This window comes from Phaethon aethereus (genome assembly GCF_964289735.1).
Source record: "Phaethon aethereus genome assembly, chromosome: Z".
Classification (NCBI taxonomy): Eukaryota; Metazoa; Chordata; class Aves; order Phaethontiformes; family Phaethontidae; genus Phaethon; species Phaethon aethereus.
The window spans coordinates 14,254,436-14,398,614 of NC_138577.1; the positions used below are offsets into that span (position 1 = coordinate 14,254,436).

General features: G+C 40.7%; 5 protein-coding genes across 5 annotated transcripts; 2 read left to right on the forward strand and 3 right to left on the reverse strand.

Annotated features, from left to right (window-relative positions):
* Nucleotides 1–11,614: 11,614 nt before the first annotated feature.
* On the reverse strand, nucleotides 11,615–19,909 carry RAD1 (RAD1 checkpoint DNA exonuclease; the record flags this gene model as incomplete). The annotated part of the gene is made up of 5 exons (XM_082013682.1): nucleotides 11,615–12,268; nucleotides 12,589–12,687; nucleotides 13,026–13,284; nucleotides 16,015–16,123; nucleotides 19,715–19,909. The coding sequence occupies 5 exons, from the start codon at nucleotides 19,907–19,909 to the stop codon at nucleotides 12,085–12,087; spliced, it is 846 nt and encodes a 281-aa protein (XP_081869808.1). The 3' UTR covers nucleotides 11,615–12,084.
* A 182-nt stretch (nucleotides 19,910–20,091) lies between these two features.
* Nucleotides 20,092–24,859, forward strand: BRIX1 (biogenesis of ribosomes BRX1; the record flags this gene model as incomplete). The annotated part of the gene is made up of 10 exons (XM_082012746.1): nucleotides 20,092–20,241; nucleotides 21,224–21,335; nucleotides 21,728–21,771; nucleotides 22,406–22,476; nucleotides 22,857–22,906; nucleotides 23,003–23,076; nucleotides 23,175–23,225; nucleotides 23,504–23,605; nucleotides 24,140–24,268; nucleotides 24,590–24,859. The coding sequence occupies 10 exons, from the start codon at nucleotides 20,092–20,094 to the stop codon at nucleotides 24,857–24,859; spliced, it is 1,053 nt and encodes a 350-aa protein (XP_081868872.1).
* Nucleotides 24,860–27,784: 2,925 nt separating this feature from the next.
* On the forward strand, nucleotides 27,785–41,940 carry DNAJC21 (DnaJ heat shock protein family (Hsp40) member C21; the record flags this gene model as incomplete). The annotated part of the gene is made up of 12 exons (XM_082012981.1): nucleotides 27,785–27,881; nucleotides 28,249–28,342; nucleotides 29,312–29,435; nucleotides 30,334–30,456; nucleotides 34,508–34,812; nucleotides 36,106–36,257; nucleotides 36,607–36,694; nucleotides 36,935–37,093; nucleotides 37,752–37,791; nucleotides 40,340–40,530; nucleotides 40,934–41,009; nucleotides 41,726–41,940. 12 exons carry the CDS (start codon nucleotides 27,785–27,787, stop codon nucleotides 41,888–41,890), a joined length of 1,614 nt encoding a protein of 537 aa, XP_081869107.1. The 3' UTR covers nucleotides 41,891–41,940.
* Nucleotides 41,941–44,112: 2,172 nt separating this feature from the next.
* On the reverse strand, nucleotides 44,113–57,541 carry AGXT2 (alanine--glyoxylate aminotransferase 2; the record flags this gene model as incomplete). The annotated part of the gene is made up of 14 exons (XM_082013201.1): nucleotides 44,113–44,223; nucleotides 45,811–45,909; nucleotides 46,281–46,430; nucleotides 47,974–48,062; nucleotides 48,742–48,874; nucleotides 49,702–49,794; nucleotides 50,210–50,310; nucleotides 51,352–51,445; nucleotides 52,519–52,612; nucleotides 53,738–53,832; nucleotides 54,915–55,038; nucleotides 55,349–55,533; nucleotides 55,951–56,036; nucleotides 57,487–57,541. 14 exons carry the CDS (start codon nucleotides 57,539–57,541, stop codon nucleotides 44,113–44,115), a joined length of 1,509 nt encoding a protein of 502 aa, XP_081869327.1.
* A 9,203-nt stretch (nucleotides 57,542–66,744) lies between these two features.
* Nucleotides 66,745–83,213, reverse strand: PRLR (prolactin receptor; the record flags this gene model as incomplete). The annotated part of the gene is made up of 12 exons (XM_082013639.1): nucleotides 66,745–67,767; nucleotides 68,400–68,469; nucleotides 69,412–69,511; nucleotides 71,290–71,434; nucleotides 72,409–72,578; nucleotides 73,992–74,161; nucleotides 75,400–75,532; nucleotides 76,971–77,112; nucleotides 78,697–78,863; nucleotides 79,660–79,829; nucleotides 81,917–82,049; nucleotides 83,144–83,213. 12 exons carry the CDS (start codon nucleotides 83,211–83,213, stop codon nucleotides 66,745–66,747), a joined length of 2,493 nt encoding a protein of 830 aa, XP_081869765.1.
* Between the last annotated feature and the right edge of the window lie 60,966 nt (nucleotides 83,214–144,179).

The following is a 144,179-nucleotide window of genomic DNA, read 5'->3' on the forward strand; positions in this document are numbered from 1 at the left end:
CGGTAGAGGGACATTAGTCTAGAGAAAAGCACGTATGTTGCCTGGGTAAAGGTGAAATTCTCCATAAGGTCTTGTGTACTGTTTATAAGCTGCGTCTTTTACCAGGGAGTAACTTAGTTGCTTGACATTGTAGCACTCAGATTCCTGACATTTTGCCATACTCAGTCTTTGGCAGAGCAGAAGTGAGCCTTTCAGCAGTGAACAGAAGTAGATATTTATGCTAAGCTGGAACATCAAACAACTACGCTTCTTAGTGTGATATTGTTTAAGATTAACACACCGTAAGGTAGCTGTGCCAACCCATCCAATGCACTGAGTATACAAAAATCATACCATGCTTCATATTTTCCTTGAACTGCCTGGTAGTGGAATGAAACTATTTCAAAAGGTAAAATCATTAGTTTATTGAAGTTCTGTACAAGCAGTACAGAAATGTCTGTATAAACAATCCTTTATGATAGGTTTAGCTATCTATGCAAGTGTTGGCCATGAAGCTCAGGAACAAAACCAGAACATATACTTTAGATAAGGGATTCTAGTGAACACAAGATGTTTACAGTGAATGTCAATGCCTCATACTTCCTAACCTCACTTTTGTAAAGATCTTTTCTTCAGTATATTTTTATTGGCCCTCTAATGAATTTTTTTGTAACTAAACCATTTTTTCTACATAATGTTTGCATTAAGCTTATTAACAAATATTTTTAGGTAACCGTGTTTTGGAGAGTTTCTTTTTATAACCCCCCCAAGTACTGAGTAATAGTGAAATGCTTTCAGTTTGTAAAAGATCTGTACAGAATAACAGACCTGTCTGTCAGTGTGGTCCAGAGCAGTGAAGTGTAAAATGCAATTCAGCCTAATGTTTCCAAAAAATGTAGAAAAGATAGGCAGAGAACAGCAAAAGATGTCAAAAATTGCTGCATGTTATTTCTAGAGGCTACGGGCATCAGCAAATCCTTTAGCAGCACTTCTAAATTTAAAGTCAGATAAAAACGCCTGATGTGGTATAGTATGAAACTCTGGAAAAAAGGTTTCTAAGCACACACTGCACTTGAGGGTAAAACCATTCTACCTAGCTTGCAGCCTCACTATTCATTATTATGCCTGTTAGTGGACATGTGTCCAATAGAGAAATCTTCCAGAGCTATTGAATCTATGAAGTTTCTGTAGAGTCATGACAAGAGTCAGCAGTGCCTCAGGCTTACTGGACTCATAGTGCACTTAAATCAGACAATTCTTAACCCTCCCAAAACTAAAAACAATTTTAAAAGCAGAAAGAAAAGTCACACCTTGCATCAGTTACATCTTGGTGTTACTTTTCTTGGGGGATTTAACTAATGCCTGCTAATTTTGAACAGTATTTAATAGTTAGATGGTTTTAAAAATGCTCCAAAGAAATGTGAAAAGAATTTTGCTGCAGCACTTCAAAATGAACAACAAGATTTTAAGCATGCTAATGCTGCAAAGTGTAAAACTTGATGAACCGTTTTGTAGGTTGCGTGATGGATTTAGTCTTCTGCTTTGTTTTGGTTTGTATATTTATTACAATTATCTTTGTGGAATATTGAAAATTATATACTACAGCATAACAAGTTACTTTATATGTAATTTACAAGAAGTTTCCTTATGCAGCAAATAAACTATTTCCAGTTTTTTCATCTTTGTTCTTTTTGTGCCTTCATTTACTTTTTGTATTGAGGGAGGTCTCACTGCACTGTTTTAACATAGTGCAAATATGTTCTATATCCCATGTTTAGATAGCTGTCAGATGTTATCAGGTTTCCCCCCCTGAAATTGCAACTTGATTATTAACTTTTGTTACCTGTCAGGTAGAATAGAACCCACTCCCAAACCCCTTGCAGCCAGTTTTGCAGATTATGCCTTCTATCTGATTGCTAAGTTCAGAGCAATTTCTCATGTAGACATCCTACTAGAGGTGATGCATGTTTCCCATTCGCCACTGGATGCATTCCAACAAAGTTTAAAACTACCAGAGACCAGTAGCACAGGTTGGTGAGGTCCCACAATTTTTCAAGACTGCAGTTCTCCATCACTTAACACTTCAATCCACACACAGAACTATAGTGAAAGTATGTATATGTGTATATGGATATATATTTTACTTAGCAGTAGTTACACATTCAGGTTGCCTTTTATCAGCTCTCCCTCTCCTCAGTTTTGAGAAACTAGTTCTTCAGTAACTTACTTGCTAATAATAATCTCCCTATCTGAGGGCAGAACACACAAATGGCAGCAATTGCACCTCATTTGGTTATGTCCCTGGGGTCAAGTATCTCTTTAGCCTCTTGTAGAAAATTTCTGCAAGCTACTCAGTACTGGGTGTCCTCTGAAGAAGGCTGCTGACAAACTGGTAAGCAGAAACTGTTCATGGTGAGATCACCTGGCAGGGAAGATCACATCTGCTTCAATGGCTTTTGTACCGTCACAAGCAATGGGCCTGCTGCCTATTATCTCCCATCGGAGCTGCCACTTGTTTTCTTTGTGGATGGCTGGATGCCAGCTCTGTTGCGTAACAGATTTATTTTTCAGGGACAGACGTGCGCCAGTCCTGCATTTTGCCTTCAAAGCTGGTTGTTGCCACATTCAAGCAGAAGTGCTTCCTGAGCATCACTGGTCTGATGGTTATTTATTTCTGGCCTCCTGCATGGGCAGTCATGATAGCATGGGTCTTCTCCTGGGCAGCTTTTTTGTAGCTGGTTTCTTCCCCCCTCCACTAAGCGTATTGGGTACAGGGGGTGAACAATCCTCTTGCCAAACTCACAGACTGCAGTTCACATGCAACAGAGGTAATCTGGTCAGACTGCTCAGCTTGAGCACACTGGCTCTTCTCACCCATCCCATGCCCTGTGACAGCAGAGAACAGTGATAAATGATGGCAGCAGACTTCAGAGGACTGCGAGTGGGTTGAAACTTGGGAGGAGACATCTGTTTAAATCTACATTAAGATTACTTCCTCTCCCCCGCCTTGCTGGAGGAAGAAAGTGTTGAGTCCCTCATTATTTGGCATCTGGTTGTCACAGGCTCCATCTTTTGCATGAGAAGATAATGGGGAATTAAGTGATTCAGGAGATTTCAGCAGCAATTGGGAGGCTTCTTGTGCTGTGCCTCCCTGACAGACACAAACTGTGGCTTCAGCAACCTGTAGTGGCACAGCCGATATGTGAGCTCAGGGGTGGTTGACCCTCTTGGATGAGTCTGGCTACCTGGGAATGCTCCACACCAGCAGGACAGCAGCATCGTCTTGCTCCTTTCCTCACCAAAGTGCGTGCATGCTCCCTCCGTGACTTGTGGCAATTTCCTGCTCTCAGGTCCCTTATGCAGAGAAAGGAAAGTGGCCATCGGTCCCCCTGTACTGGTTTTTAGTATGTTTTAGGTTTTGCTGCATAGTTCTGCTTCTAGAGAACTGAGAGCATCATTAAGTGTCATTGCCCTGAGGCTGGCTTTTCAGAGGAACAGGAGATGAGGGTAAAAGAAACAGTCGTCAGATGGTTTATTCAGGTACCTCATGGACAGAGGCATGAGGTAAGAAGGTAGTATTTCCCCATGCTGGCTGAGCAGGCAGCTCAGTGGTGGCAGAGAGGCCTGCTGGTTTCCCTTCCACCACTCCTCAGGTCAACTAAATGATGATGATGCGCTACGTGTCAGCGCAAGACGGCGAAAGCCAAGGGAAGCTGCCGTGTGCTGCAGTAAACCCCAGCACGGTGCCCTAGGAGAAGCAACCGAGAGAGGGACAGTGGCAAAGCTGCCTGGAAATCACTTGGCGGATGCTACATTTCTGTCTGGAGCTGCGATTTAGTTTTAAAGCCCACTTCATGTTTTTGGGAGTTTTCCTGAGCAATGGCTGGCTGGCTGGGGGACGGAGGTAGGTGCTGTGTTTCACTGCTCTGAACGTTTCAGAGCTAAATAACTTAGTGTTGCTATACGTGTGTTGCATTTAGACTGTAAAAACTGCTCTCTGGAGGGCTTTGTCAGTGTGGGGTGCCAGCCCAGAGAGTGCAGGAGGGAAGAGGATAAGCAAAGAGGCTGGAGGTCCACGTGGGCTGCAGGAGGAGAGCTGCCTCGCAGCGGTGGAGCAGGGGTGTCCACGTGAGCCTTTGGCCATCTGACCTTCCCCTAGGGAGGTTCTGGCTCAGGTTGAGCCAACCAAAGTGTCCCGGGGCTTTCTTCACGCTGTTTCCAGCCTTCACCTGAGCTAAAAGGCAGACACGAAAGGCTGAAGTAATCTGCCCTTGAACATGTCAGAGACCCACATGCTGCAAGGAAGAATTGCTGGCTCAAGCACCGTGGTCGGGCCCCCCAGTACGGGGTCCTGGAGCAGAGGCAGCCTCTCGCGGCTTCGGCTGCCTGTGGGGATGGAGCTGTGGGAGGTCTCGGGATCCAGGCTGCAAAGCGGCTGCTCAGTGGGTCGTGGTGCTGCATGTTGAATAAACTCATGGAAAAGAACCTGGAGTTAGGTGTTGAGGTTTTGGAGTAGCAGCACAGGCAGATGTAACCCAGCACATATTCTCCAGGCACAAGCACAACCCAGCAAAATTTTTCAAACAAATGGGAATGGGTGCAAGGCTTTTAGGACAGATCAGTGGTTTAAATCCTCTATACATTGTGGTTTTGGTCTGCCACAGGGAGTACTAAAAGTGCTCTGAATTTAACGTCAAGCCACAGGTCAAGGGTTTGAGTACCTTGAAACATTCATGTATAGCAACACTGTCTAGTTCTGAAAAAGAAGGTCACTGGGGGTGCTCGTGGGAGCAAGCCAACTCTCTGCAACAGTTTCGTAGAAGTGAAGTTTCCAAATTATTTTCTTCATCTCTGTCTCCTCCTCTTCTATTTGGATCCTCTACTGACCCATTTGAAAATAAAAATTGGAGATACGAAATACAGACTAGAAGCATACTTTCCTTTGTTTTATGTCCATGTTCTTCTCAGGGCAGTAACAAATTAATTCTCCTCATGTTAACAGTTATTTCCATAAAACCTGTGTCTTAGAATTATATACAGTGGTGAATTGCAGCTGAAGCAAATTAAAATCCCAATTTATTAAGTTTCTACTTCTTTGAGGATGTCGGAGACACAATTTTTGTAGCTCCAGAGTAGTCCCAGCAGAACCTGCTGCCGTTGAGAAAGCCGTGTGCTCTGCTCAACACCTGCAAGTGCTGGGTTCCCCGGGTTGTGATGGTGTGTGCCAAAAGGTCTTCTAGGAGAAATGATGGCCTCTGTCTTGTTGGACCCAGTGATGGGATCCTGGGGTGGTGTGTCACCAATGTAAGGCTCTTCTGGTGGTTGTTTTTACCCCTTTGCACAAGCAGTAGAAGTTTGTGCTTTTAGTCCTGCAGACGCCAGTCCCATCGGTGGCTTCAGGAGGGTCTGTTTTGTGATACAACTTGTAGTTCCTGAGGCATTTTATGGCAACACATCTGTCGCCGTTTACAAACCTTTGGCTGCCCCGACAGACTCTTACTTGATGAGTTTAAAACCGGCATTTACACGACCATCCGTTTTTCAGTCCATTATTTTCAAAGCCTGCTTGCATGCTGATCTGTCCAGATTCGCAGTGCTGGCCCTCCTCATACATTTTCCAACAGCCTGAAATGCTCAGACGGTTGGTAATGGGGCCTCCTACCAGCAGCGGGCGATTGGAAACAGGCACATCCCGGTGACATCATCCCGGGCAAGGGGCGTGGGGCTGGAGCCCGTCTCCCTGCTCCTGCCTGCCCGGCCAGGCCCCGCGCGCTCACCGCGCGCCGCTAACCCAAGGGTTACCAACCTAAACACACGGGTGCTCATACGGGAAGCTGTCGCTCTGGTGCGGTCGCTCGTCCCTTCGGGATTAGCCAAAACGCTCCCCGGTGATGGCCGGGCTCCGACCCATGGCGCTCTTCACGCATCCCCTGTCCGAGAGCAGCACCAGTCCCGCACCCTGCTGCACGCTTGGAAGCCCTGTCCAAAATGTTTGGATGCGTTTGCTTCTCTGTAAGCACTTTGCTGCCCACCAGGAGCCACCCCCCGAAGAAGGGGCTGGGGAGCAAGGGGGGAGCTGGATTAAGCTGCATTTTTCCAGACCCAAAGAAATAATAAAACAGTGGAGGGACAGAGAGCTAAACCTGGCGTTCCATCCCCTCCGAGCCTCCCTCACAGCTGGAAAACAGTGTGGGGAGGGAAGGCACCAAGCACAAAGGTCCACACTGCCCTGTTCCTAGAAATAGCCCCTCTGGGCTCTTGCTACTCAAAGTGCGGCTCCCAAAACGCTGCATTCAGCAGCTGGTGGGGCCGCAGCTGGGTGTCAGCACAGCTGGACAGATGTTGCAGAGCCAGGTGCAGGTGTGCCTGTGCAGATATTGCGGAGCTGGAAGGTTGCAGTGGGGGGGTAGCGGGGTCCCTGTGCCCATGGGGAGGGCAGCGTGCCCCCCGGTACTGCTCCTCCTGCCTCGTCCCCCGCAGCATGTATGCAGAAGGTTTGGGAGCAGGTGGTGGGAGCGGGACCTCCCCGAAGCCCTGCGCTGCCTGAGGGTGGCTGCGTGGTATCCACAACGTTTCTAAAATTCCTGCCCTTGCTGCCGCATGAAGAAACCACGTCACCGTCCGGCGACTGGCGAGGGGGAGGCTGGCAGCGTTTCCCCTGCAGCTGCTCTGGCTGATGGGGCTCTGGCAGTGTGCTCCCCTGCAAATATCTGCATAATTAAAAAGCCGTGCGTGATCGCCCAGTCTGGGCTGTAGCAGGGAAAAGGAAGGCGTGCGGCTACGCCGGCTGCACTCGAGCAGCTCTGTGCAGCCCGCACCCCTCTGGGAGCTCTTGGTCACCTCTGCAGAGCGGTTGCTTGCAGGGGAAGTGCTCACCCGTGCTGCGAGCAGGTAAGAGTCTGGGTTTACTCCCGGCTCCCCGGGGACCTGTTTCATGCCTCTATTTCGTTTATAAGGAGAGCAAATGTCTCCAACCAGCTGATGGCAGCATTTAAGAGAGCGAGCTCTCTGTGTCAAGCTAAACATCTTACTGTAAAACTACGGGGAGATGAAACATGTTCTTCGTGATTCATCAGGCTACGCCTATAAAAGTGGCCAGGAATATTCTTGGATGCTAGAACGAGACCACCCCTATCATCACACTGCTTGGGATGGGCCCTGGCATCGTGTTGGCCCAGGCCAACCAGCGTTTTTTGCAGATAACTGCCCGGCACCGCTCTGGATCAGCCCATTCCTCTTTGCAGGATCCCTGCACCTTGCAAGGTGAGGTTACCACCGTGCAAGCCCTGGCTGCACAGTGCCCCAACCCCTCCGTGCCCAGGGGCACCTTCTGCAGCATCTGTGCGGGCAGGCGTAGCCCGGGAGCCAGTGCCGGGGCCCTCAGCCTGCACTGCCGGCGTTGTGGGAGCAGCTTTGCACCGAAGCGCTTGCTCCTCTCACTTCTGTGTATGAAATCTTAAGAGGAGTCTGTCTCCTTGGACAGCTGTCTGGTTTTTGAGCAGCGGCACTGCGGTTTGGTCATGCTGCACACCCGTGGCAATTACTGACGGACTGGGTGGAGCGGCTTCACGCCTCCCTTAGTGCTGCAAACCCATTGCTGCACTCTGTTGGCATGTATGGGGTAAAATCCGCACATATGTACAGACAGATTTGTAATTGAATTAGATGAATATAGGAAATACATTGAAGCCTCCAGCTTTCTGCTGACTTGCTCATTTTTTGTTAACCCCACGGTCCCATCTGAGGTGGAAAGGCAGGAGGCTGCTAAATTCTCCATGGAGAGTTTTCATCACCCCTTCCCTCAGCCTCACACCAGGAAGACTAGAAAACCCAACAGCCCTCCAGGCTCACCTGCAAGAGCTGGCCACCAACAAAGCAAGTTAAATGTCTAGTTTTGGTCCAGTAGCTCACAGGGGTTTTGATCTGCAAAATAAATGATTGGGCTCAGGGGATTTACAAAGTGCTGACCCAAACTCACCAAACTGCGCTGTGTGCCATCGCTCTGGAGGGAGTGAAATTCCCGCTGTGAAATTCCCACTGCCTCTCTGCCCTCCATGGGAGCAGATTTTCAATGGTGTAACAAAAGGGGAGCTTTTCCTGGGTTTCTGTTGTGACATTCAGATCTTTCTAGGCTTCCTTTGGGTGTATTTCTCCATGGAGGCCCATGATCCTTGCACAGAATGACGTTCACATTTATGGTGGATACTCAAGGCCACTTCTCGCTGTCTATTAACTCCACAAAGAGATTAGAACTGTGCGGGCACCCGATCCACGTTTCCCTGCAACACTCACTCCCTTGCAGAGCCCTTACAATTCAATTTAGCAATGCTAATGCACTACCCTGTTAGCTGTCAGAGCCTGGTAAAGGAGAGCAGTAGGGTAGAAAGAGGCTGAAGCAGCCTGTTGTGGCCCTTAGCTTCCACTTATACCTAAGCGGTCCTGCCCCCCCCCCCCCAAAAGACAGATTCATATAAAAGTAAGTTTCTGTCGGAAGAGGAAGGCATCAAGCCTCTATTCTGTAAAAGCTCCTTTTAAAATTAATTCCATATTTGTTCAGCAAAAGGACTGTTTAGTGTTACTATGATTATTTATACAAATTCTACATATTTATTTTGGTAAGACCCACCTGCTGGATTCTTGGGGGTTTACAAGCTACTACAAAACAAAGTTCAAAACAGACACCTACAGGAAACAGCATGTGGCTTATCTCAGCTTTTCCAACCACTCTGCTAACCTCACTGAAGATTTGTCTAGTCAAGAATACAATTAATATATTTCCTTATAAATCCATATGTAATTAAATAACTGATTCTTTCTCATGACTAACTTTCAAACAGAGGTATGGAATTCAATTCCTTTTGGGGAATTTTGTGCTCAACAGTCTACAGATGCAAATGGTTGTAGATGGGCCTCAACTGTGAAAGCCAGAGACACAAGAACTTCTCAACCTCTTGGGAGGCAAGAGACAACATTAGCACCGGCATCGCTGGAGTTTTGCTGCATAAAGATTGTCAGGACCATAAGCCAAAGTCATTATTTTGGCTTCCACTTTCCTAGCAGACTGATGGGCCCCAAAGCATACTGTAGTGCTTTTCAGGTAGAATAAAGAGATGCCTTCTTAAAGACTTGAGGTCAGTTCTTACTCTGAAAAGCACAATTCAAAATAATTGGAGGAAAAGTCACTTGCCAGTTTTGTGGCTTCTGGATCTGGGTTGCCCAGAGCCCCAAATGCAGTTAAATCAGAGCAGACAGGCAGCACCTATTACAGCTATATTGAACCTGGGTGGAAAATGCTCATTCCAGCTCCCACCTCTAGGAACTGTTTTGACACCACTGGTAATTCTGAGTACTCACATATACTATTTTATAAGAAAGCAGGTGGGCAAAATCTGCGTCATGACAAGTCCGTTCTGTGACAGTAAAGGAATAAACATGAACTAAATGTTTCTTCTACTGTAGGTTTCTCATTGTCTGCAAGGGGAAAACATGTAGTCAAGTAGAAGAGATTAAATGTATGAAAGATACTGTCACTCCAGTTCTGGATCTCATGCAAAGTGTGGTAGGAAATTAAATCTAATCCAGCAGTGGAGGTTTCCAGAATTTAAGCAATTTACCACGTCAGCAAGATGCACAGTGGCCTTCCAGTCATTCTCCTCTTCGTCCTTTATACTTTACTGTGTGTGAAGGCAGAGATATAATAGAATCCATCATAGGCGGATCCTAAATCCACTCCTTGCCTTGCTGCACGAGTCCGTAATCCAGACTCCATGGTTCTATCCACCAAGAACCATATCCACAAAGGCACAAGGGGCACAAGCATATCCCCACCTTAGGCCCTAACTTAGTCCAGTTGGGGTACAGATGTTAAGTCTTGCACAAATCATGCACATCTTTAACAGCTATAATTTATGAAATGCAGCAGTTACTTTCTGGTACTTTGGGGTGTTGTAACTTCTTAGGACATTTCCATGATCACTGTTGGTAGATTAAAGAAGAAATTGTTAGAAGCCCTATTTTAAGAAGTAATATAGTACATCTGTAGGCAATTACATAAAAGTACAAATGTTAAGCCACAGTAATGTCCTTGAACACAATACAAGGAACTTTGATACTCTAAAATAAATCACACTAAGAAAGTGTCATGTTCTGTTTAATTTTTAATCTATCATCCAGAGATTATGTAAATAATTCTTAACACTCAGTAGTCAGGGACAGTGTTAATAATTGCCAATGAGATCACAGTAATTTTTTTTTTTTCACTAAAGAAATCGAGACAGTAAGCCAAAAGCAAATTCACATATACTGAATACTTAAGTTTGGGGGAAAAAAAAGGTAAATAAGAGTAATTTAGAATATTATTAGGTATCTTTATCAGTCCTGTAGTTCAAAGATTTGTAACTGTTTTTCAAATGTAAAATTTATTGCAGTGAATGGATGATCTGCACAGAAGACAACAAAAGTGAACTGTTGACACTGTGTACTCAGAAAGTATACTCTTGCTGACACAAGCAAGAGGTGAAAGATGTTCAACAAAAGCATTTTAAACTTAAAATAAACCCAAAAGACTTGGATTCTGTTGAACTTTGGAGCAATCAACTTGGTAACATATGAACGTACTGTTTTCCACATGTGCAAAGCAGGACCTCATCTTCTGGCAAACCACAAAACTCGCCTACAGTCTGAAGCTGTAGAAACTACACGCAGATCGCTGACTCTTCGATCACATCCCACGGCAGCAAGGTAGGGAGACTTCAGTCTCTTGCAGTATGATTTGCAGTCTCTGCATCTCCTTGAACGCCCAGCTGATTAAGTGGACCTTCTGTTTTAGAACAGTTTGGATCGGAAGGGACCTTTAAAGGTCATCTGGTTCAACCCTCCTGCAGTGAGCAGGGACATTTTCAACCACATCAGGTTTTGAGCGGGTTCTTTGCAACAGAGAGGTGTGAAAGGAGAAGTGCAACTTTCTACCCAAATACAGCCCACTTCACTGTTTTGGAAAGCTGGCCAGTGCAGAAAACCCTCCAGAAATCCCGCTCCCTTTTCATCGAGCAAGAGGTTAGGCCCATTTTTAGCAGTGATACTAACACACCACTCCATGGGACACAGGCAGACATTCTTCCACTTCAGTTTAAGAGTCCCTCCTGTTGCTGAAAAAGGCTATTGAGAAGATAAACGAATTTCACAAATAATTTCATATATGAAACTTTTCTCTCTTCTTATGATTCTTATGAATTATAAGAAGGAGAAAAGGAGTTATGAAGGAATCACAACTCCTTACGATTTTTAACAGAATAAGAGAGTTAGTAGAGAGTAGCAGGGTAGGAACAGGGACACGTATGTACAGAAACATTTCAGCAGCAGCATTCTTCCGGATAAGTAATAAATTACTAGATAGAAAACAGTAATGTTGCCAGAACAGTTACGAGTGATGAGTAAGTAAATCTTGGCTTCTATCTTAATTTATCAATTCAACACTAGTACTGCAGACAAAAGGGTAAATTGGTATCAGATGAAATTCCAAGGAACTGAGTTATATTAAGAATTAATCATGATTAAGAGGAGCCTAGTGGCTTCACCAGCAACACATACCAGCATTTGCCAGAAAGAAACCACCTGCTGCTATTAAGAAATCAGTTTGAAAACATCATCCTCTTTCAAGACAAATTTAGTTTTATTTTTAAGTCATTGAAAAGCTAACTGGCTAACGTACAGATAGTATTCAGATTTTCCGTTGTGTAATTGCTTAGAACAAGCCAAAGCAATTGACAAAAAAAACCAAACAAAAAACAAAACACAAATAAAAATTCTTGGAGAACACTGTAAAAAGCAGAAATGTATTACACAAACACCACTTTAACATCTGCACTGGAATCAGTGGCTATAGGTGATCAACTCCCCTTTTTGCTCTTTCAGCTTCAGGTTTTTGAGCCAAGGATAAGAAATGTTTGCAAGGGAATAAAAATGCAGTCTTCGTATTTCTAATTCCTGAGTTAAAAAAAAGAGACAATATCAAGCCTACCAATCTTTATGGCTTTCATTCAGTTTTATAAAAAAATAGAGTATTTTATATATCCATAACTATAATACAGATGCCAAAACGTTCACCTACAGTTCTGCTTCAGTAATATCCTCATCAGGGCAACAATAGTACTCCACAAAACAGATCTGTCCGTCTTCATTCCTGATCATATACTGCAGTGAAAGAAATCCTTGAGCATCTGTTCGAATGGACACTTTACAAGATAATGCCAGTGCCTTTGTAGATGGTTTAAGCAAAGAAATCTTGTACCTGCAGGGAACAAAAAAAGTAATCTGAAAAAAACACATTGTGCAGACAGGAACTAAACATCACTCCAAACAAAACCCACAGAATAACTAAAAATAAAATTAGCAATATGCTAATTTGATCTTTTCCTGGTAACAATATTGGACAGACACTGTTACCGCTTAGCTTTTGATCACAGACACAGACTTTTATCAGACAGGAAGTATTTTCTTTTTTCCCCTGTACTAGGGAAATAAATGTTACAGTAGCACAAAAAGTTTTTTTAATGTTCCAGCAAGAACACATGACCTGCCACAAAAGGCACTGATCACAGACTTCCTAACCTGTTTGTCTGAGTCTGGTTACAGTGGAATGCTTCCATCAAATCAGAGTCCTTAGGGTAGTCGAGATGTGCACTTCCTGCATTTCCAAAAGTGGATAACCTGAAAGAAAAAAGGCACCACCTCAAAATACCTGATCACAGCTCTCTAAAAACTCATCAGTCATCTTGCATACCTCAATGTTTCACAAAACACTACTGTTGGTTTTGCTTTATTTAAAAATGCTAAACTGCCCACATCAGTGTCATATTTACCAGGTTGTCAATATATTCATTACTATGTTAATTCAATTAAATATTGTGATTTGCTACACTCATTACAATTCTTCTTGAAATAAAGCAATATTCAAAATAGCTCCCCCTCTTCACCCTGAAAACTTCCAATCCCTACCAATGTAGGCCAAGCATGAATATTTGAGTTGAAAACATAGTTTCCAATACCTGAAGTAGGGTTTTTCTGGAGACATTGTAATCTGCAGAACTTCACTGGTCATATCCAGTTCGGCAAATGCTTCTCGTAGCCCCTCCGACTGCAAGATAATTTTATTAACAACCTTTGTACTGCAGAAATCAAAGTCTAACAACTCGTCAGGTTCTTGAGTGTTAATTTTGCACACTGTCACTACTCCTCCTTCTTCCAACAACAGCATCAAGGGATAACCATAACCACGATAACACATCCTAAGGGCTGTTGATGTTCCTGAAAAAGAAAATGAAATATACATTCTTCTGAAGGCTAGCTAGCACATCTGATCACTTTAGAAAAATTTGCATTTTGCTGGCATATGGGGCACAGTTCAATTTGATTTAGCACATTTGGTCCAGCCTCCAATACGCTAATGTAGCATGCTTAGCACAGCCTCCTAGACACACTATGAAATGCTAATCATTATGCAGCAAAATGAAATTATTTCTATGTAGACACCAGTTCAAACCCAACTCGTGTCACGTACCAAACAGTAACATTAGCTGTGAAAACGAAGCTGGATATGCTACAAATATTTCACTGGAACTGGAAAATCCTCCATGGTCCTGAGGGTCTCTCTGGCTCACATTGTCTTTCTTTACCACTCTTGTTACTTGTGCAACCCAAACTGAAATTAGCGTGCATTACGGTCACATTCTCCTTTCGCTAGGTAATGATAATCTGAATGTTTGGTTTCCCAAAATATGCTGTTTAGTACAGTTGATTTAGGCCTCGAGGTCAGAGCCACAACAGAAACAGCAGAGGAGTGCTGAGTGGTAGAACTGCCCAAAAAACCCATCACAGTTCCACTCTAGTCCATGTGAGTACACAGGGCATCCTCTAGCACCCATACAGTTGTGCTAATTTGTAGTTATTTTTGCTTGTGAAAATATTTTTGAACAACCATCAAGTAAAAAAAAATTTTAAAATTAACTTACAGGAAATAAAATTCACTAATACCTGGGGTTTTTTTGCTTAAACAAATGGTTTCATGTAATTCAGTATTTGTTCAGCTTCCCATACAGCTCTGTCACTGAAAAGACCACAAACAGGATCAATAATACAGTCTATTTGATTTTTGTAATTCACACACTTGATAAGCAAAATCTAAAGTGCTTTTATAGCACCTGAAGTGCTACCCAATCCAGCTGTGGATTTTTCATGAGACCTTAGGTAAGCATCATTGCTTAGTACCTTATCTGCAAGCTGGAGATAATACTCATAGAACAGATACAGGTGCAGCCTGAAAAAGGGAAGGAACAGAAGGTGCCACATAACAGCTATTGCATCGGGAGCAGGAGCACAATGAACTGACGGCACTACGTGGAACCTCTGCAGACTTCTTCAAGCCCAGCAAATCTGCACCAGAACATTTCCTAATTCACACATACGCTTGTTAATGCTTCTGAGGTAGACAGATGTTCCAGGGTTCCATAAGACACAGAAATACTGGACAGGAGTATTTCTACTCTTTCACATTTACTATTGAGTTGATACAAAATTTTTTGTTAGCAAGACAAATTCAGGGGGATGGCACACCTCTCCTGTAAGGACAGGCTGAGAGAGTTGGGGTTGTTCAGCCTGGAGAAGAGAGGCTCCGGTGAGACCTTCTTGCAGCCTTCCAGTACTTAAAGGGGGCCTATAAGAAAGATGGGGACAGACTCTTTAGCAGGGCCTGTTGCGATAGGACAAGGAGTAATGGTTTTAAAGTACAAGAGTGTAGATTTAGCTTAGATATAAGGAAGAAATTTTTCACACTGAAGGTGGTGAAACACTGGCATAGGTTGCCCAGAGAGGTGGTAGATGCCTCATCCCTGGAAACATTGAAGGTCAGGTTGGATGGGGCTCTGAGCAACCTGATCTAGTTGCAGATGTCCCTGCTCATTGCAGGGGGGTTGAACTAGATGATGTTTAAAGGTCCCTTCCAACCCAAACTGTTCTATGATTCTATGAAATTCCAAGCTATGTCTATACTGTCTCTCAGTGTGCTGTTACAATTCACAGCAATTATCAGCCTGAGTCCCAGTGTGGATCCCCTGTGGGATATACTGACAGCTTTCGTGCTTTTTCAGCTCAATGTGACAGCTCTGACAAGAGGCTGCCCCCGCTTGCCCAAGCAATAGTCTTTTAGACTGATGCTGAGGGTATCTGTAGCCTGCCCTGCTGGCCAGTTAAACACACGTGACAGTGTGAAGTACTGACCTTAGCAGAGGCAACCTTGGTGCTCTCTGCTTCCATACTGACTACCCTGAATGGGCTGCACTTGGGAAAAAATCAGGATTTGTGCAATGTGGATGATCTGGGCCCTGGACAGAAAACAGATCCACAGGTAAGGCAGTCACAGCATGTGTCAATCCTAGGGTGCAGCACGGGCCTCAGAGTCAGAACTCCAGCCTAAACATCATAAAACTTGCCAGAAATGCCTGAAAAAATTACTTGACATGTTTTCTTAACAAGATTACAGAAACTATTTGAGATCTTCAGCCCCAAACCAGAGCAAGGGACCATGCTGGCACTGCTCACTGAACCTCATGCCACAAAAGGGTTCTCTGCCAGAAAACTGCCTTACACAGATCCAGGAAACATTACCTTCACAGGAAGACTCCTCTGTTTCTCAGTTATCCCAACAGCGTCACACAGACATCTACCTTTATTCCATCTTCCAAACTAAATCAGCTTCTTTTAGCCTCTCCTGCTGCAGCAGTCCCTGACACACTGGCTAGGCTCACATTCATTGGCTCCTTTCTTCTCTCCATCAACTGTTATCACAGCACACACTTGTATTAGCTTAAGTAAACAGGATGAGTCCTGCTTAACAGCAATAGCTGCCATGCTCAGAAGGACTTAAAGTGAGGAAGTCAGAAGTTTTGCCAAGACTGGAAATCTCCCTATTGCTATGTACAGGCTTCACTATGTGATTACATGTGATTACACATACACTGTCAAGGTAAATATGCACGCTACCTGGCAAAGAACTGGTACCAAAAATGGTCAAGCAGTCGAGAAGAACAGACAAATTGATCCGGAACGTCACTGTTTCCTCCTGAACAGCAAATTCCTGAAAAATTTCTGCCTGTAAGAGAAAGGAAAGAGATTAACAGAGAGGCATTTCTGCAATTATTTCACAGTTTACACTCATTTCCTTAAATTCAGCATTTTATCTTTCAGAGATCAGTGCCATACGAAGTGATTTCTACTTGTAACACCATATCAATTAAAGAAAAATGGGTCTTCAAACTCAAAACTAGCAAAATAAAATCAGGTCACAGTTGAAACAAAGTAGCATGGCATAAGCATGAAAACCTAAGCACTTATTTTTAAACTTATAGTTTAAAAACAAGGTACAAGGTTAAACCCTAAAGCTGCCTACTTCTGAAGCTGGAAACATGCAGTGAACTATATAAAGTCAGTGCCACCCTTCTCCAGAAACAATACTTAAGTACTTTTCTTCACTCAGACCGTGAATGAACATTTCAAATCATAAAAATATGTAAGAATAGAGCAGTGAGTTCACCACATTAAAACATCTGCTGAAACATGCCTTTTGACTAGTCTGATGGGGATGAACTACTCCAGGCTATCCTGTTTGCCACCAGGCACTAGCTGCTTTGTGGTAATTGTAGGAACAGAATATCTCAGAAATAAAGCAGGGTGATATCAGTTGCTTTTGAAAAAGCAGTTACTTATTTTTATGGGCAGCCAAGACGGCAAACCGCATCCCACGGTGCATCAAACACAGCATAACCAGCGGGTCCAAAGACGTGATCATCCCACTGTGTTCAGCATTGGTGCGGCCTCACCTTGGGTGCTGTGTGCAGTTCTGGGCCCTCAACTTAGGAACGACGTGAAGAGACTTCAGTGCATCCAGAGGAGGCAACAAAGCTGGTGGGAGGCTGCAAGGCATGGCCTGTGAGGAGCAACTGAGGACTCTGGGTTTGTCTAGTTTGGAGAAAAGGAGGCTGAGGGGCGGCCTCACTGCTCTCTATGGCTTCCTGTGGAGGGGATGTGGAGAGGGAGATGCTGAGCTCTTCTCCCTGGTATCAAGTGACAGGACACATGGGGATGGGTCAAAGCTGCACCAGGGGAGGTTTACCCTGGACATTAGGCCACTGACACAGTGCCCCACAACATGTCTCTCTCTAACTTGGACAGAGATGGATTTGATGTGGGGACTATGTGACACATATAAGGAAGTGGCTGGATGGTCACATCCAGAGGGTAGTGGTCAATGGCTCAATGTCCAGATGAAGATCAGTGACGAGTGGTATCCCTCAGGGGTCCATACTGGGACCTTTAATATGCTCTTTAGTATCTTCATCAATGACATCAACAGTGGGATGGAGTGCACCCTCAACAAGTTTGCAGATGACACCAAGCTGAGTGGTGCGGTTGACAAGCATGAGGGACAGGATAACATCCAGAGGGACCTGGACAAGCTCGAGGAATGGGCCCATGTGAACCTCATGAGGTTCTACAAGGCCAAGTGCAGGGTCCTGCACCTGTGTCAGGACAACCCCCAGTATCAACACAGGCTGGGGGATGAAGGGATGGAGAGCAGCCCTGCCAAAGAAGGACTTGGGGGTAATGGTGGACAAAAAGCTGGACACGAGCTGGCAACTGGCACTCACAGCCCAGAACGGCAACCGTATTCTGGGCTGCATCCAAAGCAGCGTGGCCAGCAGGTCGAGGGAGGGGATTCTGCCCCTCTACTCCACTCTTGAGAGATCCCACCTAGATTCCTGTGTCCACCTCTGGAGCCTTCAGCACCAGAAAGACATGGACCTGTTGGAGCGGGTCCAGAGAAGGCCACAACAATGATCAGAGGGATGAAACACCTTTCCTGTGAGGTGACTTTTTAGCAGGGTTTGTTGCAACAGGACCAGGGGTAATGGTTTTAAACTAAAAGAGGGTAGATTTAGATTAGATCTAAGGAAGAAAATTCACAATGAGGGTGGTGAAACACTGGCCCAGGTTGCCCAGAGAGGTAGTAGATGTCCCATCCCTGGAAACATTCCAGGTCAGGTTGGACTGGGCTCTGAGCAACCTGATCTAGTTGAAGATGTCCATGCTCATTGGAGGGGGGTTGGGCTATATGAACTTTAAAGGCTCCTTCCAACCCAAACTATTCTATGATTAGGAAGCATTTCTTTCCTGAGGGGGTGGTCAGACACTAGAACAGGCTTCCTAGAGAGGTGGTCAATGCCTCAAGCTTGTGCTCAAGAAGCATTTGGACAATGCCCTTAATAACACATTTTAGCTTCTGGTTAGGCCTGAAGGTAGTTGGACTAGATGATTGTTGTAGGTCCCTTCCAACTAGAACTATTCCATTCCATTCTGTTCTTAACAGCTCAACACTCTCAAAGAAACCTCTAGTCACTGTTTCTCTGCTCCTGCCCACATGTGCCCACTGCTTAACTTCCACGAGCACATGCTGGCCACTTCATGAGCCAGCTTAACTCGCTCAAATGGCAGAAAGCGAACCAAACAAACACAGCCCTCATGTGAAGATGGACTGTGCAGCAAGAAGCAGGAGAAAGCCCAGGGAGATAGAGGAACAGGGAGACTCAGGCTTCTGCCCTTCACACACAGCTCAGGCTGCAGCTTTACAGATAGCAAGGACGCAGACTCTAAAGGACAGAAGAAAGGTAAAGTTCGGTTTGAGTTACTACCATAAAATATTCCATTTACATCCCCAGTTTATCATACTTGCTTTTGAAACCAGGAACGAGCACAATGCCTGTTCTTATGAACAAAGCATTTATAAGTTGGACATACGTTAAATAAAAACAAACAAAAAAAACACTCAGAAAGTAAACCATTGTTAAAAGAAGAAAAATTAAAGGCGTGCCTTAAAAAATTAAAATGAAGCAAAGCCAGCAGTCACAGCTACGAAAGATGTAGCAGAAGAGCAAGACTGTTTTTGAGCTTATATTAAATGCAAGTTAAGACGAAATAATTTTGATTGCTATCTAAAGTTGCCTATATAGACAGTTCAGTGTAGCTAAGATCCTCTGTCTCTGTGTAACCTCTCAAGCGCCCTTTCTGGAGAGCAGAGCTCAGCAGAGTGAGAATCCGAGAGCGCAAGGTGTGGACTCCACTCCAGTCCTGTGGTGAAGCACACACTCCTGCCCCGTGGTTGGAAGCTCTGAGCTTAGCTCAGCTGATACACTGTACATGAGCACCTGTAAATCTGTACTCTTTTTCAGAGTTGACTTTAATTTCACCTTTTTGGCTTTGGGATGAAACATAATAAAAATACTTAATGATGGGTAAGATACGTTATGAACTCGCTCACACATCTAGGAGCGGTATGGTCAGAAGGACCAGTGGTGGCAAACCATTAAACAAGGGTGCTCATCACACAAGCAAGCACGCATGAACAAGCCAGGCACTGAGCTCGGCCTTGCAACAGCACGGACATCTCATAAATCGCCACGGCCTCATCACAGCACTTCCTTCACGTCAGCGCCCGCAGCAATGCCGTGATTTCCGCAAAGTTTCACCTTCACGGGTAAACTCGCTGCACCCCTCCTCTACCACCTAACGGGGGCCCTTCTCAGGTCTCTAACGGTGGTACCGGCCCCTCCGCATCGCTAAGGCCGGGGAAGGGCTGCCCCGCCCGCAGCAGCCGGCCCGGAGCCCGGGCGGGGGACGCAGCCCCCACCTGGATGAAGGCGTTGGCCTGGATACATTTGGCGTCCTCCACCGTCACCCTGAGGCCGTTGGCCGTGGCGAAGCAGGTGGCGTGATCCTGGAAGTGGACGGCCCTGAGGAGGCTGGAGAGGTGGCGCGCGTTGTCCAGGCTGGCGGTCAGCACGTACTGCTCGCCACTGGCGGGCGGCTGCGCAGAGAGCGGCATGGCGACCACGGCGCTTCCGGAGAAGGGGAGGAAGTGGGTGGGGCCCTGACGTAAGAGCGGGCGGAAGTGGAAGTGCCAGGCCTCCGAGCGGGCGGAAGTAAGGTCAGCCGGAAATGGGAGGAGCCGGATGTGCGAGGGAGCGGAAGTCCGGGCGAATGTGGGCACGGCGTGGTGCGGCGGAGATGGCGGCGGCCAAGAGGAAGCGCGATGCCCCAGCTGCGCGGCCTAAGAAGCGAGCTAAGGCGGCCCCGAGCGCGTCCGGACCGGATGCCGCGCCGGGCCCGGACGGAGTGGGCCCGGAGGAGTACAGCGTCCCGCCGCCGGTCTCCCAGGTACGTCCCAGCCCTTCTGCTGGGGTGGAGGGGACTGGGCCGCGCCGGGCTGTGTATCCCCGCTCCGCTTCCTGCCCGGACCGGCGCTTACCCGTAGGCAGGGCACCTCGTCTCCCTCCCCAGGCCGTGCCTTACGGAGGTGGTTCCACCTCCATGGGGGAGGCGACGCTCTCTGCAGTGGGCCGCAGAGGCACGGGCGAGCCCCTGCTGTGGCAGGCAGCGCGACTGGGGAGGGGGACGGTTTCTGCCTTCGCTGCACCCGGGGCTGGGGTACCGCCACTCGGGGTGTCGGGGGGGAACCTAGCTGTAAAGCGAGGGTAGAGAGGCTTATCCATAATGTGTTTATAATCCCAGCACAAATAAAAGTAAAACACGATGCTGTGCCATTTCTGTGAAAATACGCCAAAAGCGTTATTGTGGTCAATGTAAATAGGATGTGTTACCTTAATCTCAAAGGTATTTTAGAGAGTTGGATAGTTTTCTGATGTACAAAGGATATCTAGAAATAATGCCTGTTTCATATAGGAAGCATTCTGAGAAGACTTCAATAATTGCCTTGTAGTTTGTGTAAAAAGAAAAACAAAAAGTAGCACATTGAAGCCTGAGATTTCATCACATGCTCATCTGTGGGAAAAGCTAAACTGCTCTGGTACTGTAGCTCAGCTCATTTTGCTGGGAAGGAGGGATGCCTTTTGCCAATATGATTTTAATACTTAGGTGTTTTGTATGAGTGAAAGGCTTTTATCTAGGAATATGCTGAAGCAGGATGGATGACACTTCTTCATGTAGAAACTTATGCCCCTGTCTTCCATAGGGAAGTCATCACTTGCTGAGAGAGTGATTCTGTGTGGATGAGCAGATAATGTTAGTAACAAAGGTTCTTACTGTGTTTTTCTGTAATTACAGTTCAAACATTTATTGTTGCTGTGTTGTAGTTTTAAGGCTAGAAACTTCCTGTTTAACTTTTGTGTGTTTTTCCTAGGGTAAATGGAAAAACAAGGAGCGAGTACTTATTTTCTCATCTCGTGGAATTAATTTCAGAACAAGGCACCTAATGCAAGACTTAAGGACATTGATGCCTCACTCTAAAGCAGGTAGGATTAGGCATCATCCCTAAACTACATTTTCAGAGTAGTTTGAAACCAAGACCTTCTAACAACCTGGTTTTTTTTAAAATGTGGTACATAACTGTTTTGATGAAACTTTTGTCTTAAACACCAGACCTCTTTTAAACCAATAACTACAGCAACTGTCACTGTATCTCAGTACTTTCTGGGAACTGACTCTTACGTCCTTTGTCCTGTAAGCGCATAGATACTTTTGTTGCTATGTTTATTTATTGCATAACAAGGCTGAAACAACTTGAGAGTTATTCTTAAGTTTTCATTTATAGCCAGGAAAATTTTTGCAAAAGGGCCGACAGTTAAAAGAACTTCGTCTGTTAAATTGGTTTTCCAGCCTTCTAAATGTTGTTCTTGCCTTCCAGATACTAAAATGGACCGTAAAGACCAGTTGTTTGTAATTAATGAGGTAATCCAGAATTTAACTAGTGCTGCTTCTTTATTTTCTCTGGAAATTCAATGTGTAAGAGAAAAGGGCAACCGAGTTCAAAGGGACTCATACTAGTTATAGGAGTTGGATAACTTTATAAATGAAAATAACTGCTATTCAAAAAGTGCTCACATTAAAAAAGGAAGTTGACTTTTGATTAATAAAACCAAAATGAAACCTTTAGTTAAACATAGACTTTTGTCATGAAGAATAAAACAGAATGAGCTTTTCTATATAGGTGAAAGGTGTATTACAGTTTATACTTGAAGAAAGCAGGGAACAAATATGCAGCCAGGCCAAACAATGTAGTAGGACATTGGTAGTTCTGAAACGAGACCCTCATGTCACAGCTCCTGCTCTGATGTTTATATCCTTATCATATTGCTTGTAGCTTTAGTGATGTTATTACTCTTGGTAATAAAAATGTTAGATTTTTCAACAAAACAAGTGCTTCAACTTAAGTTTGGGGATCCATAGGTGTAATTTATTAAGGCAAGACCTTTGCTTTTGAACTTACATTTTCGAGAGAGGAAGATATTAGAGATTAATGTGGGAAGTTTTTGAAAATGACTATAGAATTTTTTAAACAGCTAATCTGACATGTCTTGTGTAGGTGTGTGAAATGAAAAACTGCAATAAGTGTATCTTTTTTGAAGCCAAAAAGAAACAGGATCTTTATATGTGGTAAGGAAATGTTGTTTTCTTACATTTTTATATATAGCATGGGATGCTTCTGTTCTATCTAAAGTTTCTTCCTCTAATAGTGAAAATGCATGAAGTATTGTTGCTCAGTTAAATCTGTACTAATCTCTCACTTCTGTGGGTAGTGCAAGTTCACAATGCATGGCCAGTTTTTGCAGACTGTTTACAGAAGCACTCTGGAAAATTATTTAGAAAGCACGTATTTATAAGTATGTTAAAGGAACTCAGTAGTGCTATAAAAGCAACTGAAACTACTTCCATACATAAATAAGTGGTTGGAGTGTATTGTAAAAATTCAGCATACCTTCTGGCTGCTGTCAACATTTTTCTTTTCTCTCTTCCCCACTACCTGTCCCCTGCAGGCTTTCAAATACACCACAGGGACCATCAGCTAAATTCTTAGTGCAGAACAGTAAGTTGGTTGACATTATCGTTTGGACTCTTGCTTTCTTGTCTGTACAGTTTTCTGTAAGTACTAAAATGATTTTTTTTAAAAAAATCACTATAGTTCACACACTGGCTGAATTGAAGATGACAGGAAACTGCCTAAAGGGCTCTCGGCCCCTTTTGTCTTTTGACCCGGTAAGTGTAGGTTTTACTTCATTGAGTATGCTTTTGTTTTCTTTGCATGACTATTGCATTTAGCTTTGTATATAAAATGATTTTTTTTTTCTTTGTAGACATTTGACAAGGAGCCACACTATGCCCTGTTAAAAGAGTTGTTTATTCAGGTCAGTCTGTAGTTCTGCTGTCCAGTGTTTCTTCCTCATTGGAAATGTCTTTTTGGCAGCATATTTAAAAATCTCAAGTGTTTCCTTAAGTAGTAGTTTTAAAGTTCTGAATTTGCAATAAATCTTCAAAGGATTAGGGTCATGTGCTTAAAATTGCTGGGACACTTGAAATGTAATCTAGGATCGGGATCTTAGTAAATTAAAATGAATTAAAAATTACCCATTTATGTTTGGTCTCTGAAATTACAGATATTTAGAAATACTGCCTTTTATTACAGGTATTTAGTACACCACAGTACCACCCCAAGAGCCAGCCATTTGTAGATCATGTTTTCACCTTCACCATTACAGATGAGAGGATCTGGTTTCGGAATTACCAGGTTAGTGGTCTCTTTCAGCTCTTCAAGAGGAGCTCAGTAGAGTATTTTCGTATCAAATCCCTTAATTACAATAAAGTTGGAAGAATTATTATCAGGATATGCCACCACCTAGTGCTTGCACAGAGTAATTTAAGTGTCCTGAAATGACTTATCTTCTCCTGTATCACTGGAGAGAGCTGGTTTAAATTCTGCGTACTTCAACTTGTGTTCTGTTTGTTGTGGTTCTGTGATGGTTGTCTTGGTAATGGAAAGTACTAGCCAAATCCTAAGCTTTGCTTGCCTCTTGCTGCTTTGACTCAAAGTATGCTAGAGCTTACTTTCTAAAGGAGGAATTCACAAATACCTAGTACTCTAGTGCTTGTTTGAACCTAAAAGAACTGCTTTATATACAGAATTGTGTTTATCCAATTCTAGCTTACCAGTTTCAGTGGCATTGTATCTTGGATTTAAGTTCAGCCATATGCAAGGTGCCTACAAGGTCATATACTTTGATTCGATGCATGAGAAATTAAGAAAGTATTCTTTTTATTGCAGATAATAGAAGAAGATGCATCTCTAGTAGAAATTGGGCCTCGTTTTGTCCTGAACCTCATAAAAATCTTCCAAGGTAGCTTTGGAGGACCAACTCTGTATGAAAATCCCCATTACCAGTCCCCAAATATGGTAAGCAGCTTTGTCTTTGTTTTTTTCTTTCATTTAGCAACTAATTTGAAAACCTATCTTGCAGTCTGTCTCTGCAGGAGACTCATCTGTGCCGTTTCCTTGGGCCCTTTGCAGAAAAGAGTGCCCTAACTGATGACAATTTGAGAACAGGGTAATTTTGTAAAAATGGAGTAAATGCAAAATTCATGCCACTGAAAAGGTGGCATTACACTGAGGATTTTGGCAATTAAGGAGAGAAATTACCACCTGTCTCTTTAATACCTGATTTCTTCCATCTTGCTTGTTTGAAACCTGATGTAATTTAAATTCTTATTTTTATAGCATCGACGGCTGGTAAGATTGTCAGTGGCGGCTAAGTTTAGAGAGAAACAGCAAGTGAAGGAAGTACAAAAGATTAAGAAAAAAGGGAGTAAGATGCTTATTGAAGAAGATCCCACTGAAGTGGTCTTTGAAACTCCAGCTGAAGAAAAGCCGGTGGAAATACAGCTCGTGAAACCAGAGTCAAAGGCTATTGTTAAAGATAAAAAGAAGCTACGCAAAATTCAGAGGAAGAAGCAAAAAAAGCTTTTCAGAACTGAAGCATCAGCATAAATGTTAAAAGTGATGAAACTAGCTATATTGACGTAATATTGTAAATACTTGTTTTTAGAGGCAAAACTAACTGGACTTCAGTTTTAAGTAAACAATACCAATTTCTTTATTAGGATTGAGCTTGTACTCTTTTACTGTCTTTGTCTCTTCAAGAGGATTCAGGGTTTTGAAAAACAACATGGCAACAGGGGAGGGGGAATAAGACACTCCAGATACTTCTGCTTTTGAGAATTGGCCTCTTACACTTAAATACCTTTGGGAAACAACTCGCTGTAACATGTACAAGGAATAAAGATAACTGTGTAGTCATCATCAACTGGTGCTCATCATGAACTGTAATTCAAATGCAGCTTTCCTAGTCTGACAGCAGTGGAAAATCCTTTTAAAAAGTTTTAACTTTATACAAATTCTCTCCTGAGCAGTGGTCGTAATTTTTTTCTTCTCATAATTCCTAGGTAATTCAAAGGGTTATGGCCTCTTAATTGCTTTTTAAAATTAATCATAAAAAAGCTGCTACTTTTGCCTGTGGTAACAGCTGTACTTAATCGGGTTCCTAGGACCTGAAACATTGCTATGGGGGAGAAACAGTCTAACTTAGGATTCCAGCCCTTAAAACCAAATTCATTCCAAACTCCATAAAGGCAAGAGGTATATGCTGTGATTGGGGATCAAAACCATACACCCACACTATCCTGAAACAGAATTGCCCCTGATTCTCTGTTGCAGCAACAGTGCTTAAAAGTACAGAATTCTTATAAACTTAACACATGCAAGAAATTTTTTTTTTTTTACAAAAATGCTGTCCTCTTGGATCAATTGTATATGGTGTTTAGGTCTTGTTTTTCAAAGAGTCAGCCCATGTAGACGTTTCCATATAAAATTGGAGAATAAGCTTCTAATATTGTTTAAAAGTTACTACAACCAAAAGCCTTGATTCTGCTCGTGGATGATGTCTGTACTTTAAATGTAGCAGTCTTTATTGCACACTGATGAGCAGCAGAAAGTCCAGAGTTTGGTTCACTGTAGTTTTTCCCTACTATCTGACAGTTGACATTGCCTCAGAGCTGCAGCATGAGGTCAACTTTAATTCGGGGCTGTATTTCCATGATGCTTTCAGGGAAATTATTGTCTGCGAGTCTGCCCTTTTGCCAGATGCAGTTAAATGAGTTGCTGTGTTCCTAAGTTTTTAGCTGGGGAAAAAAGCGTACAGCTATTCCCTCACAGAAAGTCTTAATGGCATCAGCCTCCAACCAGACTAAAAACATTCAACCCTAATTGAGTGAGAATTTCTCTGCAGGGCTCAGCAAAAGCCTGATTCCAAGAAACCTTTTTTGACTGATGCTAACAAATCATTACAGACTTCTCTGGGGCTATTTCCACATTTCCTGCCTTTAATCTGCTTTCCAGTTCCAGACCTCACGACCTCTTTGTGCCACTGACGAGTGCTGTCTCCCTGTCCACTCCCCCAGCTTCCTTGTATTTTCAGGTCTTGCTCATCCCCTGTTCCATTCCTCTGTTGATTTCAGCCTCTGGTGTCTTGGTGGTGAACAGACACAGCTGGCACAAGAAGAAGCTGACCTGTTAAGTGCTACATGTTACCCTACATGGCAGGGCAAGGGAAATTCAGTGTCATCTCTAATGAGGTGGTCTATGTGCCATCTGATTGGGAAGAAAGACTGATGAATACTGGCAGGTGCTCAGTTCCTGCAGTCCAATACATAGAATCACAGACGTATCTTGAGTTGGAAGGGCCACATGAGGGTCATAGAGTCCAGCTCCCTGCTCCTCACAGAACTACGTAACACTAAACCATATGACTAAGAGTGTCATACAGATGATCCTTGAACTGTGACAACCTTGGCACCATGGCCACTCCCCGGGGGAGCCTGTTCCAGGGTCCAAACCACACTCTCCCTTGAAGAACCTTTTCCTAATGCCCAGCCTGAATTTCCCCTGGCACAGCATCATTCCATTTCCTTCTGTCCTGTCGCTGGTCACCAGACAGAGGAGATCAGCACCTCCCCCTCCACAGCCCCCTGTGAGGAAGATCTAGATTGCCATGAGGGCACCCTTCAGCCTTCGCTTCTCCAAGCTGAACAAGCCAAGTGACCACAGCCGCTCCTCAAGCCTTGCCCTTGAGGCCTTTCACCAGCTTGGTCACTCTCCTCTGGACATACTCTAGTAGTTTGATGTTCTTCTTACATTGAGGCGCGTGTGGTGTAGAGGGGGACAATCACCTCCCTCAACCGACCAGCTGTGCTGTGCCTGATGCACCCCAGGACACGGTAGGCCCTTTTGGCTGCCAGGGCACACTGTTGACTCGTATTCAGCTTGCCATCGACCCAAAGCCCCAGGTCTCCCAACGGGGGTTGGACTAGATGACCTTTAAAGCTCTCTTCCAACCAAAACTATTCTATGACTCTATGATCTTATTGTCTAATACAAACCTCAGTTCATGCAGTGCCAACCGATACATGTGGCTGGGCAAACCTGAGATCTCTGAAGAGCACAGGTGTCAAAACAAAATAAACACACTTGATAACCTGAGACACGGGCGCTGCATTGGCCGTACCTCCGAGCCCCGGCGCGTCCACAGAAATTCTAGCACAAGGCATTCGGTTACTTGGCAGCGGGTGACCGTACGACCAGAATCTGGCCGTTCGGGTGGGGGCGGCAGCTTCCCGCTCTTCTCCCGCCGCCGCCAGCGGCCGGGTGGCACAGCGCGGCGGCGGCGGCGGCGGCGGCGGCGGCGGCGGCGGCGGCGGCGGCGGCGGCGGCGGCGGGGCCCGCCCCGCCTCCCGCCCGCGTAGCTCCTCCCGGCGGGGGGCGGTGGCGGCGGTGCCGGCCCGGGCTCCTTATGGCCCCGCCTCCGCCTTGGCTGCGCTGCCGGCCGGCCGGTGCTGCTCCGCACGCGGAGCCGCCGCCATGAGGTGTCACTACGACGTGCTGGGGGTGAAGCGCGACGCCACCGAGGAGGATCTGAAGCGGGCGTACCGCCGGCTGGCGCTGCGCTGGCACCCGGGTACGGTCGCGACGCCCGCCCCCCGCGGGCCCAGCCCGGCCGCAGGCCTGAGGAGGGTACCCGGCCTGCCTCGGCCTCACCGGGCCCCGCGGGACCCCGTCTGCAACGGTGGGGGGGTGGAGTGGGGGAGGCGCCTTTTCCTCGCGGGCGGCTGCCGTCGGTGCTCCGCCATGGTGCCGACTGGGTCGCGCCGGGTCTGTCGCGGGGGCCTGCGGGGAGCGGGGCCGGGAGGCAGCGCGCGGGCAGCGTGCCGGGGCTTGCGGCAGCGCCCGCGGCTTGGCGGGCCCGCCTCTGATGCTGAAGCAGTTGTGGTGGGTGCTGCCGTCGTGTCTCGAAGCGTTTACAATTTCATTAAATCGTCCTGTAGATAAAAACCTAGAGAACGCGGAGGAGGCAGCGGAGCAGTTCAAGTTAATCCAGGCCGCGTACGACGTTCTCAGTGACCCCCAGGAAAGAGCCTGGTGAGTAGTGTTCATCTGGTAGCGGCCTGGAGGAGACTTTTAATTTTGTCTCAGCCAGGACTCTGAATTTGCCTCTCGCTGGGCCTTGCTGCAAGCCAGCACGGGCCTCTGTGGCAGGAGCAGCCACTTTGCTTCAGGCTTTGAGAGGGCTGGGAGCCACGCAACGTGCAGCCTCCTGGAGAGGTACAGCTGCGCACCCACACCCTCCTCCTGTTTTGGAGGTGGTGTGGGCTGTGCGCTGAGGGGTGCTTTGGGGAGGCGCCGGCGTTGGCCTCTGTTCCTTCCTCCCGGAGCAGGAGGCAGCTTGCAGGTGTAGCATAGCGGGGAAGAGCCAATGCCACAGAGCACATGGCAGGTGTTTAGTATGCTGTTGGTTGGCTGCAGATGTTAAGCCTTAATAACATACATTTGTTGAAACATAGAAATATGGTGTTTGTCTAACAGTCCTCATCTGGAATATGCACACACATCTCTTTTTAAGAGATTGCTACTTTAAATGTCTTGTGTAGCTTGTTTTTCAAATGGGCTGAAGCATCTACCAGATTATGCAGCCAAAACCACCTGTACTAAAATTTGTCCTTCTTGAAAGGAGAGTACCATTTTTCAGTTTTTATCTACTAATGTATGATTTGAGTTTTTGTGTGTGTGTTTTAAGTATTTGGTGATTTAAATAATGTCCTACCTATTTCTGAAAGGTCATTGAAGCATCTTGCTGAAATGTGTTTGCTAGCCGCCCATTAAGAAATGCTGATACAGATATTGCAGATAAAGTAGTAGTAAGTAAACTAAAGGTCAAGAGAGAATATTTACTGAGCCTTTTTTTCTCTCTCTGAATTCTTTGTATACAAGAGACAAATTCCAGACACTGAGCTAAGCTATACATTGAGCTGATACGTGTACTGATACAGCTAACCAGCGCTGAGGAGTGTTCTGTGTCTATACATCCTTGATACTGTGAATTTTTGCTAGGTATGATAATCACAGGGAGGCTCTGCTGAAAGGAGGAGTTGATGGAGACTATCAAGATGATAGTTTAGATCTGCTGCACTACTTCACTGTTAGCTGTTACTCTGGATATGGAGATGATGAAAAGGTAACAAATTAATTAATCTTTAGTGAATCAATTTAAATTTTATGGAAAGTGTTGGCATTTACTTCATGTTGAAAAGCTATGTGTGGAATTTTTGAGCATAGGTAGTAATAATGCTTACACAAATATTTCTAAGACAAAACATGCTGGATGCTTAGGGAAGCTTTAATTCCCGCTTATTGTCCAACAGTTACTTAGTCATGAGTTCCAACTATACCATTCAGCTACAGAGTGTGTGTATATTGTTTATTTACATTATGTAGTGAAGCATTCCAATGCTTTGTAGTAGTGTCTGTTTATTTAGAAATATCTCTAACAAGCTAGAATGCTTCAAACTAAAACAAAAACCAATATAACAACAGTGCTTGGAGAAGGTGTGCTTCCTCTAATTGAATTCCCTGTTGGATTTTAAGACATTTGACTTAAGCTCCAGGTGATTAGAAAAACCTCTGCCAGAGAAAATCCTTATCTGTCTTTGTGTCAATATGCTAGGAGTGAGTTAGTAATGTCTCAATTTAAAAAGAGAGAGGATACTTAGTAGTGAATTTTGTATTTGGAACTTCCTCAAAACTTGATCCTGTGTAACCAAAAACTTATCAACATCTCCAGCATGCTGAAACTTTTTTTTTGTTTAGATTTTAATACAGATGCGTGATGTGTGAGAGAGATGGAGACTACATGAAGGAGATGGAAATAAAAGGAATGTGAGAGGATGGGAACTTTGTTAAACAGAAGGGTCCTACTATCTAGAGCAAGTGCTTACAAGGCCTTTACCCTGATTTTGAGTTGCTGTTGCAGAATTGTGATACTTCTCTAAAACACACTACTGTAGCTTAGCATTTGTACATCTATTATTGAGCCATGCAAAATCAGTCAGATTTTTTTTTTAAATTTATTTCAGGGATTCTTTGCAGTCTATCGACAAGTTTTTGAAAAGATTGCAAAAGAAGAAATGGAATATATGACCCAGGAAGATATTGAAGAATTCCCTACGTTTGGATATTCCCAAAGTGACTATGATACGGTAAGAGCAAGTGTAAATCTGAACTGAAAGTAACACAGTTGAGTCATAGAATCGTTAAGGTTGGAAAAGACCTTTAAGATTATCAAGTCCAACTGTCTGTCCTTTGTCCCACGCTGAAATCAAAGGAAAGGCTCCTGCTGATCTCTGAGGTGAATACAAAACCATGCACCTGCTGTCTTTACTACTGTATACCATTACTGAAAAGGAAGTGCTTGTGTTCTGATTCATAATATTTAGGTGAATTAAAATTGGTATTTCCTGTTGGACTATATTATTAGCCAGGCTTTTAGGGTAAGTTGTCAGACAAACACTTCACAGGGCTAACCATCAATTATGCCAATGAAACTTAAGTGCAAAGTCTCTAAAACAAATGAGCAGATGTTTTCTTTGCTTCCTGATGAGAATAGTTTACCAGTGTTTTAATGCAATGTACATTACAGAAAGGGATATTGACATAATTTTTTTTAAGCAAGATGGACTTTCTTGCCTCATTTGGGAAAACTGCATAGCACTTACTGCATAATACAACCTTTAGAAAATGGGAGGTGTGGTGGTTGACCTGCAGTATGAGCTCCCACTATGATACTCTTGTCATCTACAATTACTCTGTAGTAAGATTGCATTTCCAAAATGTTGCATGCTTTCCTTGAGGAAGCAAGAAAGGAAAATGTGTGGGGGACACTTAAATTCTTGTCATCTGGTTTGCCAACTATTTCTTATATTCTATCAGATTTACAATTTTTTTAAGGTTACCAGTATTCCTGTAGTGAAATTAAATAGTAAAGTAATAGCACTTTACCCAGTGAATAACTGCACAGCATCAGTGTATTCAAATGTTTCTCCTAGTCTGCTACTTCTCCCTTCATTTTTAGTAAAAATGTAGTGTATGACTAATTATTTATTAAATTTAAATTGATACATACCTTAAAAAATTAGTAAGTTCAGTGGTACAAAACTTGGCTGGAGTTGGAAACAAAGTTATAAATCAAACTAAGAAGTGTCAGAATGGGTGTTGGAATGTCAGGTAAATTACAGGATGGCTTAACAAATGCAAATCTTTCCCAGGGAGAGGCTATTTAATGCCTCTGAAACTGCTAAAATCTGTCTTTTAATGGAGTTATCTTGAAACATCTTTTGAAAACTGCTTATTTAGAGGCCATGGCATAGGTATGATTATAGACCAAAAATAGCTTTTATGCTGTCAATTAATAACTGCAAAAATGGCTGGAATTCTAGCACTAGCATGCTTTGGCATCTGCCTTATTCATGCTGTTCTGGAAGTAGAATGCTCACTTTTTTTTTATTACAGGGAATTCATAGGGATATTTTATGGGAAATAGTTTCAGTTAAATGGGAAAGTAGTCATCCCCGTTATCTTTTATTCAGACAGAGATTACAGTGTTAGAGGATTCCAGCATTACAGTGCCCACTTCTCTACTCAGTGGGAGTATTGTGGGAAAAGAAAAAGTTTTAGAAGGGAGCTACAAAAATTCTACAGAGGCTTCAAAATTTGTGCTGTGAATGCTCTCTGGTTCAGTCTACTGAGTTAATTTGCAAGAAGCTTGAGAGGCAGCTTGATCAATGCTAGGCAGCCAGGGAAGATTTTCTTAAGTCTGTGAATTCACAAGACTTCATGGGAAAACAAGACTGGTAGGCCAATTAGATGCAGAAACAAAAGCAGTCATCTCCAAGTATGAGTAGTAGGCAAAACAAAATCCACCTGGGAGTTCAGCAAGAGCTGCTATACAGCTCTGTACGTACTCTCTGTACTTCTGGAGAGTGTCAGAGATGTGCTTGTATTTATTTCAGGTAGTTTCTGACTAGGAGGGAAGTCTTAGCCCATACAGCTGGTGAAGGGGAAGATGATCTCTGTCATCAGTTGGTGGCTGCGCACCCTTTTGTGCAGAAGATACCCCCTTCTAAAGCAGAAATCTGAGACAGGGAGACTAATCTCACTCAGATTATTGGATTAAATATGAATATTTAATTTAATTAAATATTATTATTTAAAATTTTATTTTATTTAAATAATATTTATTTAGAGCTGGGTTTTTGTGATAGCAGAGAAAAAACTGTAGTGATTTACCTGGCAGAGGCCACAGCCATAAACCTTTGTATGTGGATAGGCCATTAGAAATTAGCGTTGAGGTGTTGATAGTTGTAGTCCATATGAATACCAATAGCAGAAGGAGGAGAGGAGGAGATACTAGAAGAAGAGATAATAAACAGTTGGGTTAAATACTTCTATGAGGCATACCAAAATATAAACAGTAGTGCATGTAGGAGTAAGTAGTAAAAAGGCATCCATCACAGATGGACTGATGCACTTCACTCATAAGAGAGAAGCAGCAATATGTTTATTGATATAAACCAGCGATTTAACAAAGTTTTATAGCAAATGCGGCAGTGGTTTAACAAGATTTGATGGCAAGGTACACTTGACTGTTTACTGTATAGAGAACACGGTAGGTCAGACTTGTCGGGGAGACCCTTTGATTGAGTCATGAGGTTCAGAGAGGACCCCCTTGCTTTCTAAAGTCAGAGGAGTCTAGGTGTGTCTGGATCCAATCCTAGTCCCAGACTTGGTCAATGATTTATGTCTAAGGGATTATATGCATACAATCAATCTAACATATAATCTTAGTGAAGTTTATGAAGTTTAGCAAGCTATTAGTCACTCACAGAGGATTTGTTGCAGCAAGGAATCTCGCAGTATTGAGAAGTAAGGAGTCTCTGCAGCATGTGTAAGCTTGCAAGGCATCCCTACTCAAGGGGAGAAACTGTCAAGCAGCCCACTGCTGTGCAGGAGAGCTCAAACGGCTCTTGGTCTGCTCACAATTTATGGGGGGTAAGGTGATTGACTATGAGTCATATTTGCATACCGATCACAGGTTTTAGTTTCTTTGAAACTTGTCCTGAGTCGTATGTTGACCAGCACTGTCAGCACATTGCTCAAATTAGTCTGTGGCTATTGTGTTATTACCTGTCTCCTGAATCCACTTTGAGCTGGATGCAGCCATCATGACCAGATGCATCCATTGCAACCACCACGGGTGGTTATGGCTTGAGCAGGGTTATGCAAGATAAAGGTCAGGTTGGGGCAGGTCAGGGGGAGCATGCTTGTCACAGCAGCTTAGTGGGGCAAGTAATGTAAGAAGGGAGTTTAGACATACCATCTTTCCTGAATATATAATATTCCTGAAAATGCAGAAGGTTATATTTGGAGAGAAATAGAAACCAAAACAAAAATTAATTATTATGCCATTTTATTAATCCAGCATTTGCTCATTAATAGTCAAAGGAAGGACAATAAGGAAAGATCATCTACTGTTTCTTTTCATGTGAGAACTAGAGGACATTGTTTTAACCTGCAGTCGTATAATTTGCTAACAAAACAGAAGTTAGTGCATCTTCACATAGCCCCTTGTTAAACTGTGCAAGTCATGTGCTATTGTATCTGCCAACAATTTACATGGGTTAATAAAAGAAATATTAAACAAATTCATGAAAGAAAAATCCATCAAGGGCTATTAATTTCTGACTTGATTGGGAAGCAGGGAAGAAATAGTATTATGTACATGTGTTTGTTTTATTGCTCTTTTTGTGCTGGTCACACTGGGTGCTGTTAGAAATGTACGGCTGACCTTTGGTGTAATTTGGTATGATGGTTCTTGGGCAATACGTGCATATGCCTTCTTGCAGACAGCATATCTGATGCTGATTGTGCTTTTTGGTTTGACAGGAAAAGTACAGCACAGCGAAGTAATGGGGCACTAGTGTCAGGATGATCTAGTCCTGCAAGGGGATATTTTTTTAGAAGTTGCAGTTTGGAGTAGTTTAGACTAGGTTTTTGATTTTGCATGGTTTGAAACTTTTTAGGATGATATTAGACATTTCTCTAAACCATCATGTGATTTATTTATACTCTGAGGGAAGACTGTGACCTGTATAGAAGACAGAAAACTGCTACAAAAGTCCTGAATTATTTGGTATGGGTTTTGTGTGTGTGTGTCCCAAAGAAGTGACTTGTTTAAATTATTTTTTATTACAGGTAGTCCACCCTTTCTATGCATATTGGCAGAGTTTCTGTACTCAGAAAAACTTTGCTTGGAAAGAAGAATATGATACACGACAAGCTTCAAACCGCTGGGAGAAACGAGCTATGGAAAAAGAGAACAAGAAAACGAGAGATAAAGCAAGGAAAGAGAGGAATGAAATGGTCCGCCAGCTAGTAGCCTTTATTCGTAAAAGGGATAAAAGAGTACAGGCTCACAGAAAACTTGTAGAAGAACAAAATGCAGAAAAAACTAGGAAAGCAGAGGAATTTCGGAGGCAGCAGAAGCTCAAACAAGCCAAGTATGTAAATGTGGAACAAATCTTTTCTTTTAAACTTGGAGAAGCTATCCATGAGGGGACTGTATAAAGCTGGGTTCTAATAGTAGCTCTACCTACTCTTTTAAACATCCTTGAAAATTTTATATATTAGTTTTGGTCTCAAGTCTGAGCTTTTTAAAACTTGAGTGTCTCTGCATTGTACTGACACGTAGAGGTCTAAGATAACCAGGGGATAGTTATCTGTGTGTTGCAGATAACTGCCTGTAGTCGCACAGAATCCAGTGTGCTTTTACTTATCTGGGCAAGTAAGATCTAATAGTTATCATCGTTCCCTTAAAGAAAAAAGAGTGTATGTTTTAGAATGAGGGAGAACAGGACTGTGACAACCTGGACTTAAAGCAGCATCTGCCTTAGAACTGTACCTGCTAAAAAGAAAGTGGGAAAAATGAACTTAGTTTTGGTTTTGCTTTTAACTCTTCAGAAAGGACCCTTTCATTGGACTAAATGCTTTTTTTTTTTTTGGATGCTTTTTTTTTTCCCCCAAAATTAAGTAGAAGGAAGAGGTGATCTCCAAAGTGGAGTGTAAGCACAATTTATTCTTCCAACTAGAAGAGCTTTTGCCTGCAAATGGGAGGAAGAAGCTTAAATTCCTAATAAGCATGCACTTGGAAAATAATTGCATATTGATTGAAATTATACAATAATAATTCAAATATATGGAATATTTTATGTAAATTTCCCCCCAACTCCAAGGGAGAATGAAGCAGAGTTATGCATTTACTGAGAAATGGCTTTGTAATTCTGAGTCCGGGAGCCAGCTGGATCAAAGTTCATCTGTGCTGTGGTTCACTGATTGATAACTTGGACTACACTTAAATTTGGAAAACTGAGCTGGTACATTCCCATAGCGCAGAGTCAAGGAGTAATGTGCTTCTGGTTTTTGTGGTCTTGTACTGTTCGTGGGTTTGGATCTTGCAGCAGATAAAAGCTGCTCAACTGCTTTAAGAATTGAGCTGACTTTCTTGCTGTCAGCTTGTTATTGACCATGCTGCATAGTATTTCCTGCCTGAAATTCAAGCAGGACCCACCTACGTTAATACCTCTTAACTTGCAACATAGATGTGCCCATTGACATCACAAATTAACTGCTCAGATTTCCAGGCCCTACAGACAATTGTTTGCTCCATCAAAATATGTTCAGGACTTTCCTCCTAAAATACCAGAGAAGAACAAGTTATCATTTAAATAATACTGTTTCTGTAATTTGCACCTCATGGACACAATGTAGAAGTTACTGTATTACTCTACTTAAAGGCTTGCTGAGCAGTATAAAGAGCAGAGCTGGATAGCTATGTCAGATCTGGAAAGAGAGTTGCAAGAGATGGAGGCACAATATGAAAAGGAATTTGGAGATGGATCGGGTGATGAAGATGAGTTAGAAGAACAGGAGACAAAAGGCATCGAAGGTATGGGTGTAGGGGGTGATCTATATTGAGTTGTTGTAGCCTGACTCGTTGCACTTAAAGCCCCAAGTTCACAGTTCTGACTGTAGTGCAACTCCCTGCCTCCAGCTGAGGTGTGCCAGGCTAGAGTCTGGCCCTCCCTGGTGTTTTCCATTTTCCATGAGAAGACATCAAGCTATAGCTGTTAATTTATGCTAATGTATGATTTGGTGAGATGGTCTTTATCTGTCTGTGTGTCAGTAATGCTAAAGGAGTTGAATGTCAGTGCTGTGACTATTTGCTGGGGCTTTAAGAGCAGCTTACTCAATCATTCATCTGACTTTGTCTCTCTGATCCCCACTGATCTCTTCAGACAAACTGAATGATGAGACTGAAGATGCTGAATTTGTTGATGGTCTGTACTGCCCTGCTTGTGACAAATTGTTAAAAACTGAGAAAGCGTAAGTGCTTGTGGTTGGGGATTTGGGGGTGAGGGTGTTGGGTTTTAACTGTTTTCAAAATGCATTTTAAAGACTTTAACTTCACATAATGGTCAGTGTCACATTTCCAGTAGAGACATTGTCAGAGCAGAATTTTCCATACTTATTAGTGATGAATGATGGGCCTGTTATTAACATACATGTAAATATAACAATGTCTGCTCAGAGCTACTTGCAGTAGTGATCTGTTTGTCTTCACAGTGTGAAGAATCACGAAAAATCAAAGAAGCATCGAGAGATGGTAGCACTGTTACGACAGCAACTGGAAGAAGAAGAAGGGAAATTTCCTGTGTCTTTGGATGATGCAAATGGAATACATACCAAAGAGGAGGAAGAAGCAGAAGACATGCCCAAGCAGAAGTACTTTAAATTGGTTTTAATTTTATCGTGACTAATGATTTAGTAAGTCCTGGAAGCCCTCAAGAGGGAGCTTCTGATGATTTATAGTTGTGTTGGAACTCACAGTATTGTGCAATTTAAAATATTTCTTAGCATCAGAGTTCCAGTAAAATGCGTGCATTATTATAGGATTCAAATGTTGTAGAGTAATAGCCTCATATTTTCTCTGCTCCTTAAAGATACATGTTAAGGAAAAGTAGTAATTGTTATATTTTGAACAGGAGAACTTGTACAGGGCCAGTGTCTATTGACTTGGTACTTTTTTGGTACTTTTTGTCAGTTGGATGCTGGCATACATAGAAAATGAGTGTGCATAAAATCAGAATGGATGAAGTAAGTTGCACAACTTCATTTTTTGAATGGCCAAAACATAATACCAGCTATCTCACTAGTATCTTCAAGTTCAGTCTGAGCAGACTAAGTGTTTTTCTAAATGCAATGAGTAGCTATGGGGAACTGTTTTCATTTCAGGCATGAGTAATTTTCTATTTGTGGCTACTGTCTCCCTAATACTGTGTTATAAGGATAAGCAAAAATATAACTTCATACGTTTTTAGAACTTGTGCTTGTTTTGGTTTTTTTCTTGAAAAGAGGTAATTTTAAATTTTTATCTTTACAGACTCTCAAAGAAGCAGAGAAGGAGGCAAAAAACAATGATGGTATGTAGTCATATAAAGATACTCAGGGAACCTTACAACCCAGTTTTGTTACCTCTTAACATTCTTTTTGTTCTGAAAAGTAAGAGAGAACTTGAAATCCTACAGAACTTGAACACTGTTTTCAGATATCTTTAATTGTTCTTTGACTGCAAAATATTTTTAATTACACTTATTATGGTCATATTTTATGATAATAATCTCATAGTCCTCACTTTGTTCTGTTTGTGCAGATCCTAATAAATGTGGTGCTGGCTCTAAAAATGCTACAGTCTGAAGTGTAAGGAAAACAGATGGAAACAGGCAGATAGGGATAACGCAAGGAATTGATCAGAAAGACCAGAAACGGCCTTTAGTGCATTAGCAGCTCGATTGTTTGGTGGTCATTTTCTGCTTTGGTTGGTAGAGTTGGTATAATGTACTGTTTGTTGATCTCTAACCTGGGATGGGGGTGGGGTGGGAGGGAAGTAATACATTATTGGCATCCTACTGACACTGTAGGTGTTTGGACACATCCATTCCACCTTTTAGTTGAATTGCAAACATGAGTTCCACCAACATGTCATACACCAGGATCTGAGTCTCTGCATGGTATGACATATTTGTGCTGGCAGCAGCAGTGTGAAATTCAAGAACTGCAAGCTGTTTCAGGCTTGAGTGGCAGGAGTGCCACAGTGAGAAAACTCTTCTGTCTGTCTTCCTCAAGCTTGATCCTTTTCAAGTCTTACCTCTTCTTTGCTTCCTACCTCAATCCTAGCCTTGTCCCAGTAAGCTATCTGTACCAGGTCTTGTCTCTTCCACCCTTTCCCAGGATGGTCTTCTGTCCTCCCACAACCTAATCCCTCTAGTCTCCTATTATGTCTTCACCTTCTCTGCCCTCTCCCACACCATCATTATCTCTCATCCTCAAGAAACTTCCCCGAGACTTTGAAGCAACTGGATTTTTCTTGCTTCTCTTTTGGCTGATATTGCATAGTCCAAGTCAATATTGACTTGGCCTCCTTGTTTCCATGCAGGCCATCTGGCTCCTGTTCAACTCTTGCCTCCTCAGTTTGAAATCAGAAGGTGTCATTCTGACTGCGTATGTTGCATATAAGGCACTGTGTCTCTTTTCCATCAGTTTGGTCACGAGGTCTTCTGCAGCCCTGACAGTAGGTAGCATGCTACCTAGTGTAGCCTGAGCTGGAATCTTCTGTAGAGAGATTCTTCTGGAAACATAATCTCCATCCTCTACCAAGCTTTATGGAGTGCAGAGAATTGCTATGATTTTCATTTTCTTTTCCTGGAGGTAGATGGATTAGCCAAGTTTTTTCAGGTAGCTGAGACTGCAAAAGATACTAGAGGTGCTAGAGTTGCATTAATGTAGCGTTAGGACAAATTTGTTATCCTGCTTTTGGGAGCTGAGTTTTGCTTCAGACATGCTCAGGGGTTGATCTTTTGCCAAACTGCATTTATTGAGTCTACTCTGTCTTCTTGTATGTGGAAAAGACTCACAGTGTTTCTGATGTTAGGGAGGGAAAATACAGTGTGTCTGTCTAGTTTCAGTCAGCTCAGTTATTCTGGCTCAAGTGTCCTAATGCAGATGTCTGGCACAGAAAACTTCAGTCTAAATAATTAACGTTTTGCAAAGTTAAAAGCAAAGCCACTATCTTATGTGAAATAGTAGCCAGAACAGAATGAGCCCTGTGTATGATTAAAAATTACCTTCATTCTCCTCTTCTGTAGTTCTAGAGGCTGTTTTATTGCTGTTTCTTCCCTTCATCACAGGTGGCCTCATCTTTCAAAACAGGAGAACTAAGGTTTTACCCATTACAATCTCACTGAAAACACATAGTAAAATTAAGAGGGTTTGTGGCTTTCTGTTCTCTCCACCCACCTGTGTTTGAGGTAAAAGAGTATAATACTTCTCATGGTTTAGCCCCAGCAAGCAACTGAGCACCACACAGCCACTTGCTCTCTCCCCCCCGGTGGGATGGGGGAGAGAATTGGAAGGGTAAAAGTGAGAAAACTCCTGGGCTGAGATAAAGACAGTTTAATAGGGAAAGCAAAAGCCACAAAACAAGGAATTCATTCATCACGTCCCACTGGCAGGCCGGTGTTCAGCCATCTCCAGGGAAGCAGGGCTCCATCACACATAACGGTTACTTGGGAAGAAAAACACCATCACTCTGAACGTCCCCCCCGCCGCCTTCTTCTTCCCCCAGCTTTACATGCTGAGCATGACGCCATATGGTATGGAATATCTCTTTGGCCAGTTGGGATCAGCTGTCCCAGCTGTGTCACCTCCCAGCTTCTTGTGTACCCCCAGCCTGCTTGCTGGAGGGGTGGTGTGAGAAGCAGAAAAGGCCTTGACTCTGTGTAAGCACTGCTCAGCAGTAGCAAAAACATCCCTGTACCATCAACACTGTTTTCAGCAAAATCTAAAACATAGACCCATGCCAGCTACTATGAAGAAAATTAACTCTATTCCAGCCAAAACCAGTACAAAACTATAAACATAATCACTAATGAACTTTAAAATAGTTAACTTGCATTTCTTCTGTTTGGACAGACTTACGAGGACTCCTTTGATAAAAGTGGTGATGAAGAAACAGTTGAACAAAAGGAGGTGCCTGGCATAGACAAGGACCGTGGCTCAGCAGAGGAACTAATAAATGACGGCCAAAGATGTCCTGTGTCAGAGGATACAAGTGCCACAGAAGTTGCTGGACAAGTGAATGAAGCAAAAAGTGAAGCAAAAAGGTGTGCTGGCTTGCAGTATTGCAGTCACTGTGTCATGTTTGATACTGTCAGACAAGTCTAGATTTATTCACCAATGTGGAGTGGGGGCTACTCCACTAAATCTGAGTTGAATAAATATGATACTAAACAAAGAGTGTTAGGATCTAGTTTGGAAATGGTGTTTGATTACAGATCGCTGCTGCATCACTTACCAGTAGCTGATTCATGACCTAGATGAATCTTGAGATCAACAATTATCATATAAATTAAGTGATTTTTATTTTTTTTTGCTGGAGGCACTTGCATTATGTTGTGTGAAGGAAGAACAAGGGAAGGCAGTGGAGGCATTGATTGAAAACCAATTAAGAAGCTCTTAAACGTTGAATGTTCTTGTGCACTGATCTTGGTTTCTCTTGTCTATCAGCAGTACTAAGCCAAAAGGGAAAAAAGCCAAGGATGCAAAAAAGCCTGCTAAGACATCTTCAGAGCACCCAACAATGGTATGTCATATTACTTACACTATTTAAAAGCTGGTGGTCATATTACTACAAACAAGGTTGGTTGATTGATGACCTCCAGTCCACAAATTCTGTTTTAGTTTTTTGCTTTTTTAATAATACAGGTGTTTATATCCCTGTGATTTTATTAGAAGCTATGAGACTGGAACATCAGCTCTTGTCCTCGCAGAGAAGAGCAGGACTAAATTTCAGTTCTAAGAGTTGCTAAAGCTCTGTATCCCAGGCAGTTCAAACCAAATGAATTAAACAATTGAAGACAGAGCTGCTGTCATCAAGCAGGTGACAGGCAGCACCATTTGCATCTTTCCAAATGTTGATGCTTCTCAAAAAGAGCAAAATCTTGTAATAACTACAGCTAAGACCTACTAAATTAACTAAATCTCAGAGCCGGAGGTACCATGTCTATAGTCAGGTGAGATCAAAAGTATTCTTTATCTTGAACTAGACTTGCAAGGCTTCTATTCTTGTATTTGGTTCTACTTTGTACTCTTCAAAATGTCAAGAAGTTACACTTGTGATTTTTTTTTTTTTAATGTATATATTTAATTGTTAAGCAGTAATGGAACACCTGTGATAGAAACAAACAGCTTATTCACATTTTATTGTCTAAAAGAAACTGCATACAGCACACTGGTGTATTATATTTGTTCCCTATTCCACATGAATGTGAAGCATTTTGGTTTTTTTCCTCATTGTAGAATGAAATTCCCATCCACTGTGTAACCTGCAACTGTGTGTTTCCATCCCGAAATAAACTGTTTGAACACCTAAAAGCCACGGGACATGCAAAAGCAACAGAAGCACCAGCTGTAAATGGAGCTGTAAACACCAGAAACAAAAAAGAGAAACGTAAAAACAGATAGAACTTTGTTACAATGACAGTCATCGTACATGAAAACTCCCAAAACTGAAAGGTACACATTGTCTGTGTTCAGAGTTAAACAGAAGAGGCAAGTCCTAAATGTGGGAAGAGAAAAAAAATGCAACAAAAGGAATATTATCTTGTGAAGGAACCTGTGCTTTCTTTTGGTGTATTACCCTTTCTTTAACGACTGGATTTGACTTACCCTCTCAGCAGCTTTCACATTGTGAGTGGGGAAATAGTAATTCAAAGCTACTCACCTTGCATTCCTGTAAAGACTTGCATGGATAAAGCACCCATGCAGAGGCAGTAATAAGTTATTTTAACACTTGTGTTGCTGCTTTTCTTTTGAGAGGGCTTAGCTCGGGGTGAGCATAGCCAATAGACGGGCCTGTGCTGCTTTGGTCATCTGTCATCAAAGGTGAAACATCACCAAGACATGGAAGAACACAGGCTTTTCTTCTGCCATACCCAAGGGCTGTTTCAAATTACTTGATTATGTTAAGCAGCAGATAGAAGGGAAAGAGTAAGATGACAAAGCTGGTTAATCAGTGTGGACAATTCCTGTGGGTTTTGTACATCTACCTCCATGCCAGGTGTTGGGGGAAGAAAAAAAGTCCAGTTGGAAGAACCTTGCTGTAGTAAGTGAAGGGAGAAATAAATGAGTGACACAAATTAATTTGTTCTGATTTCTAATGAAAAACAATGTGGGCCTTGGCAACCTCTATTTAAATGCATAATCTACCTGTTCATGAGTAGCACCTTAAAAAAAAAAAAAAAGGTGGGCTAGCAAATGTGATTTTGGAGCAGAAGTGGATTTTATACAGGAATTGTCAGTGCAGCTGGAGGAGGCAGTGCCCAGCAAGGGCTGTAGTACGTTGTTCAGGAAACCCCTAAAGTGAAATGTTCCAGAAGCACTGATCTTGCATTAACTAACTTCCTCTCAAGTTTCAGCTTCTCACACAAAATGGCAGAATACTCTCCTGCCCCCACAAGTTGACATGCTATTTTTACTGCATCAAGGAATTACTCAGATGTTAAAATGTTGCTGACTGTCCACAACACTGTTACTTCCTTCAATTTCTAACCAAAAAAACTGAAACTAAAACATTTTAAAAAGTGATTATGTAAGAAAGAAGTGTGGCATCTTACTTCACTGGGCAGAGTTTGCATCTTTGCTAAACAACTGCTGGGTGTGCTGTGCAATCCCAAAAGTGGCAGGAGGAAAAGCAAAGCATATTTTAGAGAGGATGATGACTGGATTAGAGCCCCCTGATAAAAATAATTATTGTAATTAGCAACTTTTCAACTTTGTTCATTTTTTTCATGCTCTAATTACAGTGTATCATTGTAGTAAGGGTAGACAGTTATTAACTGTTTGAAACTTCTAGTTATGTTCTGCTCAGGGTGGTTCTTAGCCAGAGATTGACTATGCTTATGTAAGTGAAATCTCACAAGCTGAACCCTGCAGTATTACTTCTTGATTTAATTTTTTTTCTTATTTAAATAAAACCAAATACTTTATCATTTGTGTGTTTTACAAATGCTTGTAGGTAATGGGTATAAATGGCAAGGTTTTGGGGGCCGGGGCAGCAACAGGGATGATCAGCAGTGTAAGGCAGCTGCGGACTACCCCTGCACGGGTCCCAGCCAGCTCTGCAGCCCGCACACCAACATGCAGCCATGTGGGAGCCTGTGGTGCTTGTGTGAAAAGGTATTTAAGAACTGGCAGTAAAGGCTGTGGTACAAAGGAACGCGGTTGGGGCAGCAGGAGGCACTCCATGACAGCTCCAGTACCGCCTCAAGGGGTGGGTGCCACGTGCATGCCACAAAGTCCAAACAGCATGTCCTTTCCCAAAACAACTTTATTCATTTGCTCTCACTCTTTCTAAAAATTACCAATTTTCTTATGATGTGCATAGATGAAAGATGAGTATATGTCTGCCCCTCCATACAGTTAATCCAATCAGGGTGTTCTGTGCTAATGCTAGAATAGATATGCAGCTGATATGCAACACCACCATAGAACAGAACTGTATGTTTACAAAACAGATTAGAACGTATTCATTATTAAACATGGGATCTGTCAGACTGCTCTTATGATACTGAACAAGTATTTCATCTTCAGACTATGATTTTCTTATGCAGTGTAGATTAGTGCCAAGTCAGGATGGCAAATATCAGGAGTTCTGTGTGAGTCCCATGAAAGGAAACAAATCCAGTCTATTTTGCAGCTGCTCTTTCCATGTGTCTCTGTAAAGCAGAATGAAATACTTCCACAGCGAAGTTGACATCCTTTCTGGTAATGCACATAGGAGGTTTAATTCTAAATGTCTGAGAAGAGCGGGGGGGGGGGAAAGAATTATAATTGTACGGAATTCATACATTTTCTAGCAGCCTAAGTCAGCCGTCATCTTCACCTTCAGAATTGTGAAAAATAGTATCATAGGAGGACAGCAGAGCAGGGACAGAGGGTTCTGAAAAATGCACTCTAAAGTGGGGCAGTTTTGGACTTGACTGCATCCAACTCCCCACTCCACTCTTGTGACAAAGCAACTGCCTCCAAAAGAGTCCTGACTAGAGCAGGCCGTGTCTGCAGCTCTGATACTGCATACTACTCTGTCTGCATACTACTCCAGATGGAGCTAGTATAAAACCTTAGATGGGTTTGTACTAAGAAAGAACAGAGGCATAGGTATATTTTCCTTTCTAGCAGCTTTGCCACAGGGAAAAGTAATAGTTACTGAGAGTGGCAGCCTCTTGCATTTTGTCAGCTAGTTTGCTGTCATAGGCTTTTTTTGAGGCTTCTAAAAAGAATGTATTATGAAAGAATCACTAAATACTAACTTGCAGTTAGCATACTGTAACTTGAATGCATGTTGATCAGGAAGGGACACATGCACAAGTTTAACTTGCCAAGAACATAGGTTCTTAAATCCAAACGTCTGATCTATATATTATAATGTTTCCAAGTGTACTTAACCTCCATCAGAATCCTAAACTTTCAGTTCAAATTTTTCTGTCATCATATCACAGGACTTATGCAGCAAGAGTGGAATAATGGTCTTTCCCACCCACATCCCAGCTGAAGCTAACACTCCCAGATAAACAACACTCTTGTGAGGCAGAATCAGATTTTACTACGCTCCGAGCTGCAGCATGTTACTTGTGTTCTGGTCTGTGACTTGTGGAAAAAACAATGAGATGACAGATGCAGCGTCCTATTTATTTTAGCCATCCTGCATCCATCCATCCATCCATCCATCCATCCCATCCATCCATCTCATACAGAAGCTGCCTCCTCTCTGTCCGAGGGCTTCACTGACCCAACCAGCCCCGAGGCAAGTCTCTGCTATTAACTCACATGCTGTAAGAAGCTGGCAACACAGTGCCCTGGGTACAGCACAGTGCAGCACTGTGCGTTGTCAGTTGGCGTGGGCTGATGCCCATTCATGTGCAATTCTCGCTTTTGTGCCGTGTTGCTGAACTTGCCATTAAGAACTCTCTGGTTTTTTTTAATTACCATACAGGTAGAATGTTACCAGCTCTCCAGACTGAAAGAACTAGCAAAACCAAACTTGTTTTGTACTGACAGATCAGGTGATAACCTGAACAGTAGCAAAGACTAAGCAGGCTGGAATATTGCTGATTTCTGCTAATTTACATAGACTATAGTACATTGCTTTTCTAGGGGAAGTTGTCCCACTAAAGGAAAATTCCAAGCTTAGCGCTAGTTCAGCATACTTGAAAAGAATCAGATAACTCCTGCATGATTTATAAAACAAGCAAAATTAAACAGAAATAGATCCTAAAAGTATACTTTTTCTAGTTCATTTACTGAAGTCAATTTAGCTTGAGGGAAATGGGATGTAGTTCACCAGGACAGAAAATAAGCACTATGTATAACCAGAGGTTCAGTACCTGACTGTAGAGTCCTCCTCTGCCAATCAGAACTCCCATGTCTTTACAGTCCTCCCAGATCTGATTGATTTCTTCAGCTGGAAGAGGGTGGCGACTGTCCTAGGGAAAGCGAATGTTACATTTCAATATTCTAAATTAGTTCAATGAAAAGGATGTATATTCCAGGCTCTCCAATACATCCCACTCCCATGGATGTATTTTCATCCCACTGGCTGAAAACATTAGCAGCATAATTTATCTGCTTTCTAAGATGACTTTATGCAATTAAAGTACACAAGTCACAGTTTACTCAAAACTTGTGAAATATTTGAAATGCTGGAACGTTCTGGCTCATTTTTTGCCAGAGCGATGTTTTCTCACTTCACAAGCTGTTTTTTAATAGAGAATCTTCCTATTATTTCAACTGAAATAAAATGTGATAAAAATTTCAATGGCACTGTAAATTAAGAGGAATAAAGTAAATTACTAACCTTATCTGTCACCATTTCTACTCCAATCATAAGTCCCTTGCCACGGACATCTCCAACAATCTCGAATTTATCCCGTAGTTTAGCCAACTCCAGTAGCATGTATGTTCCCACATCCTCACTGTTTTTTTGTAGACCATCTTCTTCAATAGCCTGGTTGAAATGATGTAATATGACAGCGTTGCAGGAAAAGCTTCCAATACAGTTGGTTAATCCCCATTTAGCTTGATGACGTTACATTTATCTCACTTCCTTGCAGACTATGTTCCTTCACTACCATGGTCCTTAACATTTTTCTTCTCTAACAATCCTCTAATGGCATCAAGAGTACAACTAAACATAGTATTTCGTTGTTGCTGTGGTGTTTTTCACATTTTACTTATTAGTCCATAAACATAATCCAGTAATTCATGCTCACATGCAGTCGTAACTGAAAAATACCTGACAAGCAGGATTATTTTCAAAAATCTTACCAGAAATATTTAAATTCTTTCTCAGTATCATGAGAAAAATATAATTTGACAAGGCATACCTATGTGTACTAGGCAGCCTTTTAGGTAACAATTTGAGTGTTTTAATTAGATTCATCAGCATCATGCTTTTTAATCACAATCTTCTTTTTGCTCCTTATTCTGTTCTCCTTCATCAAAGCTCTGACATGCAGCCAGCTACCAGAGCTTACACACACAAACCATTTTATGAACTTAGTATTTGCATTAAGAAAATTCACATTAAAAAAACAAAAAATAAACTACAGAAGTTACAATGGGTGTTTCTCTTTTTTTTTTTATTTTTGCCTTGTCTTTCAACTCCATTTTGTTCTCCCTGACTCTGACAACTTCCTTGGACTTACTTCAGATCCAGGCTCCAAGTTACTTCAGAGCCAAAAAAACCCAAAACATGCATTCAGACTTTCTTATTTGTAAACTGGTATTTCAAAACCTTTTTATTTATATAATAAATACAGATTATTACATACCATCTCATTAAATAGCTTAAAAAACACCCAAAACATTCATGAAAGTAACATGAATAGAAACGGCATTTGCTGTAATGAAGTGAGATTCAAGGACAAATGGTCTGTACATGATCAAGACAAATTAAATAGCGACCTACTGCCTGCTGACTGATTTCCTGCTGGATAGTAAGTGAAATATGCTGCAAGTTTTTTCTATTGTCTTTTTCATGTGGCTTTTTTTTTTTTTTTTAAAGGAATTCTGACCTTTCATATTTTTAACTATCTGGTCATTAAGACATTCTAGGCATAAGGTAAAAACTGTGGAGTTAAAACAATTTTGTTAAGTATGTATGACAGAGAATAAATTTGGTTTAGCTGAGGATTTGTGTAGTCCCGTGAAAGAGTGAGCTAAGCCTTTTGAGAAAGTCCTTTCCTACTTTTTTATTAACAAAGTAAAGAATATAAGGGAGATAAAAAACCCATGATTCTGAAAACATAATTAGAGGACTCCTTTCTACAGGGATGAAAATCTTGCAATGGAACTAATCAGGAATTTTTCTTACACACAGGGTACATTGGCTATGTATGCATAATACATGCATATGTTTATGTATTTTATACAGTTATTTTTAAAATTGCCCACATAAAACTTTATAGTAAGAATAAATGTAAAGAGTTTTCATCTTTTGCTACAAGAAAAAGTGTGGAATATGTAAATTCATATAACATTCTCCCTACATCAAGAACAGCAGCTCCAACTACGCAGGCCAAAGGGCTTCCCCCAAATGTATTAAAGTGAAGGTTTTGAGCCAAAGAACTTGCAATCTCTGAAAGAAAAAGAACAACATTCATTATTCTTACAGTTGCCTTATGTTTGATAACTACTTATCTGCTTTAACTTAACTGTTAAATTTGCTGTGCTTCAACCCTGATTCTACTGGAGACAATGCAATTGGAAGACTTTATTTTTTGTCCTGCAAGTAGTCTGCGCAAAATATGACTACTTCCAAAAACTATAGTGTCTATCAGATGCTAGAAACAGACTTTTTAAAAAAAAGTTGCACTTCTAACATATGCTGCCAATGTAAACTTCAGATGTAAACTGACATCTACAAATTTTATTCACTAGATTCAGCCAGTCACTTGTATGACTCAAGTAGCTGGCTAACATGCTGCCTTACATACCTGCAGCACATTGATTAGTAAAACAGTGAGTTCAGTGAGGATTTCCAGGATCTATTACCAGCTCTATCAATGACGCATGAAGTCATCCCTACTTCAGTTATACAACTAACCCCATTTAAATAAAGCTTTGGACTGGTATAGCACAGCACTTGGTAAAAGAAGTGAGTAATGAGAATCCAATTCATTTGTCAAAAGATAGATTGAGATGAAGATCATTAATAAAGCTCAGCTGTTTGAACACATATCTCCCCAGTAAATAATTATTGTATAGTATATTTTGTAATTGCTCTATTTTAAATCTTAGCAGAACAGAACACATACCTTTTGTTGTAACAACAGCTGCCATTGGAAAGCCATTACCAATTCCTTTTGCCAAAGTAACAATATCAGGGACTACATCATGTGTTTGAAATCCCCAGAAATGGCTTCCTGTCCGTCCAAATCCTGTCTGTACCTTTCAAAAGAAAAATCCAGAGAAATCCCCATCGCTCTGTCACGTTTTACAATATGGTTTCTCTTTCTTGTCTTTCTATTATTACTGATTTGCACTAAACTGCAACTACATCTGGAGTTAACTTGTATTAGGATCCTTATTCAAATGGATTTGCACAAAATACTATTTATTGTAATTGTGCTTTTCTTTCACATATGAAAGAGAGAACATGTCACCACATCTTAGACATGGTGAGATAAACAAATAAGCTGCAGCTTCCATTTCAAAATAGAGAGGAAATGCAGTTGTTTACCACATTTCAAAAGCAACCCCATGATTGCTGACTTCTGCTACTGCAATGCTTGAGGTATGTATCACTGTCACTTTGAAGTGTTTGCTACTATTAAATAGCTTTAGCTAGGCAAACTCTACTTATAAAATGTATTTGCAGAGGTACAACAATCAATTCCCTTGTAGAGTTTACGCATGCCAACCACACTCGTAAGAGGAAGTGTTAGTGTGACAAACCTCACATCACAGCTGGCATTTATTAGCTGCATATTTTTTGTAGATTTACTGCTCCCAAAAGGTAAGGACTGAAGTCTGATACTAACATTACTCGTGTCTAAAATCAGAATACCACATAGCAGAATAAAGGCAGTAAAAACTGGGAGGCTCCTATGCTTGGAAAAATGCACTGCACTGTATTAAACTTTAGCTATGAAGTATATAGCATTTAATTTAGATTATTTCCAGGCTTCCAGTTTGCCTTCACTTGGATTCTTTTAAGACAACTTTCAAAGGTACCCCAATCTCTAGAGCTCGTACATAAAAAAACCCCCACTCACTTCATCTGAAATACAAATGCCCCCTCTTTCTCGTACTAGCCGATAAGCTTCCTTTAAGAAACTTCTTGGGTACTGAACAGCTCCATTAACACCCTGCCAAGACAAAAAAGACAATGTCTTCACGAACAGACAAGGAAATGAGTTCCGCTGTGTGACTATCCTACAATATGAAAAAATAGCAGCAGCCATCAGGTAATAGCAAGACAGTTGTCTCGAGTTTCTGGCTTCAGCCAGAAAAGTTCCCGCTCAAGTCACTTGTTCCCATTCCACATGGCGGTCTGCTGTTCTGTTAGTTGTGCCGGTATAAATTCTAGCTCCATGGAAATCAGTGACAAAAGCTGAAATTTTAAGACAGTGCATCCATTCTTTCAAATACATAAGGTGTTTAAGGCACTAAAAATAATAAAAATCATCAGAAGTCTATGTTTAAGATGTAGCTAAAGAATATTAGATTTAAGTGTTTCACATTATTTGTGCTATCACAATTGCGAAATGGCGAACTACCTACTTGAATTGGTTCAGCGATAAATCCAGCTATTGTCTTTGGCACTGAGGTATTCAGAGTATCTTTGAACTGTTCAATGTACTGGTCATTTGCATGACATACACCTGTTTACAGGGGAAACAGTTTAAAGGGAATTTACTTAAAATGACACAAAACTAGCTTCAAAACATGAAATTATACATGTAATCAACAAGTATTTTCTGACTGCATGGTAAACATCACCTCTCAAATACACAATAAAAGGCTAAACATTAAAGGAGAGAGTCCCTTATTTTCTCTTAAACATTTATACTCTAAGGAATGCCAGTTGCAAAACAGCAAGGCAAAGCTGCCATATGATAAGATGTTACACATTATACAGGTCAGTAAGCTGTAGGTTAGAGAGAGTGTTTGTGAATCATCTACACCAGCAGCAGGAAGAAGCAGACACTTTCTCAGGGGTTAATAAACATCAGCATGACATAAGGAATCGTTAGGCCAGTGCAGGTACGAGGATTCTGGAGAACACAGCTGCGTATCAGTATCTACTGAAATAAAGAACTAAGCAATTAGTATAGATAATGCTCCCCTTCACTAGGGAGGGCAAAGCTAAAAAGAAAATATTGTGCTATGTATGCATGTGAATTAAAATACTAAAGAATGCCTGTTGAAACAGTGGAAAAAATTACTGTAATTGTTGTAACCAGGAGAGCAGTAGAAGAGCTTTCACATTGTGCTGCGTATGGAATGTTTTGCCTCATATAACACTTTTTGCCTATCACCAGCTTCAGGTTGTCCTTACTATTCATATTATTCCAAAACAAGCTGGAGAGTTGTCAAAACTTCAGAAACAGCAGAAAACCTAGTCAACATTTCTGTTCTTCCAGATGTGATAAACTGAGTTCCATAGCTTCCAGAGTTGATCATGACAAATGCTGGAAACAAAGGCTAGGATTCTAAGAAATCTGAAAATATGAGGTGTCACCTGCCCTAAATTCTTCTCAGTGGGAAGCAGGTCCCTGAGGTTCTCCGCAATATTGTCTTTGGTTGCTCTTGCAAATCCTAACCAGAGGTCTACCTTTCTTGAGGAGGTAAATATAACCTATTTCCACAGCTCTTTAGTATTCTCTCATCTAAAAGTCAAATACTTTTTGTCATTGACCAACCTTCAGAACAGCTGCATTTTCGAACAGTTTGCACTGGAGAATCTCTACAATGGCTGCCTCCCCAGGGACCACGAAAAACATCTGGTAACATTGTCTGCCAAGCACAAGAGAAATGGCTACAGATTTGATGACACCTTTCCAAGAGATGTTTTGATCATACTTAGGGATGACAAAAAAAAAGTCTGTTAGAGTCAAAGGGTATACCTAGTTCAAGCAACTTGTCTGAAGAACACTTGTGGAGTAACAACAAACTTCCCCCACAAGAAATGGTAGAACACAGACTGTTTTGGAACCAACAAATTCAGACTATTCCAGCAATAGTCACTCAACTGATGATTTCCTTTGTTTTGTTCTTTAAGTTAGTCAGCAGTTTTGGTTACCTAAGATTAATAGCAACATTTTTAGAGTTGCTGTTAGCACTTCAATAACCCAAAGATAAAAATCTGAAAAATACAGGGAGGCAGGCAGATCTAGTAGAGTAATTACAGGCTGGAAATGGGGAGCTCCAGCCTTCTAATCCTAACTGATGATGAAATACCACATGACTTCAGGCAACTCATTTATTGAACTAGGCTGGGAGGCTGCTATAAAGGAGCCTTCTTATAGGCAGTGCCATGGCTGAGCTATCACCAGTTCAGAGGAGAGTAGCCAATGCCAGCTTCTAGGAGGCAAAAAGTCATTCCCATTTGCTCAAGGGCAGGGAGATAACATGTTGCCATTTATCCCCAATGGATCTCATTAACCGGTATTTCCCCTCTCTCACTGAAATGAGGGACATCATACTTTTTTTTTTTTTTTATTCCAGGAGAGGATCTCCTTCAGACCAGCTGAAAGCAGCTTTGTACAGATTTGCAAAAAAAAACTTGAGAAAAAGGGTTCTGAGTATTATTTTGCACCTTATACAGACTTCCATGCAAGCACCAAGCACAACTAAAGAAGTTGACCACTTGTGTTATGGCTGTCCTGACTCCAAATCAGTGTAAATAATTATACAGAGAAGGAAAGGGGACTCTGCCTGTTCTTGTGCTTACACAGCAGGAACAGCTACACTGCTGTTTAGTTAGTGACTATAAAGCACTATGAGGATAGAAAACGTAATAATTGTTGAAATACTAAATCAAACTGTTAGTTACCCAGATTATTTAAAGAAAAATACAAAAATCTCACTGTTGAACAGCCAAAGCCATTGGCAACACCATGCTTATAAAGACCAATAGATGTCAATCCCAGTGCATAAGGGCTGCCTCCATGGTATGCTCCCCTGTGCAAACAAACAAAGCATATGAACATCACTCATTTCCAAGAAGAGACTGTAGCAACAATAGTTGTGAAAAGGCATGCTTCTGAGCTACAAATTATTGGGGAAAATGTGCACTGTTACACTCAAAACAAGAAGATTCCTACTGCCATTTTTTGCTTTGGTTTTGGAATATCTGGATTACCCATCTGCATTGTTTTCCTTAAATTTCAAATGATAAAATTGTGAGGTAATGTTTGCAGGGAGAAGAGAACAATGATTGGAACCAACAGCGATTCAGACATTGCCTCATGAAATTCTGCTCTACCACCTGAGCCCCACAGAGCAAACATCTCTGTTCTTTGAATCTTGGGAACTGCTGGTCTCTCCAACAGATGCTGCCAATCATTAAACTACCTGGTGGTTTGCTGCCAGTTTTATTAAGTTCATTAATGAGAATATACAAGCAAGGTGGGTACCAAATATTCTGCTGAACAGAATAACAGAAAAACATGGCTCTTCATAGCAAGGCCTTTTATTCTAATATTTGAGGTCACCTGGGATGCATAGTGAAAAGAACTGCTTACCCTCGTGCTTACATAGCACTCACCCCTGCACTACCTTTGTCATTAAGCCAGAAGAGCTGTTTATGCACCTAGGCAGTGAACTATGGTTCAGGGATCTGGCAGAAAAATAAGGCAGAAAAACAAACAAAACAATAAAATCCTTCTGCCAGGTTATCTTTCAGCCTGAGCAGTTCCCTGCTGTGGTTCACTGCACCGCTATTCCAGAGGTACCTTTGTACCTGCAGAAAGAGGGGCACTGCAGGGGTGGAACAAAAGAAGAAAGTAGCAGTTGCTGAAGACTGCTCTGGCCCTGACCAAAGGTCCACCGAAGCACACTCTGAACACAAAGACTATTTCTAATTAACAAAAGCAAAATTTGCAAGGTTGTGTTTTGTATGCAAACTAGTCCTAATATACTGTATCAAATCTTGAACTTGTTTTATCCCTCTTTGTCAAATAAAATTATTTCATAGCATTCTCGTCAGCAGTCCTGGGGTTAAAGAGCTCTCTATTATTTCTTGGTTTAGGCATATAGATACTTATCACATACATGAGTTTTGTAAAGATCTTCTGTCACCATTACCTGAAACAGATGATGTCGAAGTTACGAGTATACAGCCTTGCCATGAACATAGCCAAATCATTGGCTTCTGACCCGCTGTTGGTTAGATAAACCACCTACAGGAGAATGCTTAGGATCAGTACAGTGCACAACCACCACCTTTTTGTTTGGCATCAGACATGTCACTTAGTAACATTATGAGATATAACCTATCACTACCACAAGGTGACTTCACTGCAACAAACTTAGTGTTGCCCATACAGTATAGATGACAACTAAACTCAAGCTCATCTACTCAGGGCAAGTACAGAAAAATCTTTAAGAGTTGGAGTCTTCAGGTTTTCCTAAGATGGAACAGCGATTCAAAGAAAAATTAAAGTGTCTGGGTCAAACTGAGCATGACTGACTGGACAGAAATAATCTTCACGCAGGTAAAAAGGGCTGTACAGTGTCCCTGCAAGTTAGGTGTTTGGAGTGACATACACAGACACAGCTATGGAACAGAAGAGGTAAGCAGAATTTGCTTATTGGGAGCACATGAGGATTAAGGGGATATCCTGAGATTTGCAAACAGCTCAAATTCTAGTGTCACTGACTTTAAAGTTAATTTTCAGATGTGATTGAGATTCTCCACTGCTTAAACTATGAAGATGCTTTAAATTTTTTTTTTACTTTCCTTCCATTTTTGAGATTATGATAGTTTCACACTCTTCTGCTTGCCCAATTTCATTTTATCAACCGTTTATTTTATCTGAAAACAAAATCAATATTTTTCTTACTGTTTCTGGGCATATGAAACATGACATTTTATTTCAGTGTCAGTAAATCTCACTATGCAAAGCATTGTCAAATACTTTTCACTGTGAGCTTTCATGAGATCATGGCTACATATAAGAATAGCTAACATCATCTTAGTTCCTTCAGTAATTTTTAAGCTGGCAATGCTTCTTCACAGAGACAACTGGCGGAAGAGAATAGAACAGGAGCTTGGGATAGTATGCTCGTCTACATCTGGGTCTAAAGAAAAGGTCTTGAGTGTCATCATGCTCTCTTTATCTGACAGTCTGTAGTGCCCATACAGATTTTCCCTCCACAGATAACACTACTCTCATTTATTTAATAAATATTTTTATATTAAGTGTTTCTTTTAAACAGATAACAGCTTCAGCAACCCCTGCTCCTGTCGGAAGCAAAGTACCTTAAGTGGATCTGGAAGAAGAGAAGTTAGCTTTTCAGCATACTCCTGGATTGATGGGTGCATGTAGATATTAGTGGTATGCCACAAGCGAGCAAGCTGTTTCTGGGTAGCCGTAGTTACCTTCCTGCATATAGCACAAGAAGAGACAACAGGATTCAATTCTATACACAGATGCACTCATACATGCACACACCTACCCGTTGTTAATTTTGAAAACGTGGACACTGCGCCATTTGCCAGATGGATAAACAAGTAGAAAAATGAATGAATTCTTTAAAATGTAGTGGAAATTTACCTTAATGTAAGTGATACATGACAATTCAGTGAATTACATTCTGATTTTAGGGACAGTGCCACAGATTAACAAAGAACAAAACCAACATCGGTATCTTTTCCTGTATTTTAGAGCATAAATCAAATAGTAACATACTTACGGGTGGCAGTGACCAACACTAACAGTGACAATTCCAGCAAAGAGATCAAGGTATCGTCGTCCTTCATAATCAAACAGCCACTGCATATGTCCTTGATGCAGCAACAATGGCTTCTTGTAATACATCCGCAGTGAAGGAGAAATATTTTGTTCACGAATCTTCTGCATATGTTCATATGGATAAGACTGAGTAGAATAAAAAAGTCAGTATCTGTTTATGCTTTCTAACGATCCAGACTAATGGAACTGTAGTGGATCATATAGATTACACAGCTGTCTACAAGGGTTGTTCACAAAACTAAGATTTTAATAAATTCTGGCACACAGGGGGTACTACAAACCTCTGAAACTCAGCTTTTGAAATAAGACTGCTGTTCTGCACTTCTGGCTAAATTGTTGATTTAAAAAGCTTTAAGGAAGACATAATTTATAGAATTGTCACACAGGTACATCTATAGGTTATATCCTATCTGTAAGAGAATTGTTTTTTTTCCCAAACAAGCAAATTTTATAATCATATTTAATGCACTGACTATTTACAGCAGTAGAGCCTATCACTCAAATCTAGTCTAACTTAAATTCATTGTAGTATGTATGACTTACTTTGTATTTTTCAGGTACAAAATCACAAGGAGGCATTTTTGCTTGCGTGGAGACAGAACTTTTCCATTTCTGCTGCCTACAGGCAACTACAAAATAGTAAGAGAATTATCATACACTTATCAAAGTGCACATCTGAACGAGTTTCTCAGTAAGCTTGTTCAGAGAGCACACACGCTGCAGTCAAAGCAAGTTTTGTTTGGGGGTTTTTTTTGTGTCAGAGATCTTCTTGGGGGAAAAAAAATATATGTAATATCTTTGCAAAGGCAAAATAGATGTAGATTAACCCAAAAAAGCACCTCTCATCCACTAAAACTCAGTTTTCAGTTTTACATGGACTTTTATTTTGCCAGAAAAAGAATTAAAAAAAACCCCCAACAATCAGCTTCTAATACAAATTTTTATGTGGGAGCAGCAAGAGTAGGAATCCTCTACAGGGGTGACTGCAGCACTGGCAGTGCTCTCAGGGACCGGGGCATAGTCCCAACAGACCTAAACAAGGTGGGCAAAGCAGGGTCCACTGAGAGTGCCCCACATAAATGGAGGAGATGAATCAGGTCCAGGGTCCATCCAGGAAGTCCAGTCAGGAGCAGCAGCAGATGAGGCCAGAGACAGGGCTAGAGACAAGGCTACAACACAGGTCCAAGGTCCATCAAGAAGACAGGGCCAGAGGCTGGACTGGTGGCAAGGCTGAGGCAGGACTTATAGAGCAGGGCTGAGCTGAATCAGGGCTCCTGGGACATGGGCATGGGCAGAGACCCCAGGTGAGGCTGCTCAGGGCAGACAAGGTGTGCTCAGGATCCCAACAAAGTCTCACTGCCATCTTCCGTCCTCCTTCCAAAATCCTAAAAATATCACGCTGTCCTACCTTTCCTTTAACTTGAAGTGTAATTCAGCAGGTATCAGAAAAAGTCATTACTGAAATACATTCTCTTTTCTGCATCTGTAACATCTGCTGAGAACTACATATTTATTTTTAAACATCTAAGGTTTTAAACATTTTCTAAAACACTTTAAAATGTAATTGAATGAAGATTAAACTTCCCTGAAGTAAATGACATGCACTGTTACTCCCCTTACATCCACCGACAGCGCTAATGAATTAATCAAGAGCCCAGTCTCAAAAACATTAATTAAAAACCGTAAGTTAGAGAGGTTCTGCCTTTGGACCTCTTTCAAAGGGATCTACAGCTACACCGAAAGCGCTTCTTTCCCCGCTAGGCACAAACATGGTGCTGCAACCAAAACTCGCCACTTCCAGGGAGACACGCTGATCCCCGGCAAGGCCTCCCCCGTCCCCGTCCCAGCCGCCATCCCAGGCCTGCGGGGCCTCTGGGCTCCGCGCACAGCAGCTGTCCCAGGAGACCCCGGCGGATGCGAGTTCCCACGGCGCGAAGGGCCGCCTCGGCCCCTCACCGCCCCGCCGAGCGCCCGCCCGGGCAACCGCGGCTGAGCCGGTCCCCGCCGGGACTCGGACGGCCGCTCCACCCGGCTCCGTCAGAGCCCAGCCGCCTCCCTGGACTGCGCCCGATCCCTTACCGCTGCCGAGCCGGCGGCTGCAGCCCCACAGCAGCGGCCCAAGCCCGCCCGCCATGGCAGCCGCTACCGGGACAGTGCCAGGTGCAAGAGGCGCGGCCCCGCCCCTCGCCCCGCCCCCGCAAGACCCGCCCGCACGTGCCGGCGGGAGCGGCCGTCGCCGCGGCCTCGCGAGCAGCGGCCGTTGGCGGCAACGGCGCCGAGTGGCGTGTGCCGTTATCCTCCGGCTGGCAGCTTAACTGTGGTGTAACTCCTATTCTACTCCGTTTTCCGGCAAAATTTGAATGTGCGTTGATTAAAAAAGCGTTTGTGAGGGAACGTGTGTTATCCTTACGGACCGGCGCCGACCGGCCACCCGCGCGCCGTAACGCACCGCTGTCCTCCCGGGCGGGGCACGGCGAGCTCTGCTTGGCCTCACGGGTGTGAGGCAGACCGGCAGCACCAAGTCACGTCAGGAAAATACCAGAAGGACGTGTCAGCTTTAAATACCGCCCGGTGGATAAGGAGAAACTGCAAGATGTTGCGAGAGAGATAACTGATGACGCATTCCCCCCCCCCCCCTTTTTTTTTTTGCTTCCTCGGCGGAGACTACTATAGCACAACCTCCAGCAAGGACGGGAAAAGCGCTCTGATGCCTTCCTCTGTTAACTTCCAGCTCCTCGTAACACTAAAAGAAGTAAGATTTGTGATGGCATTGCCTGGAATGGTAATTGCATAGACTGTAACTAGACGCAATTGCCACTGAAAGGTATTTCACAATGATTTTGGTGACCCTAGCTGTTCCTCAGGCAGAAGGCTGACTACATCACCTACCCTGAGGGGCAGCCCCAGTTTTGCAGGAGAACTTCCTGATCTTGCTGCAATGCGTCAGAGATTTGTACGTTCTACTAACCAGGGCAGTGCTCACATACCTTAGGACTCTCAAATGCTCAACCTTTCTCAATCAAACCTTTCTTTTGCTAACTTGAAATCCCTGAATTTCAGTGATAATTTTCATCAACACAAAGAGCCATAAATAAGGATGAGTATAAAAGTTGTGACCTGGTGCAAGAGCCATCTGTGTTAACCGGTTCAATTGCTCAGTGCATGCAAAGTGGGTTAAACACGTCTATCATGGGGCCTTCCACATGCAGAACAGTGGGAACCCATCCTACAGACTGTGTTGGATATCTGGCTTTTCCTTTTTCTCTATTGTCTACTGGAATTGTTATATTTCATGACGAAAGCTAGAATTTGTGAATTTTACTCAGTAACTTTTATTAAATTGAAATGTGAACACCCTTGCAAAGAGATTTTACAATGACAGAAGATTGAAAAGTCCATCAGAAAGCTACAGACTTCAGAACAATGTTGATCTTACGAGTGGAATCACTAACAGATCTTATTAAAGCCAGCATTTTCAATATTAAGAACTTAAAAAATACATTTTAAAGCATTTTCCTTCAGCTACACTTAGAAACAACGAAGAATACCTGAGCAACTATTTTATACCAGTATTCTCTAACCAATGTACATACTGCATATGAAATCTACTTTATATACTTTCTTAAATTTTAGAAATTTAAAAAACATTTGGATCTGGTTCATAGAATATATTGTGCTTCAAGTCATTCTGTTGCTACAGTAATGACACTATGGTAATTTTGATGTTCAACATTGGATACAAATTATGAAATTTTAATGGAAAAAATGCCTAGCTTATATTCCAAAGCTAGCAATGAAATGGTTTATGCAAATGGAAAGAAGTTTGCTTTAAATATTGGATCATCTCTTTCTCTGCTGGAGAGTATGCTGTTTATTCTGCATATTGTTCAGAACATGCCATTTAATTTATAAATACGTTTCTTTGAGAGACCTGCTGGCACAATTAAAGGCAAGGAAGTTCCATTGACTTTTACCTGCACTTAACAGCATGGCAGAAATTTGAACAAATACAATCAGTTCATGCTGCTGACATGTGCTTTTCTGGGCAGTAGCTTTTCAGACCAGCACCCTCAGTATTGCTGTATTTTACACAATGAATAAGAAAATTATATGAAGCACAATATGAAGATTTCAGAAGCCCAGATAGAGCTGAGTGTCTCTGAGCAACATAATGTATATATGGAACTGATGGTTGTGTTATTCCAGATGATGAATGGTATTTGTAGTCAGAATTAAAAAATTACTTTCCAAAATGAAAAATAAACAACACTAAAGCAGCCCAAGAGCTCTTTCTGAGTACAGCTGAACAGTAGTTTTCTCCTCCTTTTGGAATTAAGGACACAGGGATGAGAATTAAGACTAGTCTACAGCATTATGAATATTAAAAAAATATGATTTGACATCATTATATTTCTGCATCTATTGTGCATGTAGAAAAATCTGCCTCTTTCTAGACATGTATCATTTTCTGTCCTACTGAAGGGATATTTTCTACAAGTGACTTCTACAAAGATTACCAACATACTGTAAAAATTCTGCTCAGTGCTACATGAAGTGAAATTCATGAAATATATTGAAGTGAAATTCTTTCATTTTTACTGATGTCAAAATGAGGTGAAGGTAGTCAGCAGCTCACAAAAACAGACCCAAAAGCAGCATTATAAAAAAAAAAAAGTTCAATAAAGACAAGGTCCAAGACAAGCAGCATCACGAAGTAGAACAGGACATTAAACCTTCCAAAAATAAAAGAGGAAGATGTAAAAAAATAATTCCTTATATTTAACTGCTCTACACACCAACGTTTTGAGTATAAGCCCAGCTTCTAGCATGTCAGCACTGCAAAAGGACACACAAGCAATTCAGGTATTTTTCTTAACTTTTTTTTTTTTTTTTTTTTTTTTTTTTGACATATAATAGTTTCTCTTAAAACCTTAGCTTAAACGGGAGAAATATGTTTTAACCTGACTTGGTAATTTTCCAAATTTATCACCAAGACAGGGATTTTCTGATTAAAGAATATAATAACACATACATTATCACAGGTACAAACAAAACAATGCCCAGAAATGCCAAGAGACAATTTAGTAGCATCTACAAAGTCCTTTTTCTCTTGGACTTTCTAGGTCATTGGTATCATAGAATAGTTTGGGTTGGAAGGGACCGTTAAAGGTCATCTAGTCCAACCCCCCTGCAATAAGCAGGGACATCCCCAAGTAGATCAGGTTGCTCGGAGCCCCATCCAACCTGACCCGGAATGTTTCCAGGGATGGGGCATCTCCCATCTCGCTGGGCAACCTGGGCCAGTGTTTCACCACCCTCATTGTGAAAGGTTTCTTCCCTATATCCAGTCTAAATCTGCATCCAAAACTAAAACTCTTTTAGTTTAAAACTATTACCCCTTGTCCTATGGCAACAAGCCCTGCTAAGAAGTCTGTCCCCATCTTTCTTCTAAGACCCCTTCAAGTACTGGCAGGCTGCAATAAGGTCTCCCCAGAGCCTTCTCTTCTCCAGGCTGAACAATCCCAACTCTCTCAGCCTGTCCTCACAGCAGAGCTGTTCCATCCCTCTGACCATTGTTGTGGCCTCCTCTGGACCTGCTTCAACAGGTCCATGTCTTTCATGTGCTTTACATTATCTTTAATAAATAAAAAATAGGAGAATGCTTAAGAATGGTAAGCATACATGTGAGACAATGTAAATGGATAAATACACCTCATCTTTAGATCTGGCTGAAAAACTGAAGCTTGCTTTTAAAAACAGTGTGGTACACTTTATTTCTCTTGATTTTTTCCTTATGAATGTAGGAAATGCAACAGCAGATCAGACGAGGGGACTAGCTTGTCAAGTATGCTGTTCTTCTGGGACCAATGTCAGATACATGGAAGAAAATCCTGTAACTGACAGAAAGTGAATGACCACTTGTCACATATAGGACTTTTTCTGCTTGTATATAACAGCTGATCCATAGTAGCTGACTTTAGCATTTTGCCAACTCTTTAGCATTTAATAAGGCTTTACTACGTTTGTGGACTCTCTCAGGTAGCTGTGCATATTCCCACTTTTGATATAAAAGTATTTTCCCTTTTTTCTCACAAAATCATTTATGACTCCTCTCTGTTCTACTAGTTCTCATTTTTTCCTATCTACTTTTACACTTGATTCTTTTGCTTCCATTTTCTGTCCTCCCTCCCTCTTTTCTCAGCTGTAGTCAAATGGATGTTTACCCTCTCTGATTTCTCTGATTATCTACCTATGTACTGTGCTATAGTGACTGTACACCTGTTCTGCCACATGCAGCAACTGTGTCCCTTTTCCCATCATTAAGCTCTCTTTCTATCCCCATGTATTATGTATTTCTGTATTCCCGTTACCTTTAAACTCCTTCTTGACGTACACAGGGAAGATGGAGAAATTCCCTTATTGGTTACAAAATGGTTTTCAAAGCAGGGCCACAAGATTGTTCCAATTAATGTAATTCAGTCCATCTTTCCACATCTACAGGAACTGGAGTCTGAATTTAGTATGAGGGTTTGAGATAGTTGAGGGCAGGGCTAGTCTCCATTTTCACTCATTTAGGGACAGAGTTTGAAGATTTACTTCTCAGGAACTTAGCTGAAAACACATCTTTCTAGATAGCAAGTATTGATAAATGCTTAGTTCTATTGCTGAGATCCAGAATCAGAGCATCTCTGACAATTCAGCTGATTCAATCCTAGCAAGCTGGGCACACAGGCAGTGGCAAAAACTTTTCAGCCCAGGAAAGGGACTGATGCTTGACTGCCAAGCTGGTCTGTATGGCCTTCCCTACAGGATGGCAATGTCTCTGTCATTTTTTTTGTATTAAAAACATTTCATTTTGCCACACATGTCAAATATCTCATCCTAGTACTACCAGTGCAAGTGATGATTCCATGACAAGCTGTTAGTTAACAAAAATAATTTGAACATTACAAACAAGAGTTTTAAAATCTTGATAGAATCATTCACAGTTTGACACACAAAGTAAAATGCTTTTGCCTGCCATTTTAAAGGGAGAAAAAAAAATCTGAGGTAGCAATTCTGTGAGAATATGATGCCTGATCTCGTATCACTTTTTCATTTCATTTGTCTTTATGGCTTTATAGAAGATGTCTAATATCCATCAGCTGGCTGAGATGACTTTGGTTTCCTTGCACACCACTTCAAATTGTTTACAGTTAATGAAAAATTATGAAAAACATTTACAGGCTTCATAATGTGAACCCCACATATACAATGCTTCAGAGATCACCAAAAAAATCTGCTTATTCATTTTGAACACCTGCTGTTACTACATTTTAAATACTTAAATGATGTTTAAAGCAACTGCGTATTTTCCAGCCATTTAAAACATAGACACATAAACAGATATACCACAGAATTCACTGCTTTTAACATGTATCAACTATCATTACATACTTGCTTTACAGTTTGTTCCATAAACACATATATCCTCTTACTAGTATTATATAAGGTCAGTTTACTGCATTTTTATTAAATAATCTTTGTAGTTACATAGTATCATCAGGACCATTCTTCAAGCCTGCATTTTATGTGACAGTGAATTTTGGGAGCACTGGTCCCACTTCAATAAATCGTATTTCTTTAAAAGTCAGAAATATTACACTGAAGTATTAGAAGTGTACATCAAATATGTCTTTGCTAAATAAAAAAACCTCTAATTAGAAAATTTAAGATAATTAGTATTACTTGTCAATACTGAAGAAAAACTGTTGATAAGATTAGTCTGAGTCCAAAGGAAAAGTAAATAATTAAAAAAATATGTATCTGATTTTATAAATTTTATAAAATTAATTACTTCTGAAGAGCCTTTATGCTTCCTTTTAGGGCTTTTATGCTACTAAAAAGTAATTCACACTTCAAGTGGCACATGCATAAATTTGATATTGAAAACATTGTTTAAACTTTTCAAATAAATATTCCAAGTAAGAAATTTGACTAATGATGTAAGAGCTAGAGGGCTAAACCCTTTCTTGGGGTAAATTCTGTTACATATTTCATCCCTCTGTGTATCAAAGGAGGTGTCAAGAGCCTGTTATTCCCCACTGATGTGTCATAATTTTACAACAATCGACTGTGTAGAACTGCTGCAAAATTTCATCTATTTCCTAATAAAAAGCAATTCCTTAAAAAGCTGCAAGCAAAAATATTGTTGCAAATGGAAAGAATGAAGTATTTGAACATCCAAAGGCCCACACACTTAGGTGAAGGTTATTCTGATTTTACAGAATAGTAGTTTATTCTCATCTTAAAGTACTTTCAGATGTTAAAGGCCACTTTCAGAAGGTGTTCCCACCTTGGGAGTAACAAGGTGTTTTGGAAAATAAAAGCAAATCCAAAGGAAAAATAATAATCCTGCACATTTGTTCAGCTTAAAGAATGAAATATATTTACGAAAATTGTCTTCAAATTGGTTTTAGCTAGCAAATCCCTCAAAAAGCTTAGCTACCTCAGAGCAATGAGCAAACGCACCTTTTGCACTCTGGATGAATTTCCCTTTCCATGGAAAGCCATGATGATTTGGCATATTGAGACATTCATCAACACAGGTGGGAGCAAATCTACACTTCACAATGTAATTTAGGCTACAGCGATTTTGCAGCTTCAGTACCAATTTATGGCAAAGCATATAAACTCTTCCACTCAGTTCTCTTTCTGTATGGATTACTGGAGGTACATATATAGATACCTATAGTTAGGCAGGATGAATCATATACTTAAAATCTGCTAAAAGGTATGTATTTGTTTGCTTCAGGTGCAAAGTAACTGATAGGACAGCAACTGCCCACTGCTGACACCTTATCCCATGCTTTCTTTGGTGTACAACATCTATGTAGTCACCTGTGTTTTATCCTAAGAAATCCACTACATAGGGAAAATCTTTAGGTTGTGGCTTGATAAGATTCTATAACCTCTATGCATCCCCAGATGCATCACAGAAGGCCTGTAGCAGCATGTCTTTATGCAATGGCTTGGCTCAGAAATGGCTATCTGTGTAAAGAAAGAGAATGTGTCTGATCTGGATCAGGTCTGTCAGATTTAGTCAGAAAACAAGTGTAAATGAAGCACCGTCAGAAGGAATATATTATAAGTCTACACAGATGCACACACAAGTTGCTGCTCTGCAAAACATTCCAGTTTGGACTGGTAAATTTATCAACTTATCAAACTCTCGTTTCTTTGCAGTACTTTGAGCATCTCTAGAAAATTTGTAAGATGCACTACAAATACTAAAGTAAAGTTGTCCTGTTAACTACAACTAAACAAAATTTTATGTTTGGCTGCTCTCTGGAGTAGCCACTTCATGTCTTCAAGTGTTAAATAAGTGGCTGAATTAAGAATCTAAGATACCTCCCTACATATTCAGAAGAGCATCCAGACTGCTCTGATCAACCTCTGGAAATGGGCAGTATGTTGCCTGTATAGAGGACACAGGCTCTAAATTTGATGCCTGAAGTAAATGTTACAGTATACACTAACACATATATTTACAGACACACAGATCATTAGTAAAATTCTAAAGTCCTGCCAACAGAAGGGCTAGACAGCTCTACTGATCCGTACTTGAGCAGTTCCATGGCACGAAGGTAAAAGGTGAGAATCTGATTTGCCGAATTAAATGTGGCCCTATGGGACCTTCAAAATCTGAAAGTCTCTTTGGGCTGGCTCTGCAGCAGGTTACCTGATACTGCAGGAAGGGTGGCTCAGTGCATAAAATCATGAAAAGCTGGAGAAATGTAAAGCTGTTCAGGGAAGACAAGAACAGAGGAAAGCTTGTCTATAGTAAATACACTTTCCTTCACATCTATAGAACAGTTTCCCTTACCTTATGTTTCCAATTTCACCTGAAGCTAATGATACAGGTTAAATACCTGTCCCAGTTTTAATCAGTCATCACCTCGTCATACTTTCCTGGAGTAAATTAAACTTTTGTTTCAAGAAGGAAGGACCACAGTAAATTCAGAGCCATTCCAGTATCATTTTGATTCTGCCTTTGGTTACATGGGATATGAGGAATCATCACCGTTCCCACAGATGTTCCAGGGATGTCTGTCCAGACCAGGTGCATGGTGTCCTTTCCTCATCCCCACCACTATTTCAGCAGAGGTCTGACTTAGACTTTATGCCATATATCTTTGACTTTGGAGGCTGGATTCCAAAATTAATAAGTTCATTGTGAAAGATCTGATTTCAAACTTTCCCTCCAGGCTCAGAGAAAAGTGCAATGTCCAAGGATGTAGAACACCATTCCATTCAAGGTTGGCATCAGAGTACAAATTCAGTGAGAAAGAAGCTTTGCTCTCAAAACCTAGATTCTATTTTAATTTTATAATTACAGATGATAAAAAACATGTGAAATAAATAATTTACAATTCAAATAGTAATAAATTTGCAATATATTAGAAATATAGTTTAAAAATTACTTCATATTCTTAATTAGTACAAAGTTTAATTTTATGCTTTGTATAGAAATGGTAGCTTTACTCATTACCATGGTCTCAGCAGAATGAAACAGAAAAGTTCCTAAGAAGCTAAATAGCATTAGGAAATTAAAAAATATTTATTTTGCTTTTTTTGGTAATAGAAAAATAGCCTTTAAAAATACATTGTTAAACATATGGGCTCATACTAAAGTAGAATTATATATTATATACAGTAAGGCAGTATATCAAATATTGTCCTGCTTTTTTTTCATGTTTGGTTTGATTGGACTAGGATATGAATGGGATGTAGTTTTCTGTCACATTGAAGCAAAACAAAAATACATTTAGAAGAATTTGTCAGTTTACTGCAATTTGTTGAATATATTATCTTTTATATATGATTTATCATATATAAGAGCTCCTTTTTTTTAAGGATTGAGAAAAAATATAAAGAAAACTTAATCTAGTGTCAGAATGCATTCAGAAGAAAATACATTGTAGATCAGAATGCTGTTGTGCAATGATCAATTTAGGAACTGCTCAGATCACTATGGTGTACTCACTGACCCGTAACAATTTTCACCTTTGTTGAATCTGCAGTATTCCCTCAGGTTTAATCAACGAATAGAAGATGTGCAGAGCTGAATAATTAGTTTACAATGTATTTTTCATGGCAGATAATATCCATTTCCTCATTTCCCTGTGTCAGAAACATGTGTTAATGATCCAAGGTTTACTTCCATGATTATTACCTCAACCCACAGTTTATTTTATTCTCTGTATAATACACATAGGAGGCTAGGCTTTTTTAAGGAACTATTTGCTATGTGTTTTTGTTTTACTGTACATAACTACTAAGAATGTACTAACTAAGTTACTTAAAGAAGGGCATAAAGGAAGGTGGGTCCATGTACTCTGATCCACTGGTCTCTCTTTTGTACTCGCTTGGAACTGTCAGACAGTAGCTCATATTTTTCTGAGCTTGACCTTGCTGAAGGTTCTGAGACATTTCCATTGCAGGTTCTTGAGACACAGATGTGTGCTGGATGCGTGAATCTGGCATTAATACTAGGATATTATGGTCCACAACTGTTGAGACCTTGGTATATTCTTTGTTGGTTCCTGGAACAGTGTATTTTTCGGTCTTTCCACTATTTTCTTTATGTTTCAGTAATACTGCTGGCTCCTCATCTTGTCTGACTTTGTGAACTTCTACATAGTCCATTAGTTTGGGATTCAAAAAAGATGACTTGTCATTAGGTCTGTTTTGTTTGACCTGCACTGTGGTTTGGTCAGTTTTGGAATGCAAATTCATATCTCCTTTCTTTTCCATGTTGTCATGGACAATTTCAGTGATAGGATATTGTGACTGATGCTTTTCTTCATTTCCCACCAAAACTGATGCAATGTGCCCATTTGTGGTGTTCAGTGTTATCTTATGCGCATCTACGGTACTGTGGTAGGCAAACATAGGAGGCTGATTATTAGGTAACTGAGCTGCAGGCCACGTGGATGATTTTGTACTCTCGTTGTTAAAAAGGAGTATTTTATGTTCTGAGGCTATACATTGAGCTTCCCAGCTCCTTTTTCCTCCTTTATTTTCCTGAACATCTCTTATGTCTTGTGTTTGAAGTGTTGATGGAAGGGCGTGGGACTCCCTGCACTTCTCAGAAAGCAGAGAAGGGCTATCACAGCTCCCTCGGCCTGAGTCACTGTCTGTTTCCTTGGGTATCATTTTTGCATTTTTACTGGGATGATCATTGTCATGGCTTGGCATGAGTTGCTGATCCTCACTGTCCTCTACCTCCAGGTACTCTATCAGTAGTTCCTCACAGTCTGATGTTGGAGGGAAACCATGGCAACCAAGAGCACTCAATAATTCTTCAGATTTTCCTGTCTAAGGGCATAATAAATAGGATATATTTTTTCACTGTTAACCTTAGGGTTTATCTGACTAGAATAATTGTGAACAATCTACATATTTAATATACAAATACTTCAATAGTTCTATCACTACACCTAAACTGCATTTTTACTGCTGCAGAAAATAGTGGAAGAACAGAAGAAAACTTCTTGAGTTCCCTTAGTGGGGCGACAGAATCCTAGAATTCATGTTTCTAAAGTAGGAGGACTAAGGAGCTTTTGGCAGGTACAGGTCTTATGAGTTTAACAAGAAAGAGATGGAGGAGAATAACAGAGCAGCCATCTCCTGTCTCCTCAGCATGGCAAGAGACTGCGGAGAGCAACTTCCATAACAACTACTAGGAAGGTCACACAGGCATTAGCTCTTTGGTGTCCCAGGGAACAGCTGTGGTCACACACCCTGTTCTCAAACGCCCTCCTACTACTAGTGCAAGACTGCCTCACACATACCCTCCACATGATCAGTCTGAAAATGTCGCTTATTTTTAACATTGGTTAAATTAATTGAGGCAGTTTTATACTTCATTATGGTAACTGTGTTTGCTAGTACATAATTAGGAAAACTAGGTAATGGTGGATTCTTTTGTTGTTATCGGTGGCACTCACCTCTAACAGATGTGTGTCTATGCCTTTTATCTTCGGCCCTGGAACCGGTGGCAGGATAAAGGCTATCATTCTAAAAAAACCAGAAGAACCATGCAAGGTGTAAGTATGGGTCCTATCTCTCTATTCTCCCATTTCCTCGGAATGTGACTGACATTTTAAACAATTCTCCCATATCTGATACCTCCCTGTTGGACCTCTGTTTCCTGCCTACCTCTTAAGCCAGGTAATTTACAAATTCAGTTACAATTCATAAGTTACCCTTAGATGTATTTACAAGAAAGAGAACAGTACAAAAGTTACTCATCTGGAAAAGTGACACTGCTAATGTCCTTTGCCCCTTCACGTCCAGTTCTCTATTATCACTGTAACTTCATCACTGGCCAAGAAACAGCAATGTGGGGCACAGTTCAGGAGGACAAGTGGGCCTGTATGTACATAGTTGACGGTCAGCTGACTACTACTAAACAGGATATATGATGAATGACTTCTGATGGTTTTTCCATCAACAGTTTTTGTCTCTTTCTTCTACTCAGCCAGTATTTTTTGCAAGACTTGCATAAAAGTGATAATCTTTGCAACACCTTTCTCTTTCAGATTTGATTGAAATTAGCCAGTGCTCTAATAAATTATTTGGGGAATTGACAGACAGGTGGGCAGAAAGACAACCTCATAATATAACCTTGTTTCCTTTAGAAAGTCAGGGCAAAAACAAAAGGCGTGTCTTCTACAGGAGCAAGGATACTCCAAATGATGTTTGCTGAATACTTACATGGCTAACCAAGATGGACAGATCTAACAGAGATATGCCCTTACCAATTGAGAATTTAGCCTGGTGTCCCTGAAGAGCAGAAATACCTCTTTTTCAGTTGTGAATTTAAAGTCAAATACCTATAACTTACAGTTTATAAGAGAACACAAAACCTATAGGACATTGAATCAAATGTTAGAAGTCTATTCTTGAAGAGTTTGCTGAGATATTCAACTTCATGCAATTGTGAAATTGGTGACTTACCTGTACCCTTTCAAAACCATTGCCCAGCTCATGATTAAACATATAAGAGATGACAAGACACCAACGATGATCCACACAACCATATCTTTTACTCTAAAGTCTAGGAAACAAACAGAATTATTTAAGGACACATCTCCAACATCTGCATAGCCAGCATGCAAAAAAAGTCTCAAATTAGTCTTATCTTAAAATTGGTCTGAGGTGCCAAATTTGGTATTGAATCTAGAGGCCTTTACTAGAATAGATGGATCTCAGTAATCATTGTAATAGCTGATAATAAATATACATTTTATTAATGGCACTGTGTAGGAAATAAACTCTCTTGGAAAAATGATACAAAATTGTATGAAGAGGGAAATTTTGTCACAGACAGTTATAGCAATGGGGTTCAAATCCAATTATGCAAATACTGTAGTCATGTCATTATCAAATACGTATCATACAATTAATTAAATGGTGGGTTAAATGATCTAGGACTAGATATTTTTAAGGATTTCTATTGTAACATGGCACTTTTTACATCGATGTGTTTATTTAAAATTCATTCCAGATAAAGAGTAATGAAGAGCTGTTACTGTCTGAAAGTAGTCACTCTCTGTTGTCTAAGTAGCAGTTTTTATTGCAGTTAGTGGTGTTCTTTTAATTAAAAACTACCAGCATGTGAACAAATGAGGCAATAAACAGAAAGGACAGGCACAGGAGCATGCAGTCCCCATGGGCCGTAAGACAAGCTCGTGGGGAAGACGGCTGGCCTGGCTGAACAGGGAGATTTTGCTGGGACCCAGGATAAAAAGGAGAGTTTATCACCTTTGGAAGAACGGGCAGGCAACCCAAGAAGAGTACAAGGATCTCGTTAAGTCATGCAGAAAGAAAATTAGAAAGGCAAAAGCCCAGCTAGAACTCAATCTGGACATGGTCGTAAGACATAACATAAAATGTTTTTACAAAGATATCAACAACAAAAGGAGAGGCAAGGAGAATTCCACAGTTTATTGGATGTGGGGGAGAACATTGTCACCAAGGATGATGAAAAGGCTGAGGTACATAATGCCGCCTTTGTCTCAAGTCTGTGCCCAGGTGGCCAAGAAGGCCAACAGCATCCTGGCCTGTATCAGAAACACTGTGTCCAGCAGGAGTAGGGAAGTGATTGTGCCCCTGTACTTGGCATTGGTGAGGCCGCATCTTAAATACTGTGTTCAGTTTTGGGCCCCTCACTACAGGAAGGACACTGAGGTGCTGGAGCATGTCCAGAGAAGGCAGCAAAGCTGGTGAGGGGTCTGGAGCACAAGTCTTATGAGGAGCAGCTGAGGGAACTCGGGTTGTTCAGTCTGGAGAAGAGGAGGCTGAGGGGAGACCTTATCGCTCTCTACAACTACCTGAAAGGGGGTTGTGGTGAGGTGGGTGTTGGTCTCTTCTCTCAAGTAACTAGCGATAGGACAAGAGGAAATGGCCTCAAGTTGCGCCAGGGGAGGTTTAGATTGGGTATTAGGAAAAATTTCTTTACTGAGAGAGTGGTTAGGCATTGGAACATGTTGCCCAGGGAGGTGGTGGAGTCACCATCACTGGAAAAAAAACATAACCATTCAAAAAACATGTGGATGTGGCACTTGGGGACATGGTTTAGTGGGCATGGTGGTGTTGGGTTGATGGTTAGAATTGTTGATCTTAGAGATCTTTTCCAACCTTAATGATGCTGTAATTCTGTAACTGGCTATGGTGCAAGGATGCTGAGAATTCAGTTACCTTAGCAATTATGTTCTTATCTGTCCTAGGGAAACTACGAGATGTCAATCTGCATGGGTGCCACAACCAGCTAAAAAAAGGATTACATGAACTTCCACGTAATAACAATTACTGAAGGGATGGCTGCCTACTCACCAGCAGGGATCTGAATATACTTTTCTGAGCTCCATTCACTCCATGATCCATGGTGGTCTGGTTTGCAGTGAATCTGTACAATGTACTTCTTTCCGGGATTTAAACTAAACATTTTATATTGTGTTTGCTGTCCAACAAAAATAGTCTGAAAATGAAATAAAAATCATAAAATGCACATAAAATTGAGACATTTTTCTATAAAAATCTCAGCTAGGTTTAAGTCTTGATAATCAAGTTGGTAATATAGAATGAATCTGGATAGCTTCCTAGTAATTGTTATGCAAGCATGGAATAATGGTACATTTATTTCTATAGGTCAGCTTTCCAACATAATTCAGTGGGAATGAGATCTGCCTTTGGTATACTGTGCAAATTAAAATACTACAAAAACACATCATGAGCATATGGCAAATAGGGAGGAAATGTGGTAATGGTGGGAACTGCAATGGTGAGAGGAGACAAGAAACAAGAGACAGGGAAGATAATGCAGAGAGAAAAGAAGGAATGTGGAGTTGGTGGACTGCACAAGGTAGTAAAAAGTAGATCTTGCAATGGCCAGGGGGCTGGCAAGTGCAGTATCAGGGGGAAGAAAGGAGGAGATACAGAAGTGGCTGGGAAGTATTGCAGCAGACAAGAAGGGGACGCGGCCACATACCAACAGCCGGAGTCTTTAATTTGCTGCCCTGTTTTTTGAGTTACAGATCCTTGCTATAGACAATTGTTATTATATGGCCATGAAAACTATCACCTAATGGCTATTTGAACAAATTTAAATGATTTTACATTATGTCACTGAGCTTTCTATTACCTAAGAAGTGCTTGTGGTTAAGAACAAATTATAAAAACCCAACTAAATGAGAATGAACAATTTAAACTGTAATGCCAATACGATTAACATATAATGGCCACAATTAAAAGTAAGTACTTTATCACCTGCTCTCACACGATAGCATCTGTGATACCAATATTCTCAGTAGGAAACTGGAGATCACACAAGCACTTTTGAAAAATGATGAACTATTCAGTGTGCCTGCTTCATTACATTTAGGCATAGGACCTGGCTGACAGAATCTAATTGATCGGAAAATATCATCTAGCAAAAACTGGCAACATCCTTACCTCCCATTCCTCTCCTTCTTCAGGCTTTAGTTGCAACTCATATTCAAGGGTAAGCCATCCAGATCTGACATCAGCCAGCGGGGGTGGAGACCATGTCAAGACCAGATATGGTTTTCTATTTATTGGCTTTTTTAATTCCAGAGTTACATTCACAGGAGGATCTGGCTGTACTGTTAAAATAAAAGAATACTAAATAAATTAAAATAATTAAAATAAAAGAATATTAAGACAATAACAGTCTAAATGATTTTTTTTTCCTTGCTTAGGAAGAAATATAAAATGGTGTGAGTGGTGACTTGTCACCTCCATTCGGGCTAGTAATTTAGAACTGGTGCTGGAATACATGGATCAAGAGTTTCCTGATAAAGTAAGCATGGATTTATGAATTTGAAGAAAAAAATTGAGGAACAGTAAATCTGTTGAGTCCATGTTGAGATTTGCCTTAATCATTTATCACCAGACATAATTTTTTCTTACGTTGCCATTTATTGTTCTTTTCCCTACAGCTATGTTTCAGAGTTAATACCTTTAATACTGTGTTATGAAAGTTTTGTTTTACTATAATCTTATCAAAGTTGGCATATGTATTTAGGAATGCTGAAAACACAGATGTAGCTGATGAAACTTGCCCCCCTCCCCATTTTATACTCAGAAAACACAACAGCATAATCCCTAAATGCATTTATGTAAGGATATTCAAAAATAAAACAAACCAGTAATATTAAAACCCTGTCTATATCTCAAAAATAAACCAAAATGGAACGCAGGTTTCTGCTACAGCTTTCAGGCTTGCAGCTTCCTCAGTTCAGAGACAGAGCTTCTGTATATTGTGCATGTATTTTACCACTGCCTGATGCAAAGCTTCATCAAGTAAGTAGCCAGGGCATTGAGGTAAATTGTTAAGCCTTTTTCTCCAGCAGCCCTTTTCCAGTTGCTAGGCCCATGACAGCCAGATCTACGATAAGCAAATGGTTATTGGTGATAATGTTCTGTTCCCTTAGAAAAAAAATGAAATACTTGTCCGCAATCACTCTTTGGAAAAAGTCTGAGAAAAGAGTTTATCAGCACACTGCTATAAAAAGCACTAATTCAGCTTCCCTTGGGTCTGGAAACTATTTTGAGGTAATAAAATTTAAGTATTATTAGTTAAAAGATCAATCTGATTTCAGTTGCTGGTAGAGTGGAAAAAGATTTTAGCTGGATGATGTTTCTTAGGGCTTCATTGAAAGAAATATGGACAACCAATCAATGGTTATCTGAATGCAGTTTTAAAGCTTTTAGCATTTTTAGGCTTCCTTTGAAAATAAAATGGTAAAGGGATGAATATTGATTTATTATTACACCAGATAAGATCTTATTTGTTCTTACATGTTTTTAACTTGGATATAATACTATATAAAATCTGATCTAGTTGAACTTGTCCCTGCTCATTGCCGGGGGGCTGGAGTAGATGATGTTTAAAGGTTCTTTCCAACCCAAGCTATTCTATGATTCTATATGAGAAGAGCGGAATTTAAATTCTTGTGTCAAAATTTGTAATTTAAAATTATTTGGTTCTACAGAAAGTACTTTTTATGTCTTACCTATGTAAGTCACATCCACGTAATGAGGATCAGAGATGTTACTTCCCATTTCATTAGTTGCCCTCACAGTAATATTGTATATGGTCCAGAAAGAAGTGTGCTTTTTATCGAAGTAGCACGAATTGGGGCCCGCAGTTCTGTAATCTGGACATTCATAAACTTGTTCTTCTCTGAAATGAAAGAATCACAGTAATTAGGTTACACAGACTAAAACACCTGACTCTGATTACTAGCAGTTCAGCATTATTCAGGACTGGATCAGATTTTTCATTCCTGGCAATGTGAAGAAAATCAGAAAATTGCTTTCAGACTAAAGAGTCATTGGACAATTCCAGAGACTGTAGTAAGTATTTTCCACCCAAAATAAAGACTACAAAGCTTGAAGAATTCAGGCTGTTGTAGATGCAGCAGCGGGCTAGCTGCATTTCTTACTTTTCTGAATGCCATTGTCCACTGCAAAGTCCTTACAGGTTCCAGAGAGCCAGTAGGAGTGATTGCTGAAGTCTTATAACCGATCTATTAAAAACTGAGTATTTCCAATGTTCATTTCACACTTACATGAGTTCTGCATATTACATTAATATGCTTTCAGAATCTATTTTGGTCTTTCCTCACCCGTTCCTCAAAAATAATCTGCTTTGTACCTGTCCTCCAAATCCATTCACAAGCTTCCCAAAGGAGCAGGGATAAGAGAGAAAGTTGAGTGTGTAGTACTTTTTTCCAGGCTCCTCTGGAATTGTATTCCAGGCACAATAACAAAAGAGAAAGTTGTGCATGTGGACTTCACACTCTGCCCTGGCTGGCTGGACCAGTATCTGTCTGTTTCCACTAAGACTTGCCTCTCAGCTGACAAGTATAGAGTTTAGCATCCAGTCAGGTCAGTGCAAGGCTGAGCAGTGCTGGGTAAACCAAAAACGGTTCACAGGACACAAATAAAACATTGACTGCTTCTTTAAAATGAACTTGATCTAAGTTCCAGGACCAAGACTACTGCAGAAGCCAGAAGGCATTCATGGCCTATGAATATTTGTGCAAAATAAGCATTATCAGATGATGAAAATTTTAATATCTGTTAATTTTTGAAAGTTTTATTTCTGGGGCTGCATGGCCAAAGAGCTACAGGACTGTGCCTCTGTATTGCATACTATTATGCAGCTGCTGTGCCATGGCAACTTTCAAGGCAATCTGTCTTCCAAGGCAGAAGAATTCACAGAAATTTGAAAAACCTGACATTAGAAGAGATCCTATTTCAACCTTAAATATGTTGCTGCTAGTGCTATTCCAGAATATGTCACTTGGACAAAAACATGTGCTATAGAAAACAACATCTCCTAAATGCAAAATGAATCAGAATTGATTCTCCAAGTCCTCCCAATAAAACACTGAGTAATTATACACAGCTTATTACCCTTCTTTGCTGTAAAGCAAAGTGTAGTTAGTAGGATGTCCTCCATCTGAACCAGGTTTCCACCAACAAGTAAATGTTTCCTTTTCTGGAGAACGGCATTTTATTATTGTAGGCTTTTCAGGAGGTGACTCTCCTATAAGAGGTAAAGAAATTAACTCGTAAGTTTAATTGTTTTACGAACGCTGAGTTCGTAAAACAATGTCAAGCAGAGCACAGGAAAGTACTTTTTTTTCTACAGCAGAAGAAAAAGTTTTGCTTCATATTAGCACAGGAAAGGAGGGATAGTTCAGTAAGCAAGGCAGCAGTCTGCTACTTTGACCTGGATCCAAAATCCTTTCCCACTGCAGCTATACTGCGTAACTATGTTTTAGTTCCCTGGCCGTGGCTATTCTCTGCCCCCAAATCTAGTAAGAGGTGCTCAAATACTGTCATAGCAGGTTCTATAAAACAATTTAAAATATGCTTTGCTATTCAACCTAATTTCTTTTTTCTTCAAAAAATGTGTTTTAAGATGCTTCTGATTGTTTAAAAAAATATTCTGTCATTTGTTTTGGCATTTATGGGAAAAAAGTGATGAAAAAAAAGCTTTGCCCATTTGTTTATGTCCTTGACAGTAATTCTATTCTGAAGTACTTATGCTGAGCTGACTCCAAAGATAAAAAGAATCAGCTCTCATATTTCCTTTTAAAGTGACATTATGCCCAGTACTCAGGCTGCTTGCCTGATTGCTGCCAACCAATCTGTAATTATTTGGATACCTGATGCACTTAGAGAAGGGCAGAGTAAAATGCTTAAATTTTGAATAGGATGATGCTTGTCAAAACCATGATGTGATTGAAACTTTTGCAGTTATGCATTTATGGTAAAATATGTTCCTATTACATCAATAATACATCTTTTTACTATTTATAGTAGGGACATTGATTTTCCAATTGCCTAAAGCAGATCTGAAAATGGGACGTTTAAAAAATATTTTTCTCTTAACAGTACTTCAGCAATCTCCATGTCAAATAATGAATAATACAATCAGTGGCAGAAGAAGATTTGAGACAACCTGGCTAAAGTGTCCGACAGCAAGATATGATGTCATGCATATTTAATGTCCCCACTGAAACCCAACAAAACACAGATCATTATTTCCATGTGATGGTAGCTGCAAGTGTGATGCTGTGTTAGACATGGCAGTGCTTTCAGTTCAGTTACTAATGAACAAATGAATGATTCTTACACAAGTACCGTTACCCAATATCTACAGCTACAGATGAAATCAACATGATTTTTAAACAGAGGGACAGGAAGAATAAACTAGGCACACATGTATCAGAAGTGACTTCCTAGTAAATCCCAGCCTGTTTGTAATAGCCAGTTTCAGCAGAGGATCCTGAGTGGATCAACAGACTGAATATGCAATTACACACAAAGTACAGTAAGATGCACTGAGCTGCTCCTCCAGCACTATAAAGTATCTGTGTGAGGAACCAGGTTTTCAGGGCTGCCATATAGGAACCTTTCACAACAATGAACTGGCTAGGACTTAAAAACAATTGCCAGAACAGCAATCATCCACTCACCATTGGGCATATCAATGCGTCTTTCAGAGCTCCACTCACTCCATTCTCCAAGGTCTAACATGCAACGGACCTGAACAACATACTTCACCCCAGCTTGTAACCTCATGACTTTGTACTGTGTCTGCATTCCAACAGATATTGTCTGGAAAAGAAAATGGACTGGAAAAATCATAAAGTGTTGGGCCATTTTAACAAATAAACCATAAAGGAGCAGGCTTGTGTCACAGACTTTTGAAAGGCAAGGGTTTCAGTTGGGTTTTTTTATTAAGATGTGAGTTACAAAGAAGCAAAGGTAGTGACTTAACAGAAAAACTCACTTCAGTGACACTGAGATTCTGATACTTGAGAACATATTTAATTGTAGGCTTCCTATAAGTTAGTACTCCATCAAATCCACAATGCAAGGAACACCACAGGTAGTCCAATTCACAGATAAACCCTCTGTGTAACACTTCTTAGTGGCTAGTTTTATTGCTTAGTATTAAGTGCTTTCCTCAGCCCCTTTGAATCTCTTCAGAAGTCTTTCAAGACACATAGCTTTCTCCATCATTAAGGCAACAATTTAGGCAGCAAGGAGGCCATCTGACTATGACTTTAAGAATGATATTTCATCCTGGTACCTCAGCTGTAGGAGTACTGTGGCCCGCGTCTAGCAAAACAGCAACAGCTGGGAATGTCAATGGAAATAATGTGTGTGAGTAGGACACTCTAAACTTTCTGAGGAGGGAGTTGCCCCCAACTGACCATGTTGAAAACAACGATGGTGACAACTTTCAGTCCAATTAAATAGTAATTAGGGCATAACTGAGAGGCTTCTGAAACAAAAAGGGTCAGTATTAAAGAACCATGAAAATTTGTAATGGAGAAGGGGGGAAAGAACACAACACACTGGAAACCCCAGCACTAGCTGACATTTAGTTTGACGCTATCAGAAACTGCTCTGCTAGCATCATGACATCTGCCTGGGCCAGACAGAGCAGCCTCCCTCTCTGACGCTGTGAGTAGCTGTGCTCCAGACAGCGTGGGCTGCAGCAGGCAGGAACCCACACCTGGGTGTATGCATGTGACTGCGTGGGTGCTTTCTCACTGATGTGTGTCTTAGTAGACTATAAGAAGGAACGTGAGTTCGCATAAAGCATCCACGTCCCCTGCAGAAGTGGGTGTATACAGGGCAGCTTGTACTCCCAGGAGTGTGGGGTGTGCTTGTAACCCACCCTTTCCCTGGAGAGGGGAATTTCTGTATATAGCATAATTCTGGGAGTATTTATAGAAGTGTGTTTATGAATTTGTAGGTGTTTATTAACATTTTTAAGTGTTTGCTATTGTGATTTATCTGTTGTATTGCCAATAATGACCTTGACTTGCATAGTTAACGGATTGCTTGTTAATTGCATCTTAATGAATCAATAAACTACTTTGATCCTATATGAACTATATGAACTGAGCAGCCTCTTACTATGACACTTGGGAACAGACGAAAAATACAATTAAATATTATATCAGTGGACTAAGTAGGTTTTTTTAGTATATATTAGGGCAATTATACAAATACCTTGAATTTCACTGTTTCTACAAACCACTACAGTATTTTTCTTTCTATAATCAGACTTGGTTACATTATTTTTTCTATCCTTACAGAAACTAAGCTTTTTATAATACCAGTTAAATTCAGACAAGAGAACTCACCGAAAAGAGCATTTATACAGTAAATATATTGTTCCATTACCTCCCACTCTTCCTTTTCCTCAGGTTTTAGTCGTAGCTCATACTGATATACAGATGAATTAGAGCTGACATCAGCTAATGGAGGTGGAGACCATTTTGCCCACATGTACGTTATGCTAGCAGATGTTTTTGGTTTTAGAGAAAGGTTCACAGGAGCATCTGGCTGAACTGTATAAATGAAAAGTTTGCCATTAATGATTTAATTTTCCCTCAGAAAAGGCACAGCTTTATATTTCACCACATTAATTTCAGACCATTCAGCACTGCTGTAAAGGAATAGTACAATATATTTTTTTTCCTTTTTCCCTAATAATGTTTAACTGGCTAATTATTTACCACAGTATCAGGAAATCTTAGACTTTAGTCTGAATTTGTTAGCATAAGGAAATACAAATCATAATTTCATTAGGCCACTCTTGCAAAATTAAAATGTCAGATGTTTTATAGCTGAAAAGGCTAAGTACATTTATCATAACAATGTGTAGATTATGTGTATGCAGAAAGCAGAATGGAGTTAGGAATATGAAATACTACAAAAAGCCTGCAGAGTGCTTAGGCAGTTATTTTTACCCTCCCAAGACTGCAATGCCAGCTGCCAGAAAGATGTTTACAATTGGAAAATTTAGGTAGTTTAACCTAATTTGAAAGTTTTACAATCTGCAGTGCTAGGAACCTACAAAACTGTCATTGAGTCTAACTGAAATACTGGAGATAACTAGAAACTGGAGCCAATTTTCAGCCAAAGTTAAAATGACAATAAAATATGTAGTTACTTAATTTATAAGTAAAAGGCAGTTTTTCACATAAATTAAAGATGCATATTTTAGATCATCTGTAGATGAACACTCCTCCATAGCAAGTTTCACATCATGAGGAAAGAAAAATCTTTCACCCACTACTTCTAGGATTAAAAACCGCATACATCTCCAACTAGTTTGTTTTCATTTCATTATTCTCTTTTTACCTATGGAAGTCACATCCACATACTGAGGATCTGAGCTGTTACTTCCAATCTCATTCGTTGCCATTACAGTGATATTATATGTTGTCCAGGGATTAGTGTGGTTTTTATCAAAGTAGCAGGAATTGGGACCTGAGGTTCGGTAGTCTGGACATTCATAGATTTTTTCTTCACTGAAATAAAATGATTAAAAAAGTTAAACGTTTAGGAAATGAAGCAAAGCAGAAAATATTCTAGCAATGTTCTATGTTCAGCAAAGAAATTTGAGATGTTTAACTTTAAACCTATATATAATCCCACCTCTGGGAAACATTTTGGTGAGTGTCAAATGCTATTACCATTAACGCTTCATTGCTATTTTTACTGTAGTTGTTCAGGACAAATGCTCTTAAACCCTTTTCTATACATAGGAATATGTCGACAAAAGAATAGAAAGAGAAATTTCCAGAGACAGCACAAGGCAATTTTGAAAATGTTTAAAAGCAAGTTAAAAGGCAAATTAAACACGTTCACTTTGACTAAAGAAGAAAAGTTGTTAAATATCTTTTTCACATATTTCCCCTAGAAAGAAACCTGGTGGGCCCTACGGCAGAGGAGTGTTTTCTTCATTATTTTGTTCTCAGCAAGATGATAATTCATCTGCTTTTTAACATCATCATCATCATAACTGTCTCGACAAAAGATATTTTATTAATTCATGATCTCTTACCTATTCCCTTTATACAAGTCTTCTTTTTTTTAGGAGAGGGATTGTTTTGTACTCAAAGCTGAACTGAGTGATGTACTCAGAGCCTATCCAAAGTGTGAAGAACTGCACAAACCCAAAGCACCAGCTGAGATGGTTCAAGGATGCACTTCAGTCCCACTGTTGTGCACTATGCACTGCTAATAACAAGGTCTCCCTGTTTCTAGGCAGTTTTGTCCCAGTTCACAAAGAAAAGATGGGAGTAAAGGGACTGTACCTGAGAGATAATGAGCTAAGAAAGGCAACCGTGGCCCAGACCTGGAGTGCTTGGCATTGCCTGATGTTCAGCTGATTTAATGAAACGAGAAGCACTCCTATCCTCACTAAGCAGGACTGTTCTGGGCTGTGATAGGTGTGACTTAGAAGTCTTCAGTAAAATTTCTGTTTTGATCAAGATGAAACATCTGGATTTTCATAAAATAAAAGCTCTCAGATCATTGTTGAGTGTGGCAACTTCATTAAAGGCTGCACCTTTCCTGATCAATTAATACCAAATGATCTGGAGTTTATTTAACCGAAGCAGGGAAGTCTGAGTCTTTATCTTATCTATTCTGAACCTCTGGATTTGTTCAAAGAAATTTAATCTCTGAGCCTCCCTGCTTACTTGGCCCAGTTCTGAGATCTCTTCTTTTCAGGAAGAAAGGGCAGTTAAACAAAGAAGCACAGATTAAGCAAAGTTGCTAATCATGTACACATTTAATTCTTAAATAGGATGAAGGAGTCACAGACTTTACTGAAACAGTAACCTTTGAGATGCAATACCCACATCTGATTTTACTCCATTTTGGGAACCACGAGGTTGGCTACAAATCTGGAACGGGAAGCAAAGGATCTCTATAGATTTTCTCCAGATGGGCGTTTGCTGTGCAGGGCAATGGAAAAGCTCCTCAGCAGGGCCCTGAGGGCACCAGCAGGCCTCGCTGCCCCTGCCCAGCCTCCCCAGGCCCTCCCCATGCACTGCCCGGGGCCCAGGTGCCCCTTTCAGCCCACCGCAGCAGGGCTGGTCTCCAGCTCCCTACAACCCTGCCCTTCCCAGCCACGGGCCCTGCCGAGCCAGCCCCAACCCGCAGGCTGACGTCCTGGCACAGCCCCGCCTCAGCCTGGCCCCGGCCCCACGGAGGCGCCCGGTGCCCGGGGCTGGGTTGCCGCCGGCCTGCCCTGCTGCCCCAGGGGAGCCCCCACAGCCCCGTGCTGCCTTGATGCTCCCCTCCTCAGAGCAGCATGCCATTCAGCGAAAAGCTGTGCACCTCCTGATAACATGGACAAACTACACCTTTCACACCAGTGGGATTTTGGGTCAGATGCATTTCAGTAGGGACAGGCTGAAGATTTAGGTCTGGTATATTCATGTTTTCTTCCAACAAGGGAAAGCCCTCATCTCATGTAGCCCTGGTTGGCTACCTAAGTGTTAACATGGATTCATAAAGACACCTTTGTAAATTAATGTTAGCATTCCCTCATTCTGTCATAATCATCACTTGATCACTTACAGAATACGTATGCACTGCTTGTTACCTGTCCTTGCTGTAGAACAGGGTGTAATTGGTAGGAAGTCCTCCATCTGAGCCAGGCTTCCACCAACAAGAAAACGTTTCCTTTTCTAGAGAACGACATCTTATTATCTTAGGTTTTCCAGGGTATGACTGACCTAGGGAAGTGCAGAAATCCAGCTAGTTATATTAGACTTGGACAATGTTTTTTGTTGTTATTGTTGAATGATAAATTCAGCAAGGAATGCTTTTCTGAGGACAACAAAATTATTTGAAAATATGGACTGAATTTGGCAAATAAATCTGCCTGGAAAAAGGGTCAGAAGTTTCAGAAAAGTAAATATATTTTACCTCAAACTTCTAAATTAGCTAGTAAAATTATTTTACTTCTCTTTCAAATGAAAATTTCATTTTTATCTAAATTTAAAAGCTTGGAAGTAAATGTATGACTTTTTGTTTTTTCCTAAAACATCCAAAATCTTTATCTTCAGGTCATCTTAAATTTAAATTTCACCTTCACATTTGCAACAGAACCAAAACTCCACTATTAGCATGTAATTGGGGTAAATGATAGGTAAGACAAGTAATAAAAAGAAGGAATCAATGGGCTGGATGGAGTGTTTTGTGTATTGGCAACCTGAATGTCTTCACTAATTACTTGAATATTCCATAATAATCCCAATACATTTAAGAGTATTTCCTGTTAAGAATACTTCCCCAACATTGGAAACTTTTAAGATTCGGCTGGACAGAGTGCTGGGCCATCTTGTCTAGACCGTGCTTTTGCCAAGAAAGTTTGGACCAGACGATCCTTGAGGTCTCTTCCAACCTGGTATTCTATGATTCTATGATACTTGTCATTAACTTCTACCTAGAACATAGACCATAAATTTACATATATTTTGACATGAAAAGCATGTGGCTTTTCACCCTAAACTTAGTTTTATTTCATTAAAGTCGCATACTATTATCTCTAATAGTGTTACTATTCATATGATGCAAACTCCCAAGAAAGTGACAAGTACGGAGTGAGTGCCTTTCATCATCACCACCACATAATCATTAAATTAATACTATAAAAAGAAAAGAGGACTCAAGCCATTTTCAAAATCTCCATACAAAACTTTAGAAGAAAGTAATTTAAATATGTACAGGCTCCAGCGGTGGTCAGGATAGCTTGGGTAAAGCCTCAGATTTCTCTAAATAAAGTGTTTTAAGGAGAAACAAGTATTTCAGGAAGTGGTGTACTTACCAGTCAGACCCACTGCAGTCAGAGCAAGCAGCAAAATAATTCGAACTGATGATGTCAATTTCTGCTTCATGATGTCCGCTTCTCCTCAGGAGGAACTATCAGATCAAGGGCTCACTGAAAAATAGGCCATCATGCAATAGTCAATAACCATGCTTAACATGTAATACGTATCGCTTGGCTTGATCAAAGTCCTTTTTGAATTGCAGCTAATTGATTCTTGTTATTTCTCAAAAAGGTGTGGCAGCACCTACAGTTCCACTTCAGAAGCAGAAAACCTTAATCACAGAGTAGTAAGCACGTCTTCCTGAAGGTCTTTCAACAGTTAGCAGTGCTAGGATTACAATTCCATAGCATTAACAAATCTTGCTTATTTATTTGGCATCTTGGGATACTGGATGCTTGTCCTAAAGCTCTAACTTTTAGACTCATTAATTTAGTTGAGAAATCAGCCTTTTAGTAACAAAAAATACACTTTTATCCCTGTTGCTACAAAGATGATCTCAACATATTTGAACTCTGAAAGTCCAGAAAACAGATGGCAAATAGAAAATATAAAAAAAATTATTTAGAGGTTTCTTATTTTTGAGCCAATCTCATGACTTCTGAATATTTAGGACTGGCAATGTTGAATTTAGGATCATCTGAGCTGAAGAATGCTACTGTCTCTGTGCGTTCAACTCATTGTTTTTGCTGCATTTGATTTTGCAGCAAAGTGTAAATGCCAAGATCAGAGAAAAGAAACCAAGGAAAATGTAGTGTAACTTCACAGTTAATTTATCAGGTGAAAATGCAAGATGGGATGCAATTAACCCTCTTTCTTCAACCTGTAAAGGCCAGAGGCAGTGTTGCAGAACTTGTCTTGAAATACAAAGGTGCAAGTGGGAAGACACCAGCTGTCAAGACTCAGTTCCTGCCGTGGGCTGACACCACTAGATGTCCTCAGAATTCAGATTACAGCTCAGGGTGACTAGCAGTCCCTTTTGCTGCTAAATCTGTTTGCTTAGCCTGAAGACAAGAGAGGAACTTAAAGCAAACCTCTTGCTTCTCCCACCAATATGCTTCCAGCTTGGAGGTGGTGACTGGAGTTGGCTGTTAAGATTCTCGGTAGCCAACCTCAACCTTTGAAACTAAAGGACAATTTACTATCTTAATAGGAAACTCCTTACCTCAGCTTTCTACTCCTACCAAGCACATCTGACAGGTATTTGTATACTTGAAAACCCTTCAGTGTAGCACAGCATGGAAACGAGCTGTCTCTTTGCTGAGGAAAAATTCTTTGTGTTTACCAGATGGCTCAATTTTCATTATGCAATTCATTTTCTGTATCAAGAAACTATAATCCATCAGCATATAAATGTTTTTCAAGTACAAAGGCAAATGAAGTATCCATTAATTTAACTGAGTCTAAAACATGTTTACTGTGGACAATGTGGAGAAAAATAAGAGTTGGCTACATTTCCATATACCATTTCCAAATACCCAGGCATGTTTCACATGTGTAACTGAGCTACAGGCTACCAAATCACATCTGGGTTAGTTTTAAAGTCACACCAATCTGTGCATACACAGTCAGTGGAGAGCAGACCATTTAAATGTAAATTCCAGTTTTGTGTAAGCACATGCAAATTTTATGACTGTAAACAAATGGCAGGCACAAACATTAGTGTTTAACTTCAGAAATGAGCCAAAAGCTTGGTGTTACATAATGTGGAACACACACCATTAGGCTCATGGAAGAACAAGGCACATTTTTCTCAAATGAAGGTAAATTAAGGAACTATAAACAGTGACTACTTCATGTACATATGATACCACTTACAACATTTTATTATTCCTAAAAATAGTTGGAACATTTCGAAAATACAGCACTTTCACACCAAGACTCATACAATGCTTCCCTATGGGGAACTGGTACCATGATTTTTTTTTTTTTACTTTTACAGACATATCTTTTCTGTGTGGAGAATTGACAGATAAGAGAAATTGATTACAGTGAGTAAAAGAATGAAATTTGTCAATATAACCGAAGAGAGAGGCATCATCAAGAAAGAGCTGTATTAGAGCACTCTGCAAGAGAAGCCAGAGAATTTTGGAAACTTAAGACCTAAAGAACCACATCAATAGAAACATGATTAAATCAATGCATTTAAAACCAAGTATTTTCCTTGGGAGCATTTGTTTTTTAAAAATGAGATGATCATGAGCCACTTCTGTAATGTGGCTATGAAAAAGGAGAGATACAGGAGAGGAATATGGACCAGAGCCACAGACTAAACTCCATGCATAGTTTTGGTCACCTATACCTGGGAAAAAAAATAGATTAACCTATTTAGAACAGATTTAGAACACAGCTACAAAGATGAGCAGGGGAAACAGAAGCTGTCTCATGATTTAAAGAATTGGCTTTTTACTCCATGCAAGGATGATTGTCTTCTATAAACAAAGCAGGAGATTAGCATCCAAAGAGAGAAAGTAAGACTGTGTAAACTCCAGCAAATGTTGGAACAAGACTAGATGGCCACAATTAGCTCCAAAAATTAGAGAAAAATGTTACCATCACAGCAGTGAGTTTCTGGAATAGTATTCCAAACACAAAAATCCCATTTATTTTTCCCAGGTAGTTTGATCTATTATGAAATATGTATGACATGATTGGTTGTCATAGCTGAGGACTGGACTTTGTGGTGCTTTCCAGGCCAGTGTTTCAATTCAAGTTAAATACCTTGAATTATTAACAGTTAGAAAAGTGTGCCGAAGTATGAGATGGCTGGATGTCCTATTTTACACTCAGGATTTAATGCTTTCAAAATATTTTCAATTAAAGAATTATCAGAACCTCTGTTTATTTGAAGATCATGCTTAAAAGCATCTTAGAAGAACTTCACTGATATTTATACTGCTTTCCGAAGGAATGCAAGCAGCAGCAAAGCAGTGGCCAGGAGGCTCCAGGCATATTAGCCATACTCCATTTGTTCCAGTGCCTGTGTTTCTACGGTTGCCTGGTATTTGGTATTTGTGGTTCAAGTATCATTTATAAGGCTTCTGGAGAGATGCCTTGTTTTTTAAAAATAATTGCTTTAATAGAAAAAATAATGCCCACTTTGTCATAAGTATATCAAAAGTGCATCTCCCCATCATAGTGCATCTATGACTTGAAAATATTTTTATAAAAGTTTAACTAGCATATTGAAGATGCCGTGAGGGAATGCCTCATTCATTTTTAGGAGTGAATGCAATCTTTTGTAAGGTACACAGTGGACACTGATTTGCCAGAATGCTATGTAAAACCAAGGGTTGAGTAACTGATAATTAAAAGCTCACATGCCTCCTTTTTGAAGGTTTTGATTTAATTCCAACAAAGTTATTACATTCTGACATTACAGTTTAATTTCTCCCTTTCAACACAGTTGTTACATAGTATTCAACAGCTGCACATCACACCTCAGAAAACAGTGTGCCTTGATGGAAATGGAAATGATTACTGGGGTTTCAGAATGCACAGAAGTGCTAGATATTCCTTTAAAATAACCCTACTCTGCAATTCATAATATAATGGAATTGTAGGTTTGAAAACTGTGCTTACAATGCACCTAGATGAACATGAAAGTTAAAAACCAATAGTAAAATCAGGTGCTGTGGAGCAGGGTTGTCGGAAAAATGTCATTGTCCCAGCTGAGTTCTAGTTCTTACATTCTTTTCTCTCTCTTGGTTATTCTGGTAGATAAATCTCTTGAGATTGACAGAGAAGTCTTTACTCAGTTATGCACAGATGAAAAAATTTTCTATCTGCAATGTTTTCAGGCTTGCAAGAAGAGGAATAACTGTATAGCACCCACTGGCAATGGCTTTATGTCCATCACAAGCTTTGCCTGTGCTGCTGAGGAAATCTAATGACGAAAGAACTTTACCAATCTGTACTGAACAAGATTCACGTTCCCACTAGTTATGATGATAAACAATGTTTGTCTTTCAGGCCTGGAGGAAGGCAGTTTAAGGACTCTAAAAACACCATAGTTCACTACCATTTGAAAAGCTGAACTACAGCTGTACGAAACCAACAACAAATGAAGAAGAGGATAAAGCACGAATGAGACAGTCTGTTAGACCACCCAGGATCCTACTGGCCAGCCATACATTCAGCTATACTGTGGACACAGAATGAGTCTGCCTTCCCACACTGAGTTCTCAAATGCCAACACTGATATATGTCCCTAGCTAAAACCTGGGCATCGCTAACACTAGATGTGTTTCTGAATGACAGTGACGGTTGGGATTATACTGCAAATTAAAAGCTGTGGATGTTCGGTGTGTCCAGAGCTCTGCTCTCCCTCTCTGAACGAGCCCTAACTGGAAGTCCCCAAATTCTGAATCCCTCAGGCACCCAGTACAGCCCTCATGGAGCTGTATAGGCTCCAGAGAAGATAAGGATTTCAGACATGTCTCTGATCTTAATTTCTTGTGACTGATTCCAGGTGGCTACTTTTAGCAAGTAGGTTTTGTGGAGTGCTTTGTAAGGTTCCTGCTGTTAGCTATGTAAGGCAACCTAGACATCCAGTTAATTTCTTGGCACCACTTCATATTTCTGTATTGCATAAACTGGAAGCACCTACAAGTTCTTTTTTATTTCACCTGAAAAGTCTATATAAGGGTTTCTAATAGATTTTCCCTAAATTTCTCTCTTAAACAAACCTTCTCCTAATGAACTTTTGTAGTCCTTCCTTTGATCAGCAGTCAACATGTGATGATGAATGGAACAACTTCTCTCACCCATGGAGATATGCTCCTCAGTCTGAAAGAATGAAGTAATTTTTGAAAAAGAAAAATCATGAAACCCCAGACTCTTGAAAATTGTGTAGACACCTGCTTCTCCGTCAAAGTATTTATGCATTTAACTCCTATTGATTTTACAGAACTGAGCCTGAAACTCTTTTTAAAACTCTCAACATCTAAACTGACAAGAAAAGCCAAGACAACAAGAAGAAAGCAGCATTATCCTGACTTTACAGATGGCAAACCAAGACAAAGAACGATAAAGTACTTTGCTTAAACTCATACTAGAAATGCAACAAAAGCTAAAAACTGATCCTTTCCTGCTAGTTTTGTTAGGGATTTTTTTCTGAATACCACCTCTACTGGCTTTGTTTTCCCAATAAAACATGATTTATTGCAGTTAATATCAATCTTCCTCTACCAGTCTCACTGCTCCTGAATATTCTATTTTCTTCCCTGCTGGTTTGTACCTTTAGCCATATTTTCTTTTACAGACAAGAAAAGCATAAGCTGTAAAGAGCAAAATTTGAGAGTTTGAAAGTTAGAATTTACATTAGAACTTGAAAATTGTCCTTGGAATATGACGGAAGTTCATCTTTACCAACTACCAAGCCCAACTCTGCAGTCATTATCTTGCGATAATAATTTAAAATATTATTTATATATAGCATTGTGATGAAATATAAAGTCCAGTTTCCTACCTAAAGGATTCATGAGTGTGAGGAAGGTTTTTGTTCCTCTCTTTCATGAATGTCAGATCACTTGATAATCTGCAAGAGAAAAAAATTCCAAAATTAGTATATTTCTGTAAGTATCACTACTTCATTCCTAAAACATAAATAGCAAAAAGACCCCCCTTCTTTGTATTAGCCAATTCAGATACTGACACTCTGAAAATAAAACTAAAAGCACAAAATTTTGTAGCAACTTAGGATGCAGTTTAGACTTACCAGCAGACTGTGCTAGGCTATGCGATTAAAGGCTAATTACCATCTACACAAAGGCTGGGAGAGGATCAGATAAAAATTGACAGGGTCAGAGGAGGAACCCTAGCAGCCTTATCAGTGAAAATGGGGTGCAGGGAATTGTCTATGTCTAAGTCTACCAAAGCACAGTCAGACCATTGTCCCTTCTGTGGAACCCACCAGCAGGAGACAACCAAACAAATCCCCTTCCCTGTATGCCTCACAGACTGTAGGTATAGCACGTGTTGAGGGATGCAGCGGTGGAAGAATGTGGGGAGGAAAGGAAGGGATCAAAGCGGACTGGGGAGAAACAAGCATGGGAAAATAGGTGAAAAGGTGAATAAAGAAGTCTGTCAAGCGTAAACTGGTGGCTAGTCTGACTGAGATGTGCGCATGATCACCGTAGTCTACCCTATATTCTCATTAAGTCCTATTCCTAACTATCTTCTCTCGGGGTGTGCTTTGTTCTGAGTGGGTACATTTGGATGTTAGCAAACTTTCAGCAGGATCAGCCAGTGAGGACTGGGACTGCAAACCTCCGGCTCATATGCAACTCCCCCACAACTCATGAGACCTGAAGACCTGGGGCCAGCTACTGGGTTGACTAAGCATCTGAGACCAGCTACTATAATAATCAATTTTTTTGGTGCAAATATATATACATTTACACATACACAGTAAATGTGTATGTTATGCCTTTGTTGACACGTGTGTCCTCTGTGTGTTTATTGTGTCTGTGTGCCCACCCACTGGGAGCAGCTGGTCAGCTTCGCTACTGGAAGAAACTGAGGATATGAACCTACAGCAGGCTCAAATCTATGGGGCTACCTGCTTCAGCTGCCTCTCACAGACTGGAATTAAATGTCTTACCAAAAATAGCCACTATGTTTAACTAACTATTCTTTGTCATTCCATATGAATACACTATGCTATGAAAAAATAATTTAGATGAGCTTCAATGGGCACCTTATCTGCCACAGCAAGTAAAACTATTTACATTATTAAATTACTAACTTTGAAATTACTAACTTCATCATACTATTTCTTAAAAAATCTTCTCTCTTTAAACAATCTGAAACAAATTAGAGTATTTTTACAACTAACATTAAGAATGGTCTGTATTGCCTGGAGACCAGGTGGTCTCAGTTACTCAGTTACTAGGGTATTCTTTTGTTTGGCTCTATTTCAGTAAAGCTAATGAGAAAATAAAAATACCACTAAATTATCTGGCAGTTAGACATTATGCTGTTACAGAGGATCAGGTTTAATTGAGGGCAATAAATGGTTTCTTTTTTATATGCATTTATAAAATGGCATAGATAACATACAAGCGAGTGTGGCAGAAATAACGTTTGCAGTGAAGTTACTCAACCGGCTCAACTCGTAAGGTGAAATGTAGTTTAAATACAGGGCTCAATAAGTGCTCTTTGTTTCAGATAAGACAGAAATCTCTATCGCTTTGTCAGTGTGCACGCTGGGAACAGAGTTTGACTCAAGATCAGCTAAACAGAAGAACTGTCCCAAAATACAAGCTGCCTTGTAGATCTATATCAGATCTGTATCAGCACTAGTGTGGCCAGCAGGAGTAGGGAAGTGATTGTGCCCCTGTACTCGGCACTGGTGAGGCCACAGCTTGAATCCTGTGTTCAGTTTTGGGCCCCTCACTAAAAGGACATTGGGTTGCTGGAGCGTGTCCAGAGAAGGGCAACGAAGCTGGTGAGGGGGCTGGAGCACAAGTCTTATGAGGAGCAGCTGAGGGAACTGGGGTTGTTCACTCTGGAGAAGAAGAAGAGGCTGAGGGGAGACCTTATCGCTCTCTACAACTACCTGAAAGGGGGTTGTGGTGGGGTGGGTGTTGGTCTCTTCTCTCAAGTAACTAGTGATAGGACAAGAGGAAATGGCCTCAAGTTGCGCCAGGGGAGGTTTAGATTGGATATCAGGAAAATTTCTTTACTGAGAGAGTGGTCAAGCGTTGGAACAAGCTGCCCAGGGAGGTGGTGGAGTCACCATCTCTGGAAGTGTTCAAAAAACATGTTGACGTGGCACTTGGGGACATGGTTTAGTGGGCATGGTGGTGTTGGGTTGATGGTTGGACTTGATGATCTTAGAGATCTTTTCCAACCTTAATGATTCTGTGATTCTGCGATTCTGTGATCTAGATCACTTCACAGAGACATTTTAAAAACTATGCAATTGTTCCACATCTAAAAAGAAACCTAGTTGTAAGAGAAAATGTATGGTTATGATCACTAAATAAAAATAAATTTTCCTTAGTTTTTCTGATTTGTACATCAAAATACAAAGTTCTGTCCTACCAGAAAATTTTATTCTGCTTTCATGACTGCTTTCGTCAAGAACTGACATCATGAACTGGTGATGCATCCCTACATAATATGACTGACTTTACCAAAGCTACAAAAGTGCCATAAACACTGGCTTGTTCATATCAGTGATCAGAAAGGATCATGATAGCTTTGACCTTGTCTCCTGCATTCACCAGGACAATGACTCTCACCCAAGTATTTCTACATCAAATAATCATTATTCAAATCATTTTTATTATGATAGTCCTGAGAACAAAGACAGAATCACACTGTCTCAGGTACTGTACAAAAAGAGTTTCTGCTCTTAAGAACTGAAAATGTAAAAAACCAATTAATAATACAGAGTGGAAGAAAGCGATATAACAAGCAGGTCAAAACTTGAATATTTTTGGTTTGAAACTAATGATCATTTTCATCGCAAAATGTTTTCAAAATATCTCATAAACTGGAAACTGCCTATGAAGAATCAGTTTTAGAAAATTCAATTCAGGATATCATAAATCCTTTTTCAACCAAAACCAATGCATGCAAATTTAAAAAATTCCAAAATGAACAAATATAACCAAGTATCAACCTAAAGCTTTTTGTTTTGAAAATTTCCAGTAGAACACTTTCTGAAACCTAATTGCAGTTTTATTATAACTTTTTTCCCCAATGAAAACATGTTGCAATGAAAAAATTCTGAAAGTCTTTAATTATAGACAGAATTTCAATGAGCAATGCAATGGCATGAAATGGCTTGCTATTTTGATATTTCTGGGGGCAGATGCTAGTGTAGAGGTGAGGAAGTTTATTGCAGAGAGACTAAAATGACTAAAGCTTTACAGGAAGCAAAGGACTTGGAAAGTAGTAAAGGGAACACAGTAAGGGAGAAAAGTGTGAAAGGTTTATGGAGTGAAACTGAGGGAAGAGACAATGAGGAAGGACACAGAAGGGCAAAAGAACAAATAATCTGCTGGCACTGGGCAGTAAAGGGTTGGATAAAGTTGTAATTTGGAATCTATTCCAATATCCTCTTTGAATTTCAAGGCTCCACCTGCTGGATGCCATCCCCAGATAGCCTTTTCTTGGTGAACACAGGCGATGGGCTCAGGTGGAGGAGAAGCGTTGCCTGGATCCTAGTGCCTGCAAGCATCAGTAGCGTAACGCTGAAGCAAGCAGTGACCTTAGCTCTAGTAGAGTTTCTTTATTCCCTCTAACTGAAACAGTACACTTTGGCTGAGTCTGTGCCTGCAGTCTCTCTTCAAAGCTTTATGACTGTAGTAAGAGTGCAACAGAAAGAACCTGGCTACGGGGGGATAAATGTTCTTGTTCAATCACAAATACGGTCAGTAATTAACAGGATCAGAGGGAGAAGAGAAAACTATTGCACAAGTCATTGTTTTTTGTCTCAGTGTTCTCTTTTTCAGGAGGTCCTCATTATAAGGTCATGAAGGTAGCTGTTTCTTTGTCTTTTTCTGAGTACATGTTGTACATTTGCACTTGAGTTGCTTAAATGACTGTAGAGTTACTCTGTAAAAGAACATCATTTCCAAAAATTACAACTCCAGTCAAACTTACATAAACACTCAATGTCCTATTATTTGTGAACATGAACGTTTCTCAAATGTACTACCCGAGCTTCAAACTTGTTTATAAAAGAGTTTTGTGGTTGCATGCTAAATGCTACCACTAATGCCGTATACAGATCAAGTGGCATGCTGGTTAGCTAAAGGAACATAACAATGTTATCCCGGTAATCTAAAACGGAGGGAAAAAACATTTTCTTATAATTATGTGAGAGAAGTTGCTAACAATAATGGCAATAAAACAATATTTAACCTTCAAACTTCACTTTCCTGGCTTAAAATAATTAACTTTTTGGCACTTCTAACCTAAAGCATTATACTCGTTTAATACAGAAATATGTGGATACGCAAAGAAGTGTCTTTAAGCCTAGCTCTAATCTTGGTGGCATTTTGTAGATCTCCTCCAGAACCTAATTCCTGAGCAGACTAGTGTTGAACACATTTTTTGAGCAGATTATTTTCTGCAGGTGTTTACATAGGTGGCATTAATCTCTAATCTCGGTAAAAAACACACAGCTTCTTAATGAGGAGTGTCTCATTACAGAAAGTCAAATGTTCAAACCAGTAACAGCATCAATATTGCTGTATCACAACCCTGTTAAGTTCCAGACAGATGCTTATCTTCCAGCAAAAATACCTTTATTTAATTACAGGTTTGCAGTGGAAGAATACTAAAGCTCCTAAAACTGGAATATGCATTCTGAAGGAACTGAAACTCACCCTTTTATCAGGAGTATGAATGTCCCTTCTAATTTCTTCACAATAAACCAATGAATGAATGAATGAATGAATGAATGAATGAATGAATGAAGTATAGCACTAACCTGATCCACACCCCCATCTTCATCCCAGGCTGCTATTCCTTGGAGATTCTCAGTCATGGTGAATTGTGTTTTGGATTTTTCATTTGTTTTGCAGCATAAGGAAATGACCCTGAGGTTGCAGTCTGTGAGACTTCTATGTACTTGTTTACAGAATAAAGACTTGCACTGCATTCTCTGGAGGTTAAAGGTAAATTTATTAATGTATTCATTCATTAACTCATTCATTCATTAACTCACTTGCTCTGTTCCTTAGAAACTGTAAGGACAGTATTGTGTCTCCTACCAATGAACGCATTTCTAACATGTAATATTTGCATCTCTGACACAGTAAATAAAACATGCCAAGAAAATACTTGAAGAAATACATTTTGCAAAGAAAGAAAAATCTTCATTGTGAAGCAAAGGCACACAAACAAATGGGTTAATGAATAAAGATTAACTAAATATGGGATATTAGCTTTCGTACTATACGTAGTGTTTAGTTTTAACAAACTAAGGACGTAAGAATGCCTCTCCATGCCTCTCCTTTACCTCTGCTGTAAGGGAGAGGTACCAGATATTTCAATTAGATTTAACATGAATGTTTCAGTTCACCCTACTCCTCTGTAGAGTTTGCACACTTCTTGGTTAAATAATGAAGAAATAGCTACTAAACAGAATTTGGAGCAGAAGATATTTCAAGGTATAAACAATTATTCTATACTAGAGCAAAATCTATTTTAACACTTTTCTTCAGGATGTTCCTGTTATTTGGTGAAACTAGATAATCCTAAACTAACTAAATAATCCTAACTAAACTAATTCTGTTATTTGGTTATTTGGAGACTCAGAATGAAATGAAGGACTTCTGGTTTTAGCATGTATCAACCTGTTTTTTCAGTACATGTTCTTGATTCGCTGTTTATTGTATAGCTTCACTGGCTGTGAAATTTTTTCTTCTTTGTACTCAGTCTCAGATTGGACCTATGGTGTGTATGATAATTATAAGGCTTTCTAAACCTTATTGTACTGGGTAAATGACTTCACCTTGGAACACTGGAGTCAACACTGGAGTCCTCTGCCTTTTGCAAGCAAAACCATCTGATTTTCACCTAAAACAAAACTCTGACCAAATTTCAAAATTTCAATAACCGCAGGTAGACAAAGATGACTTTTATGCCCAGGCATCTGAAATGTCAGATCTGCATGTGTTAATCAGACAATGGCTATCTCACAAAAATGTCCAAATAATAAAATGTGAAGGTTATAAATCTGAAATAGCAATGGCATTTCTTTTAGAAGTATTTGACATTTACACAGAATCAAAGAAAAGGAATAAGCATCAAGAACCTTCATGCTTGCCCTCTGTATGGTGGACTTCATGGTAAATTGCAGCAAACTAGTAAATTTTACTAACAGCTGAAATAATCTTAAGCATCGTAATTTAGATCATTAGAAATCAACTACCAGCCACTATAATTAACATCAACCCATTTTGTTTTATATCCCATTATTTATATTCCAATCAACTTGAAATAGTCATTTTTTGTAGGCACCCAGTTACCCAATCATACTTCAAATGGTAAAAACATTCATTTCGCATTTAATCCACTATATTTCTTCCACAATCCCTGAAATAAAAACCTTATGCTGACATTTATGAAATCGCAGGAGGAAAAAATGCCATAACTGGCTTTTACTTTAGGTAATAACACAGACTTTCAAATCCCTGCTTACATAAAGCCTGACCTTTTAACTTGATATAAAAGTAATTTTTATTGAAATTTGGATCCACATCTTCAGTCATTATTGTTACCTGCATTTTTTCAAGTTGTCTTTTCAGTGATGTCTTTTACGGGCATATGCCTGCATCTTCTTGTCTGCATGCCCTAGGTAGCAGCATATTTTATATAATTTAAATGGAAAAATCATTGAAGAATAATGCAACCATGTTTTAAATTACTGTTTTAATTGAATCCTTGCGTTGCTCTACTGACAGTATGCTGAATACATAATCTGACACTGTTTAATAGATATTGGCACCAGACTTTCAAATCCAATTCAGATTGATTGTTTAACTGGGCATGATAGGAACTTTGAGCCAGAACAGTCAGATCTCTGTCTCCCTAAGGTTGTCTTCCACTTGAAATTTGTGCATCCTTCAGAGTGCATGTGAAAAGGATGGTTACCCCTCTGACAAGGCTACCAATGTAAGTCTTGGGTGGCTATCACTGGTGCGCAGAACAAAGCAGCTATGAAGCAGCTCAAGCACACAGAAACTATTAGGGCTCCAAGAACCAGCCACTAAAGTGGGTAAAAGAGGCACCCTTCCTTCCTTCTCTCTGGCGTTTTGTCCCAGGTGCAACTCAGAGAGTGAAGGGGTAGCGTAGGGTAGCGATAGTGTAGATAGCAAAGCTGCTATCTGGATGAAGAACATGTTTTGAGGGTTGCCTCGAGGTGGTCTTTCAAGTCAGCACAAATAGCAACAAGACCTTCAGAGGGCAAGTTAGCTGCAGACAATATGGATGGGTAATTGAGGCGTTTTGAAATCTTTAGATGTAAACATACACTTTAGAAATAAGTAGACCAAGTGAGTCATAGAAGTCCATTGGGTTATAAATGCCATTTTTTGTGCTTTTTTTGCTCAGATTTTGTCAAACTGATTTTTACCTCACTTTCAGAGCCCTACCTACATTTAAACATTTGCTGTCTTGCTTTTCACATACGTAGCTACCTTCTATGAAGTATGCTGACTGGTACAAAAATTACTAGTTCTTCAGTAACGCATATCAATTCTTCCTCATAGTTAAATGTTGCCAAATAACATACGCTAAGGACACACTCTGTTCAACAGCCACCTCTGCAATGTTCCTAAACTGCTTCAGATGCCTACGCCAATGAAGCAGCACGCCGATGCAAGCCCCGTTTCTCTGTTCTGGACTGTAGCGTGAGCCACTCAGGACAGGCATCCAGAATCACACAGATTGAGACTCACAGGCGCACAGATCTGAACACACAACCACTAACCTCATGTATGTTGCTGCCCTTCAACAGAAGCTGTAAGTGCAGTCAGAATGCTGTGTTATCCTATACAGACAAGAGAAAGGCACTGCCCTGGTTGATAGAAGGTTAAATAAACATGGTAACATGCACCGACTTCTCATAGCCCATTTTGCCTTTGATGTGAAAGTCAAAGCAAGAGGACGGATTTTTTAATACGAGATTTCTGGTACATTCCTTCTCGAGCAGTGCAAAAGAAGACTGGTTCTGCAAGTTGTTGATGTGCATTGCATTTCCAAATCTACTCCACTATTTCAGTTTCCAACTCTAATTCAACTGCTCAACTCTTTAACTGCTTAAACAAAATTCATTATTTGAAAGGGAAAACTGGTACTTGAAAATACTAGTGTATGCATAAAAGGATATGAAAGGAAAAGGTCATGGGCTCTTTTTTAGGTCTCAAAAACTCTAATTTGGGCAAGAGTGCTTACTTTTTGTACTTGCATATATATATAGAATAACTTCACAATTATGTATATACAACAGTATACACAAACAGAAAATCTCCAAATCAAGTGCAAAATGACAACCATATTGCTATACAAAGTATGACCATTTATTTTTAGCTTAAATTTATTAGCTTAAGCTTACTCCTTTTAATTTTAATACTCAATCTTGAATCACCTTGTTCTTCAATTAACTTACAACATTCAAAAATATAAACAAATGCTGTGATTCCTTTTACAGGATCACATTCTGAGAGGATGTATTTCTGAGACTAGATATATGTAAATACCTTCTTTGAACGTAGTATTAAAGCTCTGTTATATGTCAGTGATGTATTCATGAGACAACTGCAAATAGATGCAAGAAGAAAGCAGTCTTAAGATCCTCTATGTGGCACAGGCAAGATCACTACTGAGAAAAAGGCTATTACGACCACCAGTGTTTCAGGGATCATTTGTTATCCTATTTTTCCATGTGATGGATTTTAATCTCATTAATACTACATTTTCTTTACATGCTCCACATCTGATAATTTCGTCTGTTAAAACTCACTCACTCTCATGTCATTGGTGTCATTACCAAGCCTAATTTCTAGGAATGATATGTTCACACTTCACAAGGCTCAACAATCAAGCATATGGCATTAGTCCTTTATTATGCTCTCTGTATGAATCCCTTTACTCCTTTGAGAGTCCTATTGATCGGCACTTACTTTTTGAGATTTCTCAGTCTTCTCCATGATGAACGTAATGGGAGTTACACACTGTTTTATTTAGAGTTTTCTTTAACCCTAAGTATCGTAGCATCTGAGGATATTTTAAAATATAGTACCTACAAAATATGAATAGCTATGTGAAAAATAAATTAAGTGGAGTATTAAACCTCTAAATGGATATGAATTATTGAAAGATTTTATGAACAAAAATCTGATTTTATGTCAAATCAGATTCCTGACCTGACACAATTTTTGCTGAAATTCTTCAGGAAGCAAGCATTTTTCTGCAGGAATCTGACGGCTTAGTAGCATCTTCTCAGTGTCAGTTTTGCTATGGAATTGAATTCACTGGTATACACTCTGATATGAAATCAATTTTATTTCACTGAATTGATGCATTTTTGCCACTCAGTGAATTAAATACATATATATAATCAATCCATTTCTAGAGATGAAAAAGCATAGGAAAAAGTCTGTGCTTTTGGTACCATGACAGGGCAAATACTCTAGATTACAGGATAGCGCTAATAATATCATTATCTTAAAAACTGCAGAAATACAGGGGGCAACTGAGGCATTCTGCAGGCTGTCTGCAAGTGAAATTGGCAGGAATCTCCATTGGTTCCAAGACTTTAAAACTAGGCTCTCAGTTTAGAGTCTCGCTGCTGCTGCATAAATCCTGATACTATTTTTACTTTCCTCGCTGAAAGCATAGGTTCTGGAGTACAAATCTGTACATAAGAGGAGGGAAAAAAAAATCAAGGGCAGAGAGTCATGGAGGACACCAAGCTTTCCAGGTTCCATCCAAGAGGAGGGGGAGACAGAACCGAGTATCAGAAAGCATGTATATGTTCTGCTGATGAACAGGGAGAATTAGAACTCAGCTCCAGACTTCTGCTCTCATCCCTGCCAGTAGCTTAGTCTCTGACATCTTGAACATCTCTTGCCCACCTGCAAAATGGGCAGATACTAAATCTCACTGAGATGTGTATGCTTTTAACTACGCTTATAATTTCCATGTTGATTGAAATTAAGTTTCCAAGATACTTTGAGGACTTTATATGGAAGGGATTACTCATGAGCAGAATTATTACTGGTAGTGATTTTGTTGTAAATAATTTAAAAAAAAAATATTCAAGTGGCAGGAATTTTCATAAACATTTCAAAGAATCACAGTATAGATGAGGTTGGAAGACCTTCAGAGATTGTCTAGTCCCACCCCACTGCTCAAAGCAGGGTCAACTACAGCAGGCTGCCCAGGATCGTGTCCAGTTGGGTTTTGAATATCTCCAAGGATAGCAATTCCACAACTGGACAACCTGGGCAACCCTTTCCACTGTTTGACTGCCCTCAGACTAAGGAAGTTTTTTTCTTATTTTAAATATGGTTTTCCTTTACTTCAGTTTGTGCTCATCGCTTCTTTTCCTTTCCCTGGATGCCACTGAGAAAAGCCTGGCTCCATGTTCTTTACTTCACCCATCAAGTATTGATACCCATTGATGAGACCTCCCCGAGCCTTCTCTTCTCATGGCTGAACAGTCTCAGCTCTCTCAGCATCTCCTCATGGGAATGATGCTTCAGTCCCTTAATTTTCTTAATGGTCCTTCGCTGGACTCACTCCAGTATGCTCATGTCTCCCCTCATGTACTAGGGAGCCCTGAACTGGACACAGCACTCCAGGTGCTTTAAAGTTATGACTGTCTAACCCTTCAAGACAACACTCAAAAAACATAGCAAAAATAGATAACTAATTCCATTAATTGAGAAAGGGAGAGATTATGAGGCCAGCACTGAGAAAAACTTTGCGTTAGAGCTCCACTATGCTCATTTTCCACTGGTGAATATGCATAAGAACTGGCACTGAGGTTCAGGAAATTCTGGTTCTAATCCTGAATCTCTTTTTATTTTCTTTTATATGATTTTTTCCATTAGTGAAAATCCGATTCCTTTTTTAGAGGAGCTGTGTACATAACAAAAGCAGCAGCCAATGACTGAATTCCTTCAAACCATTTTATTTTTGAATTTACAGCCAAACTATTAAATAAGTCATATAAATTCTCAACCTGGGAGCAAACTATCATTCTTCAGAAAGTTCATCTGCATGTGTTTGGCTAACTGCATGGAAAATAAAAGCTTTGGAATATCTTGGTATTTTTTTCTCTCCCTCCATTAGCATGCAGGTTGGTAACGCCTAACAAGAATTATATGCCTGACATTTCTATTTGAGTGACATTGTCAGTGATTGCACTGAAATTACATCGCAGGGCATTTTAATGTTTATCACTTTACAAAAAGCTCAGAGTGACAGCACACACTTCTTTACTGAGTCTTTGTTCCTTTTAGTATCTACAAAATATGCAGGTCTGTGTTTTTCCTGCAGCTTTACTTATACAACAATGACTGACATAAAAATCCATCAAAGCCTCTTACTTATATGATGAAAGTAGTACTTGATTATGACGTCTGGGTGGATTACTTGACTAAGGACATTGTGAATTGAGGAGGTGGGCTCTGTGCCAGCTGACTATGGCAGCACAGAAGAAGAGAATACTCATCCCAGTTTTTGTAAAGATTTTTGTACTATCCTTCTTCTCAAGACAGGCAATGACATTTGAATCACAGACAGCTTGTATGAAACAAAATTATTTTCAAATAGTTCCATTCTACACAGTGGTATTGACCTATGTTCACGGTTCCAGGGCGTGATGAGCAGCTTAGAGACATTGCTTATCCCTTATACCCTCAGTTGCATCAAACATTTCTTGGCCAATCCCAACACTTTGTGCCCTTGAATATAGTAAGTCTGTAACTTCGTGAGAACAAAGGCTCTTTCAGGAACAGTTTTGCAATACTGAGTCAACCGGAGTTGAGTTCTAAAACATGGCAATAAAACGATTAAAGCTGAGACCAGCCTGGAAAAAACCCATGTTTTTCCCTGAGCAGTGGAAGTAATAAAGCCTGATTTTCTAAGAGTTTGTTTCACCTTGCTACTGTAATACCAGCTTTCTCCTTCCTGACATCCTCTGTGATGTCAAGAGACTGAAAGGCTATGGCTGGGCTGGAGGTAAACTTACGCTGATGGGGTAGCTTCTACCTGACTTGGCTTGAGTGGCCAGCATGCATATGCTGACGGTTTAATGGGCTTTTGCCAAACAGAACACGTTAACTAAATTCTGCACAATTTTCCTTCTACATGAGGAGGAACACCAATTAGGGTCTCCCTTTTCCATTCATTTGACAATTTTCAGAAAAATTGTAGGTTTCTATTATCTTTGGTAATTCTACCCTCACTTAAATATGACTTATACTGGGCAACAGGATAATACAGTATTGGAAGGAAAGGGGCTATAGATTGTGAGACTAGTTAGCCACACTTCCTTAGTAAGCCAAGAGCAATTTCACATATCAAAATCTCCAATAATTATTTTGTAATTTTAGTTTTATTTTTCTGGTAAGTCTGTAACAGTGTTTCTGTTCAAACTGAGTATGAGGTTTATTTTTTGTGGGATGCCACCTGAGCAAACATGGCACAGCCTTTTAAAAAATGTGTGGACTACAAATTATTGCCTCACTTGGATAAAAATAATCCTGTTTGGTCATTTGCCTAGAAACGAGAAGGCATAAGTTAAATTATTATCTCCTCCTAGGGAAATTCAATCCCAAATCTTTTATTTCTTACGGCATAGAGTAATCTGGGCTAGAATTGTTCTCTACCCACCTTTTTTCCATTCTGGCTATGAATGCAAGAGTTAGAGGCACAGAAAAAAGATAACCAAAATGTGACTATAGCTTAGTGTTTAGGGTACTTGGTTGGGAAAGAATGAGCTTTGCTTGCTCCTTGCCCAAATTTTCAGGTTTTTTGTACAGTGCTTGCTTAATGTAAAATAGATGAAGAGATCTGGTGGGCAGGAAACACACTATTTTAGAATAGCAATGCAAAGGAATGTGCAAGACAGCCTGGATCTGAATTCAGATGTGCAAAGTGATTTGCTGCTTAACTGGCAGGGTGCTTCAGTCTTCTACAGTAGTTAAGGAAGAATGTGAGAAACAAAGGATTTCTGTGACTGATCAGGAACTGTCCTCCAGCCCTGTCTAGCTTGCTCAGCTGGTGACAAATTCACAAAGAAATGGCAGAGAGACAGGCCAATATTTTTGTTTGGACAAAAGGCAAAAGGAAAGGTTTGGAGATGTAGATTCACAACAGAGAAGATAGATGGTTGATTCAGATGAGATGCAGAATAAGACGTGGAGGGAGAATGAAAGAGGGTCAAGAGTAGACCCCTGCAGAGAAAGAAGAGAGAAGACATGCTGTAGTAGTCAGGATAATTAAAAGGAAAATTTCTGTCTCTTGTGGGGTGTGTGTGTCTGTAACACATGCACACAGAAGGGAGAGAAGGCTGAGGAAGAAGAGAAGACAGTTGTGTCTGTATGGAAGCAGATTGTAAGAAACGCACTAAAAATGGAAAACAAAAGCAGTAGAAAGACCCATCAGAGTCACCTAAATTTCATGGGTCCTATAAAGGTTAAGTAGGACAGCACAGAATGACAGAATCAAAGAATAATTCAGGTTGGAAGAGAGCTTGAGGGATCTCTAATCCATCCTCTGCTAAAAGCAGTCACCTGTGAGACCAAACCAGCTTGCTCTGGGTTTATCCATTCATAGCTTGACAATCTCCAAGGATGGACACTGCACTCTCTCTGGGACAGCATGTTGCACTGCTTCACTGTCCTTAGGGAGAACAAATATGACCCTATATTCAGTTAGAACCTGTCATCTATATGTTGTTTCAATATATGCCTGTCATCTTCTGTCTTCCTACCATGGACTGCACCAAGAGCCTGCCCTCATCTCAGTAACGTCCCTGCAGGTACTGGAAGACTGCCATTAGGAAAATGCGGGCCCATATTTTCCTTTCTGCTTATAGCTCTACTGTCCTATTGTTACTCGCTGGTTGTAATCCAAAACTTTTACTCTTTTGGAGCATTTCTCTGAATTTTAGGCTGACCTTCTGATGCAGTAACTGTGTATTCATTCTATGATGTCTGTGGCCCTTTCTCCCTCTTAGAAGCAAACGCAAACAGTGTAAAACAAAAACTGCAGTTCCTCCAGTCACATTGGCCAAGTACCAACAATCAAGGAAAAAGAAAGGTGCACTTGACCTACATAAAAATGGCGTGTCAGCAGCAACTTAATATGAACGTGTATATTTCTGCAAAAGGAAACAAAATTGAAATTGATCATGAAAAGTGAACCCTAGTGAGCTACTGCTCTTTCTTCATAGCAGTCTCAACTTGAAACAGTAACTTTGATTAATTTTTCTGGAATGAGCTATATAAAAGAAGAGAAATCTCATCAGCTCCCATAGAACTTTCAACTATGACAGTGAACAGATCTAAAAAAACCACGAAAATATTAAAAATAGGTATATGTGAGATAATTACCAAGTAGTATTTTGACATTTAACTATCATCTTTGTTACATTGTGCATTTTGATAATCCCTCTCTTCATCTCTTCTGTGTATGGATGCAGTTAGAAACCTAATTCGCTGCAAATAAACTAGGTGTTCTCAGTAGGGAGGTAGGGTAAAAAGTACCGGGAGTTTAAGAAAGAACGTGAACGAGCCTGTGGGCTCTCATACTCTGAGGAGAAATAGCTTATAATGAAACAGTCTTGAAATTAGGGATTTCATTGTAGGCTCAGAAAAGGTCTTTACATTTTCACTGGTATAATATTACCAGCCTTCCCTAGCCAGTTTGGGATGAACACTCTAAAAATTACACAAGAATAAGTGGGCACAAAAAAATGCTAACTCACTGCTAAAACAAAACTTATTCAAACTTTGTGTATGAAAGAAATGATTCAAGAACATTTCATACATATGGAAAAAGTACTTCTTGAAATTGGCAAGATTAGAAAGATTAGATTGATGCAGCTGCCTATTGTTTCAGATGAAGAAGATCAGTATTTGGTGGGAATTAATTTTTCATTGTCATTTTCCTAAGAGCTGTATGTTCCCAGATCTAGTCCATTCCTTTTAATGACCCTGTCCCCTTCCCCACAGATAAGAGAGATTCTGCAGGTGCTCATTTAAACCTACAACTGCAGAATAAGAGCCAATTTACTGCGTAGCATTAGCATTTCACTAAACTGACCTGCACTGGAAGAATGGAGCATATTAGCGAAAGATTGTTTCCCTGCTGAATAAGGTTCCTAGACACCAAATATTTAGAACCATAGAATCTTTGGGTTGGAAGGGACCTTTTAAGACTATCTAGTCCACCCCGCTGCAATCAGCAGGGACATCTTCAACTAGATCAGGTTGCTCAGAGCCCCATCCAACCTCATCTTGAACACTTCCAGGGATGGACTAGATGACCTTAAAATGTCCCTTCCAACCCAAAGATTCTATGATTCTATGGTAATGAAGCAGGGTTCCAGTAGTACTTTTAGTTACGAAACTGTTTGAAGACAAAAATAATTATCTCCCTCTTTTTGTGTATAAACAGCTGCAATGAAAACCCAAATGCAAATTCTTAGTGTTTCCCCAATAGTCTTAATAAATAAACCATTAAGATCCCAGAGACAATTCAAATGAAACAAAAAACTCTCCTGAAGCTAACATAGGTGAGATTAGAATCTCACTTGAACAAAAAAGGTATCTAACTCTGACTTGGTCTTTTCTGATTTGTAGAACACTCTGTTCAATGCCGTGTAAAGACAATCCCTGGCATCTTGCACACTCACGCAGCATTCCCTATTTAACAATTCAAAATGTTCTGTACAAAGTGGGTATCTTGGTGGTGGCTGATTTCTCCCTTCACTGACTGCTGAGCTGGGTCCCAGTGCACTGGACATTTGCGTTCTTCACGTCTGTCCGTCCTGAACCGACACAGCTTTGTTTGCTCTGTGACGTAGTCCTGTGTACGGGCGGCTGGTGGGGCTCTGACAAAACAGAGCCCTCCAGCGGTGTATGCCTAGGAACACTGTTGACCTCCAAGGCATCCCAAGGTGGGGAACAGACTTCTCTTTGGACAGATCAACGTGCAAAACAAAACCGTTTCAGCTTCGCACAGGGAGTCTAAACACATCTTCTGTACCCAGATGGCATGAGAAGAACAGAACTGGAAGAAAGTATCAGACTCTTTAATACAAGTTACAGCTTTTTGTCTCAGGGCTGTTTCTTCTTAGCTAGCTATTGGCTTTGTCCCATGGCTTAACAATCTCAAACTGAATGTAAAACGTTCCTTTTACTCCTTGGAGGTCCTTGGGATTCTTCTCTGGACAAATCTACCTGCTCCATTTTCGAATGCCAGTATCTACATATTTGTTCTTTCCATTTTCTTGTTGCATTTGTCTACTCTACATTTTCTGAAAAGACCCTAAAAGAACTTGCAGCACGAGCTGGTATAATTTTTCAGGTGCTTCCTTTTGTTCAGGTAGATAAGGAACTATTTATATAAATAAGCTGAGACATTGTACAGCCCTTATAGTAACAGCTGATTTCAACTCCACTGAGGCAATTCCAGTACAAAAAAAAAGTTCTAACAAGCTGTAATTTCCCCTGCCAAATTTCATAATGGCTTCATAATTTCTCTCACACTTCATAAACTGTACCGAAATTACTGTTATTTCCATTTTCTATGAGGGCACAGTGGGTGAAATACATTGAATACAGCTGAAAATAAAACTTGGAAGGTTATTTCACCATCAAAGCTTTTATTGCAAATATTGTATGTTGCTTCCTGCATAAAAAAAAAAGTAAGTAAAAACATAACTTTTCCTTTAAAAAATATTTGCTTTACTACCTTTTTTCAGTCTATTTTTAAGATTATGTATAGTTAGATGATTTTTGAGGATTAAAATGAACTAATGCAAACTATTTTTGCACTACATAATATTCTTAAACAAGCTACTGATAAAAATAATTTGTATAACAATGCGTTTTTACATGCTATTTTTCAAATTTCAGATTAAGATGTATTCCTATGGCTAATGCCTTACAAGCTAAGAAGGGTCAAGCAGAAAACCACAAATTAGGAAGTAGTTTGGAAGAACTTCTGGAAGAAATAAAGTATCCTTTGAAGTCAAGAACAGGGAGATTGATTCTTCCATAAAAACCCCTGTGAAAGAAGTAAACCTTCAAATCACAAAACTCATGAGTTCAAGCCTCCACTGACTGTCCCAGCCAGATCAAGTATTAACTTGTCCCTCAAATGTTTTTTACACTGAGGAAGGAAAGAGGGAAAACGAAGTTTACATTGACCTAAACGCATTTGACAGAGATAGGCACAGAATAACCTTGACATATGACAGCACAAAAGAGGGGGAGAATGGAGCCACAGATTAGGGAGGGGTTGTGTGAGTAACTGCAGCCACAGTGTATAGTCCTCAAGGGTGAGGGCAAGCCGCTTAAATTCTCTTTAAGGAAATAAAGGGCCTGAGTGGACTGACGCCAGAAGAGGGTGAAGCAGGAAAAGAAGATTAGTTTAAGCAGATTCTATGCACGAGCTGCTTTTCGGTAGCTGCATTTGTCTATAAAGGAAAGGAGTATTTATATTTTGATCAATTACTGTACGTACAAAATATAAAATTCCAGATGTCATTTTTGCAGCTAGAGATGAGGTATTGCTGCATTTGAGCCTTTACCAGTTTTATCCTTTGCTGTAACCACAGGCCTTAGATAAAAGTAAGCACTACTTAAAACGTAAGCTGACTACTGACCACGTATACTGTTCTGTTAATGATTTACACATCCAGGGAAAGAAGCTCTCAGATTTATGTACACCACCACTGTAAATCAAATTTACAATAACTTCTGCAGCCATGAAGCAGCAAAGAAAGTATTTTCTTTCACTGCTGTGATTCTACGATCAGTCACAAAACATTCGGCTGTCTCCTCTCACTAATCCAAGCTCCTTTAGAGTAAAGCACGCACCTCTGCTCCATCACAGGATAATGCAAATCAACGAGGTAAGTGGGAGAAGGAACTACTCGTGGTTATTCTAATGCGCTATTGGCTAAGAAAGACCACATAGACAAACACAAAGCTGAAAACAAAACAGCAGATCAAATTAAGGAAACTATGAGGAAAACCAGCAAGGAAATAGGCTGCTAGAAAGTAAATGTAGATAAAAGCATACTTGAAACTCAAAACTGAGACTGACTGTAGCAATAAAACTCCATGAAAAAGTGAATCTCAGCAGCAGAGAATTCCGTGCTGTAAGTGCAAACCTTCAGCCCTTCCCACAACAGAAAAGACGACTGCTGCACAGAGCTTAAAAACATTCTGTCGAAAAAGTGGAATGTATTATTACAGGTAATAATTGTTGGGGTTTTTTAATTTCCAAAAGTTTTCCTGTGAGTTTTATGCTGTAATCTGTGACTTGGTCACAAATGCATTGATCTATTCAGGTAAATCTATTTTTCCCAAAAAACTCTCAGACTATTTTAATACAGAGGAATACTGTTTTAATGCAAGAACTCTTTCAGCTGTGAATCCAGGCATTTGCCAAGCAGGTGAACATGATACCACATAAAATACCTATAAACGAACGAGCTTGCAATAACGTATTTCAGTTTTATTATCATGACCCACCAACTTTCAACCATTTTTGTTTTCAATGCAGACAGCTGGCATACAGAAAAGAAGAGCAAAAAACATGGGCAAGCTGCTAAGAGAAAGAAGGTTACTTGAAAATAAAGGAGGTATTATTAGGGACAAAATGCTCGAGTCATTGGTTGCCTTATCCTCCTAAAATCCTTGGAAAATCTCTATCAGCATCCTGTTAACGTTGGGTTTATTTAAGTAAGTTTATAAATAGGAGGTGAACTAGGACCTACTGATACAGAATGTGTAACTGAACTTCAACTAAAATAACAACCACTTCTTAAATAACAATGAAACAGCGAGCTTTTGTTGGCTGCCAAATCAAATCTCACACTCTTAAAGGGGAAGAGGTATTAATTTGGTTTGGGCCTGGATCATAAATTTCAGTTTCCACTTGTCCAAAAGTTCTGTGGGCTTTAGATCCCAAGTGTCGATTTTGTTCCACTGCGTTACAGGCTTGTGCGTGGTAGAGGAAGGGCTGCAGCAAAGGCTGGGCCACAGAGACTCAGCAGATGGATAGAGATGGGGTTGAAGCTCCTCCTGCAGCTCTTGCTGCTAATGCTGCCCAGAAAGAAGAGATCTCCAGCGAGGGGCTGCCGCAGGAAGAGCCCAAGGAGCCTGGTAGGTGAGGGAGGGCGACGGTGCCCTGTTGTTGTTACACCTTGGCATACGGGACCCAAGGCTTGATCTGCAAACTTTAAGGACACGATAAGGAATTCCTTCGGGTCAGCGGCGCTCCTACATAAAAAGCGTACTTTATAACTGGAAGAAGGGCAGCTATGCCCTTGCTCTGCTTTAGGCGTGTTTTCAGCGCCTGAATAGAGCCAGTCTGGCTGGCCACAACGATGACACGCAGGCAGAAGCCCCAGCTGAAGCACCGAGGGAGCTTTCAAAGCCCAAACGCAAGCACCTGACAGATTTTGCAAGTGATGGGTTTATATGCTTCGATTTTTGCCCAAGTGCCGCTTTAGGCACCTACAGACACCTGGAAATCCCACAGGAGAGAGTTCAGAAGATTATTCCTGTCTGAAGGTAACACACCCTACTAGACACATACGGTGCTTTGCACTGTAACTTCCATCTGCTGCTTCGGGGAACCTTGCACAAGCATGCAATCGTCTCCAACTTGCTGGACCTTATTTTTAATTTCAGTAGCACATTAATCATGAAATCTAGCGAAAATTCTTTATTATCTTGCCTAAAGCTAATTAACTGGTCCCTGGTAACTCGCTGGCATTCCAAATCATAACTTAAATAGTTATCCTCTTCTATTCGGCTTGATTATACTGATACTAATAATGAGATTACCAGGAAAAATATGGATCCTATCTAAAATACTTATAATTAAGATTGGTGTCTCATAAGATCAGGATATCTATCTTAGATGAAGATGATGATTTGAAGGAGGGCAAAGTTTAATTATGACATCGCTTGGCTGAAATGCACACATCTTTAAAATGTCTTAGAATTTGTCTAACATCCTTTTTTCCATGAAAACAGCTGTTATTTATTAATAGTACATTTAATCAGGGAACGATATCTATTTCCTAGTTCTGTATTAAGAATATAGATTCTCCTTCTTGCCTACTCTTTTTCCAATTAAGCTAAATATTACAACTGCTTCTGACAAAAGATATGTTGGCTTTGAAGTACTCTTACACCACAATAGTGGCTGCACCAGGTGTAGCTCAGACATACTCTTAACAATGACACTGCAAGAAGCTTGCGTTGCCTGTAAGATTACTTACGTAACTTGCAAAACAGGCCACAGTAACTATTGCTGTCAAAATCAGTGCTGCTGAGAATAAAATATGGCAACTCAAGATGAAACAGGAAAAAAAAAATTACTAGGAATATACACAGTGAACATGCACATTCAGTTTCTTCAGACCCAAGATGAAACTTTATTAATTACAGAATTATTCCTTCCATGACATTACCAGGATCCGCTTTTAATGCCAAACACCAAATTCAGTACTAAAATATTCCACGAATGCTGAAAAAGGACCTTCAGCTTGAATCAGAAAATAAAACAAATTCCAAAACTAAAGACTTTGGTGTCTTCATTTTTCCCTTTTACAGTGCAAAGCATTGTTTTAATTTATTTCTCATTTTCAGTTCAATATTTTCGGTGTTTGTGAATGCTAGCTCATGATTTTTCCATTGGGAGAAGTAGGATATAGAAATGACACCAGCAGTTGGTAAGTATAGGCAATTAAGTCAAGTAAGCTTTGTAATTAATGTGTAAAGAATCTGCAGCACTGAGCTTACTGTGGTTTTAATCAGTCCCTTAAGAATACTATGTGGGGAAAAAAAATATTCACATACATTTTTCTTCTGTAAATCACCGCACTTTCTCTAGCTGTTGAGACAAAAGCTTATCTGAGCCATTATCTTATCTCTAACAATGCAGTCCTCTAAGTTAAATATTGAATTATTTTACCTGCTAGACTAATCCCATGTACACTTTAATTTGCTCTGCATTTTTCACATTCAGACCAGTATATACAGAGAAATCTCACTGAATTTAGCGTTAGCTGAAGATACACATAATACATCTGACTTCTAGCCAGTAGCTTTCTACTTCATTTGGCAAAACATAAACACACAAAACTCCAATTAACAGGTTTTCTATGAAATGGAATGCATGGAAAACGTGCATGATAAAAGAAAAATAAAATCACAGTGTTTGACAGAAAACCAAGAATATCCCCCTCATCTCACTGCCACTTGTGCCAACTTTAATTGGAATAATTCTAGCATAGTAAGTGGGGACACATCTTCAAGCAAGAGGAAAAATGTGATGCAAGAAAAGAGAACAATTACTCAGAAGTTAGGAAACAAACCGTGTGAAGGCTGCAGCCATATCAACACATTTAGGGTCATCCTCAAAAGTAAAACTGTAAGCATTTGCTAATTAGAGTGAAATTTCAAGCAACCTTTTAAGCTAACCAAGGTCTTTTCTATTTTATGATCAAATCATCAACATCTTTCTCATGCTGATGAACTGTAATTCACAAAAGTTAACTACGGAGGGATTATTTATGTAAAGGTTTGCCAAGTGAACAATGGCTTCAATTCTTTTCCTTCAAGAATGGCAACACTCTGAATATTTGCAATAGCTATCTTGCATTTACTTGACAAGCAAACTGAAAAATTAATGTCAGGTCAAATTATCAGTATTTAGTCTTCCAGATATTGATTTCACGTGAGACTTCCCATTTCTTTAATTGTGTTTACAGATACTTTAAATCACAGTACCTTGACGCATGTCGTACTGTTGTCCAGGATCAAACTGTATCTCAGATTCAATTCCATTTCTCTCTCAAGGTATAGGTGTCTTCTACTGTAGCCCTGTAAACACACTATTGCCATTGCTAGTGACTGGCTGCAGAATACTGGCTTTGCAAGTCCACAGGGCTGAGGCTTGTCAGGCTTACTTTGAACTTTTCTTGGACTGCCTGCACCTTTTTGGGGGGCTTGTTTAGGTGTAGTAATAATTTTTCTAATTTATTTTACTTTTATTTGTCTTTGTTGTATGGTATAACTGTATTTTTTATATACAGTAGTAACACATTGTTATTCTGAAACGATAAAATATTTAGTGATAGTATAATGATACAGTGTAGAGGAATACAAGTCTGGTCTGATTGCAGAAGCCTTGAGAATGACAACACAGGATGCAGTGGAGTTCAAGCATGGGTTGAAAGAAAAGGGGGACAAGCTGACACTAGAAATCAAAGGTTTATGAACACTCACCAATGGCCAGTTAAAGAATGCCTGCAATGAGCTGAGCAAAATCAAGGTGATGAAGAACAATATCCAAAATATATGAAATGCACCAAGTAGACTCAACTTGGATGTAATGTGAACTGGCAGACCAATGAATAAATAGCAAGGTGCACAACACTAGCAAACATATAAAAGTGGCTCAAAGTGTATCCTAAAGAAGGGGACGAAGAAATCATGAACACCAATATCATATTCCTCCTAGCAAAGAAGAGCAAGTAACCCCAGCATCAACATTTCACTCCTCTCAGTGACAGACCCGGAACACCGATGGTTTGCGATGCTCTCCCTTCCTTTCCGCACGAGGCAGGCTTGCAGGCAGAGGCAGTGAGAGGGTGAGCAGAGAAAATAGAGGCAGATACTACGAATCACTGTATCACAGGGATCACTATGCACAACAGTTTTCATTGTATTATTATTTTTGATACTTTTTCCTGAAATTGTATTCTTTATTTTCTTTTTCTATAACAATTAGATCTGGACTTGTAGAGAATTCTTTGATTAGACTCTACTGTTACAATAAAAATAAGTTCACATCTTTACATATAAGAAGTGCTTCCTTTTTGTTTGTACCAAAACTTAAAACTCATTACCCCTTAACTAGAACTTATTTAAAAATTCGGATTTTATTTTTAATTTTCTGACTGATGCTACTTAATAGCTCATGTTATTTCTCATGGGAAGGATGCTTTGAAAGCTGTTTTTCAGATACAATCTCTCTACTTGACTTTCCTAAAATCTGTGTCATCATATTATGTAAGAAACAAAAAGACCACGGCAAATACAGCAATATCATATGACTGAGTATCACAGGTACAGGACAGAGATACACAGGTCATCACAAAGAACTTCTAGTTCTCAGTTCTTACCTACCTTTGAAGCACGTTTTTTTCCTCATTACATGCATATAAAAACAGTGTATGTACTTGCACGGACAAAGAGGATGGAAATCTGAAAGATTTATGTATGGAGCCTAATATCCAGATTCAGTTCTAAACCCAATCAATGTAATGCTTTCTCATGCACATTCTTCCACTGGAACTGCTTATGTAGTCAATTATCTGGTTTAGCATTTGTTTCTAACAGTCTTCATAATGTATAAACCGTGCTTTAGAAACAAGACAGTTGCTGGCCTGGACTGGTGACTAATGTGTAGTTTAGTGTGATGTTGCTACAGCAACCAAGAAGATGGAATAGCGTGTCAGATATCATTTACACATTACTTGGAACGTACAGCTTTCTAAAAGCCATTAACCAAGCAGAGGTGATGTGATGGAGGAGACAAGGATGTCTTAAAGCATTCTGAAATAGTTTCCATTGTTCTGAAGGTCCACAGAAGTAAATCAAATAAGCAGCACAAATAAGAATTAAGTATTTTAAAACACAAGAGCCTTCCTTTTTAAAACTCGTAATATGAGCATTTCTCAGTGTCCAGTTTCCAGAAGAACATGCTTCTATATCATGGACAAACAATCTACACTTTTAACTTCAGGTTTCTAAGAAGTGAATGTTTGTGGCCCACATCATGGCATGCAGAAATCTTGTAGACCCCATGTTGCGCATAGCAAAACAGCTGTCTGAATGAAAGCTTGTGAGGTTTTAAAAATGGGGGCTATGACCTTGCTCCAATGGACCTCCTCAGAAAATACATGTGCCTTCATTAAAAGTAGTCTTGGTCCTCCAATACAAGCTAATTACCTCTCCTAATCCCTGCAGATACATAAACTGATAAGAAAACAAAACCAGTTTGTGTTTGTGTGGTGGTAGTGGTGGTGACAGACAAATGTAGCAGACAAATTGGGAAAATCCAAATTAATAAATTTCACGATTCAGTGAAGCTATTTACACATTGAGTTTGCAAGTTATCTGGAAAACATGCCGTTTATAATGGCACTGTGAAAAAAGGTACCCGTGATTGGGTTAAAATTTTAGATTCACCAACTGGGTGCACATTTTGGATAGTAAAGTGTTCAAAACATCTGGAAATGAGTCTGGGGATGTTTTCCAGACCACAGCAGAAAGATTAATGACCTAAGCCTGTCAGGCTAAAATGGAAGCCCTCAGAGGGACTGGATAAGGTTTTGATTTAAGAAAAAAAGAAGAAGAAAGAAGAACAGTAAAACAATCTATAGAGTAGATAGGCCTGCTGCTCATTGTCAAAAAGGCTATAATTCTTTGCTTATGTATAAACACAAGAGAGTTTCATAATTATGTAAAAGGGAACATTTTGTATTGCCAAGAGGAGAAATTCTGTAAGCAATGGAGGATGCCCAGTCTTTTTCTGCATCTGAAGTACCAGAGGGTTTCTGGAAATCACATTCAGAAGACAGACAAGTTTCTGCATGTTCAGGACACTTTCTAAGAGCACCAAACAGTGAAACCTCTTGAGTACTCTCCACAGCATCCTCCTGCACAATGGAGAACATGCAGCAATACAGCATTTCAGGGCTGGAGGCCCTGAAAGAACAAAAAGGGCCTTCAAGATACACTGTAGATATCTCCTCAGAGGGCAGTGGCAAAACTTCTGCTCACGCAGTTGCTGGTATCTTTTTACCATGGTACACCACTGTTCCAACAAAATCTTCCCTATCCATCAACTCATCTAGGTTTACAATTCAGAAACAATGAGATACAATTAGGAGCTAAATCCATCCAGCTGGGACACCCCTTCCTCCTCCTGGCAAGGAATATCGATGCTGTTGAGCTTACTGGCCTTCACTGAGACTGTTAGTTGGCCCACATACAAAGAAATCCCCCTCCATCTTGAAGGATCTGTCTGACAAAACTTAGCCAACCATAAAAAGGAGCAAAGCTCCAGTGAGTCTGTTTCATTGTCACCTGATAGAGAGGACAAAGATCCCACGATCATGGCTCTGGAAGGAGTCCTGAAAGATGTCACAAAGGATGGGGCACAGTCCTGAATCAGGACAGAAGCTCAATGCCATGCCTAGTCTTGCTCTTCTAGTGAAATCTCCATTGAAATGCTCGCTGAATGTTCTTTGAGCCACTAAGGAAAACAACGTGTGCTAGCAAGAAGACACATGCCAGGCTGTCAGAGATGCTCTGGCCAAATGGAGAAGGCTGATTAGATCAACAAGAACTGGCAGCCTTGCCCTGTGCTTTTTCCAAAGAATTATTTCAGGTGGAGACCAAGGACCCTGCCATATCATGCCATCTCTTCTTGTAAGGCATTCCAGGTTGCAGGTGTAATCTCTTCACTCAAACACTACCATCACAGTGCCTGGCAAAGGGAGTCCTGGATTTGGGTGAGTGCACCATGAACTGAATTTAAGGCAGGCCCGCAGTGTCCCATAGAAGACAGGCCAGCACCAATTGTATATGCTAGCAACAGCAGAGGAAGAAGATACGTGGCCGCAGAACTAGGTTGCACAGTATAAGGGCCGGAAAAGTGGAAATAGGGATATCATTCTTGGGTATTACTGAGTGTCAACTTTTATGGAAGCTGCTCATTTGCTCTTGACAGAAAAGGAACACGCAGGCAAGAAAACTCTGGGCAGCAATAAAAAAGACTTATAGAAAAAAGAAAGAGGAAAAACCCTGCTGGCACAAGCTCTTGGAGGCCAATATCATTTCGGTACAGCCAAATGTCGTGTGTGCCCCATTAGACTGTGCCTTGGGCAGACAATTTTCTGAGTTCATACACAAATTAAGGCTATCTAAGCATGAGTGTCAAATCCAAGCAAGTCCTCTTGCTTACCATAAGAAAGGTGGAATAAAACCCAGGAGAAAACTTTTTTTAAAACTGTGGTGGGTTGACCTTGGTCAGCTGCCAAATGACCACCCAGCCACTCTTATCCCACTCTTCAACAAGACAGGAGGCATAAATAAGATGAAAAAACCTTGTAGGTTGAGATAAAGACAGAGAACCCCCCTGTGTGGGCTCCTCCACAGGCTGCAGTTCCTTCAGGAAATACTAACCTGCTCCAGCATGGAATTCGCCACTGGCTGTAGTGTGGGTATCTGGCCACCCTGGTTTCTTCCATGAGCTGCAAGGGAATACATGCTTTGATGCATGGAGCACCTCCTCCCTTCTTCTCCAACCCTGCTGCTCACACTGTTGCTTCTCACACTTCTTTCTTTCACTCCTCACATTGTCATGCAACATTTTACCCTTTCTTAAATATGCTTTCATAGAAGTGCCACCAGCTTCACTGATGGGCTCAGCTGTGTCCTATGGTGGGTCCACTGTGGAGCCAGCTGGAACCAGCTGTGTCCGGGTATGATCTCTTCTTATACTGGCCACACCTGCAGCCCCCTGATGCCAACACCATGACACCTAAACACAATATGTCCACTAACAGTTCTGATGTGAGGGCAACAAAGCCTGTTCTGGCTGGCTGGCTCAACCTCTTTGCTGCCTGCATTTGCAAAAATATGCGGATGAAGAGGAAGATGAAAAAAGAATTTGCAAGGGGTGAAGGGAGTAGATTTAGAGTCTCAAGACTAGGTAATAGAAAAGGCAAGAACAGTCATGGTGCTGCAAAACTTAAGCAAGATCTTTTCCTCAGAGACCACTGTCTTCGTAACCAAAGTCAGTCGCAGGCTTGACAACAGTTTAGATGTGGGCCTGGAGACACAAACAGTAAGGGCCATTGCTCTTTATGGTTCTTTCATGGACTGCAACGTGTTCAGCTGCCTTACAATAATTTTATCCAGGCTTGTATTAAGTTGATTTTATGGACAATACTAGTAGGCCTTAAACCACCTGATAGTGCACCCAGTAGATATCTGATAAGAAGCTGGCATCACAATAGGGGAACATACCATATAACAGCAGAGCTAAGCATAAGCAGTAAGAATCTAGGTAAGAATTTATAACATTCATGTCTTGACTGCAAATCTCCGCATGGGAACAAGTTAACATCACTGCCTACAGGGAGACTCTGAAGTCCTGAAATACATAAATCACAGTGTTTCAGAAAATATATAATAAAGCTGAACATTAATTGCGTAAGTTACCAGAGTATGACGCAATGTTGTCAGTAATTCTCCAAAGAAAGCTATAGTTCCATATTTCTTAACACAACCTCTGGCCCAGCTGGTCATGTTGCCACTATAGAAATCAGCAGTGATGTCAGGACAGCAATGACCAAAGCAATGAACAGTTTGTGGATGGCCCTTGAGTGTGTTTGCTACAGGAACAGTTGCAGGAACAGAACTTGCCAACGGTAAGATAGCCCCAAATCTTTAATGAGTGCACTGTGGCCAAATGATGCCTACCCACTTCTGGATCAGTATGGACACGGGAACAGCTCTGAAAAGGCAGAATAGCTAATTCTGAATTCATGACATACGGCCCAGAAGGGCTTTCCACATCCTGAAATTAGTATCCCATTACTAATAGTCGAACTAAGCCAGCAGTGTGCCCAGGTGGCCAAGAAGGCCAACAGCGTCCTGGCCTGTATCAGGAACAGTGTGGCCAGCAGGAGTAAGGAAGTGATCGTGCCCCTGTACTCGGCACTGGTGAGGCCGCACCTTGAATCCTGTGTTCAGTTTTGGGCCCCTCACTACGAGAAGAACGTTGAGGTGCTGGAGCGTGTCCAGAGAAGGGCAAGTGTGTCCTCTTTAGAAGCATAACAGAAAAGTAGATCTATGTTTTAATTTTCATTTAATCTGTCCGATGACATTAAAGCAGCCACTACTAATATAGTTTCACTTTTCTACCTCTAGCAGGTGACATAATCTTAAAACAGAACTGAGTGACTAAGCAACAAGATTCCAGTTTGTAGAACAAAGCAGAGAGATAAGGGAATTCCTTTGAACTACACATATTTACATATTATTTCTACTTAAATATAATTAAAAGAGAGACATGCATTTTATAAACATTACAAGAATCATGAAACCTCCAGAATATTTCTTCCTTATAGACATATTTTGGTTTTATTTTCATGTAACAGAAACATCAGGTGTTTTCTAACTGTAGTTAAAAAAGATTAATCATCTACACATGTAGACTGCTAAGAATGACTCAAGTACAACCTTTTTATTCTCCCATCATCATCTAGCCTTGACTGACTTGCAGGATATTGGAACAGAACATTGTTCTGGAAACAATCTTACTGAACTCAGGACAGCAGGCAGCATGAAGGAAGAATTACATCAGTGCTATTGTGTAAGACTAAGTCAAGATTGCTGATGGACAGCCACATAATTATTTACTAAGTGATGACAATGGGATTTTAAAACTTTGTTCTTATTTAATGTGGACCAAATACAATTTTAATATGTTAATGCAGAATAAATATAAGAAAATCTGTGAAATTAAGTCAGCAGAGAGCTCTGATCACCAAAAGATGTTTCAAAAGACCAAGTACGTTATTTCAACTTACTTAAGAGAATAACTCCACTGTATGATGATGACACGTACATTCCTCTGGTAAGGCCAGAACGTTTTAAATATAAGCTGGTTTTAGACAAGTTTTTCTTTAAATGTTGTAATGAATGATTCATCATTCACTAACCATGTCATTGTCCTGTATATGCTAATTGAGTGAAGGATAGAACCAGAATTTATTAAAGATTATGTATTTTCTTGTTTTATACATGTGATTTTTTTAAAGGCCTTATGTGTCCGAGTTAGAACAAACGTCCCGTATGAACTGCTATAAATTCTGTTGTGTTTTTTTATGGCTGGTTAACAAGTAAGCGAAAGGGAAGATCCAGCATCCCTTAATCTAGTTTTTGCATTCATAGCTGATACAAAGCAAAGCACAACTTCCTAGTATGAATGCACAGCATAGCTCATCTATAGGAATTTTCCATTTATTGTGTATGAAAGGATATACCATAAATGATGCTATGGTGCCCATGCATTGGGTAAATCCAGCTGTAAGAAAATGTCCTTCTCCAAACACACCATCTTCTTGTTTCTGGAGAAAGCAAATGGGGTTTAGAGTTATTGTACTATTTGATTCTCTGTGTACACTATGGAGAACTTAAAAATCAGATGCTGTAGGCACTGGAAGGTAAAAGTTTTGCACACTTCCCCCACCCCATTTATTACTTCGCTGCAGTTCTAGCTCTGAGCTAATGCATGCTTTTATAAAGCTGCCAGAGCTCTGAGCACACCCGTTCTACCTTTCCCCTGGCTGGGGGGTTTGGTGGCCTGGGCTCACTGTCAGCTTCAATTATTGTGCAAGCATCTAGTTTTGAAAACAGCTCTTCCAGAAAGCTCTGCCGAGAAGCCTCAGTGGGCTCTCCTCCCCATTTCCCTCTGCAGTGGCTTTTAAGCTGAGGGCTTCATCCCTGGCACCCACCTGAGCTCTGCTGCAGCAGTGTTGCAGCCATGCCTGTGCTGGGCCAGGGACCCCACTGATCTGGATGCTGACCCTGAGCCATGAACTTGAGCTCCTGGCCTGATTCCCAACCTGCCTCATCTCTATGGTCTTCTCTGGCCATCTAGGCTCATGGCTAAACCTGGCTCCTGTCACTAGGCTTATTCAGGCACGGTGGGGCTGACTCCTTGCACAAATTATGAACACAGGTATCTCTGACATCATAGCAAACTTTTTGTCTCTACCTAGTTTCTTGCTGGGCATCATATTATCTGTTTGAGACTGCAGCTGGTGCATTTTGACAATACGGCTGAGTGGATTAATGAAGTGAGGAGGCTCACTTCCCTCACCCTCCTTGCTCCTGGACACGTGCTCCCACTTCTCCATGTGCCAGCTGAGCTCCAAACTGACAAACAATCCTTAACAAAAAACTTCTGTCAGGTTAGCAAGTTACATCAGCTTCATAAGAGGTCCAGTGAGCACCAAAGACAGTGCAGTGCTCACTGGTAGATAGGAATAAAGGAGCGGAGGGAGGAGTGGGTGAACAGGGCTTCCCCTTTCACAGAAGCACTCACTAGCTTAGCTCAGCCACAGCGTCAAACCCAGTCCTAAGAAGTTATAGCCAGCTGCATGACTGAGCATTGTAAAATCAAATTGTGCTATGCTATATTTCTCTAAGAGTTTTAGAAGGGAGACAAAAGAGAGTAGAGAAAATCGTTCAGCTTCTTGAATAGTATGCATTGACCATTTGCTTGACCAACCTGATTTCCTTTTATGACCAGGTGACCCGCCTAGTGGATGAGGCTGTGGACAGTGTCTACCTGGACTTTAGTAAAGCCTTTGACAGCGTCTCCCACAGCATTCTCCTGGAGAAACTGGCGGCTCGTGGCTTAGACAGGTTTACTCTTCACTGGGTAAAGAACTGGCTGGATGGCCGAGCCCAGAGACTTGTGGTGAATGGCGTTAAATCTGGCTGGCGGCCGGTCACAAGTGGTGTTCCCCAGGGCTTGGTTCAAGGCCAACAGCGTCCTGGCCTGTATCAGAAATGGTGTGGCCAGCAGGAGCAGGGAAGTGATCGTGACCCTGTACTCGGCACTGGTGAGGCTGCACCTTGAATATTGAGTTCAGTTTTGGGCCCCTCACTACAAGAAGGACGTTGAGGTGCTGGAGGGTGTCCAGAGAAGGGCAACGAAGCTGGTGAGGGGTCTAGAGCACAAGTCTGATGAGGAGCGGCTGAGGGAACTGGGGTTGTTCAGTCTGGAGAAGAGGAGGCTGAGGGGAGACCTTATCGCTCTCTACAACTACCTGAAAGGGGGTTGTGGCGACGAGGGTTAGTTGGTCTCTTCTCCCAACTAACTAGTGATAGGACGAGAGGAAATGGCCTCAAGTTGCACCAGGGGAGGTTTACATTGGATATTAGGAAAAATTTCTTCACCGAGAGGGTGGTCAAGCATTGGAACAGGCTGCCCAGGGAGGTGGTGGAGTCACCATCTCTGGGAGTGTTCAAAAAACATGTGGATGTGGCGCTTCAGGACATGGTTTAGGGGACACTGTGGCGTTGGATTAATAGTTGGACTTGATGATCTTGAAGGTCCTTTCCAACCTTAGTGATTCTGTGATCTGCATAAATGTACCTGTTCTCACCAGGCTTTCCAGTTAAATAAGCCAGTAGCTTTGGTAGTTTAGTAAAGAAAGAGCAAAGGCTGCACACGGAAGCAAAGAAAAACAAAAACATTAATCCACTACTTCCCATCAGCAGGTGATATCCAGCCACCTCAGTATGGGAAGTAGGTCCTCAGTATGCACAGAAGTTGCTCTGGATGATAAACACCTTAATAATTACTGCCCCCTCCTCTCCTCCTTTCTCTTAGCTTTTATTGCTGAGCAGACATCACATGGTATGGCATATCTCTTTGGTCCACTTGCGTCAGCTGTTCTGGTTGTGTCCCCTCCCAGTCTCTTGCCCACCCCCAGCCTACTGGCCTTTGGAGAGGAGTTGCTGAAGAAACAGCCTTGATGCTGTGCCAGCACTGCTCAGCAGTAGCCAAAACACTGGTGTGTTATCAACACCTTTCTAGCTACAAATACAAAGCGCAGCACTATGAGGGCTGCTATGGGGAAAGTCAACGCCATCCCAGCCAGACAGAATACACTCACCCAACCCTTCCTCACCTTGCCAACGCCACAAAATATCAATCTGCACTCTGCAGAACCCAGGAAAGCTGCCTGACCCACCAAACTACAGGATCTCGCTATGTTTTGGTGATTAATGCTTATCCAGTTTTCTTTATTGAAGAAATTTATTACACAAGGGCTCCAAGAGGTCTGTGGGAAGTGCATGAACACTAGAAGTGATTATGTAATTACTGCTCCCACTCAAGTGCACATTGCAGATTTCCATGGTCTTGGACACAGTCAGGAATGTTACTGGATGCCTGATTAAAAAATGGGGTAAGAAGCAAAGAGAACAATGTGAAAAGCTTATCTCCATTGTACAGACCTGGGCTACAGAAATACATATAGCACTTCTTCATAGTCCTCTATTTAGTTTGGCAGTTAAACATGCAACGTTCCCTAAGCAAAGCTCCCAAAACCTTTAGCAGGGATTATACACATGGAAGAAAAGCAATAGTGCGTAGTAAGAAGAGAAAAAGTTCAACACTTACCAGTGTGGCAACCTGTACTAATCTAAGCAAAAGGTCAACAGAATAGGGTTTTGTAAACTCAGCCACAGTTACCACTAACATGGTTGCAACAAGCAACTCTGAACAGGCATCTGAAAGATGAGATTATACCCCTTTCTCTTTTCCCTTCCTCCCATTTTTTCCCAAGGAACTCCTTTCACTTGCAGCTGGAACAGACAGTCAGGAAAGCCGTGGGAACATGGGCCAGACCTGCCCTGACGGTTAACGGCAGTGCTTGGGGGGATCACGGCCTCCCCAGCTGCCATAAAGCACTTCCTTCCACCACAGGCAGCACCTGAGCTTCACAAGGCGCAGGCAACTCAGAGGACTAGAAGGATGTCGTGAGGTTATGCAGGGAGAAAATTAGAAGGGCCAAAGCCCAACCAGAAATTAATCTGGCTTCTGCTGTAAAAGACAATAAAAAATGTTTCTATAAATGCATTAGCAACAAAAGGAGGACTAAGGACAATCACTATCCTTTATTGCATGCGGGGGGAAACATAGTGACAAAGGATGAGGAAAGTGCTGAAGTTCTTAATGCCTTCTTTGCCTCAGTCTTTAATAGTAAGACCAGTTGTTCTATGGGTGTCCAGACCCCTGAGCTGGAAGACAGGGATGGGGAGCAGAATGAAGCCCTCATAATCCAAGGTGAAATAGTTAGCGACCTGCTACACCACTTAGACACACAGAAGTCTATGGGGCCTGATGGGATCCACCCAAGAGTACTGAGGGAGCTGTCGAAAGTGCTCACCAAGCCACTTGCCATCATTTATCCGCAGTCGCAGCTAACCAGCAAAGTCCCGGACTGAAGTCAGCAAATGCGACAGCCATCTACAAGAAGGGCCAGAAGGACTATGCAGGGAACTACAGGCTTGTCAGTCTGACCTCAGTGCTGGGGAAAGTTATGGAACAGATCATCCTGACTGCCATCACACAACATCTACAGGACAAGGAGGTGATCAGGCCCAGTCAGCATGCATTTATGAAAGGCAGGTCCTGCTTGATCAACCTAATCTCCTTCTATGACAAGGTGATCTGCTTAGCGGATGAGGGAAAGGCTATGGATGCTGGCTACCTAGACTTTAGTAAAGTCTTTGACACCATTTCTCACAGCATTCTCCTGGAGAAACTGGCTGCTTATGGCTTGGATGGGTGTACTCTTTGCTGGGTAAAAAACTGGCTGGATGGCCAGACCCAAAGAGCTGTGGTGAATGAAGTTAAATCCAGTTGGTGGCTGGTCACAAGTGGTGTTCTCTAGGGCTCAGTAATGGGGCCAATTCTGTTTAATATCTTTATCAATGATCTAGATGAGGGAATCAAGTAGATCCTCAATAGATTTGCAGATGACACAAGTTGCGTGGGAGTGTTGAGCTGCTTGAGGGTAGGAAGGCTCTACAGAGGGATCTGGACAGGGCCAACTGTATGAGGTTCAACAAGGCCAAGTGCCGGGTCCTGCACTTTGGCCACAACAACCCCATGCAACGCTACAGGCTTGGGGAGGAGTGGCTGGAGAGCTGTCCAGTGGAAAAGGACCTGGGGGTGCTGGTTGACAGCCGGCTGAACATGAGCCAGCAGTGTGCCCAGGTGGCCAAGAAGGTCAACAGCATCCTGGCCTGTATCAGCAATAGTGTGTCCAGCAGGAGTAGGGAAGTGATTGTGCCCCTGTACTCAGCACTGGTGAGACCACACCTCCAACCCTGTGTTCAGTTTTGGGCCCTTCACTACAAGAAGAATGTTGAGGTGCTGGAGCGTGTCCAGAGAAGGGCAACGAAGCTGGTGAGGGGTCTGGAGCACAAGTCTGATGAGGAGCGGCTGAGGGAACTGGGGTTGTTCAGTCTGGAGAAGAGGAGGCTGAGGGGAGACCTTATCGCTCTCTACAACTACCTGAAATGAGGTTATAGAGGGGTGGGTGTTGGTCTCTTCTCCCAAGTAACATATGACAGGACAAGAGGAAACAGCCTCAGGTTGCACCAGGGGAGGTTTAGATTGCCGTCATGGTTTAACCCAGTAGGTAGCTAAAACAACCACACAGCTGCTTGCTCACCCCATCCCCCGCAATGGGATGGGGAAGAGAGTCAGAAAAAAGATAGAACACATGGGTTGAGATAAAGACAGTTTAATAGGAGAAAAAAAAATGATAAAAGAATATACAAACTAAGTGATGCACAGCACAATTGGTCACCACCCACTGACTGATTCCCAGTTAGCTCCTGAGCTGTGATGCCTCCCCAGCCAACTCCCCCAGTTTCTATATCAACCATGACATTGTATGGTGTGGAACATCCCTTTGGCCAGCCAGGATCAGCTCTCATGGCTGCGCCACCTCCCAGCATCCCATGCACCCCCCGCCTGCTCGCTGGCAGGGCAGAGCATGAGAAGCTGAACAGTCTTTGACTGCTTAGCACCAACTGAAAACATCAGTATGTTATAAAGATTATTTTCAACCCAAATCCAAAACACAGCACTGTACCAGCTATCAGGAAAAAAATTAACTTTATCCTAGCCAAAACCAGGACAACTGGACATTGGGAAAAATGTCTTCACTGAAAGGGTTGTCAAGCCTTGGAACAGGCTGTCTGGGGAAGTGGTTGAGTCACCATCCCTGGAGGTATTTAAAAGGGGTGTAGATGTGGTGCTTAGGGACACAGTTTAGTGGTGGACTTTGCAGTGCTAGGTTTATGGTTGGACTTGATGATCTTAAAGGTCTTTTCCAACTTAAATGATTCTGTGATTCTATGATAATTAAGCCTTTCATACTCCTCATTCATATGTCAAAAGCTCAAGAGTGAGAAAATCTAATAACGCTGCATACGTGAACCAGATCTGACCACTGCCTCGACCTGCAATGAAAATATGTGCTGCGGGCAACCGAAATAATAGCTGAACAAGACTATTCCAAAGAGCTGACATTACCATCATGGTTCAGTCTTCAAAAAGCCATTTTTGAGTTAAGGTAGATCTGTAATATATCAGTGATCTGTCATCCACAGGCTTCTCTACAGATCCACCCACACAGAGGCAACAATCGGGAGCAGAGGCTGGAAGAAACCTCCTGGTTCAGCCAAGCCACCTGCTATTATGAATAACCAGATTGCATAAGCCCATTAATGAACTAATCAAGACACATTTTAAAAGTAGCTACTTCTTTGGCTCTGACTATTCTTACCGGGAGGTGATCCAGCCTTTAATTGCTTTAACAGAAAAGAATCATCATCCAATTTCCCACTAAAGTTTGTTCTCTATTTTACATCTACTTGTTCTCATGGCTCAGATAGTTCAAAGAGTTTTGCATTCTATTCTCCTCTCTGTCCTTAGTGTTACAGCCTCCCCTTGACATTTTCCCTCTATTATACAACGTGTTATGGAGACATACAATATCCTCTGTCAGACAGCAGACAGTTGGATGTCTCTGCCCATCGTAGGGGGGTTGGAACTTGGTGATCTTTAAAGATCCCAAACCGTTCTATGATGCTATGATTTTATTCCTTCTTGTACTTTTTTCTGGGGTAAACAGATTATTTGCGAGGGATCTTCTTGTAAGAATGGCTACTGGAATAGTAGGAATAGAGCCTTTCTTTGCATCTGCTCCAATTTCGATTAATGTTTCTTGAATATTAATGAGTAGAACTTCACAAGTTATTTTGACGTGTTCACTAGAACTTTGCATAACATCATTAACATGCCTCTAATTCTGCTAGAAATAACTGAGCTAAGGCAGGACAAATCTCCTAGGACTGTACTCACGAAAGTAATTTTCCTGTGTTTCCAACTAATGAGCTTCTGGCTGAAACAGTAACTTTTGTTATTAGTCCACTCTCAGTCCCTGCATTCCATTCCATTGGATTTGCATTTTGTACTACTGACTTTCATCCTGTTTACATTACTGTAGTTCTCAAGGTCACCTAGTTCGTTCTTCCTGTATAGCACTCTGATACTGACAGCGCACTTTGTGTAACCAGGAAATGTCATCACCATATTCCTAGCTTTTGTGTCCAAGTGATTAAAACAACTATTAAAGATTCAGATCCAACATATACCCTGAAGAATTTCAAAACTAACCCTCTTCTACACAAGAGCTTTCCTTAATTGCTAGTGTTATTGTCTACTGAGGTACAGACCCACAAATCCTTTTCTAAATCCCACTCTTCAATCCCATAGTTTCCCATGTATCAAGAAAAGATACACTTTAATGAAGTTTGATGAGATTTACTGCACTTCTGTGTAAACAGGTATCAGATTAGTCTAGCTCAAACTACTTCAGCATTCCATTCTACTCTCCCTTTATTTCTGTATTTGCTTTACCTTAAAAGAACTGTTCTAAAAGTTCTGCATAATTTTTAAATTACTCTGACCAGTGCACAGCTGCCTGCATCTTTTTCTCCCAACCTTCCCTTTAATATAGTTTCTATATACACAACATTCTTGAGTCATCTTGTAATAGACGAGAATGAACAGACCTTATAATTACATGCTCTGCTTTCTTATGCTGCTTCCACACATCTATGTGATGGAGATTCCCCATTCCCCAACATTAGTAGATGACATGAGAACTCAACAAATAATTTGTTAGAACAAAGAAATCAACAAAGAAATCTTCTGTGAAACCTTGAAAAAACAAAAATACCAAGTGATTTATAACTGTACAAATTAATGCTGGAGAAAAGTTAAACATCCACTGAAATCTGTATGAGCTTATGAAATGAAGAACAATGCTGAAACCTGACTGTGTGTTCCTGTGTGTTAGCAATTTGGAGCACTGTTCTCAGATCCATAGGCAATATGTTTTGTATTAGCAGCCTGGCTTTCTGTCACTGTGTCTAAAACACCCTTGTTTTTGTGGTTCTCAGATCTTTAAATTATATTCTGGTATTGTCTTACAAAGATTGGCTTTAGCCCAGATGTTTGTCAATTCATCATTTCAGCTGCTTCAAACATGTTCTGCAGTTTTAAAAGCAAATGCTTTTTTTAAAAGTGGATTTTATTTCTCACATATATGGTTTCAAGTTATAAATTCAGGTTTGTTTTTTCTATTCACAGAATAAAATTCTCACAAAACCCACAAAGTTATACACATTCACATCAAAATGGAAAACATACACACAGCTCTTCTGAGAACAAATTATTGTAACAAAAAACCCTTTTTTTCTGTTGATACTGCTTTCTTAAGAAATACAAATTTTTCAGATGGCCTTTCAGGGTTTGCTTGTCCAACTTCACTCCGTAAACCTGACGAAAATGCTTAAAAAGAAATTACTTTACATACACAAATGTAGCACTACATCTGAAAGCAAAAAAACCCAAATAGCAAAATAACAGTTCAAAGTCACAGGGTGTTTAATTATATTAAATAATACTGACTTACAAATATTCATTTTAAGTGGACTTGATCCTAAACCTGCTTCTTAGCAAAGTCTGAAGTATTTTTGCAAGTGTTTCCTCTGAAGTCTTTCCTTTCAACTCTGTGCCCTTTTTCATTAAACATAAAACCTAGTGGATATTTACTAACATGTAAGTTGTTTATTCCAATACTTAAAATGTGGGGCAGTTATATTATTTAATTTAAAACACTGGGAATTAGTTTTCTTGGAGTAATGTTGCATTTAGAATTCAAATTCAAAGATTATATACCTTTATTACCATAAATGTACATAATATACCTATTAATATATGCACACACAATATATATAGTATATAATAAATATCTTATTCTTATATATTACTATATATTATTGTTAAATATAATATATAATAAATATAATAAATACCAAAATATTCTATATCCCTAGGGTAATAGGAATTTTACATCAGCAGTAGTTTGCCCACAGCTTGAGTTTCTACTGAGATATTCACAGCAGGACTCCATCTGAGCACATATCCTACATACACTACTTCTTATTACTTAAGTAATTCCCAAGTTATTTGGAGACACAGAGTTCAAGGACAAAAGGAAAAATCAGAACATCTAGTACCATTTGTGCATCTGAGGCTGATACATTTCATCCATTTAACCTAATAATTCGAAGTAATATGTATCATCCAGAAAAAGGGCAGAATTAACAGTGTGATCTTACCCAGCTCTGTTCTCAAGCAGCTTCCACTTACTTCAGAAACCTTGACTCCAGAATCTCCTGGCTGAAGTGCAGTGTTGTGGTTTTCCCCCTGTCAACTGACACAAAAAATATGTTGTGACAATTTTCAGCTTATCCCTCGCTTCTCCTTATGAATGCCTACGATAAAGTTCTTATTTAGACATTATCCCTGATAACTTACCTTGAGGGTGAATCACGCTCAGAACTGAAAGGGTATTGTTAACTTTTAGTTTTAAGTTTTCTGATTTTAGCTTCTGGTGATCTGTTCCTATGATCTTAGTCCCCAGATGAAAAGGTTTTAAGTAATTTTTCTCCTTCTACAATTACTTAAAAATTGTCACCTGTTCTTTCTGAGTAACCGGGCCAAGTCCCTGATTCTCCTTGCATTAGGACATGAACTTCAGCTTCCCCACAACTACTGCACATCTCTGCACCCTTCCATTTCTCCAGCATTCATAAAACGTAGGAACATACTGAATGCACAAGAACACATGTAATGGTGTACAGAGAGACTGTAGACAAAATCACCCTGTCATGAAGGCAAACTTGTTGAGATCTCATGTACAGCACCAAACTGACAGTACCCGAGTTGCTTGTCTTCTCTGAAGCCTCAGCAGTTCTCAGAATCACTGATACAGTCTTCACTCTGTAAAAATTACCTTCATTACTTACTACTTGCCATCTACGGTTTTCTACCTAACTATGCTTAACGCACCGTATGAATGGCTCTAAGCTACCGTGTGACCCAAACTGCCATATGTGATTACCACCTTCTCGTCCTTATTTACCTCCATGACAATTGTCAGCCACTTCACTTAGGAGTGATTTCATTATTTCTTTCATCATCAAGAATTAACCAAGCAGATGCAAAATGCAGTATTGCTCTCTCCACTGGTCTCCTGGAAACACCTCTAAAGAAACACTATTACCTTTGGAGATTTAGTGTGTATATTAATCCATTTTTGAAGCGCTTACTGTTTTAAACAGAACTCTGAAGAAAAAATTAAGTTTTTTTCAAAGAAAATACATTTTCCTGAACATTAATGTAACTCAGACCTTCAAGAATCCTAACAAAGAAAACTTGTTTGAGGATTTCAATTGGTACCTATACCTGAAGAAAAGCTTTAGGATTCTTTTCCATTTTGGATTTGCTGTGGTTAACAAAAATAAAATTCAGAACCAACTGATGTAATCTAAATTTCAGCTATTCTGTGTTAGATCCTGTGACCTATTCTGAGCAGTAAAACCTGATTCTGCAAAAAAAAATACTTGGCTTCTCTGTGTTCTTACACTGAACTCAACAGAACTACGTCTACACCTAATGCCTTCTGCCTCCTAGATAATGTCCATTTTCTGTGGGAGCTGACAGGATTAGAAGAAACAATTCTCACACAGAAACATCAATCTATATTTGAAACAAATAAAAACAGTCAAGGACATTGACAAGATGAAACTGTACTAGTACTGGGCCCTGTTAAACAGCTTGTGAAAAGTCCTTTGTCTATTAAAAAATCTGAAATATATCTACATTCAGAAGAAAAGCAGTCTTTTCTTGTGAAATTATTTGGTAGAAAACTGTAAAACCAAACAAAAATCTTCAGGATGGAATGATTTCTCATTTTGTTCTTCTCATGAACTAGTACAACAGGATCAACCCTCAAAGGTGGCCTTTAAGAGTCAGCACGATATGTTTTTTTAAAGAACAATGAAGCTGTTTAGATATATATGCTTCTGACCAAATTTATCCTTGCTGACTTCTGGTCAGTTGTAACAGGGTCAGGCTATTTTTAAGTTTTAGAGATCAACTGAAGATTACATTAGTTAATAGTTTTCTAGCAGAAAGCATACCTGTAAATCAGTATTATTTCGGTATGTCTCCAGGGGATCTCTATGTTCAGCTTTAAGTGGACTTTTGAACAAATTGCGCTTTCCATGCACCTGCAGTCTTCATTGTTTGGTGCCATGCTGTGGTTTACTGTATCATGTGCCTTGCCTGGGGAATTCTCCAACTAGCTAAACAAAGAAACTAGTCTTTGCTTGACTGTTAAGATTAACGCAGAGTTTTGCCTATGTATTTTTAACTTCAGAGGTCTATTTTAGGCAACACAGAAGACAACTTCAGTGCAAGTCACGTAATTTGATTTCAGTTTATGTTTTACACGGTAAGATATTTGCTTTGTAAAATGCTCCAGAACGTTTGCATTAATATATTCTCTAAAGAAAAATATGACTGACTTCTTGAGGTAAATCTCTTCAGCACAGCTGAGAACAAAGGCAACGGGAAACAAAAGGCAGAGAGGGGCATGTACATCATCTGTCCCATGTGGAATGCTGTGCTTGGCAGGCCAGCAGCTGCAGTTATACACATGTTGCTGCTTTGCATTGTGTTTGCGTCCAAAGTATTTGTGTCCAAAGTACTGGGAAACACTCATGCAACCTTTGGGCTAGGACAGTAGCCAAGAGCTAACTCTTAAGCTATTCCGTAGTTCAGCAGGACCGCGCTACCTGATTAGCAACCCATTCTGTGGACAAGGACGCCTGGACCTGAGTTTCAGGGTGGATAGAAAATTAGCCTCCCAGCAAGCTAAATGTGGGAGGTACCCCATAGGGAAAGCAGCAGAACCAAGGAGACTGGAGGCAGTTTTTAATCTACCATTGTTATGTCAAACCCAACTAAATTGTTTTTATCATGGCACTCATTTACAGAAAGGTTTCTTACTTCAGTTTAACCCTCACTAGTGCCTACACTAGCAGGCTATGAACTGGATTAATAAAGAAAAGCAAATAAGTTTAGCTAACTCTATTAAAATTACATAGCTGAAATAAAAAATGAATAAATGGTAACAAACTAATTAATTCATTGATTTAATCTCTTTAATTTTTCCCATAAGGCAGTTTACATGGGAGTTAATGAGCTGCCAGTCATCAGTCATTGGACACTGACTGCTCAACATTCAAGAGGCTGATTAAATAATACAGGTGTTTATTTCATTCTGACAGCACAACAGGATTGAGATTATTAGTTAGGAAAGAGACTGGACATTCTGACCAAGGGAGAGGCAGTCATTCTAGTTATACCAGTCTGAAGTTGTGCTCATAAAACTCACTATAGTATTAGCTTTTTCCTTGTATGGATTTGAACAGATGCAAATACCTAAAGCATGGTCTGATATATAAACCAAAATAGGGCATAAGATTTTAACATGCAGAGTTACTCCAACTGTAAAATAGAGAAGGGCGTCAGCATGGCTAACAGACATCTGCTATCTTCAAGAGAAATTTCTATATATAAAGAGAGATTGTTAGAACAACCTCCAAACTACTTACAAATTACAGATGTCAACCTATGAAAAAAAGTTCACATTTTGCGGTAGGGGAGAATTTTCTTCTAGTCTTTTTGGTGATGCTGAGCAGTTAATTCAGTTTATATGGTATAGTTCTATAACTTGAACTAATTTCATCAGTCTTGCCCAATAAGCTCCAGCTATTCCTATCTTCTCTGCAGCATCAGTTCCAGTACTCACCTGAATGTGCAATCAATCAGTTCAAGGAACTAAAACCAACCACTTTTCTTTCTGCCGCGCTATATTTTTGTTATCTTAGCTCCTTGAACAAATCAGATAAATATCCGTCAAAGAACAAGGATGGAGGTGGAGATGGTTTAAAGTCTTATGCAATCACACTTAAACCCAATCTGTTTGAAGTATCCTTGCTTCAGGCAAACACTAAGAATAATCTCTGAGGAGTTTTGATTCAAATATGAGGACATAGCTAGAAGTTAATATCAAGGTGACAATGCAAAAGCTAATGAAAAACTAGTTCTTTTCTCACTGCTATCAAAGGATTATTAAAATACATCTATCTGTTCTTTGTAGCCATTAAGGGTGGCCCTAAATAGTCACTGACTTGTTGAACCTAGTAAGCAGTCTGTTAACAGCAGTTAGCTAAAAAGCAAAACACAAGAGTGGAAATACAGTAAAGGCATTTTTCATGAGTATTGCTTGTCACCTGCAACAAGTTTCAAGTATGTTCATTACAATTAAGTAGCAGTAGGATCCTCATGCAATGGGATAGCATGCGCAAAGTCTGAGAAGTAAAAAATTTGGGAACATGACGTTGGTCCTTAAACTGTGGCTACCGGTCTTCCCAGAGACAGAAAAAGAAAGCTTTAAGGTCTGGTGGAAAAAATGGTAACGGGGGTGTGGAGGGATGAAGTCCTACAAATTCAGTGAAAATTATCTCCTATCTAAGGAATGTAATCCATACACTCTTGACCATATCTACCTGGATTTGGATGCGTAGTTGTCCTGGTTTCAGCCACGATAGAGTTAATTTTCTCCACAGAAGCTAGTGTGAGGCTATGTTTTGGATTTGGGATGAGAAAATGTTGATAACGTGCTGATGTTTTCAGTTGTTGATAAGCAGTCAAGGACAGTCCAGCTTCTCGTGCTGGCCAGCAAGCAGGCGGGGGGTGCATGGGAAGTTGGGAGGGGGCACAGAGAGGACAGCTGACCCCAGCTGGCCAAAGAGATATTCCATTCCACATGACGTCATGGTCAGTATATAAAGCTGGGACGAAGAAGAAGGGAGGGGTGAAGGGACATTCAGAGTGATGCCGTCTGTCTTCCCAAGAAACCGTTACATGTGATGGAGTCCCGCTTCCCTGGAGATGGCTGAGCACCTGCCTGCCCATGGGGAGCAGTGAACGAATTTTTGCTTTGTGTGCGTGGCTTTTGCTTTACCTGTTAAACTGTCTTTAACTCAAACAATGAATTTCCTCACTTTTACTGTTACGATTCTCTCCCCTGTCCCACCGTGGGGGAGTGAGCGAGCGGCTGCGTGGTTCTTAGTTGCCGGCTGGCACTAAAACATGACAGTAGTACATATAAAGTTGTAATTTCTTGTATAAAGAAACTTGAGATTTCATGTTTGTATCAAGCACCATCCATTATCAGCAGTCAGAACGAAGGAAGCAGTTCCCCAACAAACAGGGTCACAAGCCTCATTTCAGACACCATTTTTACAACAAGCGTAGGTTACACTGACCTCTCTTCCAAATGCTGGGGGTATAATTCTACAACACACTGATGTACACCAATACAGCTATCTCAGGAAGCTTTCCTAACTAAACTTACTGCCCTTCCCATAACTGCAGTTTCCCACTTATTCAGTTGGGTTGGTGTAGCTACTTATGAGTCTGAGGCAAACATGGAAAGGATTTGTACTAAAAAATAGCCTACAGTTTTTCTTAAAGCCTGAGTCATCTCAGTAATTCAGTTTATACTATTGCTAAACAAACAGCTGTAGTGGCACAACAGTGATAGTTGGAGGACAGGGGTAGGACACAAAAGCTTAAGTCTAGAATTTCTTTACCTTTGCTATTAGAAGTAATATAAAATGTAAATACTCTTTATTTGACACATTGCTATTCACGGTTACCTCACATCAAACGTCAGATCAAACCCCAACAAAGAAAGTGGTGGATGCCTTAAAGTCACTTATCCTAAAGCCATTATGCTTGTAATCATACTGTATCTTAAATCTCCAATACTAGGCATTGATGTTGAATCAACTAATCTCATGCATTCACAAGAAACTATAGTTTTCAGTTGAAGGGGACAGACAACCCTTCCACTTGAGATCAGTGCCTACACTCCAGAATAATTCTTTCCTCTACTATTCTTACTTTCTGGCATTATCCAGTAATTCAGTTCAGGGTGCTGCTGCTCAGCTGTCCCTATACCCCAGGAACAGCAAAAGGGAGAAGAAAATCTGCTTTTCTCCTCCTTCTGGAGCATTCCCGAGTTCTGGTCTGAACTTGATAATTAATTTTTACTGGAGCCAGGAAACAGCAATCAGGTGTTCACCAGTCCTTTGTTCCCAGGATCTGCTGAGCAGTGACAGTGAATGGTGTATTTCGTTGCACGTTGACCTGACAATTTGTATACCACAAAGGACCATGTTTCACGACTTTGGTGCTGGAGTATTCCAGGTTGGATTTTGGGGTACTGGGGAATGGAACTTAAACCGGAGTTCGGACACAGGATGAACAGATGTTAACAGATGTAGAGAAGTGAGAATCTTTGGCAGGGCTGCAGCTTCAGACAGAGCTTTCATTGCTCTTCAATAGATTCAGCTTTGAAGAAGAAGGAAAACAAAGACCATTACCAGTTTGTCCCATTAAAGAAAACACATTTTCCCAAATATTCAAACAGCACAATAGTAGGTTATAGAAAATACAGCCTCAAGACCTTCTGTTCCTCGATTCAGATCAAGAACTTGAATGCAAGTCTTCCTTGTTACAGTGCGTGCCTCAACTACGGAGCTCCTGGCTTTGGTGAAATAGTTGTCTCCATCTTTTTGATGCCTTACTTCATCTATATGAAGACTTGAATGTGAGGCGCCCTGGAATGCCTTGTCAGTTTCTTTGGGCACAATACAGATACGTTTCTCACTCAAAGAACCTCCTTCAACAATGCTGTATTGCCCTGACACAATCCTTCTGTACTATCCCTTCCTTCCACAACAATAAGAAAAATGAAAACACTCCTTACTACACATTAGCAATCTTTTCCCAGAATAAAGATTTCCAGGAACTTCTCCTGGGGTGCCTCTTAGCTTCCATACTCCAAGACTTAAACTGCCCTGTTTCTATCAGGCATAAAATCTCCTAGCCATGTCCACTTCTATGTCCTAGGCTTTCTGGACTGTTTTGCACCAGTTCCTAAATCTCACTTGAATGTAATTTAAAAAAAACATATTTTCCTATTTTCTTCTCTGTTCTTCCCAAAGGTTCACAACAGTGCTTGCCCTACTTCCATAATACTCCATGATTTTAACGCACCTCTACAGCCCATCACAAGGTTATCTCATTTCTAGCAACTTTACATAGGATTCTAGCCCTTCTTGAGATTTACAGAGCCCATCACAGTTCATTTTCTACAATACAGCAGCAGAACAACCCTCCCTAGTTAGATTTTCCTCCTTACACCACTCCCTGCCTGCCACAGGATGTACCTGGAGGAATGAAGTCAGACACAGCTAATCCAGTGTGTCCATTCTTCACCTCTCTTTACAGGACCCTCTCATGGCCTCCATCAACAGTATGTACTATTAGATTAGGACTGGCCCTTAAAAGTCCAGGGAACTTCAGATAGTCTCTCAAACCCCAACCAATGCCATTACTACTGACTTAAGGACAAGTCTCAACTTCTGTATCTCAACTCAGCCTGAACTATTCCCCTTTGTATAGTTATTAGGAACCAGAGAGCAAAAGGCAAAACATAATCCAGTAGCAAAAACATTCATCTACAATGCTGGACAGCCAGGATCCCTGCTGCAGTTAATACTGTATTATTTATGATGAGTGGAACTACTGACAAGAAATTAAACTACTTCATTTTTCATAAATATTAAATGTTAACACTAGTTGACTAATTGGTGACGTGAGGTAACACAATTCTGTAGTAGCTATTCAGACTTCCTTCAAACTGGAAAAAAAAAGGTATCATAGTACTTTTATCCTAGTGGGTAAGACAAATCAACTGGGGCATAGAACACTACAGTTAAAGGCGCTGCTCAAGTTGAAAGAAAGCAAGGACCTGGAGCTGATTCTTTAAAAAAACATGAGAATGAATGCCCTAGCCTCTCAACTACTTTCTCTAAAATTTGTGTTCAAAAAATTATGAGAAACATCTCTCTTCCAAAAAAAAAAAACAAAAACCCCACCTTTTTTTAATTTTCCGATAGAACACTTGTGTCTCAGCCAATAAAACTTCCCAACATTTTACACCAATACTTCTTCACATATGTCATGAATTCATGTGTTCCACTATGCATCAGAAGCTTGGAAAGGGGGACTGAAAGAATTTATATTGAAAGACCCTAGCTAATACTGTGGAAGACACAAAGAAGCATGCAAGTTTGTTTTAGAAAGAAAACAGTTCAAACAAGTCTTAAAAGAATTATAAAATCATTTAAAGACGTTACTATGCAACTTCTGTATGAAAATCATCTGTAACTGAGTTCAGAGTTTATTTGCAAAAACAGACATTAAAACACACTATTCAATAGCTGCACTATCCCTTCATGCTTTTTATGGAGTCAGGTGGAGCACTTCTTCAAGGAGTGTGTCTTTCTGAAGACCTGAGTCTCCTAAAATTCACCCTGCTTTAAACCATAAAGCACCTCTTTACCTCAACAAGTTCACCTCTGATTGACACTATTGTTGTGAAGTAGTATTCGGGTTTCCTGTATCTGAAACACAAAATTAAGGGTTCATCTACCTGCCAGTATCAGTGACATCCACAGATCATCAAGCTAGTTCTCAGTAAATCAGCTTGAGCATTTAAATTAGTATCACTGCATTAATGTAGCCCTCCACAGGGGCTAATATATTCTGCTTTTTAGCATTGTGTAATGTAGACAATACCCCTTACAGTTTTAGTTAATGAAAGACTCTTTTCCACATATTCTTCCAAAAACTGTTGTGTAACATCACTGTGTGCTGTAAATAGCTTCCCACTTCCATCTGCTGCCTGAAGTGTCTTCTCAAAACTGCTTTGGTTTGTAAAGTGTTTGCTTTGTAGTTCTCCAGTATAAAGCATTTGTTAACCTTGGCACAGCGTATCATCTCTTCTTGACTGCTGCAAATAAAGACCAGGCAGTGGCATGTAAATGCTATATTGTTAATACAAATACATTCTTACTAGTTAAACAGAATCTAAATGAGCACGTAAAAAAAATCATTTTAATGAAGACATTTCACAACACATTGGACATCATTACTTTAGGGACTATTCCCCTTTATCAATGGGCTGAAACGCACGGCTGTATTAATATCTGCTACACTTTTTATGATAGTATGGCAACTGATGAATAGAGAAAAACAGTAAGAAATCCAAGAACCTGATCTGAGTACTTCTTGCTCTGTGCTGTGGGAGAAAACAAACTCTCAAGGCCCTTCTTGACTTAAATGGCGTTTGTGACTATATTCACAAAAACATTTTAAAATGATAAATTAAGAGTTTCTCATGGCTGATTTCTATTGCAGATCATATCAAAACATGATTTTTACCTATACCAGTCACTGCCACAGTTTTCAATAAAGTACACATTAGCCAAGATAATCTGAATTATGCTGGCTAATTCTGAAACGTGGCTGTATTGGGTTTGTGTGGCAAGGTTTTGCTAGTAGCAAGGCTATAGGGGTACTTCCTGTGAGAAGATGCCAGAAGTTTCCCCCATGTCCGACAGAACCAGTGCAGCCAGCTCCAAGACAGACCTGCTGCTGGCCGAGACCAAGCCCACCAATGACAGCAGTAGCACCTCTGTGATAACATATATAAGAAAAGGTAAAAGCTGCTGTTCAACAGCAGCTGTGAGAGAGGAGTGAGAATGTGTGAAAGAAACAACTATTTAGACCCCCAGCCCGGAGCAGGAGGGGCAGGAGGGGCTCCAGGCGCTGGAGCAGAGGGTCCCTGGCAGCCCCTGGGGAAGCCCACGGGGAGGCCGGCTGTGCCCCTGCGGCCATGGAGCTCCCCAGGGGAGCAGATCTGCACCCGCACCCGGGGAGGGCCCCACGCCGGAGCAGGGGGATGCCCGAAGGAGGCCGTGACCCCGTGGGCAGCCCGCGCTGGGGCCGGCTCCTGGCAGGGCCTGTGGCCCTGTGGGGAGAGAGAGGAGCCCCGGCTGGAGCAGGTTTGCTGGCAGGACCTGGGACCCCGCGGGGCCCAGGCTGGAGCAGCCTGTTCCTGAAGGACGGCACCCGTGGGGGACTCAGCCTGGAGCAGCCTGTTCCTGAAGGATGGCACCCGTGGGGGACTCAGCCTGGAGCAGCCTGTTCCTGAAGGACGGCACCCATGAGGGATCCAGGCTGGAGCAGCCTGTTCCTGAAGGACGGCACCCCATGGAAAGGACCCACACTGGAGAAGTTCACGGAGGACTGTCTCCCGTGGGAGGGACCCCACACTGGAGCAGGGCAAGAGTATGAGGAGGAAGGAGCAGCAGAGACAACGCATGATGAACTGACCACAACCCCTATTCCCCATCCCCCTGCACCGCTTGGGGGGAGGACATAGAGAAATAGGGAGTGAAGCTGAGCCTGAGAAGAAGGGAGGGATGGGGAGAAGGTATTTTTTGGTTTGTTCTTATCCCTCATTATCCTACTCTGGTGTTATTAGGCAATAAATTAAATTAACTTCCCCAAGCTGAGTTGGTTTTGCCTGTGACAGTAATTGCTGCATGATCTCCTTGTCCTTAACTCTATCCATCATATTTTCTCTTCTCTGTCCAGCGGAGGAGAAGGAGTGACAGAGTGGCTTGGCGGGCACCTGTCAGCCAGCCAAGGTTAGCCCACCACGTCCCTGACAGCGCAGTGACTCACAGTTTTACAGTTATGTTCCAACACAACATGCTGATTAGGTATCATTAGTACTATACAGCTTCTATAATGACTACAGTCTCCAGTCTTGGATTGCTTTGCTGTGCGCTGTACAAATACAAAAAACCTGGTTACTATTTCAAAGAATGTGAAACCTAGTAATTTCACGCACAGAAGTTTCTTAAAGCAGAAACCTAGAAGAGGTCTCCAGAGGTCATCTAGACCATCTAAGTGCCCCAAGCAGGGATTAACAATGCTGATTTCATTCCTGAGATTTGCTTAATCTGTTCATAAAAATTTCAAATTAGAGGAATTTCACAATCTCCTTAGGCAATGTAGGCTACTGCTTTATTATCTTTATTATTAAAATGTTCTTAATATGTAATCTGTATCTTCCTTGCTGCAACTTAACCCAAGTACTTCTTTTGTAGTCTAAAAGCAACAGAACAGACTACTCCCGTTTCTCTGCAGAGCTAAGAAACACTACTTTGAACGCTTCAAACATACCACCCTTGTCTTCTCTTATTTAGATTTATCAGCCTTCATTCATCTTCTCATATGCCACGTTCTCCAGACCTCTAAACCTTGTTACTCTCCTGCAGACTCTCTGCCTATCTTTTGTGAAGCATCGTGTCTCAGAATGACAGTGTTTTAGCTGAGGCCTTGAAAATACTGAAGGGAATGAAAGAATCATTTTGCACACCTCAAACCAGACTGCTGTTTACAAACCCTGGCATGGTATTTACTTTTTGCACAGCAGGATGACATTACTGACCCTGCTCCTCTTGTGTACCACTATAATCCTTATTTATACATATAAATATATATACCTTCTTGAATCCTTGTTACCTCCTTCCTGTATTTGTGCAACTGAGTATCCGTGTTTAAGAGCAGCACCTTGCTCTTGGTTCTACTGAGTAACTTCTTTTCCATCAAAAATAATACAGAAACCTATGAAAACAACTGCTTTCTCTTCCTCTTCTCCAGTAAACTGGAAGTCCTTCTGCTTTCACTGTTGTCTAGTAAATACACCCGGTATAACATTATCCACATCACTAATGAAATACTGATTAGTTGCCACACCAAGGAGTTAGTCTTGTGCAGCTAGTTTCAATCTGTCCTTCCGCCCTGACATCAACCCACCAAGAACCACTTGTAAATTGTTTTCCAAGGACCTGCACATCCAGCACAGTAGTTTCTTCTAGACTGTGTTTGTAGCTCATTTATCAGAAAATCATCAAACTGTATTGAAAGCCTGACCACAGTGCAGATGTATGACATCACTGCTGCTCTTCTGTCCTCGAGACTTGTTGGCCCTCTTTAGAAGGAAAGCTGAGTGCTTTGAGAAGATTATTTCTTTTTGGTGGGAACATATGTTGCTGTTACTTATCTCCGTGTTCTCTCATATGTTCATTTCTGTGTCTTCCAGCAGCTTATAATCAAGACAGCAACACACAGAATCTACAGGTGTCTCTTAGATTTATTGCCTAATAATGGATGATTAAGAGACATTTGCACAATGATCATAAAAGCTATTGTTCACTCTCCTGCCCCTAAATCACATCTGTTAAATCTGAATTATCTTTGTTATTAATTTTTTCCTTCTGCAGATCCAGCAGTAAATATCTTCACACAACGGAAGTGCAGAGGTATTTGTGAACGGACTACAGAAAGAGCTGGCTGGGTATTCTGTAGTCCAAAGGAAAGATTTTGCCTTCCTTTCCCCCTGTCCCTTTTTAGATTCTGGGAAGGGTCAGGACAATTTCATGCCAGGGAAGGGCCACACCAGCCCTCTCCTGCTGCAAGCCCAGCCCCTCCTGGTCCATGACCCCTCCGTCCCACAAGCTGCCCCATTTCCCAGTCATGTGACTGGCTTACCCCCCCCACCTAGGTCAGGCCTCCCCAAACTGCCTCACTGTGCCCATGTGAGGCCGCCATTTTGACACAGCCATGACTCATGTGATATCAGCACCTCCTGTGATTGGCTGGCAGGGGAGGCCTGGCCTCAGCCAGTCCAGAAGTGTAACAAAAGCAGAACAACCTCCCTTGGCCCAGCACGGGGCTGCCATTTTGACACAGCTGCCATTCTTTTAATGGTACAAACTCAGTGCACTTTGTGATCGTTCCGCAGCTGAAACTCTGCCTCCCTGGTCACCTGGAAGCTTCTCAGGAGCCCTCATATATTCTTGATAGAGATGATATACAGTCATTTAAACATCTCTATAAATATACGCACAAAAAGGAATCTATAAATATGTACAAATGCATACATACGCTTCTTTTATATGTACAAATGAATTTATGTCTACAAAAGTTTACATATAAAAGACCACACAGTCAGAGGTACTAACAATGGTTAACAGAATATTATCTGGGACCACCAGATAACAAGGCTGTTGAAAAACCAACCAGATCACCTTCCAGTGTTACTTGGGCAGTCTTTGGACTCTGTGCTGTACTACAAGACATGGGCAACATTGCCTACTCACATGGAAAACCAGAACAAAAATTCAACTTTACAGGAACACGTGTAGGGGCACTAAGAAAAGTTTTCAATAGGCTGTCCCCAAAAGGCCACATCCATCGGATAAATTATAGTTGGGTTGCAATATCTGAAACAAAACCAAACTGTGCAGTGTGACAAGGGCGGGGGATTACACTTACCAAAAGCTCTCTCTAATGTGAACGGCACTCCTGAACCTGATGCCGCAGTAAACATATCTCCTGTTAGGACAGAATATGAACTCCTGAACGCAACTTCCAGCTGATCTACACCTTACATAGCAGACTGTGCCTTACAAACTCAGAATGAGGGTGTCTCCTCAAGTAACATCCAGCTGGCTGACAGTAGGTGCCCGCAAGTAATTCATCAGACTCATTCTTCAACAATTTTGCAGCAAAAATCCAGCATGGCTGTTCAGACCTACACAGTCCTTACCATTCAAGCCCGGAGGGCAAATTGTGTTATAACTGAAAGTAATGGTATTTCAATGAACAAGCTCTTCTTGATGCTTGCCTGCATTGGGACCACTTCAAACGAATCCAGTTTGGGTTTGGTACATTAGTCTAGCAGCCATGAGCAAAAATAAGTCTTGTTAAGATATATCTCCTTCTCTAGTGGTAGAATGGGCCATCTTCCTCCGGATTTCTTGTTTCTTTTCCATTTTTCAGTAGGTGGTGTTATTCTTTTACTTCTTCTTGTGGCTGGAATGCAGCCTGGCACTACCCATCCTTTCCCTTTTAAGGGTTTGAGGAAGGCCATCTCTTCAGGGCTATGATGGATGTGTCTCTCAACAACCCCTGAGATGTCATGCTTTGCTAATGTTTGCAACTTGGCCGCAACAGCCTGGGAGACACATCCGATCACATCTTTGGCCATGTTTTCAGCCACGTTTTTAACATGTGGCTTAATAATTTCCCAACTCCTTTAGAAAAATGACATAGCTTTTGAAAAGAGGCTGTAGAATATTCTGCACCACCTGGGCTCTTTAATAATTCATGTACAAGGAGGGGTCCTTTTAATTCTTTTACTATTCCCTTTACTACTTATTCTTTACTACATGATGGTGTGCTTTCTTAAAATATCAGACCGTTTCAGGGCAGCAGATGCAACTTCACAACCTCCTTTTCACTGTGAAAATAAGGTGTGCTTGTTTCCATTTGTACTATTTCAGTGCGGCCTGTATTGATATGAGGTTGGTTCACTGGCACATAATGCAGTTTGTACTGCGTCGCTGTAATGATCTCACTCTATTAACATTTGCCAGAACACAGCATGATAATGGGACCAATAAATCTTCAACAAGCTGGTGCTCAACAAGGTTTTGTGTAGAGGTAGATCAAGAGAAACCTTCCATGCATGTCAGCTGAAAAGGGAAACTGTCACTGGCAATCCCAGAAGCAGCTTCGAAAAACATCACTAGCTTCCCAGCTGTACAAAACTACAAGAATTTTCATCTGTTTTAAGCTTTATTTTCCTAATTGCAGGATTGACGATCAGGCCTGTGGCTGCTCAAAAATTAAAGCTCTGCTGTTGGAGCTAGTAAGTGTTTATACATTCCAGGAATATGCATATGAATGGATAATGGACTTGCCACAAAGAATAATGCCGTGTCTTACCCAGAGCACTATTAATATTATTTCAGCTGTCTGGGTATTGTATTTCTGCAAACCTCACCTCCCACTGGCCTGACAGCTCCCAGGGGCTTTGAATAGCTGTTTGGTAAAGTTCAAACTGGTGTTTTGTGGAGAAATTCTGGTGCAAGTATTGTTGGGGAGCATGATGTAAAAGCCTCAGTTTACCATCCTTCTTCTCCTCCCACTCTGGCTCCAATTGCTAAACATCATGGACTTGAGAGGTTTTTGTTCCAATGTTAAATTTCTAGGTCCAGCAACACCACTTTACAAACAGCTCTTTCTTCCTCCCTTGCCTTCTTACTGGTAGAAACTTTTCAGTCTTGTAGAGTTTGCCCTCAACAGTGTTCACTTTTCAAAATTCATCAGAATAAAACATCCCCTTGATAGCTTGGTGACTGTAGCCTATTAAGCAGTACATGGGTATATGTCCCTTTCTCACAATTTCAAATACTATCTGTGAACATCTGCTTGTAACTGTTGTCAAATCTTTCCTTTGTTCTAATCATCCTCATGTGGTCTTTTTTTCTGACTGGAGGCATATTTAATTTAATTTTACACCAATTCGCAGACATGGTTTTCCAAATCCTTGCAGAACTTAAGAAGTTTCCCATCCACAGGTCTGACTCTGCCTGCTGTGGTTATAGCTCTGTACTGCAAACTCCCATAACACATCGATGTAGCAAATGGCAACTGTGTGCTGTAAAACATCCCCATATCTTTGTTTCTAGCATCCTGTTAAAGCAATCTGTGACAGAGGCCTCTACTTCGTTATTAGTAACAAAATAGTGAAAATTATTCTACTTTAATAGCTTGTCTAAAGGCTGGTTTAAAAACATCCATTCCCTGCATGATCTGTAATTACTGAGGCAGCAAAAATGGTTTTAAAAGCCTCAGCTATTACAGAACCCATTCTGCCTTTTAGACACACAATCCAGACACATCTGGATAATATGTTCATCACCATTACAATAAGCATAACACCTTTATTGTGTTTAGAATATGCCACAAATACCTGTTACTTCTGAAGTGCTTTCTCTCTGCCTTATCTATGTTGTAATTGTCTTGGTTTACAAGCCATGTGGTCACCTGGTTTCTGTTCAGATACAGCACTCCTGGCTGTTTCAGAAGGGGGATTTACACCTCCAAAGCTTCCCACTTCCCCAGGAGCATAGTAAATATCTTTCAACAGATGCTGCAGTCTAGTAACATGCTGCTACTACATGCACATAGGAAAACAAACATCACACAATCAATTTAAGTTATGTTGAATGAAACTTTTTTTATTAATTGATCACTGGGGTGATGGTGACCTGTCTCTCACTGTCAGTCTTCCTTTTCTTTCAAAGCTGTTGTTCTTTTTTTAAGCATTCTCATTTTTCTGAATCCTGTAGGTCCTAAGCAGGAACAAAAACAGTTCACAGAATAATTCTGTCTTCTACATAACTAGCCAGCATTATGTTTTAAAAAATTGCTATAAAATCCACATCAAGATAAGGATAAGGGAACACACACGGCACAATCCCTGTCAGGGTATTACAAGTAGCTGTTAGCACACTGAGGTGTAGGCAAAAGTTGCCTCCCATCCTCTCCAACAAATTTTTGTTTTCAAAATCCCAGCCCAATTGTCTTCTTTCCAATGCACATGGTCTTTTTAGGAAACCCCTTTGGGTTGTAGATGTCCTATACACATGTTCCTGTGAAGTTGTTTTTTTATTCTGGCTTTCTGCTTGGTAAGCAATGTTACCTATATTTTCTAGCACAGGATGACGTTGAAGGTCTGCCCCAGTAATATTGTGTGATGATCTGGCTGATTTGCAGGTAGGTGAAGGGGGCCTCTTGGTCAGATTCACAGGTCTGGTCTGGTCTTTGGATGAGCTGGGGCTGGGGGACTTCTTAAATATAGTCCTTATATATTTATAAAGAAGTGGAACTATGTATAATCATACATTTATCACTTTGTATACTCTCACATATATCTTTATAAACACACACACATATATTTATGTGTCTGTGTGTGTATGCATATGTATATATGAGGGCCTCTGGGGTACAGAAAAAGGCAGGGTTTCAGTTGTCTGCAGTTACAGGGGGTTCTGATATCACATGGGGTATGCCATGACCATGACAAAATGCTGACTTTCATTGTCAAAGGGAGGACTTGCTGGGCATGGGGGATCTGATACACTTCTGGGCTAAGTTGGTCATATGGCTGGAAAAGGCAGAACGCCTTCTAGCGTTGATGGTCATCAGACTTTTGAGGGGCAGGTCTTCCAGCAGAAGTCAAGGGGAATGGGGCCTGCACCATCATGTATCAAAGTTTTTCTTTAACTGATGTTAATGACATTTCCCTTGTTTGTAGCCTTTCTTCAACCTTTCCTCATCTTTCTGAATCACAAT